Consider the following 128,297-nt stretch of genomic DNA (forward strand, 5'->3'; position numbering starts at 1 on the left):
TAGCACTGACCACGGTAGCCTCTTGGTTTTTTAAATATTGTTTTGGTGCTTAGTACTGGTGTTTGAACTCAAGGCCTGGGCTCTGTCCTTCTGCTTTTTCCATTCAGGTCTGGTGCTTTACCATTTGAGCCACAGCTTCCCTTCTGGCTTGTTTCTGGTTAATTGGAGATTGGAGTCTCAGGGACTTTTCTGCCCAGGCTGGCTTTGAACCACAATCCTTAGACCTCAGCTTCCTAAGTGACTAGGGTTACAGGTGTGAGCCATAGTGCCAGACCCAAACTTACTTGATGCAGGACTTGTGCCAGGGCCTCGGTCATACCCTCTCCCATCTGCCCGGGGCTGCCTCTGGGACCTCTGTCCTGTCCGCTCCTCACCGGGCAGCAGGATGTCCCAAGGACAGGTCTGCCCTCTGGTTAGATGGGCAGGGACCTGCCTGTCCAGCTTCAGCCGGTGCATCTGCTGCCCTCCTCCTCCGGCCAGCCTTCCCCGCCGAGCTGCTCCTCAGCTCTGGGAAGCCTGACCGGCCAGGAGAGCTGTCCCTCTCCCCCTGACCGCCTGTGCCTGCTTTTCTCCCATTACGGCTCCTCATGCCTCTCCTGCCATAACATTCCTCTGCCATTAGCTCGGGGGCTGAGGCCTGGTGTGTCACCGTGTGTATTAGGAGTCTGATTGCTTGATTAATCCTTGACTCCTCCACCGTAGGATCCAGTGTGGAGGGGGCAAGGCGGGGCCGTCCCTTCGTCCATAATACAAATGCCTTCTTTCCTCAGGCCATCTGCCCTTGCTCCCCTTGCCGAGGTGTGCTGCCCCCCCCTCCTCCAGACTGGGTGATGTCATCTCAAACAGGCTGATCCCCTCCAGCCAGACGCCATCCCAGCTGAGTTGGGAGGATACCTCTGCTTCTCTGCTGCACCCTACCTGACAGTTGGGTTCTTCAAAGTAAATCTAGCTTTAGTTGCCTCCAGAGTGCCCCCCACAGTGTCCCGGAGGTACTGCAGCCACTCCAGATTCCAGATAGATCTTTGTATAACATTCTCACCTGGACAAGATGGCTCACCCCTCTAATCCCACTACCCAGGAGACAGACATCGTGAGGATCAAGATTCAAGGCCAGCAGGGGGGAAAGTTCGTGAGATCCCATTTTAACCAACAAAAAGCCGGGAATGGGGGTACATGCCTGCCATCCAGCGACTCTGGAAGTACACAGAGGGAGATGGAAGGCCAAGGCCAGACTAGGTAAACACACAAGAAGCGGTTGGAAAAATAACTAAAGCCAAAAGAGGCTGGAGAAGTCGTTTGTGAGGTAGAGCGCCCACCTAGCAAACACAGGGCTCTGAGTTCAAACCCCAGCACTGCCAAGCAAAAAGGAAAAGTTGCACGATCCCTTTCTATAAAATATTATATACCACTGTGGCTAGGTCCCAGGAACACCACCGGCGGCCCCGTGCAAGGGCAGCCAAGTGAACAAGGGAGACATGAGGCGCCGCACGGCCTGTCTGGACGGATCCTCTGACCAGAAGCAGCGGGGAGCGGAGCCAGCCCGCATGGCACAGCGGTGTTAGGGGTGGGCAGTGGGGACCGTCCCCCTCCACTGGACCCTGGGCGGGGAGGCCGGGAGGCTGCCTGCCCGCACCATGTGGTGAGTCACCAGGCTGAGTGCACCCTGAGGGCTCGGGGCTCTGCCAGCAGGGTCTCCTAGCTGCACCCCAGATCCGCCTTCCTAGACCAAAGCTGACTGTGAGGGGGTCTGTGGCGGTTTCTCACAGGCACCCTGCACAGCACGGCCAAATCCTCGGGGAGCGTTTCCACAAGCTGCCCCCTGCAGGCTACACTGAGAACTGCGGGTGGCCAGAAGGGCCAACCTCACAACACTGCAGTGCTCCTGCAGGTCACCTGTTGGATGTGATCTAGAAGCAGGGTCCCAGCCTGGCTGAGGTCCAGTCCTGCGAGCACACTCCCCGGGGCGGGGGAGGGGAGGATGGCTGCCTTGACTCAGTTTCTCCCTAGGAACTCAGGCTCTCCAGAGCTTTTAAGGTGAACTCAGGAGCTTGTGCATCCTCTGGGCAGCCACCCCTCCTTCCTGGGGCTGCTTTGTGGGGCTCCCCGGGACGCCCAGGGGTGGCCCCCTGCCACTCTTCCAGGTACATTCCCATCTCAGACGTGCTTATCTCTAGAATCTCAGCTTAGGTCTTTAAAACAAAACATGTCTTTGTTTGAGTGCTTAGACACACCAGATGCCGTTCCTCTCCCCTACGTCTTGCTCTGGGAACCCTGAGAGGTGGTGTTGGTTTCAGCCCACAGGTTTTCTCTTGGGGGTTGTCTTCGTGCCTGCTGATCTCTGGTGGCCTGCTGGGCCTGGCGAGTATTACTCTGTTGGGTTCTGGATATTTTCTATGGACTCTCCATGGGGTGGGGTGAAAGGGAACGGAGAGGGAGGGCACTGCTGATGTGACCCCCCTCTGCGTGTGTGGGGGGGGACACTCAGATCTAAGGTCACCTAGGCCTCAGGAGATGGGGAATTTGGATGTGAGGGAATGAAATGAAGGAGCTGTAATTTGCCAGGAAAAATATCAGCATGGCATCAGCACTAAAATCAGCAAAACTAAACCAGGTGCCAGTGGCTCACACCTGAAGTCCTAGTTCAAGAGGCTGAGATCAGAGAGGATCAGAGGATCAAGGCTCAAAGCCATCCTGGACAAGAAAATCTGAACATCTTATTTTTAATTAACCCCATAAAACCGGAAATGGAGCTGTGGCTCAAGTAGTAGAGTGCTGGACATGAGCAAAAAAGCTAAGGAATAGTGCCCAGACCCTGAGTTCAGGCCTAGTACCAGCATACACACACACACACACACACACACCAATCAAACTGCCCACGCATGCATGCTATGAGGCATCATAGTGCAAATACACACGAGGGTTCTTTCTGTCTTCCTCTTCTATCCTTTATGCTAACAATTTTATACAACATTAAAAAAAAGATTTCTACCAGTGTGAGCAGTTTCATTAGGAAGCAAGGAGCTGGCTGATGGCTCTGGGTGTGGTGTGTGTGTGTGTGTGTGTGTGTGTGTGTGTGTGTGTGTGTGTGTGCGCGCGCGCGCGCGCGCACTCGCTTGTTTTTGCGCAAGACTAGTGCTCTACCACTTTGAACCACAGCTCCATTTCTGGCTTTTTGGTAGTTAATTGGAGATAAGAGTCTCATGGACTTTCTTGCCCAGGCTGACTTTGAACTGGGATCCTAAGATCTCAGCCTCCAGAGTAGCTGGGATTACAGGTGTGAGCCACCCATGTCCTGCGAGATGGTTGTTGTTGAAAGTTTCCTTAGCAGCCTGTATGGTAGAGAGCTTCCTGTGGAAGTGCCAAGCCCTGGGTTTGACCCCCAGCACTGCAAAGAATAAAGTTTATTTACAATGTGTGTAAATATGTATTCTCTCCTTCTTTAGATGGATCCATTACAATGGTGGGATTATCTGGTTTTTGAATTTGTGGCTGCTAATTTTAGCGGTCAGTGCTGGAGCCATTTTAAGAGGAGACACATGACAGCTTCGCACACGGCATGAGTTACTGGAAAGGTTTCCTCATGAGGATTACGGTTCGTAGTGCTGCATCTGTGGCACGCTGGCAGGTGCCAAGAGAGAGGTCTGGGCGCACTCACCATAGCCCTCCACCATGACATGGTTCACAAAATATACATGTGCAGCACACACGTGCACACCATCTACACACACCACATGCAGAACAATGGCTGAGTGCTGGAGGCCCATGCCTTCAGCCTAGCTACTCAGGAGGCTGAGATCTGAGGATCGCAGTTTGAAGCCAGCCTGGACAGGAAGGCCCATGAGACTCTTATTTCTAATGAACCACCAGAAACCTGGAAGTGGAACTGTGGCTTGAAGTGGTAGAATGCTAGCCTTGAGTGAAAAAGCTGTGGGACAAGCATGCCCAGGCCCTGAGTTCAAGCCCTACAACCGCCCAAAAAAATCCCCCAAGCCCATCCCATCATACACCCACCACACACACACACACACACACAGAATGATACCATACCCACAATGACACAATGCTCACACACACACGATCCACACATACACGCAGGGTAACTAGAGAGACAGATATATTCAGCGATTTGCCTACTGTGGTTGATCCACCGGAGACAAGCATCAGGAGTTCATGTTCCATACCTTAAGTACATGATGCTTTCGTTTTTCTAAAATAGAAACATTTTCTGTTTTAAAAAATTAGAAATAAGCATGCAAATAGTTTAAAAAATCTATATTCAGGAAAAAAAGAAGAAAAAAAACTTAAAGACAAGTTAAAAAACAACACCAAAGCCAAGCTGTGTTTGCAACTCAGGAAGTAAGTTCTTCAGAAATCAGCCTTCAGGGCTGGGAAGGTAGCTCAGTGGTAGAGCGCTTGCCTTGCATGCCTGAGGCCCTGGGTTCGATTCCTCAGCACCACATAAGCAAAAAGAAAAAAGCCGGAAGTGGTGTTGTGGCTCAAGTGGTAGAGCGCTAGCCTTGAGCTGAAGAGCTGAGGGACAGCGCCCAGGCCCAGAGTTCAGGCCCCATGACTGGAACCCCCCCCCCCAAAAAAAATAATAAGAAATCAGTCTTCAGCACAGCCTCAGCCCATCTGCCTGGGGGCTGGAGATGGAGACGCCGCTGGCCCCGCCCCGCCCCGTCCTGCCCACCTGTCACGGGGGCCAGCCCAATGTCCCCAGTGCACAGACGCCCTCTGACAGCCCTTCGTGAAAGGGACCTTGATGAACATAATCCCTAAATTATGTCTAAGCACCCCTCAGCTTTGTGACTGTGCCTCTCGTTTGTAGCTGAAAGCCTCGCGTACAGCATTATGCATGATTTTGATGTGTTGAAAGAAAAGTCAATATTTATCATTGCATAGAGCGTGGGCGGAGACCTCTCCGGTACAGATGGATCAAAGGCTCAAGTACAAAACAGAGACGCTGAGAGTCTGGGGAGGTTTGTTCTGAGACAGGGGTTCCCTAGGAAGTCTAGGTGGGCCTAGAACCTCCAACCTCCTGCCTCAGCCTTGAGTGCTTTATGCTGTGTGTGTGTGTGTGTGTGTGTGTGTGTGTGTGTGTGTGTGTGCATATGGCAGTGAGTGAACCCAGGCTGACCCACAGCAGGGGCAGCCCAGGGCCTAGAGAATATTCCAGCATGGCTCCCGTCTCTCAGCACTGACAACCAGCTTCACCCCTACACTCACCATCTGCCGCGAAGACCCGTCCGCTGTGCATGCTGGAGTCGGGGTGCTCAGGACCCCCAGCTCTGCCTGTGGCCGAGAGCTTTGGGGATCACAGGAACTCTCCACCACGGCCAGGAGACACAGCTGGAACGCACAGGAGACAGAGATGGTGCGGGGCGGTGAGCCTGAGCACGCAGCCTCCGCGCACCCAGGGCTTGCCTTCACAGTGGACTTCGATCCATCACCAGCAGGATGAGCAAGAGGACACCAGAACCCCAAGAACTCATAGAACTGAAAATGAAAGGAGCTGAAGACATCTTCCAGAAGCTTCCACAGAAGGCAGTGAGCTGTGTCATGGAGGACAAAAGGAAAATGGGTCAACAGAGGAGGCTTTGGTTTCTTTTGGTTGGTCATGGGGCTTGAACGCTGGGCCTCAGCTCTTCAGCTCAAGGTGAGCACTCTACTACTACTACTTGAGCCACAGTGCCTCAGGTTTTCTGAGTGGTTTATTGGAGATAAGAGTCTCACAGACTTTCCTGCCCTGAGCTGGTTTTGAACCTCAGTCCTCAGATCTCGGCCTCCTAAAGTAGCTAGGATGACAGGTGTGAGCCACTGGCGCCTGGCGAACAGAGAAGGTTTGAAGGCCAGCATCAGGAATCCCAGGAGAAGAGGGGCGCCGTGGTCAGAGCGGGGAGGGGTGTGTCCCCCAGGGATGTGGTGGTCAGAGCGGGGAGGGGTGTGTCCCCCAGGGATGCGGTGGTGAGAGCGGGGAGGGGTGTGCCCCCCAGGGATGCGGCGGTCAGAGCGGGGAGGGGCGTGCCCCCACGCAGCCTTGCCGCTCTGTGCAGAGACTCTGCTGTCAGGGAGAGGGCGGCACCTCTGCCCCAGCCTCCTGTCTCCCGACGGATACCTGCCCTGAGACGGCTGTGCTAGCATGGCCCATTTGTTACCAGGGATAAACCCAAACTTACTGACCAACAGCTCAAACTGATAGGTAAACCATTAAACTGACACTAATGCTTACATTAACCAAACAGTTACTTTTTTAGTCAGTACTGGCGCTTGAACGCTGTACTCAAAGCAAGCGCTCTACCACTTGAGCCACCGCTCTACTTCTGGCTTCTTTGGTGGTTCACTACAGGTAAGAGTCTTATAGACTTTCCTGCCTGGGCTGGCTTCAAACCGTGATCTTTGGATCTCGGCCTCCTGTGTAGCTAGGATGACAGGCGTGAGCCACCGGTGCCTGGCCTGCACCAAACATTTTAAATACATTTTACATGATTTGAGAACTGTATTGAAGATACATTTTCTTGGGAAATAATTTTGCCAGCAACAAGGCAGGCCAGGTCCAGGGGCAAGCCCAGGCGGCCGCACAGGCATGCGCACTAAGGGCCAACAGGAGGCCCAGGCCACAGCTGCATAAATACTGATTGACAGCCTGGCGCCAGCTGGGTCTGGCTCTGGAGAGGGAGGGTGCCCTGGGCTCCCTCCCAGTGCTGGCCGGGCCAGGCGGGGGCTGGCAGGGGGGGGGCTAGCTCTCATGCTAGGGGATCCCGGTGACGGGTGGGAGGTTCTTTCTATTAAAAACAAAAACACAGGAACATCCCACTTTTCTCTGAGAGAGTCAGAAGGTTCATGTCACTTGTGACACCTGCTCCACGTATGTTTTTAAGGCTGACTGCCAAGTGTTGGGTCAACCAACCTTAACGACATTTGTCCGTCTGTTTTCGGGTATCGCAGAAGTCAGGAGGGAGAGTCACTGGGTGCAGAGAGGAGACGCTGGCTGGGGCAGCTGCTGTGGGTCGCTAGAAAGGAAGCAGAATCTATAGCAGGTTGAGTTCTTTTGTTTGAAGATTCTGGGCTCTTCAATTTGCAAAAGAAGCCATCTGTGAACTTGTTGAGACTTTCCATCACTTACTAATGCACTGCTTAGGACAACGTGTTTTATTTTATTGGGGGAGGTGCTGGGGCTTGAACTCAGGGCCTAGGCACTGTCTTAGCTTTTACACTGAAGCTAGTGTTCTACCACTTGAGTCGTATCTCCAGTCCAACATCTGGCTGATTAATTGGAGGCGGAATCTTACAGACTTGTCTGCCTGTGCTGGGTTCAAACCTTGATTCTCCAGATCTCAGCCTCCCCAGTAGTGAGGACTGCAGGCATGAGCCACCTGGACCAGCAAGAGATTTTTTTCTTTTTTAATTTTTAGAAAATATAATTTGGCTGGGCATCTATGGCTCACGCCTGTAATCCTAGATACTCAGGAGGCTGAGATCTGAAGATTACAGTTTAAAGTTAGCTTGGGCAGAAATATCCATAAGAATCATCTCCAAGTAACTACCAAAGGCCAGAAGTAGAGCTGTGGCTCAAGTAGAGCACCAGCCTTGAGTGGAAACACACACACACACACACACACACACACACACACACACACCACACACACTGTACTTTCCCCCCTAAAAAAAAATCTGTGAAGTAAATAATAACAAAACAAAGCCACATAAAGAGCAAAGAAGTACAGGTGAAAAATAAATGGCTAAAACTGCAAGAATGAATCAGCAAATGCTGTGACCGTGTTCAAGCTGTAACCCACTTTACTGACTGCAAGCATTCATTTGCAAAGACAAACAAAATGAGTATCAATGGTAAAAATCTCTTCTGAAGCATTAGCAGCAGACCCTGTACAAGTGTAAGGATTCCCTCTCCCTTCCCCTCACCTTCTCCCTCTCTGTCTATCTGTCCGTCTGTCTTTGAGTGATTTCACAGAAGAAAAGAATTTGGTCAGTCATGGGGCCTGAACTCTGGGCCGGGGCACTGTCCCTCAGCTCTTCAGCTGAAGGCTAGCACTCCACCACTTGAGCCCCACTTCCGGCTTTTTCTGCTTATGTGGTGCTGAGGAATCGAACCCAGGGCCTCATGCATGCAAGGCAAGCACTCTACCACTGAGTCACCTTCCCAGCCCAAGAAAAGAATTTCTTACCACCATTTCCTATGAGAACAACTTTCTTTCATTCTTATTTATCTTGCCGGTCTTGGGTCTTGAACTCATGGCTTGGGTGCTGTCCCTGAGCTTCTTGTGCTCAAAGCTAGTGCTTGACCACTTGAGCCACAGCATCACTTCTGGTGTTGAGTAGTTTATCGGAGAGAAGAATCTCATGGACTTTCCTGCCTGGGCTTGCTTTGAACCATGATCCTTGGATCTGAGCCTCCTGAGTAGCTGGGATTACAGGTGTGAGCCACTAGCACCTGACTGAGAACAACTTTCTGCCATGGGTGATGCAGATTTGAGGAGCCTAAGCGGCCGAGAGCAGGATGCACTCCGGGCAGGACCCTCACACACTGCCTGCCCCCACCAAGTGCCGCACGCCGTCTTCTTATTCAGAAACAGAAAGCAAGGCCAGCTGTCCATTCTCACTCCAGAGGGCTATCTGGGACCCCTGGGCTTGGCAGTTTTGGGGTTAGGGCTCCTAGAAAATTCAGGTAGGGGCTGGGAAGGTGGCTCAGTGGTAGAGCGCTTGCCTTGATCTGAAGAGCTGAGGGACAGTGCCCAGGTCCAGAGTTCAGGCCCCACCACCAGACCGAAAAAAAAAAAATTCAGGTAGTTCCTAAGAACCATCTGTTTTGAATCTGGATTTGCCCTAAATTTGTCATCCCAGCACAAGTTTGTGTGGCCCATCAGTGAAAGTTATATTAAGATATGAAGATAGATACCTTTAAAGAATCTTAGGTTTTTCTATAACATGTCTTTTCTTATCCTTCTATCCAGATAAAGCTCTTCAATAACAAGCAGAAGTAAGTTTAGGAGTTTTTGAGTGATGATTGGGCTGTAGAAACAAAAGGAACATGTCTCATGGTTAAAAATATTTTTTTAAAGTTATCTTTTTTAATGGAAAAATATGGCCCTCTCTTGAAAAAAATTCAAATCCTTTCTAAAACGTCTGACTTCCTAACCTCTACATTTTTATTCCTGTCTTTATAGTACGTAAGTATAGTTTCTGCCCAAGTGTGCAGGCACCCGATCACCCCTGCTACTCAGGAGGCCGAGGCAGCGAATCTGGCCTGCAGCCACTCTGGGCAAAGCTGTGTGAGAGCCTTTCTGAACAACAAACCCAGAGCAAACGGCTGGAGGTGTGGCTCAAGTAGCAGAGTGTTTTGCCTAGCAAGTGCACTACCCCAAGTTCAATTCCTACTTAAGAGGGGGGAAAAAGCTGGGCATTTTGGTTCAGTCCTAGCTACTCTGGAGGCTGAGATTTGAGGATTGAGGTTCAAAGCCAGCCAGGTCAGAAAAGTTGATAAGACTCTTGTTTCCAATCAACCAGTAAAAAGCAGTAAGTGGAGTTGTGACTCACATAGTAAACCCAGCCTTGAATGGGAAAGCTGAGGGACAGCTGAGGGCCCTCAGTTCAAGTCCCAATACTGGCACACACGTGTATGAACACACCACACACACATACACACACAATTACACTCACACAAGACCTAGGAACTGCAACAATTAGTCACCTACTGTCCATCTGTCCTGACAGTTATCTTTTTATCCATATCATCACCTCCTAACTTCAGATGCAAAAGAAAAGCACTGAGTTACGTGTGCCCTGTGCTCCTTGAACCTCCGCAGCTCCTGTTCCAATAGATATTTCTGTGAGAACATGCAAAATAACACTGGGAGACGTATGTGTGTGTGTGTGTGTGTGTGTGTGTGTGTGATGGGGCTTGAACTCTGGGCCTGGGCGCTGTCCCTCAGCTCTTCAGCTCAAGGCGAGCGCTCTACCACTTAGCCACAGTGCCACTTCTGGTTTTCTGGTGGTTTATTGGAGATAAGAGTCTCACGGACTTTCCTGCCCTGGCTGGCTTTGAACTGTGAGTAGCTAGGATTACAGGCACGAGCCATCAGTGCCCAGCTAACACTGGGAGACTATAAACCTGGAAGAGAGCCAGAGTTCCTGGGAGAGCCAGAGAGGAGAAAGGATCTGGAGGAAATTCTGGAAGATCAGATCTGCTGAGCAGTTAACACGTAGGCCCAGGGGGTGCAGGACTAAAGACAGAAGCAACCACCAGGCCTCCTAGATCTGACCTTAGCTGGGAACAGAACAAAAGCAGGTACTCAGTTACGAGTCCGGGGTGCTGCATGCAGTTGTGAAATCTCCCCGGCCCTCCTTCCTAATACAATAATAAATCATGTCTGGGGGGGTTCGGCCATGTTCCTGTTCTTGGCTTGAAATGATGGCCCTCAACTTGCAGCCGAGGGCTATAAAACTTGATTCAGCTGAGCTGAGGTTGCAGACGCTGCCGGGCTTGGCTGAGTCACGCCAGCCGGCACGGGTGCCCACCGCAGCCGTTCATTCCCACCGCACTGCCGGGCAGAGCCCTGCGAGTCACCAGTCTGGCTTTGATGGGTGAATAAGCTCCTAAAAAAGTTCAGCTTTGACCACACCTGACCGCAGGGGTGGGTGGGGCAGGCTGATTGTGGAGCCACTTCAGGTGGTCAAGGATACAACCAGCAAAGCTGGTGTGTACGTGTATGTGCAGGCACACACGCTGAGGTTTGGATTTAAAGCCTGGGCGCAGTCCCTGAAGGCTAGCGCTCTACCTGAACCACAGCTCTACTTCTAGCTTTTTTGGTGATTCACTGGAGATCAGTCTCATGGATTTCCCCGCCTGGGCTGGCCTCAAACCATGATTCTCAGATCTCAGCCTCATAAGTATCTAGGATTACAGGCGTGAGCCACCCACACCTGGCTGATTCTACTACTTCTGATTTAAGCTTTTACATTAAAAAGTGGAAATATAGATAGATGTTTGATTATTATAATTTTTTGGTTGGTTGTGGGGCCTGAACTCTGGGCCTGGGGGCTGTCCCTCAGCTCTTCAGCTCAAGGCCAGCGCTCTACCACTTGAGCCATAGCGCCACTTCCCACTTTTTCTTAGTTCACAGACTTTCCTGACTGAGCTCTTCTTCAAATCACAATCTTCAGAACGCAGCCTCCAGAGTAGCTAGGATGACAGGCGTGAGCCACCAGCGCCCGGCTCAGTCTACTTTTTTAGCTGCACACTTTGGACAAGCAGAAAACCTCAAATACTTTATTCCACCAATAAGCAATGGCATCTATGCAGAACAATGTGCGGTACCGGCCCAGCCTCGTAGCGCCCTCTGCTGTCCTGTTTTCCCATACGCAGATCAATGCACCTGCTTTAAGACATCGGCCCTCTGAAAATCATATTATCTACAGAAAAAGTTGGGAAAAAGTTGGCTTTTATTTGCATTTTCACTTATTACACCAAGAAGTAGACACCTCTGTGTTTTTAAGCAAATAGTGGCCCCGCATGGGGCCAAGTTCTGTAAAAACATCAAATGCTTCTTAGTGGAGGCACAAAACAAATCTTTTAAAAAATAAAAACGTAACATCCCAAGGCCTTTATTGCATAAGGAGGAGGAGTAAAGGCGGAGACTAGGGGTTTTTAGTCGTGAGCCGAGGCCCGGTGGATTCTCTGCTGGGTCACGTGGCCTTGAGATTCTGTAAATGCACAGACAGGGTTACTGGTTTTTAGAAAATACCTGGGGGCTGCCGGATGCCTGGTATTTGGAGAATGAAGACAATGCTTTAGAAAAGAATTCATCTATAACCAAATTCACTTGATGAAGGTACTGCATATAAAGCAGTTAGTTATATACATAAATAACATAAAATAATCATAAATTAAAGTCAAATGTTCTCCCACTCTGAGAACGGGGGTGTAGACGGAGGGGCGGGGTGGGGGTGGGGAAGGCTCTCACTGCAGGGTGGGGCCCAGGCCTGGGAACTGGCCCCAGATGTGGGAGGGGCGGGGCCTCTGGCTGCGGGGCGGGGCCCAGGCCTGGGAACTGGCCCCAGATGTGGGAGGGGCGGGGCCTCTGGCTGCAGGGCGGGGCCCAGGCCTGGGAACTGGCCCCAGATGTGGGAGGGGCCGAGCCTCTGGCTGCAGGGCGGGGCTGGCTCAGGACCTCCCTCTTTGCAGAGGGCATGCCCAGCATGCCAGCTCTTACCCCCTCCCAAACCTGTTGAATGAGGTCCCGAGTGGCATTCTGCATCACGGGCCATTCTTGGCCCCTGGCCATCCCAGACTTTCGGGCCTCCTTTACCCAGTGTCTCTACGGGGCCGGCTCCCAGAGTACAAGAGCAAAGACAAAATAAAGTGGGCACGTAAGACCCGCCCTTCCCCACGTCTCTAAAGAGCTGCCGGCTGCCAGCTCAGTGTGCCAGCGGGGGACGGCGTGGGCCCTGGTGGGTGAGGCGTCCACGCTTCTCCCGGGGAGCTCACCCCACTGCTCCATCCCCGCCTGTGGGAAAGGGCACCACTTCTCCCTAGAGAGCAATTCCAGGAAACTCTCCCAAACATCCACCTCTGCACCTGAGGCTCACACAGAAAAAAAACCCAGATCCCCAGATCCCTTCCTGCTCTCCGCTTGGGGGGGTGGGGGGGGTGGCTGAACTTCAGTCACAATAAATATATCAGGTGGGAGAGTCCTGAGCCCACGCTGGAGCCGCCTCCGGCCTCAGCCAGGCAGGCCCCAGGCGGGCCCCACGCCACACCTCGGGCCTCTGCCCCTGGCGTGGAGGCAGAGCTGGACGCACACGGAGAGGTCTACAGTGTGAGTGACTTCATGTTAAAATGCACAGACAGGGTTACTGTCTGGGCCTGGAATACGTAAGATCTGCCTGAATAGAATGAAAAGCAACGTTACCCCCTCTCCCCCTCCCCCCCAGCGCTGCTTGTGGCCGCTGGCCACACGGAGACGCTGCCGGGCGTGGTGGGTGGCGAGACCACCCGGGCCTCGGTCCCCGGCTCTGACAGCCGGCTCCAGCAACCCGCGTTTCGGGGGGATCCGCTTGCTTGGTCCCCATGCCAGGCGCGAGGAGCACAGTGCGGACACTGTGACTGCCCCCGTCTGTCTGCGTTTCAGTAGCAACTGAGTTCAAAACGAAAACCAACGAACCCCTCGCCTCCAGGGCCTCCTTCTCCTCAAGCCCGAGATGGAGTGTGGAGCGGGCGGCAGGGCTGCACTACCTGGCTGAGACACGTGCACGGAGCCCCATCCAGCTCCCGCCTCCCGCCTGCCGGCACGGCCTCCCCCACCGGACCCATGGGCCTCACAGCTGGCTGGGCCGCAGCAGAGCCCGGGCGGCCTGCGGGCCTGCGCCCTCGCCCTGTTCCTGTTTGGTATCCAGCAAACAAATCCCGCCGTCCTCCAGCTCGCACGGACTCAGTAGCCGAACATCTGCGGCTGCTCGGGCTGCACCTGGGGCTGTGCGGGCTGCTGCGGGGGGGCCGGGGGCCGCGGTGGTGCGTCCGTCGGGGGCACGGCCCGCCAGGTGAGCGGGTGCTGCTCGCCGAGCTGGCTGCCCAGGGGCGTGATGGAGTTCACCAGCGTGGTGAGGTTGATGAAGTGGGCCACCGACGGCGCGCTGGGAGCCTCGGGCTGCGGGTGCAGCTGCACGTCGTGCGCCCGGTTGTGCAGCATGGCGGAGCCGCTGACCGTGTCGAAGGTCACGGTCAGGATGGAGTTGTCCAGCTGCAGCTGGCGCTCAGGGGTGGTGAGGGGCCCCACAGCCACCGGCTGCAGGCTGGTAAACTGAGTCCCAGCCGCGGTGGTGACGGGCGTGACGGTGATGTTGGTCAGGCCGACGGAGCTGGGTGGGGCGGTCACTCCAGGGTCCCCCAGGGTCACGACCACCTGCAAGGGCCACAGGCAGCGGGAGACGGTGAGTTGTTTCTGAAGACAGGAAAACGCAGGAGCTACGGGGGGGGGAGGGGGGGGGGAGGGGGGCGGTGGCAGGGGTCCTGGGGTGCAGTCCCTTGGGGATGACCTCACCCTGGGCTGAAGGACCAGAGGTAAAACCTGGGTCATTGAAAGCAGAAATACAGGTGGGGTACAAGCGATTCACGCTGAGAGCTGAGGATCACAGTTCAAAGCCAGCCTGGGAGGCTCTTATTTTCAATTAGCCACCAAAAAGCTGGGAGTGGAGCTCAAGTGGTACAGTGCAGTCTTGAGTGGAAAAAGCTTGAGAGACAGCACCCAGGCCCTGAGTTCAAGCCCCAGCACTGGTGCATACAGAAGAGGAAATGCGGCTGACGCCCATAGAAGCCGTGAGGGGGCGCGGCTGGCCAGACAGAAGGCAGAGGCGGCCGCTCCTCCGCCCCACCTCGAGGGGGACAAGTGGAAGCTGGACAGGCGTGCGTGGCTGGGAAGGGCGGCCGAGGCCTGCAGGGAACCCTCCTCCGTGGGGATCATCATGCAGAGCAAGCCTGTCTGCCAGAGACTCAGAGCCTCGGAAACGGGTGACGGAGGGAGGGCAGAGCAGGGGAGAGGAGGAGAGGAGGAGCAGTGCGGGCAGCAGAGCCCAGGGCTGCGGCCCTGTGCTGACCTCTCCGGCCACGTCGAATCTCCCCAAGGTGGACACAGCCCGGAGCTGCCCGCCAGCTCTCGTCCGTGGGCTAACCACGATGCGGGTGGTCTGGTCAGGAGTGGGAGGCGCCTCTGGGCCTCCGACAGGTGTAAAGGGCCGGAGCGCGGACCCTGGCGGGCAGGCGCGGGGTGCCCGGCTCACCTGCTGAATGCTCTGCACCGCTGAGTTGGTCTCATCGCCCACGCCGCCCGTGAACTGGGGCTCCTTTTCCGTATACTCGCCGAAGGCGGCCTCCTCCTCAGGGACTGGGGTCCCTGCCTCCTCCCCCGGCCTCCGCCTGCGCTTGTGGCTGCGCTTCGCAGTCTTCCCGTGCTTTCCTTCCGCCAGCTCCTCCTGCTCTAGGCCCAGCTCGGGCTGTGGGGGGAGCACTTTCAGCTCCCGACCGGGTTGGTGGGGTGAAGTGGGGCGGGGGGGGGGGAGAGGGGGAGAGGCTGCCACAGAAGCTGGTGGCCACACCTGGCCTCAGCTGTAAGGCTCTTTCAGAGATAATGTGCGAAGCCGCTGGCAGGAGGGGCCGCTGGGGCGCACCCTCCGCCACGCGGAGCCAGTGCGGACTACTTTGTATTTAGATGGTTTAACCACAAAGCCCAACGAGCCCGGCTGCTCCCACGGGCCAGCAGCACAGGGCCAGGCGAGCCCGCCTGTGCCTCTTCCCGGGGGGCGGGGCAGCCCAGCACCTGTCACTGTCACCCACCCAGACTTAGTGTGGCACCCAGGGGTAGCAGACCCAGCAGCAGCAGCTGGGCTGTGGGTTGTGTCAGGGTACAGATGGCTCATGGGAGTCTGGGCTGGGCCAGGCCTTCCTCCTGTTCCTGACACCGTTCTCCACCCTGGGGGAAAGAACCACTGCCCAACCGCTCCACCCTGGGGGAAAGAACCACTGCCCAACCGTGCGCTGCTTCTCAGAAACCAACCACACCACATGCTGCCTTGTGATCCGACAGAGCTGTTATAAAGGAATGAACTAAAAATTCCTTCCCAACTTCAGATCACCCAGTGTGTCCTTGGGACAGCGAAAGTGCCACGTTCCCCACACAGAGCTGCAAGTCCGTACAAGCACCCTGGGCAGAATGTTCTGGAAGGCTCTGGGAGAGGGCTAAGCACAGAACCAGAAACGAGGCACCCACAAGCGGGCCACCCAAGGCTGCTGCCTGTCCACGGCCGGGGGCCCTGGGCAGGCCCGCCGCTCACCTGGACGATGCCGATGGATGAGGCGTCGATGGTGGTGGTCTCCGGGAGGTGGTCCAGATCGTCAATCCGCACAGCCAGGACCTGCAAGGGCACAGGGCAGCCAGTGACGATGCTGCCCCCCCCCCCCCGCCATGGTTGCCGGGTGCACACGCAGGAACCAGAGCACTGCGTGGGTCACCACGGCAGGCACCCCAGTGGCAGCTCTCCTCTGCTGAGGATGACCCTGCGTCCATGGGCCTGTCCCACTCATCCTCCTTAACCCCGCCCCGCCCCACCATCTTACCCAGGTGGCCCCCTGCACCAGCCCACGCCCCTGCGCCCACCCCAGGTGCAGCCCCCCCCATGACTTTCACCGTCCCTCCCCTGGCTTCCCTCCCCAGCACGGCAAGGCACATGGCACGGCACGGCACCCGCAACTGGCCCCGTGGGTGTCACCCAGCTCTTGCTGCAGGATGACCCACGCTCCTTGCTATCCTGATTTTGCTCATCACACTTATTACCGCGACAACTTGGTTTAAATGATAAGCAAGATAACAAAATGCAGGCGTGGGGGAGAGTGGACTAAGGAGGCAGCTAGGAAGGGAGCTGGCTGTGGAAAGCGGACGCGGGCTGCTCTCGAACCTCACCCCACAACTGCACAAGCACCTTCCAGCTGCTGCTCAGCCAAGGGAAAAGAAGATGCATAGTAGGGCGCTGGTGGTCACGCCTGCAATCCTAGCTACCCAGGAGGCTGAGATTCGAGCACTGAGGTTCAAAGCTGGGCCAGGCAGGAAAAGGCCGTGAAACTTAACTCCAATAAACCACTGGGAGTGGAACTGTGGCTCAAGTGGTAGAGTGCCAACTTTGAGTAAAAAAGCTCAGGGACAGAGCAAGGAGTTCAAGCCCCGTGCCGGTTCACACACACACAGGAGGATGGGAATGTCCACAGTGCGGCAATGAGGCCAGCCTGACGGGTCTCTGAAGTGAGGTGAGGAGCCAGAACAGGAGGGCTGGGGCGCCGCTGCGGGGCCCCTGGCTTGCGTGGGTCCCCTGAGCTCCCCGCGTCCTCCTGCCGCTCCTCCGTGAACTCTCCACAGCGTGAGCGCGTGTCTTGAGCCGTCTTCACCCCGCCCTTTGCTTTTTTCCCATCCTAAACCCAGTGGTCACATCCAGTGACTTGCTCACGATTTATCGTGACCTCCATGCTTGTAACATCTCCGGTTTCAGTGACCTAGAGTATTCACCCCATTCCTTCTTCTTTTTTTTTGTTGGTTTTGGGGCTTGAACTCTGTCCCCCAGCTCTTCAGCTCAAGGTGAGCGCTCTACCACTTGAGCCACAGCTCCGCTTCTGGTTTTCTGGTGGTTTATTGGAGATCAGTCTCATGGCCTTTCCTGCCCGGGCTGGCTTTGAAGTGTGATCCTCAGATCTCAGCCTCCCGGTAGGTAGGATGACAGGCATGAGCCCCCAGCGCCCGGCTTGCGTCTTTGTTCTAGCGCACAGCACATTAGGGTGACCTTGGCCCGCTTTCAGAGGGCGCTCTCGGGGAGGCCAGGCCCCACTGCCGTATCCATTTCCCGCTCTGGGTCCTCGGAGGGGTCCCCTGGTGCCCCATGGTGCCTGTGCTTTGTGTATTGGTCATCTGATGGGAACGGGGAAGGCCGTGCTGGCCCCGAGCTGGCTCTCCAGAGAGAAGGTCATTTAGAGCCCACCCTGCTACTCTCCGGTCCTCACCGTCTCTGCGGCGGAGAGCCACCCGGGGGGGTGGGGGGGGGGCGGGAGGGGCCCTGCCCCAGGGGACTCAGGCGGTGGCCAGTGCTGGAGCAGGACCAGCGCGCCAGGGCCGGAGGTGGGCAGAGTGGCCCCCATGGAGGGCAGGAGGAGGCGGAACGGGCGGGGCGGCGCTTGCCTCGGGGTGCTTTCTCCGCATGTGTCTGCTCATGGAGGCCCGGGTGGACACCTTGGTCCCGCACAGCTGGCAGCTCTGCGCCTCCACCTTGTCGTGGGTGAGCTGCATGTGCTTCTGCAGCATGTACTCGGTGACATACTTCTTGTCACACACGGAGCACGTCCACTGCTTGCCCACTTCACACGCGCACGTGCAGGGGGGAAGAGAGAGCAGGAGTCACGGGGAGAGGGGGGCACCCTGTCCCCCAGCCCCCTCCCAGGCTGACCTGCCCGGCCTCTGCTGGACGCAGCGGGGACCGCCGAGCAAGGGGCCCGCGTCCCTCACCAATACTGGGAATTCAAGAACGGACACCCAAACATTGTGGTGGGTGCCAGAGGTCCAAGGCCGCTGTTGTGAAGCCTAGGCAGCACCGGTGTCCCAGAAGTGTCCACAGAACGGCACAGCGGCTCCCTGCGGGCGCACGGCCCGCCTACCTGTGTGGATGAGCTTGTGCGTCTCCATCGTGTTCCGCTCACTGAACGTCTTCCCGCACAGCTCACACATGAAGTCTTTAATCCCTGCGGAGAAAGGCTCGCTTAAGCTCAGATGCTTCAAGTGTTTTGACTTAGTTGCTCACAAAAGACATTGTGCTTCGGTCTTTATCGTGTCTCGAGGGAGCTGTAAATTACCAGAAGATGTAAATGAAGTCCATTCCAAACTCAGCCAGAAAGCTGAGGCTTGGAAAATTTACTCCTCTACGGTGACATTTCATATAAAAAAAAAATGAGGAATAGGAAGGCTTGTTTGAGAACCTAGATGTGGGGAGGAGCCTACGGGGGCGGGGAGGAAAGAACAATTTCTTTGAGAATATTAATTTATCTATACCTACTGCAAACAGACACCCATTGCATAGCCCATCCACACAATGGTACAAAATAATAAATGAAAGCCAAGACCAAACGCAAAGAAACATAAATATGCTAGGATAGAGTCAACCGAATTGCCAAGGTCACACAAAATGCTTGAAAAAATGATTTTAACTATCCAACAACACATTAAAAATACCATTTCACCAGGGTCAAGTTGGGTTTATACCGGAAACACAAGGATGGTTCAATGCATGCAAATCAATGAGCATGAATATGTCACATCGACAGCATAAACGAGAAAAATCATACGATCATCTCAACAGATACAAGAAAAGCATTTAAGCTGAGCACTGTTGGCTCACACCAGCCATAATCCTAGCTACTCAGGAGGTTGAGCTCTGAGGATCGCAGTTCAAAGCCGGCCAAGGCAGGAAAGTCCCTGAGATTCTTTTTTTTTTTTTTTAATTTTTTTTTTGGGTCCGGTCGTGGAGCCTGAACTCTGGGCCTGGGCGCTGTCCCTCAGCTCTTCAGCTCAAGGCTAGCACTCTACCACTTGAGCCACAGCGCCACTTCCGGCTTCTTTTTGCTTATGTGGTGCTGAGGAATCGAACCCAGGGCCTCAGGCATGCAAGGCAAGCACTCTACCACTGAGCCACCTTCCCAGCCCTCCCTGAGATTCTATCTCCAAAAAACCAGAAGTGGAGCTGTGGCTCAAAGTAGTAGAATATTAGCCTTGAGCAGAAAAGCTTAGGAACAGTGCCTAGCCAGTGCCTACCCAAAGAAAAAGCATTTAACAAAGGAGGGTCAACATCCCTTCAAAAAACCATAATGAAATTCAGTATGGAGGGATCATACGTCAACATGGTAAAGGTTATGGACAGCGAACACACAGACTGAACAGCAGAAAGCTGAGAGCATTTCCATCAAGATCTGGAAAACAAGGGGGCCCATAATTCCTGCTCCGATTCAGTCGAGTACTGCCATTAAACATACGAAGAATAAGGGGAAAGCAAATTATCCCTTCACAGAACACGCTTCTATGTAGGGGAAAAGCAAAAGACTCTGAATACTGAAAAATTTGGTAAAGTTGCAGGATATAAAAGCCAACATAGAAGAATGTAAACACCAACAACCAATTTTCTGAGAAATCATGACAACAATTCTATTCATAATAGTTTCAAGGAAAAAAAATCCTAGGAATAAATATAACCAAAGAAGTAAAAGACCTCTGCAATAAAAAGTGCAAAACACTGGTGAGAGAAACTGATACATACCAGTTGGAAAAGCAACTTCCATTCATGAACCCGAAGAGTTAATACTGGTAAAACATCCGCACTAGCCAAACGTGGTGGCACCCACCTGCAACCCCTAGCACTCAGGAGATGGAAGCAAGAGGACTGGGGGTCTGAGCTGACACTCAGCTATCCAATGCGTTTGAGGCTATCCTGGGCTAAACAACCACCGCAGAACAACAATCGCACCACATGCCATACATACCTACGACCTTCTCACACTTCACAGGCAGCGTGAGGGACACAGCAGAGGTCATGCAACCCTGAGCTTTAGGAACCAAGCTGGAGACCTCAACACCTCCTGACTTCAAGAACTACCAGAGTCACAGGATCCAACACACTGTGGCGCTGACAGGAAAACAGACACACAGACCAACGTAACAGAAGACACACATCAAAAGCCAACGAATTCCCAACAGATCTGCCCATCCAGCACCCGTGCCAGGGACACCGGACGTCACCTGCAGAAGCCTGAGATGGACTCCGTGTCAGCTCTGTACACACACACACGTCAACTCAAAGCGGAAGAAAGACCTTGATGCAAGAGCTGACATTTGTAGAAGGAAACAGGAAACGCTTTCAGACATCAGTTCAGGTAATGATTTTGGATATGACTCAAAACACAAGACATAAATGGAACCACAGAAAAATAGAATGGCATCAAATAAGATGCTGACAGCTGCAGAGCAAGAGGTCTGAAAGAAGAGATGAGAAGAGCCACCTCTGCCTTTGGCAAAGGAGTAATTTCCAGAACATGGAAGGAACTCAACAGATGGGTGAACAACAGCAGACACGGGTTATGGGAAAATGCCTGACGTCCTTGGTTTGCAGGAAACTGCACATCAAAACCACTATGAGGGACTGAGTAGTGGCAGCTCACACCTGTAATCCCAGCCGTGCAGGAGACTGAGATCTAAGGATCACAGCTCAAAGCCAGCCTGGAGGAAAAGTCTTTGAGACTCATCTCCAATAGCCAGGAAATACCCAGAAGTGGAGGTGTGGGTCAAGTGGTAGAGTACCAGCCTTGAGTGCAAAAGCTAAGAAACAGCACTCAGGCCCTGAGGTCACGACTCAGGAGGAACAGGCACACAATCAGAACGAGCTATCACCTCACCCGACTGACGGCTCTTGTTCAGACACCAGAGAGCAACACGTGCCGGGGAGGGTGTGGAGGGGGAACGCACAGGCTGCTGGGATTGGGTTTCTGGCCCTCTGGAGGCATGATGGGACCCCAGAAGTGACCGGTTTCCAGGTGCAGCCTGGGACCACTGGCCAAAGGTAGAATAAAGGCTTGTGGTCTAGACACAGCTCACACCCCACAGGGCTGCGTGGGGCCGGGCGCGTGGGGAAGCGCTGAGGCACATGGCCACCCCCCCCCCCCAGCCGAACCTCAGGAGCCTCGGGCCGCTGGCAGAGCGGCCACGGGAGGCAGCCGTCCTGGGCGGCCGGCTCGGGGCGCGGCGGGCGCGGCGGGCGGGGCACGCACCCGTGTGTCGCTTGTAGTGCTTCAGCATGTTGACCTTCTGCGCGAACTTGCGGTGGCACTCCTTGCACTCGTACTCCTTGATGCCCTTGTGCAGCTTCATGTGGTGGCGCAGCGCGTGCTTGGTCTTCATGCCTGGGGACGGGGCGGGTCAGCGCGTGCCAGGCCCCCGAGGCCCCGCAGGGCCGTCCCGGGACGCCTGTGCCAGCCTGACAGGCACAGATGTCCAGGGTCCTCAGAGGTCGCCCGTGCCCATGGGAGCGGTGGGTGACACCGGGGTGACTTCCCGAGAGGCCCCAGCGTGCCTGGCTTCCGGCGTGGTGGGCTTCCTGTCAGCTCTGAGGAGGAACTGCGCGGTTCCCAGAGTGATGGCTAACCTCTTCTTTGGTCAGTTGTGGGGCTTGAATTCAGGGCCTGGGCATTGACCCTGAGCCTCTCTGTGTTCAAGGCTAGCGCTCTACCCCTTGAGCCACAGTGCCACTTCTGGTTTTTGAGTATTTATTGGAGGTAAGAGTCTCATGTCTCAGGGGCACTTTTCTGCACAGGCTGGCTTTGAACCATGATCCTCACATTTCAGCCTCCTGAGTGTGAGCCACTGGCACCCGGCGATGTGTGTGCGTGTGCTGGTACTGGGGCTTAAACTCAGGGCCTGGGCGCCGTCACTGAGCTTTAGCGCTCAAGGGGGTGCTTTATCACTTGAGCAAGTCCACTCCTGGCTTCTTGCTCGTTAACTAGAGGTAGCATTTCATGGACTTTCCTGCCTAGGCTGGCTTCAAACTGCGATCCTCAGGTCTCAGCCTCCCGTGCAGCTAGGATTACAGGGGTGAGCCACCAGCTCAAGCTCCTTTCGTTACTTAACACTGCCAATCTTAAGAAGGCAGAGCAAGCCGGAGCCTTACACAGGCCAACGGGGAAGGGACGTGTGCGTGCCAGAGCCTATTCGGGAGCGAGGGTCTCAGCCGGCCACGCAGGAGGCCAGTGTGTGCGCCAGGGCTCACGGCGGGCACTCAGCTGGCCCAGCGCTCACAGAGCAGACTGCTGGCTGCCGGAGGCATGCCCAGGGCTCGGCTGGCTTCTCCCCGAGGACAAGCCCCCAAAGCACGGCACGGCCGGGGGCAGCCGTCTGCACGTGGCTCATTGGCAGCTGGCCAACGGCCTGATCAGCCCCTCCCCCTCCTCCTCATGCCACCCAGGAAACTCTCCAGCCAGAGAGCTGACACAGCCAGAATTCTAACACAGGGGCCTGGGGGCCTTACACAGCAGGGCCACCAGGGGGCGCAAGAGTGCTCAGCGAGGATTCGGGTTCAGGGGGCACTGGCAGACCTTGGACTCTTGAAGAGCTTTGACCTTAGGACATTATCCTTCATCTTCTGATTTAAAAGCTTCCCTCCCCGCCCCCCACGCACACTTAAAGGGACACCACTGCAGGCGGTGAGAGGCTGGCCAGAAAGGGAGTCCTGTAGCAGGCGCCAGGCGCCGGGGCACACAGGCCTGGTCTCAGGCCCTGCCTCCCAGAACGTCCTCGGTTTGTGAGTGCCACCGTGTGACAGTGCCACCGTGTGACAGTGCCACGTCCGACAGTGCCACCGTGCAACAGTGCCACCGTGTGACAGTGCCACCGTGTGCCACCGAGCGACAGTGCCACCGTGCGACAGTGCCACCGTGCGACAGTGCCACCGTGTGACAGTGCCACCGAGCGACAGTGCCACCGTGCGACAGTGCCACCGTGTGATGTCACCCTCTACAAAGGGGCATGAGTAGGCCAGAGCAAGCCCCACCCCCTACTTACACAGACTAACGGTCAGATACCATTCCCGGTCTCAGTTTGCTCCTTCCAACACCTGACTTGTTATGCAGCAGTAGCGAGGAGGGCCAGGTGCTGGCGGCTTTTGCCTGCAATCCCAGCCACTCGGGAGGCTGAGATCTGAGGATGGCTGTTTGAAGCCAGCCAAGGGCAGGAAAATTCATGAGACTTAACTCCAGTATCTACAGCTCAAGTGGTAAAGTGCGGAGCCTTGAGCAAAAGAAGCTACCCAGGGCCAGGCGGCAGAGGCTCAGGTCTGTGATCGTAGCGACTAAGGAGGCTGAGATGTGAGACTCTTCTCTCCAATTAACCAAAAAAAGCTGGAAGTATATCTATGGTTCAAGTGGAAGAGCACTACTTGAGCACAAAAGCTCAGAGATGGTGCCTAGGACCTGAGTTCAAGCCTCAGGACCATCAGAAAAGAAAAAAAAAAAAAAAGCTATTCAGGCCCTGAGTTCAAGCACCAGTACGTGTGCACACACCCTGTGCTGGGATTACCGTGTTTTTCATTCCGCTGATGGGGCGATGTACCGGGAGGTTCGGCACAGCACTGCTTTATTTCACAGGACTGGGATGGATTCCCGGGCCGCGGTGGCAAGGTGCTGCCAGCGGCTGCCCCAGTGGACACGGGTGGACACCGTGGTCCTGGATCACTGCGCAGGCATAGCCTCCTCCTTGGAGGAGGGCTTGTTTGTGCCTTTTGGATCACCTTGTTTTTCTGCTGGAATCTTCCTGAGTTAATGCTCCTGCATCTTTCTTTCCTTGTGATTGAGGCCTGTGGCGCTCCCTGCACGGCCACACAGCCACCTGTCAGTCCCTGCTGCCCTCCAGTAGGGAGCCGCCTGGCCAGCAGCAGGGCCCACAGCACGGCTGCTCCATGGCTCCGTGGCACAGGCTGGCATGGCCCCAGGCCAGGATGGCACCCGCCTCTCCAGCCCCGGCGCCCGGCCCCTCCTGCCCAGCCCCCGCCTCTCCCGCCCCGGCGCCCCGCCCCTCCCGCCCCGCCCCTCCCGCCCCGGCGCCCCGCCCCTCCCACCCCGGCGCCCCGCCCCTCCCACCCCGGCGCCCCGCCCCTCCCGCCCGGCCCCCGCCTCTCTCTCCCCGGCGCCCCGCCCCTCCCGCCCGGCCCCCGCCTCTCTCTCCCCGGCGCCCCGCCCCTCCCGCCCGGCCCCCGCCTCTCTCTCCCCGGCGCCCCGCCCCTCCCGCCCCTGCGCCCCGCCCCTCCCGCCCCTGCGCCCCGCCCCTCCCGCCCCTGCGCCCCGCCCCTCCCGCCCGGCCCCCGCCTCTCTCTCCCTGGCGCCCCGCCCCTCCCGCCCCGGCGCCCCGCCCCTCCCGCCCGGCCCCGCCCCTCCCGCCTGGCCCCGCCCCTCCCGCCCGGCCCCGCCCCTCCCGCCTGGCACCCACCTTTCCCGCACTCGGCGCACAGGTACTCGCGGATGTCATCGTGCACGCGCATGTGCTCCTTGAGCATGTCCTTCCGGGCGAAGGACTTCCCGCACTGCTCACAGGCGTGGCTCTTCACACCTGCAAGCCCACAGCCACACTGCAAAGCGGGCAGAGGCAAGGAGGCAGTGCCGGGCCCCGGTGGTCACCCGTTCATGGGCCCCGGGGCTTCGCTGGGGCTGGCCTGGGACGGCCCGGGAGGGCTTGAGTGTGGCAGGATGGGGCACTGCGTGGGGAGGGGCGTGCGTGCCCGGGAGAGGGAAAGAAGATGGAGAGGGGCGGGAGGAAGGTGAGGGAGCCTCCGTGTCACACCTGCGTGAGCCCCAGCGGCCCCTCCTGCAGCTCCGGCCCGCTCCACAATAGCCAGGCGCCGCCGGTGGCTCACGCCATCATCCTAGCTACTCAGGAGGCTGAGAGCTGAGGATTGAGGTTCAAGGCCAGCCCAGGCAAGAGAAGTCCATGAGACTCTCATCTCCAATGAACCAGCAGAAAACCGGAAGTGGCGCTGTGGCTCAAGTGGTAGGGTGATCGCCTTGAGCTGAAGAGCGGAGAGGCAGTGCCCAGACCCAGAGTTCAAGACCCACGACCAACAAAACAAAAACAAAAAAACAGCCCGCTACCTGTGTGGATGAGCTTGTGACGCTCCAGGTTCCCGATGCTGTTGAAGATGCGACCACAGATCTCGCAGGGGTGAATGTACCTGGAGCAGAGACGAGCCTCAGTCCACTAGTCCCTGCACTGGGCTCCACGGAGCTCCCCGAATCCTCTGCGGAGGCCGGAGCCCCACGGCCTCAGGAGGTGGCGTTTCCAGAGGGGACTACGGGGAAGCAAGGCCACCAGCCTGTCCTGGTCAGCGGCCAGGACACACACCTCGGGATGGGCTGGGACATGGGAACCAGCCCTGCCGCGCCTCCTCGCAGACGCCGACCGCGGGGTGGCTGGCGCTGGTGTCTGAGCCCCGGTCTGTGGGCTTGGGCACAGCCTCTACACCAAACCTCACCGAGGGCTTTCACCTGGCACTGGTTCCGGTTCCGGCCGCAACTGACACTGGCTCCAGAGGGGATGGGTGGGGAGGAGGGGCAAGGGTCCTAGGGTCCCTCCCGTGGCTGGGGATGGAGCTGTTCCCTGATACAGGGCCGCCCGGGGAGGGCAAGAGGTGAGGCCAGGAAGTGGCTGTCAGGAACACGCAGGCCACCCCAAGGTCCTTGGTGTGGTGATGCTCCTTGGCTGGCCAGAGCCATCTCTGTATAAATGCCCCACCCCGCCTCACCCCTACACTCTGCACAAACCCCCGTTCTGCCCCCACCTCACCCCTGCACTGCACAAACCCCCGTTCTGCCCCCCCGCCTCACTTCTGCACTGCACAAACCCCCATTCTGCCCCCCACCCCACCTCACCCCTGCACTGCACAAACCCCGTTCTGCCCCCCGCCCCCGCCTCACTTCTGCACGTTGGGGTCGGGCAGGTTCTCGCGGTGGATGACCATGTGCGCGTGGTACGTGGCCTTGAGCGCGAAGCGCCGGTGGCAGATGCTGCAGCCGTGGCCCTTCTCCTTGTGCACCTCCATGATGTGCTTCAGATACTCCTTCCCGCGGCCGAAGGTGAGCTGTGGGCGGGCGGGTGGGGCAGGGCCGTGACACCACTGTGCCAACGCCCACCTCGGAGAATGCGACACGCAAGGCCGGGCCAGGAGCCCCGGGGGGGGGGGGGGAGTCGCAGCCACAGCCACAGCCACACAGGGCCCAGCAGGCCACCAGGTCCTCAGAAACGAGGAACGGGGGCCAGGCCGGCCCAGCCCCACCCTGGGTGCGGGCCTGGTGACAGGTGGGCTCCCACGGGCTGGAGGCCTGCAGCCAGCATCCGCAGGTGCCAGGGACTCAGGACAGCGTTGCTGTGTGCGGCCCCAGTCCCCCCCACCCCTCCCCCCCCCGTGCACCTGGCAGCGCTTGCAGCTGTACTTGTGCGTTCCCCCCCCACACGCACACACCTGGCAGCGCTTGCAGCTGTACTTGTGCGTTCCCCCCCCCCACACGCACACACCTGGCAGCGCTTGCAGCTGTACTTGTGCGGCCCCAGGTCCCCCATGCATGCACACACCTGGCAGCGCTTGCGGCTGTACTTGTGCCCCTCCCGCACACGCACACACCTGGCAGCGCTTGCAGCTGTACTTGTGCCCTCCCCCGCACACGCACACACCTGGCAGCGCTTGCAGCTGTACTTGTGCCCCCCCCGGCACACACACCTGGCAGCACTTGCGGCTGTACTTGTGCATTCCCCCCGCACACGCGCACACACCTGGCAGCGCTTGCAGCTGTACTTGTGCGTCCCCCCCCGCACACGCACACACCTGGCAGCGCTTGCAGCTGTACTTGTGCGTTCCCCCCCGCACACGCACACACCTGGCAGCGCTTGCGGCTGTACTTGTGCCCCCCACGCGCACACACCTGGCAGCGCTTGCAGCTGTACTTGTGCCCTCCCGCACACGCACACACCTGGCAGCACTCGCAGCTGTACTTGTGCCCCCCCGCACACGCACACACCTGGCAGCGCTTGCAGCTGTACTTGTGCCCCCCCGCACACGCACACACCTGGCAGCGCTTGCGGCTGTATTTGTGCCCCCCCCCCCACGCACACACCTGGCAGCGCTTGCGGCTGTACTTGTGCCCCCCGCACACACACACACACCTGGCAGCGCTTGCGGCTGTACTTGTGCCCCCCCGCACACGCGCACACACCTGGCAGCGCTTGCAGCTGTACTTGTGCCCTCCCGCACACGCACACACCTGACAGCGCTTGCGGCTGTACTTGTGCCCCCCCCCGCACACGCACACACCTGGCAGCGCTTGCGGCTGTACTTGTGCCCTCCCGCACACGCACACACCTGGCAGCGCTTGCGGCTGTACTTGTGCCCCCCCGCACGTGCACACACACCTGGCAGCGCTTGCAGCTGTACTTGTGCCCCCCCCACACGCACACACCTGACAGCGCTTGCGGCTGTACTTGTGCCCCCCCCGCACACACACACACCTGGCAGCGCTTGCGGCTGTACTTGTGCCCTCCCGCACACGCACACACCTGGCAGCGCTTGCGGCTGTACTTGTGCCCCCCCGCACATGCACACACACACCTGGCAGCGCTTGCGGCTGTACTTGTGCGTTCCCCCCCGCACACGCGCACACACCTGGCAGCGCTTGCAGCTGTACTTGTGCCCCCCCCACGCGCACACCTGGCAGCGCTTGCAGCTGTACTTGTGCCCCCCCGCACACGCACACACCTGGCAGCGCTTGCAGCTGTACTTGTGAGGCCCCCCACACGCACACACCTGGCAGCACTTGCAGCTGTACTTGTGAGGCCCCCCCCACGCGCACACACCTGGCAGCGCTTGCGGCTGTACTTGTGCGTTCCCCCCGCACACGCGCACACACCTGGCAGTGCTTGCAGCTGTACTTGTGCCCCCCCGCACGTGCACACACACCTGGCAGCACTTGCGGCTGTACTTGTGCCCCCCCGCACGCGCACACACCTGGCAGTGCTTGCGGCTGTACTTGTGTCCTCCCGCACACGCACACACCTGTCAGCACTTGCAGCTGTACTTGTGCCCCCCCACGCACACACACACACCTGGCAGCGCTTGCAGCTGTACTTGTGCCCCCCCGCACACGCACACACCTGGCAGCGCTTACAGCTGTACTTGTGCCTCCCCGCACACGCGCACACACCTGGCTGCGCTTGCAGCTGTACTTGTGCCCCCCCACGCACACACACACACCTGGCAGCGCTTGCGGCTGTACTTGTGCCCTCCCGCACACGCACACACACCTGGCAGCGCTTGCAGCTGTACTTGTGCCCTCCCGCACACGCACACACCTGGCAGCGCTTGCGGCTGTACTTGTGCCCCCCCGCACACGCACACACACCTGGCAGCGCTTGCAGCTGTACTTGTGCCCCCCCGCACACGCGCACACACCTGGCAGCGCTTGCAGCTGTACTTGTGCCCCCCCCACGCGCACACCTGGCAGCGCTTGAAGCTGTACTTGTGCGTTCCCCCCGCACGCGCACACACCTGGCAGCGCTTGCGGCTGTACTTGTGCGCCCCCCACGCACACACACCTGGCAGCGCTTGCAGCTGTACTTGTGCCCCCCCGCACACGCACACACACCTGGCAGCGCTTGCAGCTGTACTTGTGCGGCCCCAGGTCCCCCATGCATGCACACACCTGGCAGCACTTGCAGCTGTACTTGTGCCCTCCCGCACACACACACACCTGGCAGCGCTTGAAGCTGTACTTGTGCGTTCCCCCCGCACGCGCACACACCTGGCAGCGCTTGCGGCTGTACTTGTGCCCTCCCGCACACGCACACACACCTGGCAGCGCTTGCAGCTGTACTTGTGCGGCTCCGAGTCGGCACTCCCGTCCGAGTTGTCGTCGTTCTCCTCTGAGGAGATCCCGATCTTGCCGATGAACTCCTCCCGCTGGTGCTCGTCCATCAGCGCGATGTCCTGCGGGGCAGCACAGCCGTCACAGCCCCGCCAGCGCCCCGCCCACCGCCGTGGTCCCGACGACACAGGCTGGCCTGGTCACCTGTGCCAACAAGTCACATTGCTGTCCCTGGGTAGGGCGTGGCGTCTGGTGCCCGGCCACCCCCACAGCGGCTCCCCGGCCTTCATCACGCCCATCCCCCACCTGGGCTCCCTCCATCCTCCAGGCGGGACAGCCCCGCTCTGCCTCTCACTTCCTCCCAGGAGCCGCCTGGGCTGGAACCTCAGCTGCACCACACGACCCGTGCAACCGGGGCACAAAAGCTTCTTGGAGAGGTTGATTACGGCCACGTCAGGGCGCAGCGAGGGTCTGCAAGCTGCACCCTGGATCCACCGCGGGGATGGTGTGGAGATGGGTCGGGAGGGCGGCCCTTGCAGACAGGTTCGTGCTTCACAAATGGGCCTGGGACTCCGTCTTGCCCCACCCCCGCCACTGGGCACCCAGCAAGAAGGCCGGAGAAGCCGACACCAGCGGGGAGCCCGCCTGAGCCGCCGCTGGCCTTCCAGGTGTAGGGGGTACATCGCTGTCGCTGCGCCTGGTCCACGGTGCCGTCAGGACCGCACCGCCCAGACAGACGGGGCTCAAGGGCCCGCGGGCCGGGTGCTGCCTGGAGAGGCTGAGGAACACGCCCCGACGTGGGGGCTGCGGGCCGGGAGACGCGCACCTTGAAGTGGACGTGGATGTGGTCCCTGAGCACGTCCACACGGAAGAACTTGCGCCCACAGATCTCACAGGTGTACTTCTTGTCGCCGTGCGTGAGCAGGTGCTTGTTCATGTTGCTGCGGCAGGAGAACACCTGGGGGCAGGACAGCGGCATGGAGAGGCTGAGAGGCCCGACTGGACACACGGAGGCCCGGCTGGACACGGACAGGCCTGGCTGGACACGCGGAGGCCCGGCTGGACACACGGAGGCCCAGCTGGACACGGACAGGCCCGGCTGGACATGGACAGGCCCGGCTGGACATGTGGAGGCCCGGCTGGACACAGAGAGGCCCGGCTGGACATGCAGAGGCCCAGCTGGACACAGTGAGGCCCAGCTAGACATGGAGTGACCTGGCTGGTATGGAGAGGCCCAGGTGGACATGGAGAACCCTGACTGGACATGGAGAGACCTGATTGGACATGGAGAGACCTGGCTGGTATGGAGAGGCCCGGCTGGACACGGAGAGGCCCGGCTAGACATGGACAGGCCCAGCTGGACATGGACAGGCCTGGCTGGACACGGTGAGACCCAGCTAGACATGGAGAGACCTGGCTGGTATGGAGAGGCCTGGCTGGACATGGAGAGGCCTGGCTGGACATGGAGAACCCTGACTGGACATGGAGAGACCTGGCTGGACATGGAGAGGCCCGGCTGGACATGGAGAAGCATGGCTGGGGAGAAGCGTGACTGGACACAGAGAAGCCCGGCTGCGCATGGAAGAGCCCTGTCTGGTCCTCAGGGGAAGCCTTGGCCAGCACAAGGGCACAGGTGATCTCTGCCAGCGTCTAAGTCCCGCCAGTGGCTCGGTGAGTGGGAAATGCCGGTGCCCAGCACAATGTCTAGGCTGACTTGTTCACACAGGTAAACACTGTGCCTGTGGGCCGGGCAAGACCCCTGTGCCCGCCTGCCCAGAGCAGTGGGCAAGCGCACTGCCTGCAGGGCTGGGAGCACTGAGCACGGGGCATCTCCACCGACGGCCTGCTCTGCGGCCAGGAAGCGGGCACGGGCGCCCTGGCCAGGCTGCTCGAGCGGCCTCCGCCATCCCATGCCGGCCTCAGCTCCAACCTGTAGCTCCAGGTTACACGCCGGCCCAGGGGCCCGGCTCACGTGGAGGTTTGATATCAGGAGGTTTTAGATGAAAATACAGATTTCCACTTCCTCTTGAAAAGGTAAAAACACCTTGGTCGTACGGCCATGTGTGCCGGGGCCGGGGTGTAGTTGGCTGGCCGCGTGGGGCTTGGCTTTCCTGGACATGTGATGCTCCAGGGTGCCGGTGGCTCCCGTGAACTGCGTGTAGCTACGGCAGTGAGCGAGACCCTCCCCTCCCCGCCCCCCGCACGCCCCCCAAGCTGCCTGGGCGAGGGCCACACGGGACCCTCTCTGGGAGCTGGGCAATGGCAGCATGCACGTTGTGGGGCCGTGAGGTCCAGCCCTCTGGCACAGCGGGCACCTGCCGCCACCCGGTGGGGAGAGGTGGTGGGTCTGACCTCAGCCCAGACAAGGTGCTCAAAGAACAGGGCATGTGGCCCGGGACTGAGGGCTCACGTCTGTGAGACCTGGAAGATTACAGTCTGAAGCCAATCTGAAAAGCAGTAAGGTCTTGGGAGACTTCATCTCCAATGAACCAGCAAAGAGCTGGGCTGGAGGCACGGCTCAAGTGGTCAGAGTGCCAGTCATCAGCAAGCAAAGCCACGTAAGAGCGGCGAGACCCCCGAGTTCAAGCTCTGGTACAAGCAAAAGAAGAGAGCCAGGTATGTTCACGGCTCTGCGGCGGCGCCGCACAGCTGGGCAGCACCGGCTGTTTCTCAGACAGAATCGCAACGCCAAGGCCAGGACGCTGCTTCTTCCTGCCAAGGCCACCTGAATATCTGTGAGCCGTCATCTTCAGTGCGGACAGCCCCCATGTGGCCTGAGGGTCAGACAGTCCCGCGGGGTGTGGCCGGTGCCCCCCATCCAGCAGCTTCCGTGGGAGGGGTCGCCTCTGACTTAGAAAATGGTGGGGGCGGGGGGGCTGGCCGTTACCAGGGGGGCCAGCACCGACAGGCGATGCTCTCAGGCCCCGGGTCTCCTGCTCCCTTGGTGTGCTGCGCCCAGCCCTTGCCATAAGCACAAGGCTCGAAGATACTCAGCCAGAGTGCACGGGCCCGGCTGTGCTCAGGCAGAAGACCCCTTTGCTCGGGCAAAGGGAAGCATGGCTGAGGAACATGAACGCTTCTCAGCAGAAGCACTGGAAACCCAAGGACAGCACGGGACCCGGCCCAGCCCGAGCGTGGCCGGCCAGCGCCCCCACTCCCAGGTCCCCGCGAGAATGCCACACACACAGGAGCCGGCTGTAACCTGCACCCATCCACATCCACCCCACCCCATGTGTTACCTTGCCACACACGGGACATCCAGAAGGTTCCTTCTTATAGCGGACCAGGCTCTCTCCACTGGCCTCCAGATCTTCTCTCTTCACCCGCCGTACTCCTGAAACCCCACACCCACAGGAAATGTGAGGACGGGGCGGGCAGCCCCGGCTGTCCAGGTGGGAGGCAGGGCTGGGTGCAGAGCACACCGCCTTTCCACTACCGGGAGTTCATCTCTGAGCCTCTAAGGGAGCCGCACTCTCGGTGCTTTGGGCCTCCCGCTTTTGCTCAAGCTGACCTCAGACGCTGAGCTTCAGCCTGTGCCTGCAGGGTAGCCGGGATCACAGGTGTGGACCATCACACTTGTTTTTGAAATGGGGTCTCACTAATTTCGTACTCAGGTGGGCCTCAAACCACAAGTTGTCTCTCTGCCTCTTGAATAGCGGGGGTTATAGGAGCGAGCCACTCTACTGAGCTTTGAAAAAAGACTCAAAAGTTCCCACGGGGAGGTGTGGCGGTACACACTGTAGTCTCCGGCACGCAGGAGGCTGACAAGGGAGGCTTCCTGGAGCTGATCCTGGGCCAGTACGGGCAACACGGAGGGATGCTTTGTGTGCACGTGAGACAAGTAATGTCTAAACTTTACAGGGAAAGACGTGTGGCGCTGTGGTGGGCGCTTTGATCAGGGTCTCCCCGACTCCCGTCCCGGGAAAAGGGGCGTCACACCCCCAAGGGACCAGCCACGGAATGGGCACGGGCGGCAGCGGGGGGGCCTACGGCCAGGGAAAGAGAAGAGTGCAGAGCTGCAGAGCTGCGTAGGAGGTGCGACCCTGCTCTTGATTTCCAAACGTGTGAGCGTTCTCGGAACAGTGGCGGTAAGAGGGTGAGTGAGCGGCGTCGCCCAGGGCGGGCGGCACTGGTGGCAAAGGCAGCAGGTCATGTGGGACTTCAGGTGGGCCTGAGTCAAAACGCGGGTCCAGGGGAAATGTTTCCTGGAAGAGCACGCAGCTCCAGGCTGGCCCTGGAGAACGGCATCCCGCCGTCCACTCACAGAGGCCGCAGCCACACCTGCGGCCCGGCCTGAGCGCGGCTCGGGCCACGTCCCCCACCCCCGCCGGCTCCTCAGCCCACGCTGGCTCTGCCTCCCACATCCACACTGCGAGGCCCCCGCGAGGCGGGTGTCCCCGTGGCCCCTCGTGACCCTGGGTGGCCAGGCAGCGCCCAGGCCGGCGTCACGGCTCCACCGCCGGGGCCGCGTGGAGGCAGAGCGCTGGAGGAGGGAGCGCTGGGGCCTACACTACAGCTCTCTGCTCTGCATGGCCGAGCTGCCCCGTGCCCAGCTCCGTGCCAGCCTCCTACTCCTCACTTCTTTAAAGAAGTGCTTTCAGCCAGAGACTGGAGGCTCATTCCTGTAACCCTAGCTACTCATCCTCCTCCTGATCCAAGCCAGCCTGGGTCAGGAAGCTCGTGGGATTCTTCCCTCCACTTCACGACCACAGAGCCCGAAGCGGAGCTGTGCCTCAAGTGGTAGCATGCCAGCCTTGAGCAGAAAAGCTCAGTGACAGAGCTCGGCCCGGAGTTCATGCCCCAGGACTGGCACACGGTAAACTACAATGCTTTTGGTGACTGAGCGACATGCAGTCCTGGGTGCCCCAACCCCCACTGTTTCCAAGTCCCTCCCTGGCTCCCAGAATGGCCGGGCCTCCCCCCCCGCCCCCGCCCCGCGCGCCCCGCACGCACGCACCCTCCAGGTGCCGCCGCTGGTGGTCCAGCATGACGTCCTTGCGGTAGAACATCTTGCTGCAGACCTCGCAGGCGAACTTCTTGTCCCCGTGCTTCTTCTTGTGCTTGGAGAGGTTGCTGTTGGTGGAGAAGAACCTGAAGCACAGCTCACACCGGAACGTCTTGTCGTCTGTCCAGGAGCAAACACACACCGGGGTAAGACACGACGCGGGGCTGGCGGGGGGTCTGCGGTGGCAGAAAGCAGGGGTCGGGGCCGGAGGCCGCAGGAGGCCAGAGGCCACAGCGGCCGGGAGTGCCCGCGGCATGCACGGCGGGAGCAACCACGCGTGGGGCGCATCCTCCACGCCGGCCACCCAGCCCTCCTCCCCTGACGGCCGGGGCTGAGTGTGGGAGGCTGCCGGGGCCTCTCTCCCCACTCAGCCATGGCCGCCCCAGGGGCCCCTCAGTGCCCCTTCTGCCAAGCTGCGTACTCCAAGATCCCCACTTGCCTGCAGTTCCCAGCAGACCTCACTCCCTCAGCACACGCCACACACACCAACGCGCACACACGCAGTCTCCAAGGCTTCCAGAAGTATCCGCATCCCTGAACCGGGGCCCCACGAATAGTCCTCTCTGGAAGGCAGCTGGTCCCCGCCCAGCTCCCTCCCGACCCCCACCATCTTGTCCTGATGCTTCCCCTGTGCCCACAGCCCGTCTCTGGTCCATGGGGCCTCCTGAGCTTCCTCCCCAGAGCCACAGGTGGTGGGCTGACCAAGGAGGAAGCCAGGGCGGGGTCGCCTTTCCAGGCCCCGTCCCCCCTTCCCAGCGTCCTCCAGCCTGCCGCCTGCCCCTGGAAGTGACGCGGGACAAGCCAGCATCTCCGGGAGAAGCAGCTAGGGCAGCGGGCTGTCCGCTCTGGGAAAACCTTCGCCAGGGGCCAGGGCGGGGCCTCACCTGTCCTGCAGTTGTGGAACTCCAGCGCGCTCTCCATGCGGAAGGTCTTCCCGCAGCTGCCGCAGCGGAACTGGTACTCGCCGTCCACCTGTCAACGCACACCGCATGCAGGCCCCGCCGGGCGGCCCCGCTACGGGTCCCCTCTCCTACTCTACTACAGACAGCGTGGGGCTTTGGGGGCTGACTCGGGGGCTCGAAGGAGGAGGCTGCTTGGCTTTTTTCCGGCACTGCCCCACTTGAGCCACACGTCTGGTTTTTGCAGGTTAACTGAAGGTAAGAATCTTGTGGACTTTCCTGCCTGAGCTGGCTGCGAACTGTGATCCTCACATCTCAGCCTCCTAAGTGGCTGGGATTACAGGCCACTAGTGCCAGGCTAGAAACAGATTTTAACTCTTTCTAGTCAAGTGCTCAATTTACTACCACGCTTCCCCTGCCAACACGCACACGCTGCCCGTGAGCATCCACGGTTCCACTCACCTCATTCCTGCTGTGCTTGTAGGACACGTGCTGCTTTAGGCTCTCCTTACGGCTGAACAGTTTTGCACACTCTTCACACTTAAACAGCTTGTCACCTAGGGGCCACGAAAGGGAAGCTGCCTCACTACCGCAGGCCTTGGCCGGGTGAGTAGCGCCCTGCCCCCTCCGCACGGGAGGCGGGGCGTGCCGGTGCCCCCCACACTCACACTCACCGTGCGAGCGCACGTGGCGGCTCAGGTTGCTGCTGTTCTGGAACACCTTGCTGCACGTGCCACACTGGTGCACCCGCTTGTGCTCCCCGAGCTGCCGCACCAGCCGGCGCCGCGCGCCGTGTCTGCTGGACAGCACCAGGCCCCTCTTGAGGGCCAGGGCGCCGCCTACGTGGTGCGTGAACCTGCATGGGGGGGAGGGGCAGAGGCGGGTCAGAACCGGGGCTCTGGGCCGCCCAGGGGACAGCACCAGCGGGGGGGGGGGGGAGGGGGTGGGAGGGGTGGGAGTGGGGGGGGAGGGGCCGTGCCCCGGAACCCCACTGGCCCTCAGTGTCCTGACAGATTCCGGCACTCCAACAGGACCTTGGCTTACCCAGGAATTGTAACTTAAAGATAAATGTTATGCCTGTTCTCAAAAAGGAAAAAGGGAACAGAGCTAAACCGTAGATTTACTCAAATCCAATAGAAAAGTGGTTCATCAACATTATTCACCATAGCCAGAGTAACCCACGCTGCCTCTGGATGAATGGATAATCAAAGAGGGCACACACACCAAGGGAGTATTATGCAGCCTCGAAAAGGAAGGAAATTCCGACAGCTGCCACATCGGTGAGCTTCAGACCACTGCGCTACGCTAAGCGAGTCACACCCATGGCAAAAGGACAAACAGCAGAAGACTCCACTTATGGGAGACCCTCAACAGATGGAGTCAGAGACTACAGAAGGTGCTGGACCTGGGAGCCACTGGCCAATAGAACAGAGCTTCTGTTTGGGATGATGGAAGGTTCTAGAGATGGACAAGTTCTTAAAAGACAACTTCTAAGTTTTCGCAGTGGACAACCTACTAAACTCCTGAGTTCCAGCGCATTCCTGATGCTCCCGGAGCACATGCAAGTCTAGCTGTAAGTGATAGTCTGCCAGGATCTCCAGCACCCCTCACCCAACCAGTGCCCCCCGGCCCGTCCCCAGGAAGGCGGGACTCACTTTGGCACAGAGCTGATGTCGTTTGTGGAGGTGGCCAGCTTCCCCAAGACCAGCTCCATTATCCGCTCGTCGGGCGCTGCACTGCCAGGCTCCTCGGGCAGGCCCTCGGGGACGGTCTCTGCCACTTGCTCTGTGCAAGGGGTCGGGAGGGGGACCAAGCCGGTCAGCATGGGCCACACCACCCCGGGACGCAGCATCCAGGCCCGGAGCCAGTGGCAGGGGTGTAACTGGTAAGGCTTATGCAGAGAAAGACCACTCGTATTTTGAACTTACATATATATCTTTTTTTTGTTTTTGACAGTCCTAGGGCTTGAACTCAGGGCCTGGGCACTGTCTGTGAGCTTCTTTTGCTTGAGGCTAGTGCTCTACCACTAGCGCCATAGCGCCACTTCTGGCTTTTTCTGTGTATGTGGTACTGAATAATGGAACCCAGGGCTTCATGCATGCTAGACAAGCACTCTACCCCAAGCCACCTTCCCAGCCCTGGAACTAAGTATCAGTGTCATAAGAAAAGCAAAGCTGGGCCTGATGGCTCACACTAGAAGGCAGAGATTCTGAGGATGGAGGCCAGCATGGCAGAAAGTTCCCAAGATTGCATCTCAACCAGTAAAAAGCTGGGCAAATCAGAGGGAAATGGGAGGGGCCCATCAGCTGCAGTGGACATGGATGAAAATGAACTAAGCAACTCAAGGACAGCAGTGGGAGGGAGGGAAGGAAAGAGAAAGAGGGAACAGCTTACACTAAGCAAAAGGAAAGAGATGTGCATATCACCCACTGCGGAAGAAATAGTTGTATTGCTGAAGCTGATAGACTTCACAAACTTCATAGACCATGATAATGAGAATTTGCCTTGTGAATGTTAAAATGTGTTTGTGACTTTTAAGTAGCACTATCCCACAATACTGTGAAATTTATGAAATTTATGTAATCACTTAATCTCAATAAAAAATTATTTCAAAAGAAAAGCTGGGCAAGTATCACGTGTGTGTCATCTCAACGATGTGGCACGCACTAAACAGGAGAAGCAGGGGCCATGCCGGCTCGGGAATGAACACAGATCCTACCTCAAAAACACAAAACAAAACCAAAGCAAGCCAGGCACTGGGGGCTCACGCCTGCAGTGCTAGTTACTTGGTGGCTCAGATCTGAAGATTGAGGTCAGCCCCAGCAGAAAAGTCTGTGAGATTCTTACCCCCAATTAATGAGGAAAAACAAAACAAAACAGGACGTGTGGCTCCAGTGGTAGAACACCAGCCTTGAGCAAAAAAGCCGAAGGGCAAGCCCCTGAGTTCAGGCCCCAGCACCCAGACACACCCCACAGAAACCGAAGCAAAAGTCACATGTCCAGGGGTGGCTCAGGCCGTTAAACACAAGGCCCTAAGTGCAAACCCCAGTACTGCAAAAGAAAATGCTTTCCTTAACTCACGTTGAAGTTAAGATTTGGGATTAAAAAAAATATATATATAGCCGGGCGCTGGTGGCTCACGCCTGTAATCCTAGCTACTCAGGAGGCTGAGATCTGAGGATCGGGGTTCAAAGCCAGCCCAGGCAGGAAAGACCGTGAGACTCCTATCTCCAATAAAACCACCAGAAAACCGGAAGTGGCGCTGTTGCTCAAGTGGTAGAGCACTCGCCTTGAGCTGAAGAGCTGAGGGACAGCGCCCAGGCCCAGAGTTCAAGCCCCACGACCGACAAAAAAAAAAGAAAAAAAAAAAAATATATATATATGTGTATGTACATGTATATATAGTGTTACAACATTACTTTAATCCTTCTTCATACCAAACAAAAAACACTTTAGACATATACCAGGTCTTATAATTTACATCAAATAAGCACAACAGGGGCTCAAGCTGGAAACCAGGTAAGAATCACCCCTAACTATCTCTGATCATGAGCACCCAGGAGAGGAATGATGCTTCCTGTCCCCTCCCACCTTTTGCCCTGCTGCAGAGGGGTGGGGTATATGCGGGGGGTGGGGGGGGGTGAGGGGGGGATGTTAGGAGAGGATAAGGAGGCAGAGGGGGAGCCAGGCCAGGTCTGGTGGTGGGGGGCTGGGGGACTGGCTGGAGGCAGGGATAGAGGGAGGGCCAAGAACAGCCCACGAAGATGCTCTTCCCAGAATACCACAGATGGTAAGAAGAAAGAGTGCCCAGTGCCAGGCTCACAGGGCTGCACGCTTAGCATCATGCCCGCAGTGTGAGTGCGCAGAGATCAGAGCTCTCCAGAAAGTTGACGGGACTCCACAGAGGATTGGGGAAGGCCGGCCAGGTGCAGGACGGCTCTGCGCCGGCTCCCGGGCAGCAGGGGGCCCACGCAGCGGCATATACAGCCCGACCTCTCTGGCCCTGGGCGCCGGCCCCAGCCCCTCACCTGTGGGCACCTTCTCCCCAGCGGTGGCGGGAGGCGGCTCAGCTTTCGAAGCTTTGGGCTTCCTCCCTCTTCGAGGTTTTTTCTTTGGCTCTCGGGCAGTCCCCACGCTCTGGACCCCGGCTCTCCCGGGCACGGTGGGCGGCTCCCCTCCAGCTGTGTCTGGCTCCTTGTCAGATGCTGCCTCCTGCTGGCTGCCTGGCGGAAGGCTTTTGGCTTGTTCCAAGTGGCCCACGAGATGCTCTGTAAAGAAAGAGCAGCGGGCTGGCACAATGGCAGTCTGGCGCCGCCCACCCTGTTACTTTGCTTTGCCCCAGCATCAGAACGAAGCTACATGCCCACTAGTTTTGTTTTTGTCAGTCGTGGGGCTTGAACTCGGGGCCTGGACACTGTCCCTCAGCTCTTCAGCTCAAGGTGAGTGCTCTACCACCTGAGCCATAGCACCACTTCAGGTTTTCTGGTGGTTTATTGGAGATAAGATTCTCATAGACTTTCCTGCCCAGGCTGGCTTTGAACTGCGATCCTCAGATCTCAGCCTCCTGAGTAGCTAGGATGAAAGGCATGAGCCACCGTGGCCTGGGTGTCCACTGGTTTTAAAAACAAAAACATTTCCAGTGTGCCAAACAACTCCAGGCTTATTTGAAGCTAGTGAGGTCAGAAGAGCTTTGGATTTTAGAGCATTGTGCATTTCAGGTCTCAGAATCCCAGAGCACTTCAGATCCTGGATTTCGGATTCTGGGTTTTCAGCTGATTTTCACCACTGAGCTGGAACTTGCTAAAAGTAACTTAAATGATGAAGGCAGGACAGGTTTGCTTCAAAGGCAGAAGGGAAAAACTAAATGCACAGACAAACCAATGCAGAAGAAACCTGGACAGGCTACATCGGGAAATGAGTGCATTTTTCTACTCATGCCAAAATAATGAGCAATTCCAGTTTTCTTCTTTAAGCATATGCATATATATGTACATATATGTGTAATTTTTGTTGTTGTTGCTGCAATGAACATGTCTTCTATAAAGGCAGCATCTAGAGGACTACTAAGAAAATTCCGGCTTGTAGGAAGGAACATTTCCTCTAAAAACATTGCATGAAGGCAACACCTCTTGGCTGCAGTTGAGCAGGTAGAACGTGTCAGAGACCACCCAGGACAAGATTGCTGAAAAAGTCACGGGGAGCGGGAGCAGGAAGAAGAGGTGAGGCGCGGGGTGGGTGAGCGAGGCGGGGACGGCAGGGCGCCCTGGCTGGACGAGGCGCGGGGTGAGTGAGTGAGGCGGGGACCGCAGGGCGCCATGGCTGGACGAGGCGCAGGGTGGGTGAGGGAGGCGGGGACGGCAGGGCGCCCTGGCTGGACGAGGCGCGGGGTGGGTGAGGGAGGCGGGGACCGCAGGGCGCCCTGGCTGGACGAGGCGGGGGGTGGGTGAGCGAGGCGGGGACCGCAGGGCGCCCTGGCTGGACGAGGCGCGGGGTGGGTGAGGGAGGCGGGGACCGCAGGGCGCCCTGGCTGGACGAGGCGCGGGGTGGGTGAGGGAGGCGGGGACGGCAGGGCGCCCTGGCTGGACGAGGCGGGGGGTGGGTGAGCGAGGCGGGGACCGCAGGGCGCCCTGGCTGGACGAGGCGCGGGGTGGGTGAGCGAGGCGGGGACCGCAGGGCGCCCTGGCTGGACGAGGCGTGGGGTGGGTGAGCGAGGCGGGGACCGCAGGGCGCCCTGGCTGGACGAGGCGGGGGGTGGGTGAGCGAGGCGGGGACGGCAGGGCGCCCTGGCTGGACGAGGCGGGGGGTGGGTGAGCGAGGCGGGGACCGCAGGGCGCCCTGGCTGGACGAGGCGTGGGGTGGGTGAGCGAGGCGGGGACCGCAGGGCGCCCTGGCTGGACGAGGCGGGGGGTGGGTGAGCGAGGCGGGGACGGCAGGGCGCCTGGCTGGACGGGGTGGGGGGTGGGTGAGGGAGGCGGGGACGGCAGGGCGCCCTGGCTGGACGAGGCGGGGGGTGGGTGAGCGAGGCGGGGACCGCAGGGCGCCTGGCTGGACGAGGCGCCACAGCAGGTAGAGGGGAGCGCGTGGCTGATCTGCAGCTGGCAGTTTGGGCACCCCGCAGCCCGGGCACCCTGCAGCCCCGGCAGCCCACAGCCCCAGCAGCCTGCAGCCCAGGGCACCCCGCACCCCGGGCAGCCCGGACGCCCCGCAGCCCGGGGTACCCCGCAGCCCCAGGCAGCCCGAGTGAGGAGGAGTGTGGCTGATCTGCAGGCCGCAGCCCCGGCGCCCCGCAGCCCCGGCGCCCCGCAGCCCCAGGCAGCCCCAGTGAGGAGGAGTGTGGCTGATCTGCAGGCCGCAGCCCCGGCGCCCCGCAGCCCCGGCGCCCCGCAGCCCCGGCACCCCGCAGCCCCAGGCAGCCCCAGTGAGGAGGCCGCCCACGGCCCTTACCATTGAGCAGCTGCAGCTCAAAGAAGGAAGTGGAGCACACTTTGCACACCCACTGGCCACGCTCGGGCTCTGTGGGGGCGCTGGGCTCGGGGGGTCCCGTAGCTGCAAGAAACAAGAGAGGAGAAAGGCACCTCGTGACGTGTTCTGGTGGCCCGGCCGGGGACAGGGCCTGGCCCCCACGGACGACATGGACGAGGTCTCCGGGGCAGGTGCCGTGTGGCCCGCACATTGCGTCCCACGTGAACACATCTACCCGTCTCACAGCGAGGAGACAGCTGATGCGGAGCCCCGGGCAGCACCACGGGGCCGGTCTGCGGCCGGGTGTGGAAATGCGGGGCTCCTCGGGGCGTCAGACACACAAAAACCATGCTGAATTCCTGGGTCTCGCAGTGGCCCAGACAATGGGGGAGGGGAGGACCAAGAGAGGCAGTGACAGTGCCCCACCCGGAGCCAGTGCCCCAGCCGGGCCTACAGATGACCGATACCTGCTGTCCAGCAGGGCAGCCTCTGGGCCCAGGCCAGGACGATTTAACTGTGCCTTAAACGGCCACCCAGGGCAGGTGGCCTGAGCTGTCGGCCAATGGCACGCAGCACTCTGAAGAGGAAGGTTTTTGGGTGATTAATTAGAGGTAAGAGTCTCAGGGACCTCTCTGCCCGGGCTGGCTTCAAACCGTGATCCTCAGGTCGTGGCCTCCTGAGTAGCTGGGATTACAGGCGTGAGCCACTGGCACTGGATTAGACAATTAATTTGTAAAAGGGGTCACGGCCAGGTCAGGTGAAACCACACTTTGCCCGCTGCGCAGGAGAGGAAGGGTGATGCACCCGGCCAGGGACACCAGCTCCGTCACAGGGCCCAGTAGAGACCAGGGGGCCCCAGAGCTCCCTGGCTCCACGGGGTGCTGCGCCCGTCCCCACGGGGCCCTCGGAGCTCCCCGGCCCCACGGGGTGCTGTGCCCGGCCCCACGGGGACCCCGGAGCTCCCCGGCCCCACGGGGTCTGTGGCACCCTGCTTGTGAGGAAGTCTTGCTGCAGATCGCTAGCTGGGAAAAGATCAGATTCCAACAGCTGGACAGTCCACACCACCCGCACCCAGGGCACACGGCTTCTGTGCCAGCGTCAAGTTAACCGTCACAGTGGAACCCCCAACGCTGGGGCTGCCATGATTTAGCAGGTGGCTGCAGAATCCGCGAGCTGACGGATTTCTCCATCAGGTGCGCACCTGCGGCCGCGAGGAATGGAATCACGTCTTAGGAATCCTGACACACTCATGAAAACACGGGGCCACCACCGGGTGACTCAGCGGAGGCTTTCTGAGCTTGCGGCCACCCGGGAGTGTAAAGGCCACGGATGGCTCCATCCTTCCCTGGGGCCAAGGCACAGCAGGGCTACAAGGGTCTCGCTGGCTCCACCCCGGATGGCGGTCTCCCTGAGCACTGCAGCCGGAGCCGCTGGCTGAGCAGCACAGAGCTCAGGAATGGGGATTCATGTCCAACCTGGGGACAGAGTCAGCCGACCTCCACTTTCTAAACATTGCTCGGCTCTCTTCCTTGGTCTCATTGTCTACTAAAGTCTCTGAGACGCACACAGGCCTGGCCTCCAATGCCTGGCCTCCACTGGGTGAGGCAGTCAACACTGACCTCCAGGGGAGACCCCAACAACACTGCTCCACTGTGGCAGGTGCCTGGAGAGCCACAGGACTCATGGGATGAGGAACAACGTGAGCAGCAGAGGTGGGGGCGGGGAGAAGCAGTGAAGTGGGGGGAGGGGGTGCAGTGCCATTTTAACAAGCCTCAGGGAAGCTCGGAGAAGGCCAGTCGGGGACAGCCAAGTGAGCGCCCCACAGGGAGGGAAGGTGAAGGAGGCCAGCCGGCAGCTGGCCAACATGATCAGTGACCTTTACCCTCGTCCAAGAAAGACCTGCCTGCCGTTTATCCCAACACACACAGCAAACCCATAACAGCGCTCCTGACGTCTCCACCACCTGAAGTTGCGTAGTAATTTTCCCAACTAAAAAATTTATTCAAGCTGGGCGCTGGTGGCTCACGCCTGTCATCCTAGCTACTCAGGAGGCTGAGATCTGAGGATCGCGGTTCAAAGCCAGCCCAGGCAGGAGAGACCGTGAGACTCCTATCTCCAATAAACCACCAGAAAGCCGGAAGTGGCGCTGTGGCTCAAGTGGTAGAGCGCTTGCCTTGAGCTGAAGAGCTGAGGGACAGCACCCAGGCCCAGAGTTCAAGCCCCACGACTGACAAAAAAAAAAAAATTATTCAAGCCAGGTGCTGGTGGCTCACGCCTGTCATCCTAGCTACTCAGGAGGCTGAGATCTGAGGATCACCCTTAAAGCCAGCCTAGGCAGGAAACTCCATGAGACTCTTATCTCCAATAAAGCAGCAAAAAACCAGAAGTGGTGCTGTGGCTCAAGCGGTAGAGTGCTTGCCTTAATCTGAGGGACAGCGCCCAGGACCAGAGTTCAAGCCCCACAATCTACACAAAAAAAAATACTATTCAGCTGGGCACCAGTGGCTCACACCTGTCCTCCTAGCTCCTCACGAAGCTGAGATCTGAGGATCACAATTCAAAGCCAGCCTGGGAAGTCTGCGAGATCCTTATCTCCAATTAACCAATAAAGCACCAGAAATAGAGCTGTCGCTTAAGTGGTAGAGGGCTAGCCTTATGCAGAACCATTAAGGGACAGCACCCAGGCCCTGAGATCAAGCTTCAGTACTGGCACAAAAACAAAAAAGCAAACAACTCAAGAGATAAGAGAATCACCAGTTCCAGGCAAGTCCGGGCTCTGCAGAGAGAGTATAGCCCCAAACAAAACAAAGTTCCACATTCACCCAGGCGCAAGTTAAACGCCTAACGGATCTCTGTAATTACTGAAGGTATCTGCTGGTTGGTTTTCCATCACCGGCAAAACCCTAGCAAGGCTGAGTAGAGAAAGATTTCTCTTAAGTCCTGGTCTCATCATGTTCAGTGCAGCAGACAGAACCCGGGGTCCAGCGTCAGGCCAACCTCCATGCGCTCCCCCCCCTGCCCCCCGTCCATGTCCCCCTCCCTGTGTCCCCCTCCTCCCTGCCCCCCCCAGGTCCCCCTCCTCCCTGTCCCACCCCCCCCAGGCCTCCACCCCGGAGCCTCGCAGCCAGCCACACACCCTGGACGCCAGTGCAGGCCTGCCTCAGCATGGGCTTCTCCATCTTCTTGGCGTAGAAGGCGGCGTACCACACGCGCAGCTCGGTGCCGGGCGGGATGTCCCTGCAGGTGGTGAAGTACACGTGGCCGCCGTGCTGGTAGGCCGTCAGGTTCTGGTGGCCGGGCTCCGCCGCCGGCCGCACCAGCATCATCCAGTTGCAGTCGTCCTCGTTGGAGGTATCAAAGCACACGGGGTGCCCGTCCTTCTGGAACACCTGCAGGGGAGGGGCGCGGCTCACCCCAGGTGCGAGGAGCCCGCCCCAGCGGGGCCCGGGCAGCCAGACGCACCCCACGCTACGTGGACCCTGACTCCCGGATTACAAATACTGACGTGACTGGCACGCTCAGACGCCCCGCACCGGGGGAGAAGGACACGTGTCTTAGAAGCTGACAGGAAATCTGCAGCTGCCCACGAGTCGCTCACGAGACCCCACCCCAGCCCCTCGCGAGCGCGGCCCAGCGCCAAGCCCCTCACCTTCAGTGGAAACGCAGACTCCTTCTCCCACTTGGCCACCCTCCGGGACTCGAAGGGGCCGAATTGCGTCCGCTTGACCAGCTGCGTGACCGTGAACACGCCCTCGGCCCCATCGTCCAGACGCCTGATCTCCAAGTTGGAGGGGAGGGAGGACCTGGAAGGGGAGGAAAGGCCTCTGAGGCCGCCCGCCGCCTCTCTGCGGGGCCAGCGCAGCACAGGGCCTGCCCGGCTTCTGAGCCCGGTTCTCTAAGGCCGGCTGCAGGGCCAGCGCCGGATGGGGGACCGCTTACTGGAGTCCCCTGGGAGGAAGAGCGAGCTGGGGCAGTCACTATAGAGCCAGGGAACTGGAGGGATGGCAGGGGAGAGAACGAAGGAGCGGCGACCCTGACCAAGACGCACCGTGGGCACCGTCCCATTTACCCAAGGGAACCTTCTTGGCACAACCACCTAACGGTGAAAAGCCTCATGGCACCCAGCACGGACCAAACCTCCTGGGGTGGGTGCTGCAGGAGGCTGAGAGCTGAGGATCGCGGTTCAAAGCCAGCTCAGGCAAGAAAGTCCATGAGATGCTTACCTCCAATGAACCACCAAAAAAAGCCACAAGTGGAGCTATGGCTCCAGTAGTAGAGTACCAGCCTTGAGCACAAAAGCTCAGGAACAGCGCCCAGGCCCTGAGTTCGGGCCCTAGGACTGGCACGCACACGCACACGCGCGCGCACGCACACACACACATACACACACACACACACACACACACACACACACACACACACACACACACACACACACACACAGTATCAGACTTAGCCGGGGCCTCTGGCTCCTAGCAGCTCTAACCCAGCTTCTGGCCTTGGCCTCATCTCAACAGATCCCCTGGTGGCTGGGCCTTGTGTGGAATGAGGACAGCAGGCGGTGAAGGGAGGCAGCGTATCATCCAGCTCCAAGCCAGCCTCCCGGGGAGGGAAGGAGACCGCAGGGCAGAACTCCGCGGCCAAGGGCCGCGTGCTTGCCGAGGCGGGGGAAAGGTTTCTCGAAGGACTTGAGACCTCGCCCCTCAACTAGGAGGCCAAGGACAGGGACGGGAGGAGGGGGGAGGAGGACCCAGAGCTGGAACCCTGGGATGGGGGAGGCTCGGGCCAGCCCAAGAGCCCCAACACGGTCGCAGACCACCATGAGGCTGGGCAGGGCCCCTGGGTGGGGGGGCGCCTCGAAGGGTCTACAGCACCACCATGGCCTCAGTGCCATTCTCAGGGACAGCAGGCGGCCTCCGAAGGTTCTGGGCAGGAGAGGGGTGAACAGCTCTCTCCTTCAGACAAAAACATTCATCTTTTCATCTGAGTAGAATAAGGCACTCTGAGACAAACAGGTGGTGAGAGGCCCATTGGGAAGCTTCTAGAAACAGTACTGATAAGCAGTGACCATGATTTGGGCCTTGGCTGGTGCCAGGCAGCCTCACAGATAGCAAGGATGACCTCGCAGGGTGACCATGTCTCCCAGTCACAGAGGCCAGGAGCATACTGAGGAGCACCTCCTTTCACAGGTCCAAGTCCAAGTTCAAACGCTACTCTGAAGCCACCACAGAGCCCTGGCCGAGGGGCAGGGGCTGCCTGGGAGAGCGGCTGTTGGCCACTGGGCCTCCAGTGTGTATGTCCAGGAGCTGCTTGGCTTGGGCTGGTTACCTGGACACACTGCCCAGTAAACACCCCACACTGCATAGCCAGCCCATGGTTCCCTTGCCAGTAGGGGGCCAGGTCTTGGAACACAGAGGAAACTCAGCAAACAGGTAGCCTGCTTGGTATTGCTCAATGCACGAAAACTAACACAGCCAGGCAAGATGGCCTTCTCTTAAGAATGCTAAGCCGGCCGGGCGCCGATGGCTCACGCCTGTCATCCTAGCTACTCAGGAAGCTGAGGTCTGAGGATCAGCCCACGAAGCAAAATCCATGGGACTCTTACCTCCAAGTAACCAGCAAGAAGCCAGAATCGGAGTTGTGGCTCACGTAGTAGAGCACGCATCCTGAGGGAAAAGGCTAAAGGGCAGTGTCCTGGCCTGGAGGTCGAGCGAGGGGGCCGTGCCCCCTGGGGGTGCAGGCCGCTCAGGCCCCCCACATCCACGCAGCCCGCCGCTCTGGCTCTCACGCTCCTCTGCCACTCCGTTCGCTACCGCCAGCGGGCCGGGGCCTGTCCTAAGACGTCGGTCACTCACCTCGCTCTGCTCAGCACGAAGGAGTCTTTGACCATGACCACGGGGCCCAGCTCAGGACACTCGGAGTCGTGGTACTGACTGCAGTCCTCACACCCTGCGAGGACATGCACAGTCAGGAGACAGCACCCCAGAGACAAACCCAGAGCCCGGGACCCGGGACACCGAGACCCGGCCAGACGGGGGTGACCCACGGTCACGAGTCGTGTGTCCTGATACCCCGAAAACAAATAAGCAGATGCACACCAGCATGGGACCACCATCAGCACCCCGAACACGGGGGAGACAGGACCCGCTGCCCCCAGACATCTCACATGCCAGTCACCCCTAGAGGGACCACGACCATGGTGTCCCCCAAAGAATGAGAATCAAGTCTGCTAAGACTTGTCTCTTCCTGAACCTCGGGTGGCTTTTCTGGCGCCCTGTGAAGACCCCGGCTGGGCAGCACAGGGTTTGTGGGTTGGGTCTCTCAACGCAAGTCAAGTCCTTCCAGTCTTAAAAGAAACAATTCTGCTGTTGCAGAAAGCAAAAGAGTGGACACGGATTTCCCAGGCGTCCCCTCACAGCCAGCCAGGGGCACTCACAGACGAACATGATCTCCTCGCTGCCCTCCTCAGCCATGGCCGCCACCTGTCGGGACAAGAAAGCCCGTCAATGGGGAACTGTACAGAGCAACTTCTTCTTTCTTCTTTTTACCAAGCCTTTCCAGGCCTGGGCTTGAGAGGGACCTGCAGGGTAGAGGGGGGACATCACAGGTCATCTGAAACCTTTTTTTTTTTTGGTCTGGTAGTGGGGCCTGAACTCTGGGCCTGGGTGCTATCCCTCAGCTCTTCAGCTCAAGGCTAGTGCTCTACCACTTGAGCCACAGTGCCACTTCCGGTATTTTTTTTTGCTTATGTGGTGCTGAGGAATCAAACCCAGGGCCTCAGGCATGCAAGGCAAGCGCTCTGCCACTGAGCCACCTTCCCAGCCCCTGAAACCTTTATTCACCGCAGATGACGCTGTTCTTAACTAATGGGGTTCGAAGCCCTCGTGGGCTTGGAGTTTCTCTTTTCCTATTAGCCACTGGCTCTGTCTGTAAAATACACAGCAGCTAAACAATAAATGGAACCAGTTCTGCCGTTGCCACTCCTCTCGTTCCTCGCCCCCCTCTCCCCCCCTCCCCCGCCTGTCTCATTGAAAGCACCATTTTCCTCCAGCACGCTCCAGTGCCAGGGGCGCTTCCTTCCGAGAGGGAAGTGAGGCACCCCAGGGAAGACCCCCTCCCAGTCCCATCACCGACTTCCCAGGCGCCCGTGAGGCTCGGTTCCCCTAGTGGGCAGCTGGGCAGCTGACACCCACCACGCACACACACAACACAAATGTAGTCACACGCTGTTCACTCTGGAACCAGACTCGTAAGTTGTAAAATGGAAGTGAAAAATGCCCACCTCGTGCGGTGGGGGGGGGGGATGAAATGAGACCCACAGCATGTGCTACCAAATAATCACCCCCACCCCGCATCCTTCCTGAACCACCGCCTCTCCCCTCCAAGTGAAGGGCTGGCCCACCCTGTCTTCCAGGCAGCCTCCAGAGACACGCGCAGCCTGCCTGACGCCGGCAGGAAAACCCACCCGCGCCTGGCGGCAAACAGGCCGACGGGGCCCAACGAACCCCACCTCCCCAGGCCTGACGGCGATCTGCCTCGTGCTAGGCCTCGTGGAAACCCAGCTGCTGCCCCAGCTCTCTGCACAGCCCCCACGCCCGCGGGAAGGCAGTGCCCCGTGCTGTTCTATCTCAATAAACAGCCCTCACCTGTGGAAGATGGAGTCTGGCGTGGCCTTCCTTTCTTCTCCATTTTCCTAACACTTCCTGCCTACCTCTCCTCGACCTAGTCCACTGGCCCCCACTGCGAGGGGAGTTTTCAGGAACGGAGGTGTGCGGTGTTTCTGGAATGTGAATCCCACTTACTCTACACTTCCAGTCCACAGCAGTCTGAAGACTGAAAGGCAGAGCACCAAGCTCGCCTGGAAACTCAATTCACTGCAGTCGGTGTCTGTGAGCTGCGAAGGGAAGCGGGCTGACGGCCCACGATGGCAGAGGGAACGCAAACCGGGAGACACGGATGCCAAGCTGCCCTTAAGATGTCAGAATCAGCTGGGCACCAGTGGCCCACGCCTTTAAGCCTAGCTACTCAGGAGGCTGAGATCTGAGGATTGGAGTTAGGCAAGAAAGTCTATGAGACTTGCCTCCAATGAACCACCAAAAAAACCCCGAAGTAGAGCTGTGGCTCAAGTAGTAGAGTACCAGCCTTGAGCACAAAAGCTCAGGAACAGCGCCCAGACCCTGAGTTCGAGCCCTAGGACTGGCACACACATGCACGCGCATACACACACACACACACACACACACACACACACACACGTCAGAATTAACCGGGCCTCTGGCTCCTAGCAGATCTAACCCAGCTTCTGGCCTTGGCCTCATCTCAACAGACCCCCTGGTGGCTGGGCCTCGTGTGGAAGGAGGACAGCAGGCGGTGAAGGGAGACAGCGTATCATCCAGCTCCCTGCTGTCAAGACAAAATCTGACCTGAGATGCACAAATTAAAATCAGAAAGGCCAAGGTCCTGGTCTCAGGTTTCCGCCCGCGGTGCGGTGGTGAGGCAGAACATCACAGCAGAGGAACTGGTAGAGCAGAGCACCCACTTGGTGCTATCCAGGAAGGAAAGGACGGGGAAGGCCAGCTCCCCAATCCCTTTAGGGGCACAAGCAATGATCTACTTTCTCCAACCAGGACCCGCCTCCTAAACCGTCTACACCTCCCAACAGCGCCATCTGCCGGGGAGAAGCCTTCAACACAGGAGCTTGGGGGGGGGGGGTCCTTTAAGGCCAAGGGCCCCAACAGAGCAGCAGCGGAGTGGGGTCACTGAAGCCCCAAGGGTTTGCAGTGGGGATGATAAGCCACACAAACTGCAGGCAGAGCCTGGCAGCCCAGTCCTGACCAAGCCTGTCAGGGTCAGAGAGGAAGGGCTGGGAAGTCGGCTGGTCTTTCTTACCCTGTAAGCCTGGAGAGACGGACTGGAGGCCTGGCAGGGAGGCCTGCCCCCTGCCCCTGGCCTGCCTCTCAGCACAGCACAGCCACCCCCAACAGCCGGGAGGACTGCAGAGGCAGACACTGACCTTATAGCTAAACATAAGGTTCTAGGACACACATTCCTTGTTGGTGGCCCCTGGTCCCCAAATTGTGGCCTCTTAAACAGCTCAAAGCCCAGGGACAGGCCACAGACAGAGCCCTGAGGCATCTTCCACGTCTTGATGAATGCCATCCCTCCGATGCCCTTTGTAGACCAAGAAGTCCATCTCTAGGCTGAATGCTGTGAGCCAGGCGCCAGTGGCTCACATCTGTAATCTCCACTGGTGCCCCACTTTCAGGCCAGCTACTCAGGAGGCTGAGATCTGAGGATCAGGGTTTGAAGCCAGCCCAGGCAGGAAAGTCCATGAGACTCTTATCTCCAATTAACCGGCAAAAAGCTGAACGTGGGGCTGTGACTCAAGTGGCAGAGTGCCAAAAAAGCTGAGACAGCGCTCTGGCCCCGAGTTCGAGCCCAGTAACCACCCCCAGCAGGGGAGTGTGCATCTCAGGCAGAGAGGCAGTGCTCCTGCAGTGTGGATGAGTTCAAGGCGAGGCAAAGCCCGGGGCTCCTGTGCCTTTAAAGGCCTCGGGTTCAAACCCCCCCAGAGGTCTGGCCGGGACGCGGGGCCGGCTGGGGGATGGCGGCAGCCCCTCCAGTCAAGCCAGGGTTTGAAGGCTGGGGCTCGGCGGGCCCCACCCCAGGATCCTTGCCCTGCTCCCCACCTCTCGCCCCACTCTACTTGCTCTCCACTTGCCATGGTGCACACATGGCCCCCAGAGCTCAGGCAGGGATTTAGGGTTCCCTGTGACGGCTTTCAGAGGCGGATGGGTTGAGAGGTGGCCCACAGACAGCGCACCTCCACATCCCCACTGTGGGGTGACCAGGGACCCCTGCCACATCCTGGCATCGGAACCTGGACTCCGCAGCCTCCAGGCTACAAGAGATAAATCGTGCCGGAGAAAACAGGGCCCCACACACCCCGCCACCGTCCCCACGCCCCGGCCCCCCATACGCCCTGCTGCCACCAGGTCCACAAACCCGGCCCTACACAGGACAGCACCCACTCCCTCCTCCACCAAGGACTTCCGGAGCTCACACACACCAATCACACTTGTGAGCCCCGCTCCGGTGGCTCCCCTCTGGATTGGGACCACTGAGCATGTGCGTGCACACACACGTCTACGTAGGTTTTTTTTGGTTGTTGTTTTTTGAAAAATAACCATCTTCACCAGGTGCGGGTGGCTCACGCCTATAATCCTAACTACTCAGAAGGCTGAGGTCTGAGGATCACGGTTCGAAGCCAGCCCAGGCAGGAAAGTCCGTGAGACTCTTTTTAGGGGGGAGGGGTCCAGTCGTGGGGCCTGAACTCTGGGCCTGGGCGCTGTCCCTCAGCTCTTCAGCTCAAGGCTAGCGCTCTACCACTTGAGTCACAGCGCCACTTCTGGCTTTTTTCTTTTTGCTTATGTGGTGCTGAGGAATTGAACCCAGGGCCTCATGCATGCAAGGCAAGCGCTCTACCACTGAGCCACCTTCCCAGCCCCGATCTCCAGTGAACCACCCAAAGCAGTGGCCAAGCGGTAGAGCACCACCATTGAGCACCGAGAGTGAGCATCCTGGACAAGCGTGGGCACTGGCACGAGTAGGTAATCGCTCTGGAGAAAAGCTGGGGTATGGAAGTGGGCAGGGCATTCTGTCCCCCGCCTGTTGGGAATAGACGTCCACCCTGGCAACTCTCCGTCTCCCCACACCAAGGAGACCACGCCAGAGCCACACCAGCCAAGCCTGGAGACAGGACAGGCCACAGGTCAAGGCCTCCTGCCCCGGTGGTGGTGGGACACACCTCTCCTTGGGAGAGAGGACGAAGGTCAGGCCTGTCGTAGCCCATGGCCCCGGGCAGGACTCTTCCCACTCAGAGGGGCAGCCAGGGAAGGCTGCCTGCCCCGGGGCCTCGGAAGGCAGCCCCTCTCTGGCTGGCTCAGCTCTCCTCACCTCCCCGTTGGGGGGTCCCACTGGGGCTGCACTCCGTGGCCCCAGATTCCCACACAGCGACAGGGTCTGCTCTAAGGACAGGGACTCTGGCCCAGCCCTGATCAATAGGACATCTTTAAGGCACCCAGATTGTATGGCCGGTCCTGTCTTCTCTCCTGATCTGCCCACTGGCTTCTTCCATCCTGAGACCCACAAGCTCTGCACCTGGGACCAGCTCACCCTGCTCTCCACCTGCCGTCTCCCACTGTCCCGCCCCACGCCCACGCTTCCGCATGGCTGCACTTCCGGGTGTCCCAGCCCAACAGCCCCAACCTCCTCCTCCAGCCCCCCCCCCCCTCAGCATTATTCCTCCTAATGTTTCATTGCTTATGGTCTACGCTGCTTCTCCCACCTGCCAGGACTTGGGTGCGCGACAGGGGCGCGGTGCGTATTCACTTCACGAGAGCACACCTACAAGCGTGCTGCAGTCTCACCCGCACTTGGCAGGGAGGGCTGAGTGGGAGAAGCAGTTTTCAATCTCCCTCAAGCAGAGTGGTGGTGGGGGGGGGTAGGGGTGTGTGTGTGGGGTCTTCCCTGGCCGCCTGCCTGACATCAGCAGGGAAAATGACAGGCGAGCCATGTCCTAGTTAGCAAGCAGTTCTAGAAGAGGCAACTACAAGCTGCGTTGGCTGGACCCATCAACCTGCTAAAAGCATGCCCCACCCCCACGGGGCACCTGTGTTCTTTGGGTTCTTTGGGTTGAGCCATTCTCTCCTGTGTGACTTTGGCTTTGCTGCCACCTCCAGGAAAGGCAGGGTTACCAACGAGTATCTGTGACAAAGGTACCACTGCCCCAGCGGACAGGCAAGGCCATGCTCTTAGTGACTGAAAACAGGGCAAGACTTCTCCAAATGAGAACAGCCAAGACCGTGGGGCGGACCACCTCCAGCGGCCAAGAGGACTGGCTGTGTCCTCCTCGGGAGTCAAGGATAACTTCTTCAGAACCCCAGCTGGAGCGCCGACCACCGGACACCACTCCCACACCAAGAAACCTGCCTACGGGGTGGGGTTGCTTTACTCATGCAAACCCTTCTCCTAGGTCTCAATTCTATTTGACCTGTGGCTGAGGTCTGGGGACTGCTGAAGACATACTCAAGCGCTGTCTTCCCACGGTGGCCATGTAGTAAATCTTCCTCGGTCCTTCACCTCCTCGCCTCATTTGGCATTTAGGGGAGAATGGCCAGATCCGAAATGTGGAATTCCTAGACAGTGTGCTGGGGTTAAAAACCCAGTTTCACTTTTTTTTTGTCGGTTGTGGGGCTTGAACTCTGGGCCTGGGCGCTGCCCAGTTCTTCAGCTCAAAGCGAGTGCTTGACCCCTTGAGCCACGGTGCCACTTCTGGTTTTCAGGTGGTTTATTGGAGGTAAGAGTCTCATAGACTTCCCTGCCAGGGCTGGCTTTGAACCGCGATCCTCAGATCTCAGCCTCCTGAGTAGCTAGGATGACAGTTGCAGGTGTGAGCCACCGGCGCTCGGCCAGTTTGTTTTCTAAAATACAATCATTCTAAGATAAACTATTGACGTGCCAGGGTGTCCGTGTGTGTCCACGCGTGCGTGTGTCCAGACCGGGTCTCCCCTGCAGCCCAGGCTGGCCGCGCGCTCCCAATCCCGCCTCCCCTTCTCATCAAGGGGATCGGACACAGACACCACTACCCCAGCTTTGGTTCGTTGTTTCCCCCCGGAGTAACTGTCCTGTCTGCAGACGCACCTGTCCCTCCGCTGCACTAGCAACCCCCTCCCCCCTCCCTCATCACGAGGATGAGACGAGCCGGCAGCGCGGCCCACGCCAGGGGTTCGAGCCCGCAGCTCCGAGTCTCCGCTGGAAACCCGGCCCTCTCCTCCCGGGGCCCGGGGCGGGGGTTCCAGGGACGCCGGGACGCGGCGTGGAGCGCGTGGGAGCGTGCGGGCTCCGCCCCGCGGGTCGCGGCGGCCGGCCGCGGGGAGCGCCGCTCGCCGCCCCGGGGTGGTCGGGCCGGGCCCTCCCGCGCGGCCCGGCGTGTGAGCGGGAGCGCCGCCGCCGTCCACGCGAGCCGCGGGGCCCCCGCACGGAGGTGAGCGCGAGGCTCCGGCCGGCCTCTCCCCGCCGCCACCGAAGACGAGGCCCGGGGGGCCCCGAGGAGGCGGGTCTCGGGCCGGGGCCCTCCGCGCTCCCCCGGGGTCTTTCCCGCCGCCCCGGGGAGGGCGCCGCGCCGGGGGCCCCGCACCGCGGTCCCGCCGGGCCGGGCCGGGCGGGGGGCGGCGGGCGCGGCGGGCCGGGCCGGGGGCGGTTGGGCTCGCGTGGGCGCCGGGGCCCCGGGTGGACGGTTGGCGCGGCCCGGGCCGGGTGGGCGGAGGCCCGGGCGGGCGGGCGGCGCGCGGGGCGATCCCGGAGCGGCTCCGGAAATCCAGCCGGGTTTTGACTCCGATCGCCCACGGCGCCCGCGGCCGGCGAATGTAACAAAGAACAGTCGGCATGGCGGCTGGACCGGGGCGGGCGCGCCGGCGCGGCGGGGCGAGGGCGGCGGCGGGCCGGGCCGGGCCGGGGCGGGCGCGGGCCGGGCCGGGCCGGGCCGGGGGGCGCGCGGCGGGGCGGGCGGCGGGCGCGGGCCCGGGGCTTTACCTGCCTTTGGAATGTGCAGAGCGGGGTCGGATCCGGGCTCCGGGTTGCGATCCGCTCCGGAAACCGCGCAGCACCGGAAGCCGCGGGGCGGTGGCGGGGCATCCTGGGAGTTGTAGTCCGCGGGGCGGCGGGGAGCCGGGGCTGCGCGCCCGGGGGCGGAGGCCGGGCCGAGCGGGACCCGGCGACCCGCGGGGACGGGCGGCCACGTGGGCCCGGGGCCGGACGGGGGCGGGAAGCCTGGGCTGCCACCGAGGGCGGACGGCGGCGCGGGCGGGGGGCGTGGGCCGGGGCCGGGGGACGCGGCGCGGGCGGTGGGGGTCCGGGGTCCGGGCGCGGGCGGGGGGCGCGGGCGGGCGGCGGGGGTCCGGGGTCCGGGCACGGGCGGGCGGCGGGGGTCCGGGGTCCGGGCGCGGGCGGGGGGCACGGGCGGGCGGCGGGGGTCCGGGGTCCGGGCGCGGGCGGGGGGCGCGGCGCGGGCGGCGGGGGTCCGGGGTCCGGGCGCGGGCGGGCGGCGGGGGTCCGGGGTCCGGGCGCGGCGCGGGCGGCGGGGGTCCGGGGTCCGGGCGCGGCGCGGGGCGCGGCCGGCCGCCCTCCCTGGCCGCCGCTGCCCTGCGGGGAGCGGCCCGGGGCCGCCGCCGGTCCTGACGGTTCTGACGTGAGCGGAGCCGCCGCCATTCCGCGCTTCTTGTTCCACCGGGGCAGTGCACGCGAGGGGCGAAGCCGAGAAGGCCCCCCACGACCACCCCTCAGCCACCGCAGACCACCCCGCCCCGCCCTATTCCATCCGACCACCATCATCCCACCCCATCCCACCACCATCCCACTACCATCCCACCCCACCCCATCACCACCCCACTACCATCCCACCCCACCCCACTACCATCCCACCCCACCCCATCACCACCCCACCACCATCCCACCACCATCCCACTACCATCCCACTACCATCCCACCCCACCCCACTACCATCCCACCCCACCCCATCACCACCCCATCACCACCCCACACTACCATCCCACCCCACCCCATCACCACCCCACACTACCCTACCCCACCCCACCACCACCCCACTACCATCCCACCCCACCCCACTACCATCCCACCCCACCCCATCACCACCCCACTACCATCCCACCCCACTCCACCACCATCCCACCCCATCACCACCCCACTACCATCCCACCCCACCCACTACCATCCCACCCCACCCCACTACCATCCCACCCCATCACCACCCCACTACCATCCCACCCCATCACCACCCCACTACCATCCCACCCCACCCACTACCATCCCACCCCACCCCACTACCATCCCACCCCATCACCACCCCACTACCATCCCACCCCACCCCATCACCACCCCACACTACCCTACCCCACCCCCACCATCATCCCACCATCACCCCACCACCCCATCAACCATCCCACACCATTACCACCAACCCATCACCACCACCATTCCATCACCACTACATAGTCACCCCCTAACCACTGCATAACACCAGAAAACCGTCCCTTAACTATCTCATAACCACCACATAACCATTCTAGAACCACCTATAAGTACTGCTTAATCATCCCTTCATCAGCCAATAACCATGCTTTAACTACTCACAACTTCCTGAAAGTCATCCCATATCTACCGGATAACCATCCCACAGCCACCTCCTTCCTAACCACCCCACAAACACCTCCTGACCACCCATAACCATCCCACAGCCATCTCATAACCACCCATAACCATCCCACAGCCACCTCCTTCCTAACCACCCATAACCACCCCACAGCCATCTCATAACCACCCATAACCATCCCACAACCACCTCCTTCCTAACCACCCATAACCACCCCACAGCCATCTCATAACTACCACATAACCATCCCACAGCCATCTCATAACTACCACATAACCATCCCACAGCCACCCAAGTCATCCCTTAACTACTGCATAGCTACCCGAAAACCATCCAGGAACCACCACGTAACCATCCCATACACACAGAAGAAGAGCAGATGTGTAAGATGTCCCCACTCTGTTCTGCAGCTGGTTGGTGGGCTGATGGGAAGAGCTCCAGCCTGCACTGTTGACTGTGATGGTGTGTGGGTCTGCTTCCCCTGCCCTTTGTGACAATACACCTCCCCCAAACAAATGATGTCAGATAAAGTGCGTGTGGATAACTACTTAGAGTGGAACGGAGGTTTGCTGAAAGTCGGCGGTGGTACGGGGATGCATGTGTCTTCAGTGCAGTGTTGAGCAGAATCCTGAGCACGCAGGTTTTCTTCAGCGACGTCTCTGTGGAACCTGTACTCACAGGTAACGGGTCTACTGTAGAGTGGCCCTTTGTGTGAGAAGTGTTCACTTTGCCAGGGAATCTGTCTATTTCACCCTCTCCACACATCTCCCCCCCCCTCCCCCTAGTAGCTCTAGCTCCAGGCTAGCACTCTACCACTTGAGCCACAGCTCCACTTCTGTCCCCGGAATCTGAATAGGCACAGGAATTGCAGATGCCTCTTACCCCAATCCCATACATAAGGGTTCCTTCACCTTAGGGGCAGAGCCTCTGTATAGAATGGCTCTTGTGTAACATTGGAAATGGCTGAGCACCATCAGAAGTGTTGTGTGTACCATGTCCGGCACAGCCACTCACCAGTGCTGTACGGTGGGGTTCGCCTTTTACTCTGCCCCCATTCCACAGAGGCTTCTGGTTGTATTACAGGAAGCCAACCTTTCTCCTACTACATCCTACAGAGCCATAATGTCCCGCCTCCCTCCAGCCTTCCTCCTGTCCCTCTCCCTCGTCTCTACCTTGGCTTTTCCAGGTTTCCAAGGCCAGCTCCTCATCCGGGGTCTGCCCATATGTACACTAAATAAGTAACAGCGCACACAAAAGAAAGAGGTGACAGGTCACAGCAAAAGCAAAGGACAGAAGTAACCAGAGATCTCAACCCGCCTGCAGCCTTCATCAGCGCCCTGAACAGGGATCCCAGCCCTGTCTGCCCACGCTGCCCATGTGTTCCCTAGATTTATACCTCCAATTCCAGAGTTGGAGGAGAAAAGGGTGGTGTTGTTTCAGGCCAATTTATTTTATTTTATTTTTTTTGTCGGTCATGGGGCTTGAACTCTGGGCCTGGGCGCTGTCCCTCAGCTCTTCAGCTCAAGGCCAGCGCTCTACCACTTGAGCTACAGCGCCACTTCCGCTTTTCTGGTAGTTTATTGGAGATAGGAGTCTCACGGTCTTTCCTGCCCGGGCTGGCTTTGAACCACGATCCTCAGATCTCAGCCTCCTGAGTAGCTAGGATTATAGGCGTGAGCTACCAGCACCCAGCCCAGGCCAATTTTTTTCATCACTAATGCAAAGTGCAACCTGTGAATGACACTCTTGGTTTAAATGGGGAAACTAGGGCTGGGAATGTGGCTTAGCAGTAGAGCGCTTGCCCAGCATGCATGAAGCCCTGGGTTCATTCCTCAGTACTGCATGCACAGACAAAGCTGTGGCTCAAGTGGTAGAGTTCTGGCCTGATAATAATAATCATAATCATAATAATAATGGGGAAACGTAATGTGGTTTGCTCGGTTCAGTTTCCCAGGATAGTCCTGGCGCTCTGGTGTGGCAGGGGTCTGGAGTGGGAGCTGTGCCCCTCTACACTGGCCACAGCTGCGGACATCGAGCTGTGTGAAGCGCGCTCCAGCGTGACTTGAACATTGAAGGGCAGCTCAATGCTGGATGCACTCACTGTCTGGCAGAGATGAATGCGCGGGTCAGGATGACTCGGAGGAAGTGGAGGGGGGAGAGGAGGAGGGGGGCTGGGGAATCCCCCGATCTCCCAGTGTTCCAGGGGTCTCCAGATCCTCAGGCGTTTGCCGGTGACCACAGAGGAGAGGAGGTGCCGCCAGTGGTGTGAGGGCTCCTGCACCACGCAGGCTGCAGTGTCACCGCCCAACACGGCCGCCACGCCCTGCAAGCCAACTCCCATCTCCTGCACCGTGCAGGCCGCCTGCTTTGGTAGGACACGGGCAGCAGGGTCCGGGGGCTCGCTCAGCACTCTCCTGCCTTCACCCCTAAGGGCCGAGCACAGGTCTTAGTGGATCACATGGGTCCCACAGCAGACTCCCAAGGGTGACAAGCACCATAGGTCACCCTCCCTCTCCCCTCTCTATTTCCCTCCCAGATGCACCCCCACAGCACGCGGGGCTCTGCCGCCGGCCTGGGCCAAATCAACCCCAGCTCGCAGCACCCATTGTTCCTCACAAATCCCCGAAAGGTCCTGGAACTGCTCTCTGTGGTGATCTGGGCCCCAAACCTCGACCCCATACCAACAGGGCAATCTCCAATTAGCCACCCAAAAGCCCAAAGTAGAGGTGTGGCTCAATTGGTACAGCACCAGCCTTGAGCAAAGAAAGCCAAGTAAAGGCATGAGGCCTTAAATTCAAGCTCCTTGAATTTGAGGATCCCCCCCCCAGTCCCCCAGTGCGTAGTAAATGAGGTTGTCCCAGCGCTCGGCTCCAAACACCCAAGTGGACATGTCTTTGCTCCCAACCACAAAGCACCTGAAAGGGGAGGGAGGAGCTGCAAGGCTCACAGCCGCGGAGAGCGCCTGAGCTCCAGTCTGCATTAAAAAAAAAAAAAAGGAGCCAGGTGCCAGTGGCTCACACCTTTAATCCTAGCTACTCTGGAGGCTGAGATCCTGAGGATCTCGGTTCAAAGCCAGGCTGGATAGTAAAGTCTGTGAGAGTCTTATCTCCAATGAACCACCAGAAAACCAGAAGTGACACTGGCTCAAGTGGTAGAGCGCTCACCTTGAGCTGAAGAGCGGAGGGACAGCGCCCGGGCCCAGAGTTCAAGCCCCTTCCCAAAGAATAAAGGATGTTGCAGCTTTCCACGTTAGCCAGCGGGCCAGAAGCCCAGGAGGACACAGGGAAACACGGGCGCCATGTGTGGTGTTTCATGTGTACATTTATTTCTTTCAGACATGGTTCACAGTCTGGCCTCACCTCTCCAAAGGAACATGCCGGGAGCCCGGGTGCCTCATGCAGAGCCGCCCCCATTCCTAAAGTGCTGCCAAGGAATACAATCACAGTCAGGGAGCGGGGGCGCCAGGCAGCCTCTACCCAAACCTTCCTGTGTACGGGGAGGACACTGGCTTTCTTCCCTTTTGGAAATGTGGGTTTGACCTGACATTGGGGGAGAAAAGCACAAACTCCAAGTCCACGTGTCTGTGCACCGCCAGGAGGGCCCAAGCTTGCTTTGCGGGATCTGATGGGGTCTCTGGCAATCGCGTCTTGGCTAGTCTGGCCAGTGGAGGGGGCCCAGCACAGAGGTGGGGTGGGGGTGGTGCTGAGACCTGTTTCTACCTGTCAGGCCCAAGGGCTCCGCATGGCCCGCCTTGAGTGGACCTGTCCTGAACACACCTGCTGGGGGTGAGAGCCACGCGCACACATTTCCCTTCCAGCTTGGAAAGTGCCAGTATACCACACAAGCACCCAGCCCAGTGCGCCTACACCAGCACCTGACTCGTAATGGGTCAGCTGCGGCTGGCCAGGGAGGCGGGGGGGGGGGGGGGGGGGGGGGGAGGGAGAGGGGGAGTGGGGGAGACCAGGGCTGGCTCTGGACTTAAACTTGATTAAAATAAAGTGCTCTGTCCAAGTCCCCTTTCCCACAGCAGGTTTTCGGTTGGAAAAAGATCTTTTTTATTGCTACATCTGTACACACACACACACACACACACACTTAAAGCTCCATTTCATACCTCCACAGAGGACACGGTACAACCTTAAACAGAGTAGAAGAGACAGGTGGCCAGCTCACAACCTGAACACCAGCCTCCAGAGTGACGAACCACGCCTAGATTAGTGTCCCCAAGGAACTGCTTTTGAAATAGCACTCCTCAGAAAAATCCCGCCAGGACAGACACCCCTTAAAGCTTATATGAGAGGCAAGGGTGAAAGGTGAGGCGCATGTGAGTGTTAGCATCTGATGCGTAAGTTCCCTCCATCTTCACCTTGAATGACACTTGCTCTTGCACAAATGTGCTGCACCATGAAAAAGCAGACCTGCATAGACAGCTGGGAGGAGCTTCAGTGTCCGCGGCCCATTTTCCCAGTGCTCCCTGAGGCCCCTGCTCCCCCCCCCCCACTCTGTGAGTGTTGTGTATTTGGTGGAGACCCTGCTAGTACACCCAGGGAAGGAGAGCCTCGCACACAGGAGCCGGGAACAGGGTGGCTAAAAGCATTTGCTTTTGTTTGGTTTTGAGAGAACGTACACCCTAAAATTCTGTACCTCACATGTGAGTAACTTGAACTTGCCTACTTAAAAACCAAATATATAAATTCTATAGCGTTGAACATCCCTGGTTAAAAAAAAATCCTACAATTCTTGTGGGGAGGCTTAGTGGGAGAAGTCAGCCTCTGATGCGAAACAGGTCTCCTCCCAAGCCCCTCAGATGCAAGGCTGGACCTGTGCTGAGGCCCTCACTGGGTGTGAGCCTGCACACGCTCTCCTCAGAATCAACCCGTGTGGCACAGTTTCTGCTCACCACAGGACCTCACGTGCCACCTGCCTTTCAAGCTCCCATAGCTACACTCGATAGTCCCCCCGAGTGACTGACATCAGAATGCCAGCTTCCAAAACAAAGCGCGTTGCAAGTCACTTCCAAGTCACTTGATAAACAAATTCCCCTTGTTCCTTTTTTTGCTTCAGCAGGACTTTGCTAAACCTGAGCTCGCTATACAGTGCAGGCCCCAAACCCAAAACCCTGCTGCCCCAGCCTCCCAAGTACCTGAATGGAAGGATGCCCCAAGATACCCAGCAAGTTTCTCACATTTATCAGAAGGCAAAATTCCTTATGTAGCTTTCCAATCTTACCCTCAAAAACAGAAAAGAAAAACTCTAATTCTGGCTTTCATAAAGGAGTTTTTGCTCACCGATGGCTCTATTACCTGTGATAGATTTGTTGGAGGATTAATAAAAGTGCCTGTCTTAAGGAGTGAGCCAATTTCACACCCATGACAGAGGCGGGTTTCCAGGTCAGCCTCTTCAGTCTCATGGGAAGGACATGAATCTTACGGACAGCCACGCCTGACCCCGATGCAAGGTGCTCTTCAGCAAGCGTACTCATGCGTGTTCATATTGAAGCTGTGTTCCAGGCCCATTCTTCTCCCACTGGAGACCAGAAGCAAGGTCTCCCGCAAACATGGCCAGGGCGTGTTCACAGTAGAATTGTGAAGAATCACACGCGCACCTCGCCCATTTGTTAAAACCTCCATTCCTAAGACTGGGTGGTACCTGAGAGTCAAAAGTATTTCCTCTATGACTCGAGAACTACTTGGTTTGGCTGATGGCAATATTTGGCAAACACCTGTGTTGTGTGTGTGTGTGCGTGCATGTGTGTGCGCGCGTGTGTCCTTTTCCGAATGACTGCGCACTGCTGCTCCTGGCGTCCCGTATCAGCTTGCCATGGGAGGCGGCTGGAAGGTGGATGCCTGACAGCTGTGGCTCAGCAGCGAGCGGCCAAGCGCAGGAGACAAGCGCAGGGCTCCCATGGGCATCTGCGGAGGTGCCCGGCATGCGCATTCCTGGTAACCTCCAGAAGTGCTCCTCACGCCGGGCTTAGCACTTACTTAGTGTTTGCATATGTTTTCAAGTTCTATGGCTCATGCTAAAGGCGGATCCCTTCTTGCCTTGTCGACACCTCTCAGCTCCCAGCATAAAGCACTGTCTCCACCAAGGAGCCGCCCGGGTTGCACCGGCCCATCCTTGCTGCCAGGCCCACGCTTTCATTCTAAGCAGCGAGTCGGAACAGGTGATCTGGGTCTCACTCACAGCAACCACCAGAGGCACCTGCTCCTCAGGACACCGTGTGGAGCACGCAGCCCTACGCCAGAGCTGCGCCCCCTCACCCCTCCCTGCTCGCAGCCTCCTCCCCACACAAGTCCCTCTAAGCCTATCACTGGGGCCGCAACAGCCTTCCCCAGTCCAGCCTAGGGGAGGCTCCTGGCTGCAGTGGCAGGCGGCCTTTTCCCTGTAAAAGACGAGGTGGTTGGAAACAACCAAGCTATACCAGCAGATGACCCGCCCTTCCATCCCCTGGCGGGGCCATCACATCTGAGCTCCAGCCGCCAGGGGGCGCAGCTAGGCGCAGGGCTCCTGGGGGCTGCTGTTCATGGTGTTCTTGCTTCGGTGCCTGGAGAGCAGCTTCCTGTTGAGGAGCCTGGTGAGGGTGGCTCCCTTCCTCGCGCGGGGCTCCTCGGGCTGCTGCAGGAACACGAGGTCATTGTGCGACTGGCTCATGCCCGGGTCTTTATGCTGGTGCCGCCGGCGGAAGAACAACTTGGCGCCTCTCTTCAGCATTCCTCCTGCAAGAGGGAGGACGGGCGGTCAGAGCAGGGTGGGGTGGGCGCTGGGGGAGAAAGCAGGGGAGATAGCGGGCCTGCGGTAGCTCTGGAAAGGCGCCTGACACTGACTGCCTAAGAAACTACCTCAGTCAGCAGCCGTGGGGCTGACATGAGGCTGAACTTCCTACCTCAGAGGAGCTGGAAAGTTGGGAGAATGGACTGCATTTACTCTAGCTGGAACTATCAGACAATAAGGCTTTAGTGGTACTGGGGTTTGAACTCAGGGTCTCGCACTTGACAGGCTGGCCCTTGACCATCTGAGCCACAACTCCATGTGTTGCTGGTTATTTTGGGGCGGATGTCTTGCTTTCTCTGCTGGGCACGGGACTGCGCCCTGTTGTGCACAGTCACTCTGGCTTTAGGCACGGAGGGCACATGGTGGGGTGGGTTGGAATTCTGCAGGTGTCTGCCAGGTGCTACTCAAAGCCAGGCGGGTAGGGGGCAGGCAGGAGGGGAGGGGGGAGCCAGGGCCCAGCTCACAAATAAGAATGTGAGTTTTGAGGAGGCGACACTGATTTGTGTGGGCCTGGGGCGCCCACTGGCCACGATGGCTCTGAAGCCCCTGTTCCCAGGCCCAGCAACTGTCCTCAAGCAAGGCAGCCAGATGTCTGCTCCCTGGGGAGGGCCATTCAGCATGGCCTGTGGCCCAACACAGGCTGGAGCATGATTCTGGAACCATCCTAGCTCTGGAGAGGTGTTGGGGAAGGGCAAGGCACCCCAGGATCAGCCATGTAGGAGAGCTGGCACCCCCCCAGCTCATCCAGCTTTCTCTTCTAAGCCACAGGCTTTGTTGTTTTGTTTCTTGTCGGTGCTGGGGATCAAATCCAGGGCTTGCCCCGAAACAATTCTAAAAAGTCTGTTTAAACCTGGCTGCCACACAGCTCACACAGTTACCACGCTTTGCTTGGTGACCAGGGCACAGCCATCCCCAGCTCTGGGGTTGGCACAGGTGACAGTGTGTCCTGCTGGCTCTTGGGAATCAACCCGTCTGACAGCTTGCCTAGGAAGTCCAGTGTCTGTACCGACTCGGCCCCGGTGCTCAGGGACTCAGTCAAACGCTAGTCTAGGTGCTGCTGTGTAGGTGAATTGTGCAGTGGCTGGTAAGGAAAGGAAATTATCCCAGATTAAGTGGGTGGGCCTAGCCCAATCAGCGGAAGGACTTAAAAAGCAAAACCTGAAGCCTCAAGACTGTGACAGCAGCTCCTGCCTGAGTCTCCCACCTGCCAAACTGCCGACCTGTCCCGTCAACCTGCCACGGGCCTCTCGGCCTCACACTCAACAACGCCAATTCCCTACCCCAGCCTGAGGGCCCCGTTCCTCTGGAAGATGCCAGCGGACACCACAGCTGCTCAGAAGATGATGGCGTGTGATTCTGAGCCCACGGAACCTGCTGCACTGGGCAGAAGGGCGAGTTCAGTGCCCATCACTGTGAGCTGTGGCTCCTGACCAGTGACCCACACCACCTCCTCTGCCACCCGGGCGGGACCAGATCCGCACCCCGCCTCAACTCCCTCCCATGCAGCGGAAGAGTGCCAGAGTCGAAAAGTGAGCTCAGGCCGGGCAGGGGAGGCAGGTGGAGGAGGCCCAGGGATGGGCAGGGGGAGGCAGGGTGGAGGAGGCCCAGGGATGGGCAGGGGGAGGCAGGGTGGAGGAGGCCCAGGGATGGACAGGGGAGGCGGGGTGGAGGAGGCCCAGGGGTGGGCATGGGGAGGCGGGGTGGAGGAGGCCCAGACACAGTCTACAGGACTAAACTCCACCTGCATTCTGCAGCACAGCTGTCACCACAGCAGAATAAAGCACACACTGTGTGACAAGGCTCCAAACACATCGATGAAAACATGAAAGGCTGGATTTGGTCAGCTCCTACTGTGTACATTTGATGAGGCCACAGACACCGTGTGCGTAGGTGTGTATTACTCAACGCCCTTTTTTTCATGTTTAAGGAGAAGGGAATGCTAATTCTAGTCCCGTGCAGTGACGTGAACACTGCACACTCTCTGCATGTGCCAGATGGCCACATGGACCCCAAAATTTCTATGATTAAGATGATTAATAGTCAGGCACCAGTGGCTCACGCCTGTCATCCTAGCTACTCAGGAGACTGAGATCTAAGGATCATGGTTCAAAGCTAGCCTAGGCAGACAAACCTAAGAGAATCTTTTTTTTTTTTTTTTTTTGGTTCCAGTCATGGGGCCTGAACTCTGGGCCTGGGCGCTGTCCCTCAGCTCTTCAGCTCAAGGCTAGCGCTCTACCACTTGAGCCACAGTGCCACTTCCGGCTTTTTTCTTTTTGCTTATGTGGTGCTGAGGAATCGAACCCAGGGCTTCATGCATGCAAGGCAAGCACTCTACCACTGAGCCATCTTCCCAGCCCCACCCAAGAGAATCTTATCTCTCATTAACCAACAAGAAGCCAGAGGTGGCAGAGTGAAAAAAAAAAAAAAAAAGCCAAGCAAGAGTTGGAGATCCTGAGTTCAAACCCCATGACAGGAACTAAAAAGGACGAAAAAGGAAATTAATATAAGATAAAATGGAGATGGTAACAGTAACAATACAATTTAGAGAGAAGTTGTATGAAACCTGAGGCTTATGTTAGTATAAAATAACCAAGGTTTTTAAACAAGGGGTAGAGAGGAGAGAAAGAATTAAGAATTCTTCCCTTGGTACAGGCCCTGCCTAGCAAGCAGAAGGCACTGAGTTGAAAACTCAAGTACGGCTTAACAAAAAAGCTGATATACAAATTCACGACAGAATTAAACCTTCTTCTAAATGCATCTTACTTGTCTGTATGATCCTGAAGGGCTATAAATAGCTAATTGAAGTGTGTTTTAAACTGGGCGCCACTGACTCATTCCTTTAACTCCAGCTACTCAGGGGGCTGGGATCTGAGGTTAGAAAGCAGTCTGGGAAGAAAAGTCCATGGGACTCTTCTCCCAAATTGACCAGCCAAAAGCCAGAAGTGGAGATGTGGTTCAAGTGGCAGAGTGCCAACTGGAGCAAGAAAGCCAAGCAAGAGCACAAGGCACTGAGTTCAAGCACCAGCACTAGCAAAGCAAACCCACAAAAACAAATACATAAATGTCTTAAAGTCTTTTAAACAGGAACGCAACAGCCAAGAGCAATGCTGTTGTCCCCCAAACAGCTGCAGATGTCAAATGGACCGGTGAATGGTCCGTGTGCAGCACCAACCATTAGGACAGGAGGGTCACTGAGGGACTCCGACCCCAGTCTGGGTTCCATGACTCCAGGCACTGTAAGGGACCTCTGACCCCGTCACAACTCCATGGTGACCCCTTCCAAAGTAGGCAGCACCACGAGGACCCATCCAGCCACCAGGGAGCCGGGCAGGGAGCAACCTCGGACTACGGGTGAGCACTGCTATACCTTCTACGTGCTTTTCTCATAGTACAGTAACACGCAATTTAAAAACATAAGTCGAAAATAACTTACTGTGTAGGAATTAACTCTGGTAGGCATAGCGATCCTCTTAAGTGAAAGGAATGAGCACGCGATGCAGAGACGGAGGAGGTAAAAAGAAAAGCACGCAAGAGCACCATCAGAATGGAGGACAGTCAGAGTTGGGGTCACTCACCCTGCATGTGCACACGTACACGCCTCCACATATGCACACACACACACACACACACACACACATGTGCATGCAAAGAGGCTAATGCAGGGCATTTGGGAGGCTTTCTTCCTTTCCCAGTTATTATTTTAAAACCTCCCCTGATGCCGTTGTGGTAAGTCATGCAATTACATTAAGACTTACTATCCTAGCATTTCTGCAGGTGAGGATTAGTGGTATCAAGTCCATTCTTGGTGTTCAACAATGTTGCCACTCCTTTCAAGACAGAAAAATGAACTTATTTTTGGAAACCTTAGCCGAAGCATCACAGTACCTAGATTTCTAGCCAGCCTGCCAAATTCCAGGGGATTCCAAACAGAAGCCTAGAACAGAATCCCTGCGAAGACCAAAGGGTCAGGTGGCATGCTAACATGAAAATAAAGACTGGCGGTGGGCACCAGTGGCTCATGCCTGTAATCCTAGCTACTGATGAGGCTGAGACCTGAGGACTGTGGTTGGTAGCCACCTAGACAGAAAATTCTGTGAGAGTCTCATCTTTAATTAACCACCAAAAAGCCAGATGTGGAGCTGTGACTCAAGTGGTCGAGCACTAGCCTTGAGCAAAAAAGTTCACAGACAGTGCCCAGGCCCTGAGTTCAAACTCCAGTACTGATGGGGGGGGGGGGGAGGGAAGGGGGAAGGAGAGGGAGAGGGAAAGGGAAAATGAGAGAGAGACAGAGAAGAGAGAGGGAGAGACCTGGGTATGGAAGTACACACTTGTAGTCCCAAGCCATATGGAAGTGGACAACAGAATCAAGACCCTGCCTGCAACCCCTCCCTCCCTTCCTCAGTTCCCCAAACCTCAGAGCACAGACGGAGAATGGCAGAGACAACACAAACTCCGCTATTTCCCATGGTACCGGTTTCCAAAAAGACTTTGTTGTGAAATGAAAACTACTTGGGAACCACAACACAGACTTATCTAGGATTTTTGCCAACATCTCAACAGGAATCTTCTAGAAACCTCTGGAATGAGCCAGGTGCCAGTGGCTCACACCTGTAATCCTAGCTACTCAGGAGGCTGAAATCTGAGGATCACAGTTCAAAGCCAGCCCAGCAGCAAAGTCCAGAGACTCTTATCTCCAATGAACCACCAGAAAACCAGAAGTGGTGCTGTGGCTCAAGTGCTGGAGTGCTCTCCTTGAGCTAAAGAGCTCAGGGACAGCACCCAGCCCAGAATTCAAGCCTGACAACCGATAAGGAAGGAAGGAAGGAAGGAAGGAAGGAAGGAAGGAAGGAAGGAAGGAAGGAAGGAAGCAAGGAAGGAAGGAAGCAAGGAAGCAAGGAAAGAAGGAAGGAAGGGAGAGAGAAAGAAAGGAAAGAAAAGAAGGAAGGAAGGAAGGAAGGAAGGAAGGAAGGAAGGAAGGAAGGAAGGAAGGAAGGAAGGAAGGAAGGAAGGAAAGAAAGAAAAGAAAAGACAACAAAGACCAAAACCCTGGATGAAAAACTAGAACAAAATCTCTGCCAAATATCTCATTTTAGAAAATCTTGGGTTGAGGACCGGCACTAGAGGTCCGGGTTTGTGTGGAGGCTGCGAGTCCGGTTATGGCTTCCAGCGGGGCGGCGGCGAGCGCAGCCAGCCTGGCAAATGAAGCCCCTGAGATTCCAGACAACGTGGGAGGCTGGCTCCGGGGCGTCTACCGCTTTGCCACAGACAGGAACGACTTTCGGAGGAACCTGATCCTCAGTTTGGGACTATTTGCTGCGGGAGTGTGGCTGGCCAGGAATTTGAGTGACATTGATCTAATGGCACCTCAGCCAGGAGTATAACCAAGTAGACAATCGGAATTCCTGGGCTCTACCCAAACTTTCCAAAACAAGAGTATAGTTTATGGCCACCACAAGATAATGCTTGATGGCAGCTGAAGTTTCTCCTTCCTTTTCTAACACTGAAGTGTTTGTTGCCTTGGTTCTGTAAAAGTTCTGTACATAGTTGTGATGTTTCTGCAGGGAGGTGATCTTTGTTCATGTCCTAAAGGATTAAGAATGGTGTTATAACAAGTATTTGAAATAAAGACTGTACACAGAAAAAAAAAAAAGAAAATCTTGGGTTGAGGCAGTCATGCTCCAGGAGTGAAGTGAGCTGTTTGGCTAACATCACTCTCCCTCTCAGACGCTCAAAGCTGGTGTCCGAGGTAGGCCCTGCATCCACAGCGGGGGGGAGGGGGGGGCCGGAGAAGGGGGGGCCCCATCATCAGAGACAGCCCTATCCCCAGCATAGTGCAACCAACATCCCAAAGGCATTGGTCCACTTGCCAGAGAAGGAGAGGCTCTGAGCAACAAGGGCCAGCGAAGGCAGGAACACAGGGAGACTCTTGGGAGGAAAGAGGAGAGGGGAGGGGGAAGGTGTTTTGTGAAAGCGTAAGGAAGATTTTGCATTTCAGAATGAACAGGGAGGTGCACTGAGAATTTGGAGGTCTGAAGTCCTCTCATTTTCTCTTCATTTATCTGTATCCATACATCTATATATTTCAGTGGTTAATTGGAGCTCATTACTACACACATATTAAATTAATCGATCCATTTCTAGGGCTTTCCTTTCCTATAGATCCTGTGAGGTTCATGTAGTGAGGCTCAGCTTGACTCAAGCTGGAAGAAAAAAATCTGAGAGGGACAAACAAGTGTCCAGCCCTGCAGCTGAAGCCCCAGTCTCTACCTGGTTCTCCTGGGAGCCCCTGGCTACCTTGACACTTGACTGTGATGACTCTCAGATGTCTTGGCTAGCTCAGGAGTGAGCCAGGCAGGGGAGGTACCTCTTGGCATGAACACAAACTAGCCCCAAATGCAAGAGGTGATGTAGCCACTCTCACCAACACACACACACACACACACACACACACACACACACACACACACACACACACACACACACACAAAGAGCCCCCAGAATGCCCACAGCTTTTGGGGGGCTTGAGCACTCTGTACAGGGCAGTTTAGGAGTGAGGGGGTGAGGCTGGATGGACTCATGGAAGACGAAGGGAAGGGAGGCTGATGAGGACTCAAACTTCCCACGGAAACCAGGACAGGGCAAAGCCGCTGCGCGGAGGCCCAGGGCTGCTCGACAGGTACCTTTGGTCTTCTTGGCAGTGCCCGGCTCTGAGGCGCTCAGGGAGCTCTCTGACAGCTCGTCTCCATCGGTCTCCAGCAGGGCTGGGCTGCACCACGCTGCTGCCTGAGACCCCTTCTCCAGGTCCCAGCAGTCCAGCTCATTCTCCCGGGGCTCGGGCGGGGCCGGGGTGGGCTCGTCTTGTGCAGGGGAGGCTGCTGCTGGGGGTGCTGGGGGTGCTGGGGGTACCGGCTCGGGGACAGCATCCGCCTGGCAGGCGTCACCCATGGAGGCCGCGTAGTCCAGCATGAGGGCAGCTTCGTGGTCCTGAGACAGTGAGGTCTGTGGAGGAGAAGGCACCGTCAGGCGCTGAGGCCAGGGCCAATGCCAACCCAGGGAAGATAGGGCAGGCAGTGCTCTGCTCACGTCCTCTCGAGAGCGGCGTGCTTGAGCTGCTCGGCATGTGAAATGCAAGGCAGCACATAGGGTTTTACAGGGCGGAACTTGGATATTTCAGACTCAGTTGTTTGGGGGTTTTGGTGCTGGTCCTGGGGCTTGAACTCTGGGCCTGGGAGCTGTCCCTGAGCTTTTGTGTTCAAGGCTAGAGCTCTACCACCTGAGCCACAGCTCCACTTCTGGCTTCTTGGTGGTTCACTGGAGATGAGTCTCATGGACTTCCCTGCCCACGCTGGCTTCAAACCTCAATCCTCAGATCTCAGTCTCCTGAGTAACTGGGATTATAGATAGGCACAACAGACCTAGTCTTTTAATCTTTGTCCCTACAGTGTTTTAAGGCTGCCTTCAAGTAGTGATGGGTCACTAGAGACTTTACATTATATTCCTATGGGAACACACATGGACACTCATTGGACCTGTGGGGTGAGTCAGGGCCGCGGCTTCAGTGGGAACATAGATGTTGGGGAGGAGGGGGCTGCTCAGGGGCCAGTCACGCTGCTCTTGACCTGGGTGACAGCTGGACACCTGACTTTACTTGATGAGATGGACACCCGTGCTTTTCTGACAACAGTGCATCTTGTACCACTAGTGCTGGCCAAATGCAGATGGCGATGCGTTGAGCACCAATGAAAAACATCTCTTGGTGGACTTGTTTTGCTCATTTAGCCAGGGTTGGGAACCACAGCAAGCCAGATCAGGGCTGTGGCCCCAGAGACCACCTGGCTGCTGCGGCCACCAAGAAGAGACTCGGCCCACCCCGCTGATGTCCAAGGCTACCCTTTGAGCTTGGTGCCCAGGGTGCAATGGAGACTCAGGCATTCTGTTTTGGTATCAGTATCGCTCCTGTCCACCCTTTCAGTGACCAGTCCACGTGCTAAATTTCTTCCTCTCTGTCTCACTGTAAACAAAACCTCTCAACCACCCCTCCACGTGTATATCTGCAAGGATCAAAAAAGAGCCTGAAGGCTGGGAAGGTAGCTCAGTGGTAGACCGCTTGCCTTGCATGTATGAGGCCCTGGGTTCGATTCCTCAGCACCACATAAGCAGAAAAAAAAAGCCGGAAGTGGCACTGTGGCTCAAGTGGTAGAGTGCTAGCCTTGAGCTGAAGGGCTGAGGGACAGCGCCCAGGCCCAGAGTTCAGGCCCCACGATCGGACCAAAAAAAAAAAAAAGAAGGAGCCTGAGTCTGTGTGGCCCCTGGTCTCAAGAGCTGGCCTGCCCTGCAGCCTGGTTTCCCTCCTCTGCTGGGGGTGGGGCATGTAGAACCACAGACATCACAAGCGGGAGGAAGGAAGGAGTGGGGATGGAGCATTCTAGACAATAACCTTTCTTTGTCTCTGATATCAAAATGTACATTCATTGCAAAAATTAAAACGCTTTAGATATGGGTAACGGGCAAAACAGCGGCTGGGCAGTTCCCTGAAAGCATCGCCTGTAGCCGAGGGAAGTCTCACACCATACAAACGATCTACCCACCATCCACATGCAAAGCATCACGGGCCAGGACCTTGCACATTTCCTTCATAAACAGGATTACCTGTGCATCATAAGACCACCAAGCTGCCTTGTTGGGGGGCGGATACCATTTGACATAATGGGAAAGAAGGGTTTCACGTGTTGGTTGGGTATGTGAACAGACTCCCTCACAGGGGAAGAGGCTGAGCAGCCAAGTTGACTGTACCTTGGAGATCCCTGAAATGATGATAGTACTTTTCTTCCGGGGGGACTTGAGCTTCAGCTTGGACGATTCACTGAGTTGGCGAATGGCAACTTCAGCCACTGGGTCTGAGCCGTTCAACACCAACAACTCTGCCGGAGAAAGATAGTGCTGAGTTCACTAGCAAACAGGAGAACTTCGGGCTAATGGAAATGGTCTATAACCGGTGCTTGGCAAACATTTTCTACAAAGGGCCAGAGAGTAAGTAGTCTAGGTTTTGCAGGCTACCAGCCTCTGCAACAACTCACCCATCATGTTTTGAGGAGTGAAAGCAGACAGAGGCCATGTGGAATGAACAGGCATGGCTAGCTTTCAATAAAACTTTATTCATAAAATGAGTGACAAGTCACATGTGACTTGTGGACCGGTTGGTTAACCAGGCTTGATCTACAACTTGAACCCCTGGGTGGTCCCTCACTGAAGTATCTACTTAAGATTCATGTGTTCTGTTATGGGTTAAGTGGAGGACTGTCATCCATAGGGTTGATGAAAATGACAATAGTAAAGAATGACTAAATCTTCAGAATTTTAGAAGGTTTTGACTTCTTTTTCAGTCGTGGCTTGAACTCTGGGCCTGGGCACTGTCCTTCCTCTCTTCAGCTCAAGGTGAGCACTCTACCACTTGAGCCACAGCGCCACTTCCAGTTTTCTGGCAGCATATTAGAGTTAAGAGTCTCATGGACTTTCCTGTCTGGGCTGGCTTTGAACTGTGATCATCAGATCTCAGCCTCCTGAGTAACTAGGATTACAGGCGTGAGCCACGGCGCCTGGCTCAGGCTTTGATTTTTGAAAGGCATATAGCTCTTCCTTCTTCCTAAGAGTGGTGAAACACAGAATGGCAATCAGAGCTGGGAAGGGCCAGCTGACAACGATCACACTTCACCCACACCGGCTGTTGTCTTCTGTAGGTGTCTGTGGACCCATCATAGTGGAAGAGTTGTTCATCTCTAGGCCCTAAGAGGCAGATTCTCTTACTTAAAATAAAAAATGACTCCTTCATTTAGGCAACCAGGTAGGCAGCAGCACCGGGTGCCACAGCCCATGTTGTAGCTTACAGCATTCTGCTAAGGCAGTTAGAGATGGCAGACCAGGCCAGGTGCTGGTGGCTCACACCTGTAATCCTAGTTACCTAGGAGGTTGAGATCTGAGGATCGTGGTTCGAACCAGCCCAAGCAGGAAAGTCCATGAGACTCTTATCTCAAAATTAACCACCAAAAAAATGGAAGTCATGCTGTGGCTCAAAGCAGTAGAGCAAAAATGTTCGAGGACAGCACCCAGGCCCTGAGTTCAAGCTCAAGGACTGACAAAAAAAAAAAAAAAAAGATGGCAGAGCAGGAGGTGAAAAGGAGCCTGTCCCATCTCAGCGTTGGCCATACTCGCGAGCACAGGCTGCGCACCGAGAAGCACACAGGCGAAAGGAACATCGGGCCTTTCTTCAGGTCCTGACGCCTCAGCTGCTGGAACCCAGAGAATTTTCCAGGTGGTCTTTTCTTATGTATAATAAGCCTCTTACAACCACACCCAGTTTATGCTAATGGAGATGGGGACTGGTTGACAAGGGAACCAACACAGTGATCAGAAATTGTCACATTGTGGGGAGGGGTGAGGAAGAGAAAATGAAGGCTGAGTTCAATCTCTAATGACCAGTGATTGCAGAGATTATGCTCAGGTGATGGAAGGGCCCTAAATCCCTAAATGGTAGACTCAAGAGTCTCTGGGTGGCCACCGTAGCCAGTGCCAAGAGGAAGGCACACCCACGCCTTAACAGAAGCACCTGGATGGTTACCCTCCTGGAACCTGCCCTCCATCACCCTTCCTCTGGCTGTCCATGGACAACTTCACACAGATCGATAAACCGAGAAGGGCTGCCTTGCATTGAAAGGCCGAGCCCACACCAAGCCCTGGAGACCCAGGAAGAGAATGCCCAGAAAGTCAGACCAGCACAGGCCACCTGGGGACTGGGTGCTTACACCAGGATGGGCACCACCACAGGTGAACTAAACTGCAGGACTCCCTATTTCGTCCTTGTAGAGATCTGGGGATCACACCGCTAGTCCCAGAAATGTGTGTAGAAATGATGTTTTGTTTAGCCAGCCCTGCCCCTACTTGAGAGGAAAGAAAGGTCTAGAGGAAAGCTCCTGGGGAGGGACATAGGAGTCCCTCCTCCAAGGCTGGTTTCTGAGCAGTCCCGGGTGGGTGGAGGTCAAGGGGCTTCTCAGGGAAGCCTGGGAAACCTGCTACACAGCAGACCATCACCTGAGCGCTGGCTCCACCATGGAACACCAGCCAAGAGCCTTAAAAAAAGAGGAGGTGGGGGAGAAGTGGGGGAGGGAAGGGAGAAAAAGAAAGAAGGGGGTAAAAATGTTCTGCAAGAAATGCTACTCATGTAACTGTAATCCCCCCTCTGTACAGCATCTGCCGAGGAGAAGGGCCTGGAGCAGTGAAGAAGGGAGGCGTGGGGAAGGGGGGAGTCACAGCAGAGGAGGGCCCGGCCTACGTCCACAAGGACACAGGAGGCCAGCGGAGCAGGTCCACAGAGGCCATGGAACCCTCTAGGGAAGGGCAGCAGTGCCCGGGAGAAAACAGACCACGCCCAGAGTGGACAGGAACTCCTGGAGAAGGCCTTGCCCATCTCTGACCTGGACAAGATGAGAACAGGAGGGGGGAGGAGAGAAACTGCCCACCTGCAGGCAGATGCACCCTCTTGAGGGCCCAGGAGGAGGAGGGAGAAGCTAGTCCTCCACTCAGACCCTTTACCCCCCAAACGACCCTAAATATGAGAACTGGTACCCAGAGGGCTGGCCACTGTTGTTAGGATGCAAAAGCAGAGTGCAGGCTCTGCCTGGGGATGTGTCTCCAGTCCTGCTCACTGATGGCATTAGGGTCACTGATGTGTTAAAGACAAGAAACACAGTGTTCAGGAAGTTAGAGCAAGGAATGCCTCCTTGGGGTTTCTACATCTTGTTAAAGTCTTCCCCCAAACTAGCTGGAGCAGTGTCCCTCCAGCTCACGATCTCCTCACTTGCAACTTATTACGAAAAGCCCCCACCTCTTCCCAAACTTGGAAATCAGTGCAAACACGGAGAGAGGAAAGAGCAGGTGCTCTCCCCTACCTGTGTCTGAGGAAGAGAACGTCTTGCTGACGGGTGTGCTGTGGCACGGGACGGCCTGGACCGAGATGTCCTTCTCAATGACCTTCACCTTCACCGGTGTCTTCACAGGGGACTCTGTCAGAGAGACACCCATCACCAAAGGCACAACAAAGCTGAGTGGAAGGCTGGGGCGGGGTGGGGTGGGGGACGGTCCATTCACTGCACCGCTAGGCCCTGCATTTGGCACCAGTCAGAGCCAAACCTCAGATCTATAGTTGCCATCATTCTTTACGTGGTGGGATCAAAGGGAGGCTGGAAGCCCAGGTTTCAGAGCTATTTTAATGAAGCCAGAAGTGCATTCCTGACCTGTGTGTGCCCAGCATCTAATCTGGGAAGGTAGTGCTTTTGCAAGCAGAGACACTGTATGAATCAAATAATAATACATCACACACCACAAGGTTTCTCCAAGGTTGAGATGTGGGGCCAAGTACAAAAGCATGTCAGACTTCATATGTGTGTGTGTGTGTGTGTGTGTGTGTGTGTGTGTGTGTGTGTGTGTGTGTGTGCGTGTGCTCCATTTCTGGCTTTTTATGGTAAATTGGAGATAAGAGTCTCATGGCCTAACATTTGTTTTGTTTTTGGAGGCAAGGTTTCAGTACGTGTCGCAGGCTAGCTTCAGCCTGAGTGCTGGGATTACAGACATTCGCCATCATGCCTGGCTTATGAATGACTTTTAACCTATATTCAACCATCGGTGCTGAATTTCCATGATGAGCCTCGGGGAGTACTGGATTTAACCCGTTCTATCAGAATCTAACAACTTGGAATTCCTACACTTGTGCTTCAGAATATGCAACCACTGACTGATCCTTGCTTTAGCCTGTCAGCATTTATTTCTTTGAAAGGATTACTGTCCAACGTCAAAGCCAGCCTGAACGAGTCTTGTGAATTCTCCTTGGGATTTTATAACACAAGGCACCCTGAAATTTCAGGGCGGCCCTTTGAAGGCTGGGGAGCTGCGCAGACTTCCTACAGGCAAAGTATACCCTCAGGGCATGCGCAGAGTTCTGAAGGCCAGGTGCTCTTTAGGAAGCATGCACAGCCTTCCTGCAGGAAGGTGCCTTCTAAGGCCACGCGGACTTCCCACAGGGCAGGGGCCCTCTAGGGGCAATGTAGCCTTCCTGCAGGACAAGTGCACTCTAGGAGACTTCCCGCAGGGCAGGTGCAGCCTATGAGCATGCGCAGACTTCCCGCAGGGCGGGTGCAGCCTATGAGCGTGCGCTGACTTCCCGCAGGGCAGTGCCCTGTGTCTCACCTGAGCTCAGCGGGGATGCCCTCCCTACGTCAAAGCGAGGCTTGGTCTTCACCGCGGTGACAGTGGTGACCACAGTGCCACACGGCATCACCGTGCGGTCCTTCTCTATCTTCGCAGCAGGCACAGGGGGAGGCGCCAGGCAGGACTTCCCCTCACCAGGTTCTATGTAGGAAAACTGCAGAGAAGTTGGTTATTGGACTGTCCCGCTGTCCCATCCCCTGGTTGGTTCTGAACTCCAGGATGCTCAGGTCCCTTGGTTAAAATGGTGCCATCTATGCATCCACATACTCTATTTTATGCTGGTCTTGGGGCTTGAACTCAGGACCTGGGCGCTGTCGCTGAGCTTTTTTGCTCAAGACTGGTGCTCCATCATTTGAACCACATCCTCATTTCCAGCTTTTTGCTGGCTCACTGGAGATAAGAGTCTCACAGACTTTTTAGCTCAGGCTGGCTTCCAACCATGTTTCAGCTTCTTGAGTAGCTAGAATTACAGGTGTGAACTACCAGCACCTGGCCTTACACTTAAGGCTTTGTGTGTCAGTAGTCAAATCTCAACCCTTAAATGGCTTCTAGATGACTTCTAACACATAATATAATGTACACACTATGGAAAGAGTTGTTTATTCTGTTCTGCCAAAGGGCCAGTGGCTGGAAATAAAAGGTCCACATGTGTTTATACAGTTGAATTTGCTTCAGTTTCAATCCACAGGTGATCCCACGTGGATGTGGTGGGTTAGGGCAGAATGCTGAGTAGCAATGGAACACAGGCCTCCTCTAATGCAACCGGCGACAGTCAGCATTGTCTATTAACTTGGGTTTCCCCAGAAACGGCATAGAACCACGAGAGCCGAAACCAGCACGTGAAGATACAAATGAAAGAGAAATTTAAGAAGATGGGCTTCTAGACATGGGCACGAGAAGTCACCCTGCACAACAGAGACTTGACCCCATCACAGGCAGGACTGTCCCGACCCGTGTAGAAGCCACCGTGCTCCTCCGGGCTCTCCTAGATGAGCCTCAAACATTACATCACACAGAGGCAACAGCAAGCTCTGGCAGACTCAAGTGAACGCTCCTGAAAGGAGGCTCAGGCTGGGAGCTGCCACGGGAAGCACGCACCATACCTCTGCAGTGACCGAACCCAGTACTGAGCTGCCAGGGGCGGGCTCGCTGCTCAGCGTGAAGATCTGCAGTCCTGAAGGCTGCTTCCTAAACAAGTCCAGACGAACTGTTGCTGTTGCCAACAGACCTAAGGAACAGAAGACAAGAAAGTTTATCTGTGCACATTTTTCCCAGTCCCTCAGGAAGCCGCCACCGGCATACACCCCGAGCGGAGTGTGTGAGCGGAGGAGGCCTTATTAGAATTTCACAAGCTAGTAGTGTCATCAAAGACCGATGGCTACAGAGGTAGCTCAGCCACCACGAGACAGTCACAGGTAACAATCTGACCCCAATGGAGAGGAGGGAAATGCTCAGAGCATCTAAAACCTGGAATGCAAATGGCAGATTCGAAAATTGGATCAATATCTATCAAAAGATGCTAACTATGCTGTGGGCATGAGAAAATACATTTGTTCTTAGGACATACATCTTTAAAAATGTAGGGGCAGAAAAAGCCAAGAGGAACATAATCTATCCTCAAATATGTGTATATGTGTAAGAGTGGGGTAGAGTAAAAGGAGAGATGGAGGGCCTGACTACGAGCATAGAGAATACAGGACGTTGGCACATGTTAAAAACGTGATTTTGAATACAGGTCGCATGGGTGATCTTTGCTTGGTTTTGCAAGGCTGGTCTGGCACAGATGGGACCAAGACCAATAGGAGCTGGGACACTGCTGCTCTGCCCTGTGAGTCCCGCTCACCATCTCCTGGAATGTCAGATCTCAGGGCCAGCTGGCGCAGCTCATGACTGTAGAATTCAGGAAGACGGGGCTGGGAAGGTGGCTTAGTGGTGGAGTGCTTGCCTAGCATGCATGAAGCCCTGGGTTCAATTCCTTAGCATCACATAAACAGAAAAACCTGGAAGTGGTGCTGTGTCTCAAGTGGTAGCCTTGAGCAAAAAGAAGCTTAGGGACAGTGCCCAGGTCCTGAGTTCTAGCCCCAGGGCTGGAAAAAAAAAAAAAAAAGATTCAGGAAGACAGCCTGGGAACATTTGTTGATGACCGGGTCATGGCTAGCTAGTTAGAAACAACTGCCTCGTGCCTTGAAGGTAACTAGGTGACTTTACCACACAGCTGGATCCGCTGAACGAGGGTCAGCCATCTTCCCGGCTTTGACCTGCTTATGGAGACCTAAACACATCCAATATGCTGGATTACTCAGCAGGAGCCTGTCTAGAGTGATAGCACCTACCTTCCGAGGCCTGCTCGTCCTCTGTGATCTGCAGCTGTAACTCCCTGGACTTGGCATTCAGCTCACTGTGGAAAGAAAAACAACAGGAATCCATAAAAGTATAGTGCGTTATGGTTTGAACTCAGTACCCTGACCTTGCTGGGATAGCACTCTACCGCACACTACACCCCAGCTTGTTCCTGCTTGTTATTTTTATGACAGGGTCTCACCTGCTGGCCAGGAGAGCCCCTGAGTCACAGTCTGCCTGCTTTTGGGCCTCCTGCAGTCACTGAGCTCATGGGCACACGGCACCACGGCACCTAGGTTTCCTCGTGGGAATGGAGTCTTAGGCTTTGCTGCCCGGGCTGGCCTGGCATCACGGCCTCCCCCAGCTCAGCCTCCCAAGTAGCTGCAGGTGACAGGAATGCACCATGACATGCAGATTTGGGATTTTAGCTTGGACTGACCTCAAATGGTGCTCCTCCCACTCTCAGCCTAAGTAGCTAGGATTACAGACAAAATGAGTGTGTGTGTGTGTGTGTGTGTGTGTGTGTGTGTGTGTGTGTGTGTGTGTGTGTGTGTGTATGTAGTTCTCCTTTAATACAAAGGAACTCAAAACTGTAGGTAATGTCTGTAATCTGACCATCCTGAATGGTCCATGTTAGACTCCTGGGCCCCACCTTCTGAGGGTGAACAATGGGGCTGCTTCTAGCTGAAGATGGGGACAGACAAGTGCTGTCACACACGGCAGCCACAGGACAGGTAGAGCATGTGGGACCCGTGGCAAGCAGGAGCTGGATTTAATACTTATTACATTCAAGAGCACTTGAGGGTAACGGTTAGATCGACAGCAGGACTGCAGAGTTTACTGAAGGCGGCACCGGACACCCAGCTCCCGCCACGTCCCCCCTCCTCAGTGCCCTTCTTTTCAGTTAAGATGTCATTTTTTTTTTTTAATCACAAATCCATGATTATTTCTGATGGTTTTAGTGGATTTCCTTGAGGCATCAAAGCCTCTTTCTGTGGTGATCGCCAACTACAGAGCAATACCCTGTGAACAGCCATTTCATTCTCTGCTCGTTGGCCTTGTGAATTCTGATTGGCCAAGTCACTAATAATCAACTCTTACTGGACTGTTTCTACTCTTTCATACTTACGGAGAAGCTGAGATAAACATCCTACTTGTGTATTTCTGCCATTATGGGATCATCTCAGAAAAACTGAATAGCCAGTCAAAGGGCAAATAAAAAAACTTTATACCTTTAGGAAGTGTCTATTTATTCCAATTTATGCCTCCACTGGACACTGTCTCCTCTTTACCGTCAAGATAGTCGCTCACTATGTAACCAAGTCTGACCTGGAACACGCTATGTAGTTGAGATGTTTCTCCTGTATTAGGCTCTTGAGTACTGGGATTACAGGCACACATCACCATGCCCAGCTCTACTCTCTTCTCCAATTCCAGACTGTAAAATGACCAACCTTTCTCCTTTAGAAGTTTCTGGCCATCTAAGGTTCTTGCCTTTGTATTTCCAGTTTGGAAACTTTAATTTTCTAAGGAACTGTTCATGTTTTCATAGCAACTCATAAAATACTTTGTGTGTGAACATCCACATACACAGGACATTTTCTTCTACTTTATAATTGTTTAAACATGAAAAACCGTTATAGTGGGCACATTATGGAATTATTATTTTTTTTTGTCAGTCGTGGGGCTTGAACTCTGGGCTTGGGCGCTGTCCGTGTGCTCTTCAGCTCAAGGCGAGAGCTCTACCACTTGAGCTACAGTGCCACTTCTGGTTTTCTATGGTTTATTGGAGATAAGAGTCTCACAGAGTTTCCTACCTGGGCTGGCTTTGAACCATGATCCTCAGATCTGAGCCTCCTTGGTAGCTAGGATTACAGGCGTGAGCCATGGGCATCTGGCACATTATGGAATTCTTATTCCTTTTTCTTTCCTATTATTTGTCTACACTACATTCATTATTACCTCTAGTAGTTTTGGTTGATGTCTTTGATATTCAGTAACAGCTACTCCAAGAAATCATTTATTTTGTCCCTTCCTTTCTAGTTTTTTCCCCTGTGCCATTATTGGGGCTTGAGCTCTGTCAGGGCTTGGATGCTGTCCCTTAGCTTTTTTTTTGCTGAAGGATGAGGTGCTGTACCACTTTAGCCAAAGCTCCATTTTTGGTGTTTTTGTGGTTAACTGGAGTTAAGAGTCTCTCAGAATTTCTTGACTTGGTTGACTTTGAACTCCAATCCTCAGATCTTAAGTCTCCTGAGTAGCTAGGATTACAGGTATAAGCTACCAACACCTGGCCTTTCTAGTCTTTCTAGTGTTTCTTCTTTTTCTCTCTTTCTCTCCACTCTCTTTTTCTCCTATACCAGGTATTGAATTTAGGGCCTTGTACCCACCAGTATATACTCTTTTGTAACTTCTTTTCTGATTGCTCTTTCAGTTCTTAGAGCAGCACAAAGAATTTTTTTTTTTGGGGGGGGGGGCTTTAGTTGGTGTTACTGGCATTCACCATTCACAGTAGTTTTAGACAAGCGCATTACCACTTCAGCCACACCCCTAGTCCTTCACGATGGTTTAAAAAAATCTTATTAAAGAAGTATCTATAAACTTTTTATTTTAATTTTTTAAACTTTTGTGCCAGTCCTGGGGCTTGAACTCAGGGCTTGGGTGCTGTCCCTGAGTTTTTCTGCTTGACTGTTACTGTATCACTTGAGTCACAGGAGATAAGAGTCTCAGGGACTTTCCTGCCCAGTCTGGCTTTGAACCATGATCCTCAGATCTCAGCCTCCTGAGTAGCTAAGATTACAGGCATGAGCCAGCTCTAATTAAGTTTTTTTTTAAATATTAGGAATGGGAACTAACTGTCACTGACTGCCTTTTGGGCTTACATAAAGCTAATAAACTTATCTTCTTTGATCTATTGATATCATGGGAGTCATTAATAGATTTCCTTACACTGAACCATCTTTCCATGGGGGAAGGACCTCAGCTGGATTTACTCTCGTGTACTGCTTGATTCTATTTGGTAACATTTTATTTATAATCCTTACCTTATTCTTCTTTAATGCTCTGCACCCTTCCTTTTCCTGACTGACCAGCTGGATGTTCACTCTGCTCTGCCCTGCGTGGCTTCCACGGGCAGAAGGGACCTTTGGGTGGCTTCCATAGGCACTGGGGGCCCCTGGGTGGCTTCCACGGGCAGTGGGGATCCCTGGGTAGCTTCTGCGGGCAGAGGGGAAGCCCTGGATACTCTTGTCATGAGCAGAGGAAAAAGTGACACCCAGGTTTGACTCAGAGCTACCTTTAACATGCTTCAAAAGTTTGCTCTTTTTATTTTTGGTTGGTCATGGGGCTTGAACTCTGGGCCTGGGCACTGTCCCTCAGCTCTTCAGCTCAAAGCGAGCGCTCTACCACTTGATCCACAGCATCACTTCTGGTTTTCTGGTGGTTCAGTGGAGATTAGAGTCTCACAGACTTTCCTGCCTGAGATGACTTTGAACTGTGATCCTCAGATCACAGTCTCCTGAGTAGCTAGGATTACGGGCCACCAGTGCCCGGAGTTTGTTCTTTCGTTGCTGTAGAGTGTTTTGGTATAAAAGTGCTACACTGCAGCTCAGGGTCTGTCGGCTTTGAGCAGACCTTGCTGTAGCCCCAAGTCCGGGACCATGTGGGTGGTACTCACAAGGTGAATTCTTCCTCGCACATGAGGTCAGTAGTGTTTTTTGCTAGGATGCTGGTGAACCTCTGAGCAGGGTCATTCAGCTGGGCGGTGCACACTAGATTAGAGGAGCTGCCTACAACCAAAGAAAGGAATGTCATGCTGGCTTATTCCCGAGCTGCTTTAACAGTGCTTGTATACATAAGCAAAACTAAACTAAATGCCCTTGACTTACCCACTGCTCAGATTCCATTCTTTCTTTAACTTGCCATTTACAAACCCTCAACTTAAGCATCTGAAGCCAGGTGCTGGTAGTGCTCACACCTGTCATCCTAGCTACTCAGAAACTGAGATTTGAGAATTGTGTTTTGAAGCCAGTCAGGGGAGAAAAGTCCGTGAGACTCTTTTTAATCTCACAGTTATAAAGCCAGAAGTGGAGGTGTGGCTCAAGTGGTAGAGTGCCAGCAAAAAAAAAAAAAAGAGGTCAAGCAAGACTATTAGATTCTGAGATCAAGCCTAGTACCAGCAGAGACACACAGACACACACACACCAAAACAAGATCAAAGCCCTTGAACTTGACGGCAGTAGGGCTGGACTGACTCAGGCCCGACCGGTCCTGGCTGCAAGGTAACCAGCACAAGGGTCACCTCAGACAGCTATGGCTCCTTCGTGCCTGTTGCTTTCAGAGTCCTCTCCTAGGTACTCAGAGACACCTGTGTAGTTGTCATCGGCCACAATTACCCTTCTGTGTATGGAACACTCAGGGCCCGCCTCACCTGTGCCGGGCACCCGGCTGTATCCATACCATGCCTCGCAGGTGCCCCTCAACAGATAGGATGGCACTGCAGGCCCAACAAGGCTGGCACAGGAGACCCCCAGGTCCCCTGGGACCCGGCAGGCTCAGGTCCAGAGCAGTTCCTTCCGGACAGGCCACCCACCTGAAGCACCAAGATGGCTGAGCAGCGAGGCCCGGAGGTTCTTCACCTGGAGTTTTAGTTCATGAGCCCTTGGAGGTTTGGGTGGACAGGATTCCTGAGCAGTGGATGAAGCGCGTCGGAGGTTCTGCAGGTAAGAAGAATGAAGAGCAGTGCCGCTGGGGGCGCCCAGGAAGTGGCCACGGCTTTGGCAGGGGAGGGGTCTGCAGAAACTCAAGCCCGGGGAACCTGAGCACCGGGTGCACTCTGCATCAGTGCACCTGACTCACAGAGGTCGGGGCCCCAGAGCTGCAACCTCTCCCCAGCATGGGAGCCTTTTCCTTCCCAAAGCACACACAAGTGGCTGCATAACCAGCCCGAGAGGCGACCTCAGGTCCAGCTGTTAGTTCCATGTGCTGATCCGGGGCTGGTGCTTGGACAGCAAGGACCTCTGCAGGCCATGAGTCCCCTGTCCACCTCACCCTGTGGGCACTGTCATGCATGGATGGCCATGGTCACCAGCCTGGGACTACTTCAGACAGCTCGACTCCGCCTGAGGTTCCCCTGAGAATCTCTGCACTGCACTGCACAAAGGACAGGGACAGTGCCTGGGGCAGGCACCGCTCTCGTCTTCTGTCCTCAAAGGGGCATAAAGGAGTTTCCAACAGCACACAGCTCAGATCTGAGGCATCCTGCACACCTGTGCTGAGCCAGCCAACCCCACTGGGCACAGGCTGATGCCTATATTCCTCAGATGGGCTCCTTGAACTCGAGCTTACAGGGGCACTGGGCTTTACCATGGCCTGCACGCAGCATTCCTGGGTGCTGATTGGCCAGAACGCTGGAGAGGGACAGGCTTTAATGCCGCCAGGGACATCCTGTTCTGTAGGCACCATCTGGCACACGCTGTTCTGAACCAGGCCCTTCTCCGCTGTGAGTTGAGGCTGCGGGAAGGTCAGGAAGTGACTGCAAAAGTCCTTCAAATCCAGGTGTGTGTGTATGTGTGTGTATGTGTGCGCGCGCGCTCGTGTGTACACACAACAGTCCACAGCTTGAGGCGGGATTGGGTGGGATTCTCTCAAATGTGTAAGTGTGATGGCTAAGTTCAGGTGTCCACTTCACGGGGCCAGGCCTGCTCAGATATTTGCTTGAACTCCATGGCGGGGGGTGAACGGGAGGACAAGTTGGATGTAAACTGTGAGGCTGAGTCAAGCAGACTGCCCTTCGTGGCACGGGCCTCATCCAATCAGCTGAGGGTCTGAATAGAGAAAGGCCCATCCGCATGGCTGAGTCTCAGAGCCTTCCGGTAACATAAACATCCACTCTCTCCTCTCTCTACTTCCCGCCATTCGGTTTCCCTGGAGAACCCTGACCAAAGCACATGCTATTCTTGTAATAATAGTCTACACATTCCTTTTAAAGCATTCCCAAACCCATGGGAGTTTTCAGTTATTGATTTACAATGATCTGAGGTTTGCACTCAGGGCTCACACTGGTGAGGCAGGAGTTTTCCTGATGAGCCATGCCTCCAGCTCCTCTTATTTTGCACTGGCCATCTTTGAGATGAGTCTCACTTCCTGCCCAGGGGTGCAGCATGATCTACAGGTTATTTGAAGTGTCTCTCCATAGCTGGGGTGTGTGCTACTCTGCCTCGCTGTTTCCACTCTGATGGACGTTGGACGTTCCTGCCCTGTCTGACCTGGAGCCACAATCCTCCCAAGCTTAAACTCCCACCTGGCTCGGACGATAGGTGTAACACGCCCAGCTAGGGGCCTTGTAGATAACCCTGCAGGCAGGCCTCACCCCACAATCCTCCCAATCTCAGTATCTCAAACAGGATGACAGGCACCCACCTTGAACCTTGTGTTTCACAGATTCTAAAGCTATTCTCTATGTTATGGACTTTCTCACATTTCAACCTTAACGGCCGGTCAGGGCCCTAGGCTCTGCAAGGATCCCCTGGGACGGGATTACTGGGAGGGACAGAGGGCAGGACGCCACCCTACCTCCTGGGATACAGGGCCGGCCCTGCTCCTTAGGAAAGTGAAGCTGCTGCCCTCCCTACCCCGCCATGAAGGTCGACAGCCCCTCCCTGTCAGGGACTGGGCTGCCCCTGCTGTCCCCTCCCGGAGGTGAAGTGGGGGTGTCAACGTGTCCCCACGTTTCCAGACCTTGGTACCCAGCATGTAGCCTAAACTCTTAGACCAACTGGCATTTGTCCCATGAACCAAGCAAAGCAGGAGACCATGACGGGTCTCAGGAGACAATGCTGGGGGCCCTGCCCACTCCCAGCCCGTGGAGCTCTGGGCACCTGCACCCTGACTCTCGGTTCCTACCCTAAGGCCTTGTATGATGGTTCCCAGGCACCTTTTGTGCAGTCCTGGCTTCACCACGGAGGTGGAAGCTCTGGACATGCAGTCCCCAAGAGTTATGGCTATAGCCCCACAGTGCTCAGAAGCAAGCTCCTGGACCCATAAGCAGCCGGACTTACCTGCGCTTCCTGTACATCCGTGGGCCTGGTGCTCAGAACCACTGATGGAGAGGCGGAGCCGACCAGCTGCTTCAAGATGTCCTTGAGCACTTCAGATATGGCATCTGCCTCACCCGCCTGGGCCTAGGAGGTGAGAGAGAGGGGGGTGGACTTCAGACATGGCATCTGCCTCACCCGCCTGGGCCCGGGAGGGAGAGTCAGATCCGTCCATGCCCAAGTTGCCGGGGCGCCTCTCGTTATTACATAGACCTGATGTTATTACATAGAGCGGGAGCAGTTGGCTCGTGTCCTGGGCTGCGGCTCTCCACTGGCCTGGGAGAGTGCAGAGCACAGCTCCAACAGCCAGCCAGAGAGAAACCCGACCCCTCACTCTGTCAGCCACAGACACAGCTGCATTTGGCCAACGAACGCATGAACACAGGCCCCAAGTTCTAGAGTGCAGCCAGGCTGAGACCCATTGCTCAGACCTCATCAAGCCATGCTGGCTCTGGACCCCAGGAGCCCCAGGTGATAAGCACTTGCTGCTGTCAGCTGCTGGGTCTGTGGATCTGTTATAACTCCTACCGGAAGCCATCAGGGTCCTGGTGCCCCTGCAGGGGGCTGTGAAGGGGTCAAAGGGCACCACCTGGGGAGCCAACCCAGGCACTGCTTGAGCAGGGTGCTTGCTTCTCAGTGATGGGCACATGGTCACATCTCAATACAATCTTTATCACGCATACGGGATCTATTATGTATTTTGCAATGTGGAGGATCAAGGCTTTGTGTGGGCTAAGCAAGTGTCTACCGCTGAACTCTGTCCCTGGGACTTGTTTAAATAAAATAGAGTCCTGCCGGGCGCTGGTGGCTCACGCCTGTAATCCTAGCTACTCAGGAGGCTGAGATCTGAGGATCGCGGTTCAAAGCCAGCCCGGGCAGGAAAGACCGTGAGACTCCTATCTCCAATAAACCACCAGAAAACCGGAAGTGGCGCTGTAGTTCAAGTGGTAGAATGCTCGCCTTGAGCTGAGGGACAGCACCCAGGCCCAGAGTTCAAGCCCCACGACCGACCAAAAAAAAAAAAAAAGAGTCCTGTAGCTCACGATGACCTTGAAGTCAGTATGAAGCTCAGCCTGGCTTCAGAGTCCTGTGGTCTGTCACCCTAATCCTGTTTCTTGGGCTTTCAGAAGTCAGTGTGCAGCCAATCTGTGCTGCCCTTGAATTGGCTGGCCAATCCCCTTCTCTGCCAGACTTCTTACAACAAAGTCAGTCCATTCATTAAAATTGGTTCTCTGCCAGGACCTCTAAACCACCAACAATCCAAACAGCTGGCATATGGCTCTTGCCATGCGCCAAGCCTGGTTGTATGGATTTACCTGTTTTCATGAATTAAGCCTTGAATACCACTGCTGCCATCTTTCAGATAAGGAGCACAGAATCAGGGGCACAGAGAAGTCACTTAACATGTGCAGGGTCGCACAGCACATAAGCAAAAGAGCCAGGAGTCAAATCCTTTCACACCGAAAGGATCTGACAATCTACCTCTTAAGGCTGGTGAAGTTCACAGGGCATTAATGTCAGCCTTTTAACGTGACATTCTGTTGGCATGCCACATACTTGCAATGCTGGAGACCTATGCTCGTAAGATGTTGACATTTTCAGCACCCCCAAAAAGTCAACCTCAGACCTTAGCTCATCAGCCATCGCTTCTTTGATTATACACACACACACACACACACACACACACACACACACGCACACACACACACATACACAGCAACAAAGAGAGGGAAGAAACGCATCACTGGATATAACAGGGGCTAATGAACCAATATGAAACAGGAACATACTACACAGAAGAAGAAATGATCTGAGTGATTTTCGGATGGGCAGGGCTGCCCCCAGCGGCTCAGGTAGCTCAGGTGTGTGGCCTGTGGCAGGACACACAAGTGGCAGTGTGAAGGATGGAGACACCAACACCAGAGGGAAGAAGAAAAATAAAAATGAACTTGAATGGGTATTCTACATGCTTTGTGTAAATGCACGGCCAGGCCCATATGACAACACTCATGTGTGCACGTGCAAAGGAATACACTCAAGCGTGTTGGCCAAACATAAAACAAATCTGGTGCCAACTGCTCACGCCTGTAACCCTAGCTACTCAGGAGACTGAGATCTAAGGATTGAGGTTTGGAGCTAGTCTAGGAAGACAAATCTGAGAGATGCTTATCCAATTATCCAGCAAAAAGCTGGAGGTAAAGGTGTGGCTCAAGTGGTAAGAGTGCCAGCCTTGAGCGAAAAAGCCAAGGGACAGCATGAGGCCTGAGTTCAAGCTCTAGAATCTACACCACAAGAAAAAGGGAGGCCTATATCCAGAATAGACAGAGGCTTAAAAAATTAAACCCTCAAAGAAACAACAATCCAATTAATAAATGGGCTAATGAGCTAAAGGGAAACTTCTCAGAAGAAGTAAAAATGGCCAATAGACACACGAAGAAATGCTCAACATCTCTGGCCATAAAAGAAATGTAAATCAAAGCAACACTGAGATTCTACCCTACCCTAGCCAGTTGGAATGGCCATTATCAAGCAAACAAATGATAATAGACGCTGGAAATGATGTGGTCAAAAGGGAACCCTAATACACTGTTGGTAGAAATGTAAACGTGTTCAACTACTCTGGAAAGTAGTATGGAGGTTTCTCTAAAAACTAAACCAAGAAGTACTACTATGACCCAGCAATCCCACTCCTGGGCATTTAACAGAACACAAACAAGGCTAAACTAAAGCCACCAGCACAACCATGCTCATTGCAGTACTATTCACCATAGCCAAAATATGGAATCAGACCAGATGTCACTCAATGGATGAATGGATCAAGACAATGTGATATATATACACAATAAAATTTTACTCATCCGCTAGAAAAAATGATATTGTACTATTTGTAAAGAAATGGAAAGACTTGGAAAAAATTATATTAAATGAAGTAAGTCAGGTCCAGAGAATACATGTCTTCCCTCTTTTGTCGAAGCTAAAATTATCTACAAACCTGTAAGTAAGGATTTACAAATGTATTAACTGAAATACATCAGATTCTAGGGAGATTTTAAATAGTGTAATTATTAAGAAGGAAAAAGTCAAAGCTCAACAAAATAAATGCCAGGAAGTGGGTACTTGCAAGGGGTAAGGTGGAGTCAAGGGGAGAGGGTTAGCCAGATGAAGAAGAGAAGGGGTAAGTACAGGCAATAACTCAATGTGTAGACTGCACAATTAAGAAAAGCAAGGGAAGAAGGGGTGACAATGACCAAGATGCATTGTATTCAAGACCTCCTTTGTTAAATGGCAACCCCTTTGTCCAACTAAAGATAATTTAAAAAATAAAAATTAAATAGAAGATTATCAGGTGAGGAATGCTCCACCTATACTTTCTTTCTTTCTTTTTTTTTTTTTCTGTCAGTGTGGGGCCTGAACTCTGGGCCTGGGCACTGTCCCCCAGCTCTTCAGCTGTAGACCAGCACTCAGCCTCAGCCCCACCTCCGGCTTTTTCTGCTTATGTGGTGCTGAGGAATCGAACGCAGGGCCTCATGCATGCAAGGTAAGCACTCTACCACTGAGCCACCTTCCCAGCCCCATCTACCTATACTTTCATATTAATAAATTCATTTTAAAAAGACAAAACAAGGGGGCTGGGAAGGTGGTAGAGTGTTTGCCTTGCATGCAGGAGGCCCTGGGTTTGATTCCTCAGAAAAAGCCAGAAGTGACACTATGGCTCAAGTGGTAGAGCACTCGCCTTGAGTTGAAGAGCTGAGGGATAGTGCCCAGGCCCAGGGTTCAGGCCCCACACTGACAAAACAAAGACAAAACAAAGCTGGGCACTGTTTGAAGCCGGCCTGGACAGGAAAGTCCATGAGATTCTTATCTCCAGTTAACTACCAAAAAGCTAGGAATGGTGCTGTGGCTCAAAGTGGTAGAGTGCTAGCCTTGAGCACTGAAGCTCAGGGACAGTGCCCAGGCTCTGAGTTTAAGCCCCAGGACCAGCACCCAAAACAAACAACAAAACAACAACAAAAACACAACAATATTATGACATAAAGGGTAAAATATTTTCTGATAGTGCTGGGATGAGGCTTAGTGGTAGAACATTTGTTTAGATACAGAAGCCGTAGCTAGATTCTGTCCCCAGGGCCACCAAAGAAAGAAATTAAATGGTTAAATTCATACATTTCAGCTGAACTCAGTACCTGAAAGAGGCTAAAAGAGTCAAATTACAACAACATTCCATGAAAGCCCCCCAAAAGCAACTTCCTGATAACCCAAGTCTTTAGAATAACTGCTTTTCTGCTTTTCCCAGAAAGGGGAAAAAAGTGTCACCCCAGTGCCCCCAACATACCCGGTTCCTGCTCCCAAGTGTTCGCCCTCAAACCTTAAGACCTAGAGACATTGCCCTTGGCTTTGGATGTATCCTGCAGAAGTGACAAGAAAAACACAGCAGCCTTTGGTGCATCCGTGGCTACAAGAGGCTCTCAAGTAGGGCAACTGGCCAGGTCCGGGGAGCCACTGCCATGAGTTCCCCGAGGTGGGGCTCAGCCTCAGAGGCACGCAAAGGCTGCCCAGGACAGTTCTAGCCTGCGACAATCTAGCCTTGGATCCCTAGAGACTGTCCTAGCGTGCAAGGGGCTCACACAGCGGGAGCGTCGCAGACATGGACTGACCTCTCTCAGACCCCGGGGCTGGATCCTAACGGCGGTTTCTGGCACGCTGATGAAGGACCACCTGATCTGGATGTCTTCTCTCTTCTCTTTCACATGGAACTCCAGCTAGGAAAACAAACAAAGGTTATTGCTCTTCCCTGCAGAGGCCTGCTGGGCGCGCCTCTTATTCTCAGACAAGCGCTCACCCCCCTCTCGGCCTCCTGGGTGCTTTCCAAATGGGAAAGAGGACCCCAACTCCTCTCCGGCCTCTTCCTCTGACCAGCTGTTCTCTCGGGAAGGATCCTCAACTCTGGTGGCTAATTTTTGAAATGAGTCATTTCACTGTGCTCCACATTTCTCTTTCTGGGCATGTCATCGAGACAGGAGGAAGAGGAAGGACCTGGGAGGGCACTGAGAGAGGAGGAAGAGGAAGCAACCTGCTGATCCCTAGTCCTGGACACAGACCTCCTCAGAACCTGTGCGTGCACAACCCCTGGGAACTATGCCTGGATGCAGCGGAGCCCTCCTCTCCTGGGACCCCGGAGCCCTGGCTCTACTTGTGCCCATCTGAGCCAATGCATCTGTGGGAGGAAGAACCCCAAAGATGCCATACTCCCATCCTTGGAGCCTGTGCACCCAGGGCCAGACCCTGCAGAGGACTAGCCGGGACCCAGAGGTGGGCAGGGCTCCCTGGGCTCTTCAGGTGACCCAAAGGAATCATGGAAGAAGATGGCGGCAGAGAGAGCCCAGGGCCTGGCTGGAAGATTCGCTCCATGGCAGCGGAGAGGGGAGGGGGGTAGAGGGGAGGAGGGGGAGGGGGAAAGAAGGAGTAGGAGGAAAAGGAGGAGGAGGAGGAGGAGGAAGAGGAGGAGGAGGGCACCATGGGCAAAAGAGCATGGAGACCTGGAAGCAATTTGTACACTGTGTGAGGTACAGGAACTCAGGCCTCAGTCCTGAAACCCCCGGGGAACTGACCACCAATGCCACCAACGAGCAAGGAAGCGAGCTCCGCTGCGGCGGCAGACATGGCTGTGATGCCGGCGCTGGGACAGCCACCTGTGCTGTCTGGGCTAATTAGCTTCAGCAGCAACTGCAAACAGGTGGTGTACCCCATCTCAGCCAGACACTCCAATAAATGCTGCGGCTGCCACATCTCCACCTCAGCCCCATCCCCGGGCAGAAGGGGAAAGGAGGCGAGGGGAGGAGAGGGGAGGGGAGAGGAGTATGGCTTCAGTTGTGTGACAATGCAGGACCGAGCCCACGCCAGAAGCAGCGAAGGAACAAAGCCTCCTTCGCCCTGCGACTACAGACAGTTCCAGAAAAAGTGTACTTTAATTTCACTGCCACAAGTAATCAGACTGTGTGTGCCACACGACTGGGCAGGTGGGTGGGCACTGGTTCTGACGGCAGCACCTCCACGCACCACTGAGCTGAACAGCCGTGGAAGCAGATGCCTGCCCCCACCGCCGTGACACGCAAAACTCTCCCACCTTGAGCAGCTGCCTGCTCTCGGGGGAAACCCGCACGTCGCTTCCAGACTGTGCCAACACACCTGTACCCCTTCTGCCCACGCTGCTGAGGGGGCACCGAAGCTGTGGCACAAGGAGCAGCCTCGGGTTGGCACTCTATCAGCGTGCACGTGACCCAAGAGCTCTCTCAGTTCAAAACACACATCAAATGCTGGGTAAGAATGTCCGAGGCATCGCTGCCCAAAAGCTGTGGGTGTGTACATGGGCAGGTGTGTGGTACGAGCTCTCAGCTGGGGTGAGACTGGGGGTAGGGTCCACACAAAAGCCACTTAAGAGTCTGTGGGAGCAGGGTGTTTATAAGTTTGCCTCTGAAAGCAAAGCCTGTAGCTGGGAATTCTGTACTTTTTATTTTTTTATTTTTTGTTGGTCATGGGGCCTCTCTGGGCTTGGGCGCTGTCCCTCAGCTCTTCAGCTCAAGGCTAGTGCTCTACCACATGAGCCACAGCGCCACTTCCGGCTTTTTCTGCTTATGTGGTACTGAGGAATCGAACCCAGGGCCTCATGCACTCGAGGCAAGCACTCTACCACTGAGCCACCTTCCCAGCACCAATTCTGTACATTTTGACTCATCTTCAAAATTAGAAGTCAGGTTTAAGGACAGAGGAGATGAAATACGAGGTCCAGTCAGTGGTGACTGCTACAACAAGCCCGGAAATGTGCAGTTTCTAAACACTGGCTAAATGGAAGCATTTGGAGAATGTTCTGCTTAATGTAAGAGAAGCACAGTCATGACATGAGCATCTAGAAGTTTCTCTAGGTCTATTATAGACATATGCGTTTCTCTATAAACCTATATATATGCTGGGCGCCGGTAGCTCACGCCTGTAATCCTAGCTACTGAAGAGGCTGAGATCTGAGGATTGCGGTTCACAGCCAGCCCGGGCAGGAAGGTCTGTGAAACTCTTATCTCCAATAAACACTCAGAAAACCAGAAGTAGCATTGTAGCTCAAGTGATAGAGCACTCGCCTTGAGCTGAAGAGCTGAGGGACAGTGCTTAGGCCCAGAGTTCGAGCCCCATAACTGACAAAAAAAAAAAAACTATATGTATGTATTATATATTATATATATTGTGAATCTATTGTCAGAAAGATAATGATTTTTTAAAGTATTTCAAAGAAAAGATAGCATTTTGTTTTCAACTTTTCACCAGGAATTTCTTATTATCTATCAGTATATTGCACCAAATCTTAAAGACAAAAGACACTGGACATTAAAAAAGAGACCTACCCTACCCCATCTTGGATCCAGTGCAGATAATGTCCTTCTTGTGTGTACTCTGCTAGCATCATTACAGAAACCAGACAGGACCCTAGTTTCTGCGATTTTAGCACAGTGAATTTTTTAACTTACAAGAATAAGGAGTTAAGGAGCCTTTTTTCTTTTTTTTCTCTTTTGTGCCAGTCCTGGGGTTTGAACTCAGGGTCTGGGTGCTGCCTCTGGGCCTTTTGGCTTAACATTAGTGCTCTAGCACTTGAGCCACAGCTCCACTTATTATTAGTTTATTGAAGATAAGAACCGCACAGACTTTCCTACCCAGGCTGGTTCTGAAGGGAGATCCTCCAATCTCAGCCTCCTGAGTAGCTAGGATGACGGTGTGAGCCATTGGTACTGAGCTCTTTTTCTTCTTTGTGAGTGTGGAACTGGAGATTAAACCTAGGACTTACTCATGCTACACACTCTATCAATGCACTATTTGTAGGTTTTTCTTTAAATTTACTTTGTACCTATACTGGGCTTGAATTTAAGGCCTGTCCAGGGCATTGTCCAGTAGCTTTTTCATTCAAGGCTGTAACTCTACCAGTCACAATTTCACCTAGGCTTTTTGGTTAACTGGAGACGAGAGGCTCAGAGTCTTTTCTTCTTGGGCTGGCTTTGAATCACAACCCTCAGATCTCAATATCCTGAGTAGCGAGGATTATAGTTATGAGCCACGGGTGCCAGGCTAGTTTTAAACCTGTGATCTTCCTGCTTTCACCTCCTGAGTGGCTGAGATTACAGGCGTATGATCATCATGCCTCGCTTAAATTGTTGTTATTCTTTTTTAAGTTTACTTTTCCCAAGATTAAGGAAGCAATACCCAGCCCATTATGCTCTGCTGTCTCTTGACTGGTAATTAGTTAGTAAAAGCACTCCATTCATGGCCCCTCACTCACCAGAGAAAGCACAGGGTGACAGGTTTGCCAGGCCTGGCCACTCTACCCAGCCTTACCTGTAAGTGGAGGGGAGACAGGCGCACGTGGTACAGCTGCTGCCCTGGGCTGGCGGCCGAGGTGGGCTCTGCGGTGACCAGGAACTGGAGGGCCTCACCCACCACGTGGCACATCACCACCTGGAGAAGGCACAGCCACAGGTGAGACACCACAGGAAGCATCTGCCTTCCGTAACGGAAGCAGCCTAGACCTCTGCTCGCACAGACAAGACCTGCAGGGTTTCAAACTTAGACAAATCCTCAGAGAGCTCTCTTTTCTATCATAGGGTAACCCAAAAACTAGAGGCCTCGCTTCCTGAAGAATTTCTCGGAAGCTAAACTCTGTCCTGATGCAATCTATCTGTGACTGCTCTTCACACCAAGTTTTTCCTTTAAAATTCTGATTTATTATTTTTCCACTCAAAATAAGCCTTAAGAAAATAAGTCACAGGTGTTACAAGTAAAAAATTCACCCAGAAGCTAAAAAAATTGTTTTGACTAAATAATTTTAATATAGCACTGCTTTTCATAAATGTGGAAGTAACTTAAGGAACGTATGAAATGTTAAATGATCACAAAATTATATAGCCATAACAATAACAGAATTACATAATGAGTTCAATTATAAAATGAACATATTTTACAAAATAAACATCTAAAGACAGAGACAAGCAATTACATCAAAAATAAACTAAGCTATAGTTCTGACAGGTCTGGAAGCCTTCCGAAGGATCCTTTAAAAAAATTGCTTTGTTGGGAGCCCAGAGAAATGGGTAGTTTCTGCCACAGAACCCGGTAGAAGTAGATCTTCTAAAAAGATCCCAGCTTCCTGAGGCAGGATTCCAACAAGCCAGGGCTGGGTGCCAGGTGTGTGGCCAGGCACACCTGGACAGCAGGATGGAGAAGCTGCATGGGTAGGCAACCAAAGGGTTTGCCCAAAGCTGAGCCACCGGGAGTCTGCAGTGATACAAGGACTTCCACTTTCCCCAGGGCATAGGCTGACCCCGCTGCTGGGAACTCATTTAAGGAAGAAGAGAAAATTCTTTTAATTCTCTGGTGGATTTATCAGAATCGAAAATACTGAGAGGAAAGATTATCAAAATAATTACTTTGCCAAGACCAGCTATTACGCAAAGTTCAGAGCTAGGCCCTCTGCCTTTTCCTTTCTCATCGCTGGCTTCCCATACCCACCCACACACAGCCCACAAGCCCACGTCCAGCTCTGCCCCCTCCACCACCTCTCCAACTCCAATGCACCCCACCAGCACAGAGCCCTGGCAAGGGCAGCTTCCGGTGTCCAGGAGTGGAGCCGGGGTGCACTGGCAAGCTTGCCTCTCTCCCATCCTAGCAGAGAGTTGCACAGCTTGTATTTGCCCATGCTGTAGCAGCTCTCTCTGAAGACTGAGGGTTGGCAGGGCTTGGTTATGTATATCCATCATCTCCCCAGTTCACAAAAGCATTGGAACAAAAAGTGTTTGGATAAGAAATGGTCGCCTACTCATGTTAAAAGTAAACGATCTACAAACAATTCCATCCAAGACACTGATTTTTAAGGCTGGATGAGCTCCATGTACCTATGACGTCACCCAGAGACCAGTGACCCATCCCTCGACCTCCAGCCCAGGCCTCTTACTGCTGAAGAGTCAAGCCACAAGAAGCAGATGCTGACAGTCACGTCTTTGGAATCATCAAACTGCAATTTGACTAAGAAAACAGATGGCTTGGGCAAGGTGCTGAAAGTTCATGCCTGTAATCTTAGGTACTTGTGAGGCTGAGATCTGAGGACTGAGGCTCGAAGCTAGCTCAGACAGATAAATCTGAGATTCTTATTACCAATTAACCAGCAAAATGCTTGAAGTGATGTGGGGTTCAAGTGGTAGAGCTCCAGCTTTGAACAGAAAAGCCAACTGAGACCCTGAGTTCAAGCCCCAGTGCCGGGATGGTCGCGGGGGGAAGGGGAGGTTTGGTTTGTGCCTTTACTCATATAAGCAGCTTTGACTTCCAGGATAGAATGCTTCCCACCACTCATTCCTTGAAAACAGAACACTCAAGCACTTAAAAGGAAGTAAATAAGTAAGTCAATAAATAACTCAAATAAGCCAGGCACAGATGGCTCACGCCTGTAATCCTAGCTACTTAGGAGGCTGAGATCTAAGGATTGTGGTTCAAAGACGGCTCAGGCGGGAAAGTCCGTGAGTCTCTTATCTCCAATAAACCAGCACAAAACTGTAAGGGGCACTGTGGCTCAAGTTGATAGAGCGCTTGCCTTGAGCGGAAGAGCTGAGGGACAGCGCCCAGGCCCAGAGTTCAAGCCCCACGACCAACTAAAAAAAAAAAAACCTCCAATGGAAAGACTTTAAAACTTCAGGGATGGGGGTAGGGGGGTGGGTGGAGGCTTGGAAGGGATGGGAAGGGGAAACAAAGGAGGAGGCTACAATGCTTGATAAGAAATGTACTCATTATCTTGCCCATGTAATTGTAACTCCTCTGTACAGTTTTTTCACAATAAAAAAATAAATAAATAAATAAAAATAAATAAAACTTCAGGGATAACTGCAAAGCTCATGACGACAGCCAACCTCTCAAGACACACCAGTAGAGTGAGGAGGAACCCGGGATGGCTCCCATTCTTTCAGTCCCCAGGGTGGAGGGGTTCCCCTCTTTCCTTGGAAGTCACTTTCTTTTTTCCTCTGTGCCAGACTAGAAGCTTGAACTCAAGGTCTGGATGCTGTCCCTGAGCTTTTTCACTCAAGGTTAGCACTCTACCACTCAAGCCACAAGCCACAGCTCTACATCCAGACTTTTGCTGGTTAACTGAAGGAAAGAATCCCATGGACTTTCCCTACCTAGGCTGGCTTTGAACTCTGACCCTCAGATCTCAGCCTAATGAGTAGCTAGGATGACAGGTGTGAGCCACCAGCACCTGCTTTCTCTCTCTGAACAATATAAAGCCAGGTACCGTTGGTGCTCAGCAGAAAGCTCACTAAATAAACCATGCAAACCCACCTCAACACTTGGCTGCACCCCATGAAAACCCTGCCACTGTCCCGACGGGGCATGCCGGAGGGGACAGACATCAGGACCCAGCTTTTTCCCAGGCCAACTCTGCCTTGAGGCCTGAGAACAGTAACGCCCCATTTGTAAATGGACAAGAGCAAAATGAAAAAGAGGTTTAAAAAGCAAGTAAGCTTCTTTTAGTGTATTAAGGTGTTATCCATGAGGGAGGATTAAATTCTTCCAACCACAGCAGACCAGGTCAAGGCCTCGCTGCTGGACAGGGTCCTCTCCCCGAGGGGCAGAAGGCGGCAGCCCCTGGGCCAGTTGAGCAGCTCTCTGGCCAGCCTTGCTAAGGGCTACTGTCCACCTTAATAGCTATGAATGCCATGATCCCACCCACGACCTGAGGCTTCCCCAGCCCAGCTCTGCCTGGGAAACGTTCCTGCATTCCAGAGAGCTTTGCGAGAGCCTGGGTTATGAGGAGCTGTTGAAGGGCAGTTTTTAAGTGTCACCATCTGAAATGCCCAATACCAACGCTGGCTCTTTGTGCCTGGAGCCAGCAGGGCTCCGCGGAGCTGAGACCAGGAACAAGCGCCCTGCTAAACAACCCGCCTAAAGGAAGCAAGAATCCTACATGACTGACACCATTATTTCCAAATCAAATTCTTAGATCTCAGCCTCCTGAGTAGCTAGGATCACTGGCGTGAGCCATTGGTGCCCAGCCTTCAATTTTTTGATACAGTGGCCTCCGCTCATTCTCTTAGAACATCCTAGAGATCTGGAAATGATTTAATTAGTTTTGTTTCTAAAGGAACTAGGAACATGGCTGGGAAAACACAGCTTAAAGAGTTAAATTATGGAATATTTTTCTTTAAATCACACTATATAAGGAAAGAACCCCCACCTGACCCCATGGAAATAAATCCCAAACTAACCATTATGGTTCCTAATCAGACATCTTTCCCTACCCTGCAATCTATACTTACCTCAGTAAATATTCTTAGACAATATGAACAGAACATGAATCCTCACGTTAAAAAAGCAAAATCCATTAGAGCTAAATATACTATCAGAACATCTACAACACGAGCCTCATTTGACAGCCAAGTCATAACAGGAAGATGTATTTCCTCAGGAGGCTGGTCAGCCTGTCCCAGAGGACTGACCCTGACCCACCAACCAGCAGGTGGTAGCTTTTTAGGAGGCATAACTCCTGGGGAGGAGGGAGAGAGAGGAGGCAGCAGCTACACTGGACCTCAGGAGGCGTGACTCCCGTGTGGAGCCTCCACTATCTGCCCTTGGAATGATGCCAGTTCAAAACTATTTCACCCACTATTAGCATGAGCCTATTAGCTTAAATATCAGGTTGATGGAGCACCTGGCATTGAACTCATTTAAAGCAAAAAAAAAAAAATGTCCTAAGCTTCCTGTGGTAACTAGAGAGACAAAAATGCCCAACTGTGAATTACACTGTCCCCTACAAGCCAGTGAGGAGCAGGGACAGGGGAACCCCGGCCCTCAGGGTAGATTTCAGGGTGCAAAGGGAAGCACAGTTCCTACAGTTAGAAGCAAATGCACACAACCCACGGCACACACCCAGCCCAGCCTGTGGATTTCCCCGGCCTACATCACCGACTACGAATCTCAGGGGGATTCCGTGCGACTGTCCACGGCCTCCGTGTTGCTAGGGTTTCACATAAACAGAGGACGGCGAGAGCTTCTCAGCTTTCTGTGCTGGCTTTTCTTCCTCCTGTTTCTTTTATGGCAGATGGGGCAGCTGGAGCTTCAGTGAAAGGATGACAGCAAAAATGGACCAAAGCAAATCAGTGGCGTTGCTCATTGTGCTCTGTGGTGGGAGCTCCCTACTTGGTAGCTGAGTGCTTCATCATGACATCTTCCACCGCAGTCTCCCCTCTGGACAACGGCTACAGTTCCTCTTCTGGCAGGGGAGCATGTCGAGAGCGTGAATGAAGAGAGACACGGGTCCTCACCCAGGCCTGCTCCCGCTCTCGGCCGGCATGAGCTGTGATGCTGTGGTGGTCCGCACAGGCTTGTCCGGATGTGTGTGTCTCCGTCCTCTGCCCAGGACAGACACGGAGCCTAAAGCCCGGGGAAGAAGCAGGGCCCGCCAGCTCAGACCCCATCATCGCCTCCCTGGCTGACTCGCTTTCCACACACTGGGTAGGCTTACTTAAAACTTTCAAGCTGAGCGCTGGTGGCTCACGCCTGTCAACCTAACAACTCAGGAGGCTGAGATATGAAGATCGCAGTTCAATGCCAACCCAGGGAGGAAAGTCTGTGAGACTCTTATCTCCAATGAACCACCAGAAAACCAGAAGTGGAGCTGTGGCTCAAGTGGCAGAGCACCAGCCTTGAGCAAAAAAGCTCTAGGACAGTGTCCAGGACCTGAGTTCAAGCCCCCTGAGTTCAGCAACAAAAACAAACTACTCTTCTTTGATCCTTACGTGGGCAGGAGCCTCGGTTTATTCAGAAATGGCACCAAAAATGGAGACAATCAAAGCCTCTGGCAGCGCCAAGCCCCTTGGACTAAGGGTGAATCACACACAATGCTCCAGGACACCGCCGGTGTGACCCTGCTTAGGCTGGGGAGTTTTCCAAGCACACCTTTTGCTCAGGAAACACAGGCTCTCTCAGCAGTCAGGCTGTCTCAGTGGGATTCTGCCTGAGTGTGTCAGACACACAGAACCAATCACAAAGCTGTATAAGAGTTGGGAGGCACCCTGCAGAGGACCAGCTGGCTCCAGTGCCACTCACAATATGCAAAGTGAGGCTGCCATCTTCTGATGGAACATTCTAGAAGAGGCTTCTCCCAGGATGTGAGGAAGGAAGACGTAGGTAGGAGCCTGTTCTAACATATGAGTGTAATTGGAGTCTGGCAGGAAGAAACACCTTCCCTCGGTACCTGTTGAGACTAGCAGAGGTGGCCGCGGGGCCTTGCAGACCAGGCCCCTGCGCAGGGTGCCTCTAGGAAGGCTTTCCTACGCAGGCCCACTGGAACGGAGCCCGGCTGAGCCCGGCTGGGCGCACACACAGGAGACCAGCCTGCCTGAGAAGGTGGCTGGGGGCAAGCTCAGGACCTGGATTGGAAAAGGGCACATCCTGGCGGGGGTAGTTCCAGCAAGCAGCAAAATTCCACCTTTGTCCTTGGCTCCTGGCACGCAGGTCCCCAAACCCTCAGTCTCCCAAGTGATGGGATAGAGAACTTCAGGGGGGCCTGGGATCCAATCCAATGACCCACTGGGCAGTCTCTGTCAAGTCAAAGCAATGAAGCCTCCGGCCAGGTGGTGGGCGTGCATACGGCACCCTGGAAGGGCCCCGCCCCTCCCTCCCCGCACCCCCACCCCTCTTCCACTTGGCTGGTCCCAAGTCAGACCCTCTGCCATAAACTGCATACAGCAAGGAAACAGAGTTCCATGAGCCATCTCTACAAGGTATAGCACTGACGCTCCGACAGTGCCAGCCAGTCAGAAGAGACCAGGCCTGGAACTAAGATGGTGGTGACAGCTGCCCAGACGAGGGTCAGAGGGACTTGAGTTGAGGACAGCCAGCTGGTGCCAAAGAGTCGCGGACACAGTTCCGGCTGCTCCCGATGGCTGGAGGCGGCAGGACGTGCATCCTGAGCCTGACCTCCGGCTGCGGGACACCCCACTCTGTGGGCAACGGGGTGAGGCTGCCAGGGAACCAGATATCTGCAAAGACAAGTCCTGTGGCTCAGGCAGGAAAACTTTGAAGCTGAGGGCACCCCCTCCAGGGCAGGCTGGTTCTGATCTGTGAGGGTCCAAAGCGGGCTGTGGCCAACTCACAGACAGAGGACAGAGCTCAGGCCGCCACAACCCTTCCATCACTTTCGGACACACCCTGGAGATGGGGTGGCGGGGCTCATCACTGTGTCACAAAACTCTGGAGATGGGGGTGGGGGGGCATCCCCATTCTAGCTCGCAGTTCTTCTCAGGAATTACAGAGTAGGGGCTGTGTGAGGGCGCCGGCCAGGACTTCAGTGGAAGTGTAGAAGCCACCGAGAGATGTGTGCTCTACACAGCAGAGCCTGGCCACTAATGAAATTAAAAAGAGACATCAATGTCTTCTCTTCAGTTGATAAGAGGATATCGGGCAATGTCTCAGTGCCACAGAGGCGTGGATGGAGCTGGTTCCATGCCCTCCTAAAGGAAATGAAGCCACGAGTCCAGGAAATGAAAAGCCAAGGGGCCACGGGAGAATGAACATGATCACTGCCCTCCCCCACTCCACGCGCCGAGGCCTGGGCATGGGGACAGGCTCAGGATGCAGGCTTGGGCATATCCATGAGGGGGCTTCTGGGGGTGGGAGCCAGAGGGTCAGTCCACCTGACCACCAGACCATGACAACACAGAGGACAGCGCCAGCCAGGTCCACGAGAAAGCAGAGACAAGGGCTCTTTCCTCACTGGGCCAAGAAAACATAAAAGTCAAGGATGATGGGAAAACCTGCCGTAACCGCACACAAGACCACGCCCCTCTTCCCACTTCTCTCCAGCAGGTAATAAGTTGCCAAGAATGAGCTGAAGAGCCCCATCCAGGTTTGTACACTTCCACATCCGATTTCTGCAACTGCGTTATCACAAACACAAGGTAATCGTCCATGCTCCAAGGCTCCCTTCCTGGCAATGCATCAAGACCCTTAAAAACATGTCCACTTTTCCCCAAGTACGTCTGCTTATAGAAACCTGGATAAACACGCGCGTACACACCAATGCCAGGGGCAGTGAGAACAGCTACAACTCAACAACACTCCAACACTCCCCCCTAAATTAGTTCATTCCAGCCCATGCCCAGCTCGACTGACACAGACCCAAAGTTAAGCCACATGGGAGGAAGCAGAGTAAGTGCTCCCTAACCTAAATGGTGGGGAAAATAAGTGAAAACAGGTCAGACAGACACACCAAAGCATGAGCAGGGCTGGCTCTCCAGCAGTTCACGATGTAGGAGACAATTAGATGAGTGTAATAGAGTCCTCTGGTTTGCATGAGACAGAGTAGACAGGGCACAGCCTGCAGCCTGTCCTCACCTGGGAAAGCGATCTCCATGGTCATAAATTTGGGGGCACTTGATAAGATCGGTAAACCACAGCTCGGCCCAAGTTGTAAGCAACTCTTACCATGTGAAAGAAACCTTTGAAAAAGACTACATATGTCTACATTTTTTTATTCTTATGATGAATTCTATATACTATAGAAAGTAGCATCTTAACTGTTTCTAAGTATACAGCTAAGCTCTCCTCGAGACCCACAGGTTTTGTTTTGGACAGTAATAGGATTGGAACTCATGGCTTTGTGTTTGAGAGGCAGGCACTCTACCACCCAGTCACATCCCCAGCTCTGCACAGCATCTTGCCAAGCAGTCACAGGGGAAGTGTAAACACAAAGAACTGAGAAGGAGAGCAGCTGGATTTCAGAAGGACAGTCACTGCAGGGGGGAGGGGAAGGTCAGAGGGCAGGTCTTCTCTCTAGATGGTAGTTTAAATCTATCATCTTAGCCAGGCGCCACTGGCTCACCTAGCTACTCAGGAGGCTGAGCTCTGAGGATGGCAGTTCAAAGTCAGCCCAAGCAAGAAAGTCCATGGGACTCTTATCTCCAATTAACCACCAGAAAACTGGAAGGGGCTCTGTGGCTCAAGTGGTAGAGCACTTGCCTTGAGCTGAAGAGTCAGGGACAGCGCCCAGACCCAGAGTTCAAAAGCTCTACAACCGACAAAAAACAAAAATTAAACTAAAAATTACATTCTTAGGGGAGGAGTGAATTTTATAATGTCTATTATCTATACGTGTGAAAATAGCACAATGAAACCCACAAAAAACTGTTAAAAAGAGATCCAGGTGCTAGTGGCTCTCACACGTTTCCTACCCTGGCATCATACACGGAGGCATGTCTTCAAGTTTATTATGGTGTGGTACCTATCAGTGCTGCTTTCCCTTTTTAAAGGCTGAATGCTATTCCCACGCAGCTCACCTTCTCCTGGGCTGACTTCACCAGGCTGGAGACGTCCCACACTGCCAGCTCCAGGGCCTGTGGCTGCGGGTCCTGCTGGAAGGAGAGGGGCAGCGGACCCTGGAGGAGAAGAGAAAAGCAGTATGCTTTAAAAAAAAAAAACTATAAACTTTCTATAAAACGCTTTACATTGAAGACACATAACACAAATTCACCACATGGTTAAATATCACCACGTTCATAATCCTGAGAAGCAGCCCTTGGCAGGCAGGGCCCGGGATGGGGAAGGATGGGAAAGGACCATCATCAACAACACCCCAAGACCGTGCAGGAAGGCATGCGTCAAAGAGGGTGTGTCAAATCCTAAGACAGCTCTTCATGTTCCTCTGTGGGACCCGTAGGTGGCTGGCCTGCAGCTAGCGGCCCTAGCTTTCTGGTGGCAGTCTCTTCTCTGGTTGGCGGGAGCAACCTCAACCTGGTGCACAGGCCCGCTGTGACTCCAACCCCGTGACAGTCCCAGTGCCCAAACAATGCAGGGGTGGGAAGAAACCCCAGGCCCTGCCTCTCCTGGAGAGAGACAGACAGGATGTCCTCAGCCCTCCAGAGCTTCTACTGTCTGTCCTCATCATTCAAGACCACCCTCAGCCCTGCTCACACACCAGCTCCTTCCATAAAGGCTGCCATCGCTGTATCAGTTTATGGTTCTTGAATTTAAAAAAAATCTCCAAAAGACTTTCAGGCCCTGATGGCCCCCATCTGTAATCCTAGCTACCACAGAGGTTGAAATCTGAGGATCATGGTTCAAAGCCAGCCCAGGCAGGAAAGTCTGAGAGACTCTAATCTCCAGTAGACTCGCAAAAAGTTGGAAGTGGAGTTGTTGCTCAAGTGGTTATTCAAGTGCCAGCCTTGAGTATAAGAAAGCCAGGTGAAGAGTGCAAGGCCCTGAGTTCAAGTCCTAGTTGTAGCACACTCATATAAAAAAATTCTCCAAAAGAGAGACGGGCAGTTAGATTAATATGACCACAGACCCTAAGACTAGCACTTTATAAAAGAGCAAACACGGACTGCAGTAGCCAACCAAGTCTTGTCCTCCTAAAAACAAGCTTTCCACAGAGGCTCACCATACATGGGAGCAATCGTATGGCTCCTTCCTTCAGACTCCTGTCCTGACATGCTACAGAAAGCACATCAGCATTCAACAAGATCTGAGGATGGGTGGGGATGCAGGCCGCCCCTTCGCCTGTGTGGGTCCACTCCAGAGACTCCTGATGATGAGCTTGTTCCAGTGATCTGACTTGGCCCGGGGTGGGGGACAGAAACGGTGCCCAAGCTGTGGGGGCCAGGGTGGTGCAAAGAGCAAGCAACGAAGTGGCCGCCCAGCGGCATCTGAGGAGTTCCCAGCTCATTAAGGCAAGGACCACTCTGATTTACCAGCTACTAACCTTACCCTGAACGCGCGACACCCACCTCACCCCCAAACGTCACCAGGGAAGCATGAAACGGAGCGTCAAGAAGGATGAAGTCAGTTTCTGGCTGTTCTTGTAACATCGCCCCTGGCTGGAGCTTGTTCTGGTGGGGGCCGCAGGCCAGAGGCTCCGGGAGCTGACGGAAGTGTTTGAACCGACCACATGGCTCAGAGGAGAGCACCTCACACAGAGCCAGAGGCAGGCACCAGCTGCCAAGGAGAGCGAACTGTGCTGTGCCCGTTCTGAGCAACCTGGAAATGTGGTCCTGCAGACAGGGTGGGTGTCCCTTCTCACCTGGATGGCCTCCACGTCAAACTCATAAGAGTTTGCTTGGAAATGTATTCGTAGTAATAGCAGTAGCATTTGGGCAGTAGTAGGGTTTGGACGCAGGGCTTCATGCTTGCTAGGCACACATTCTACCACTGAGCCATGCCTCCAGCCCTGTGTGTTGCCTGTGAAGGTGTGACGCCTGTTAGGCGTCCAGTTGTAGCTAAGATGACAGGCACAGGTATGTACCACCACACCCAACTCTGTTGGAAAGGAGACTCAAAACTTTTACTGCTCCACAAGCTTAGGACTGCAGTCCTCCCAATCTCAGCCTCTCAAGAACGCAGGATTACAGTGTGAGTCATCAATGCTGGCAATTTAGCAGGAACGAATGGTCTAACAAAAGAAATAAATTATTATGTTTAAGAACAGACAGAAGCTGGGCACCGGTGGCTCATGCCTATAATCCTAGATACATAAGAGGCTGAGATCTAAGGATCACAGTTCAAAGCCATCCCAGGCAGGGAAGTCTGTGAGATTGTTCTCTCTGAATAACCAGCAAAAGTCTAGAAGTAGAGCTGTGGCTCAAGTGGTAGAGTGTGAGCCTTGAGTGAAAAAGTAAGGGACAGTACCCAGATCCTGAGTTCAGGCTATAGTACTGGTATTTTTTTTAAAAGGCATTAAAAAAAATAGGAAATGGAAGAACACCAGAGAGAAACAAACTAACAAATGAGTCTGACACTACAAATAAAATAACATAACTGCCCTGAAGGACTTGGGATGAAGAGTCTGGCCTAGGAAGCTTCAGGAAACAAACTTCCGACTATATGCCAACAGTGTGAATGCGCAGGAGGTGCCAACAAGCTACGGGTGGCTCCACAATCCAGAAACCATCTGCATACACATGAAAACAGTACCATACCCATCTTCTCCCGGAGAAGAACGTTAAAAAGTGAGAAAAAGAGAAGACTGAGAGGTTCTCGTTGCTGCTGAATTGGGAGGCAAAATATCTACTTCCATGGCTCAGAAGCTAAAGACAGGAAAACAGACATGGGCACCTGAGTTTGTTGGACACACAGCTGTGCCCTGTCCACAGAAAGCATCTAGAAGGAATGAGAGCCACGCAGATGAGCACACCTGGATCGCAGACTCCAGTCCAAAAACTGCAGCCCAGGCTGCTCAGAGGAACGGGACGGGGGAACACACAGGACAAACGTTTTAAAAAAAAAAAGTCTCCTGGAACCATCAAGCAAGAAGTGGAATGCAAAGCGTGCATCTGAGAAGGAGGCAGTGGCTGGAGCTCACACGAGAGTATGTGAAGCCATAAATCGTGATGGGATTAGATTACAAGCCACAGAATAAAACAATCATTCACCAGTCCACACTGACGTAAATAACCGGCTCAATACACGGTGCAGAAGTAACTGTTGCTCCTTGAAGGAAGTCCCAAGTGAAAAATGTGGAAGGAGTGCAGAAGGAAAACCCATCCCTAAATACACTCCAGGAAGTCACTACTACAGATGAGATACACCAATGACCCTAAGTTCACCTAGGAGTGAAAGGGATCCTAGTCCCGAAGCAGCTCCTCACCACAGGTGTTAAGTACAGGGGAGAAACAGCAGGCAAAGTATGAGGAAAAACCTGCCAGACACCACTTTGTCCAAGGGACCAGGACCAAACTTCCTGGCCACAAGTCACCACAGCATCACAGCTCCCCCCAACACTGCATTTATGGGGCGCCACTACTGTGGCTGTGCCGCCTTGATCCAAAATGAGAGGCATTCATCAAAATAATGATCCACTGCTGGGCACTGGTAGCTCACACCTGTAATCCTAGCTAGTCAGGAGGCAGAAATCTGAGGATCATGGTTTGAAGCCAGCCTGGGCAAGAAAGTCTGTAAGACACTTACCTCAAAGTTAACCAGCAAAAAGCCAGAAGTGGACATGTGGCTCAAATGCTAGAGTACCAGCTTTGAGTCAAAAGGCAAACGCACAGTGCCCAGGTTCTGAGTTCAAGCCCCAGGAAGGGCATACATACACAAACACTGCCTAGCCCAAGTAAGGTCATGAACTTTAAGGTAAGAAGGAGGAACCCAGATTTCGGGGCTACCAAGTATCTGGAGTCCTGAGGGTTTCCATTCCAGTCCATTATTAAAGGTGTCCAACAATGCTATCTTTCCTTGCACTAATCTATTATTAATTTCATGGGGATGTGAATTATGACAACACTGTACCAAAGTTACCTTCTCGTACTGTGCCATGTTGATTTCTCTAATATGAATTATAGTAACACGGGACCAAGGTCTATCCTTGGTTCTAATCACTGAGTTGTGATTATAGAAGGTTGGTGAGGGGTGCACAGATACTCTTGAATTATTTTTCAACTTCTCTGCCAGTCTGAAAGCAATGCAACACAGAGTTTAACAAGGAGACTTCTGAGAAAGAGCAGTCCATCTTTTTAACTCACTACAGGCCAGACGTTCTGCTAGAGGCCCACGCAAGGCTCATCTCATCTCTCTGGGATGGCACTCTGCGTCTCAGATCGAAGCCAAGTCCCCTGCTTCACAGAGTCTGGGCTTGTGTAGCAGGTGAATGCTGGGTTTGAAATCCGGGCAGTCCCCTCCGGGACTGCTTCCCGCAGCCAAAGCTGTCCCTTTCCTCCTCAGCATCCTGCAGTGGGCTGGCGGGACAAACAGTGAGCTTTGGCTGAATTCTGGCTGGCAGTGACCCTACACCCACTCTTTCCTGAATTCCTGTCTTGTTGGGAGCAGGGCTGAGTGCTGAGTGCACTGTTGCTGGGCTTTCCGTGGACATCTGCAAAGTCACGGGCCAGCTCCTTTAATGTTGACTCTTCAGAAGTGCAAAACAAAGCCCATTAAACAGCGTGTTCTGCCCAGGCTTGGATGACTCCCAAGCCAGAGGGCTAGTGTCCAGGCAGTGTGATATGTGCAGCCCCTCCACCAGGCCGGGCTCTCTCACCCTGCTGTTGACCAGGGCCTGCTCCAAGCCAGCTCTGAATCGGGTGCTGGGACAAGCGCTGCCTGGATGGATGGAGTCCTGCCCCGGCTCACAAGGCAGAAAGCACAAATAACCACCAGGTGCCAGCCAGGGAGACCAGCGCAGGCTGCCACTCACTGTCAGCCTGGTGCAGCACCTCCGCAGGGGCCTTTGAGCTGAGATCTGAAAGATTTAGAGAAGTTAAATAAGGAGAAGGCAGGCAAGAGACAACACCCTGTGGAAGGCCCCGGCAGGAGAGATGGGATGAGGGAAGGTTGCAGAGTTCACAGCTCCCACAAGCCCCTTCCCTTCTCTTTGCTTTCTTCTTTGAGGAGGGCAGACTCATGGACCTACCGAGAAGGGCTGCCACAATGTCTCTAGTGGATTTGCTGTACCTCAGTCACTGTCATTGGGGTTTGTAAGCGCAACCCAAAGGTCATTATGTGAGGAGAAAACTCCAAGTTTTGTTTACATGTAGTTTGTAGAAAATGACAAGTCAAAGCCGTTTGTATACTGTGCTAAGAAGTTTACATAGTATCCTGTTCCCACAAAGACTGCATATTGTCACAGAATCTTGGTCAACTTGCATCAGAACATTGTGAAGAAATCCCAGGCTGGCTGGGCGCCAGTGGCTCCCATCTGTCATCCTAGCTACTCAGGAGGCTGAGATCTGAGGATTGCAGTTCAAAGCCAGACCAGGCAGGCAAGTCCATGGGACTCTAATCTCCAATAAGCCACCAAAAAGTCCAGAAGTGGAGCTGTGGGTCAAGTGGTAGAGGGCCAAGTCTTGAGTGAAAAACCTAAAGGATGATGCCCAGCTCCTGAGTTCAAGCCCCAACACTGACAAAATTATATGTATAGGCATTTATACACACACATATTATAAAGAAATTAACAGCTTTGGGGACCCTCTTAGGTGTGACTCAGGGGCGTAACCAGGCACACCTGGTTATCAAACTCCACCTTTACTCTGCAACCAGTGCTGTCACAGGAACATCAGCTGGAAAGGAAGCCCCGGGCCCCGTGTGCTACTACTGCCAGCACAGCGGCTTCCAGAGCTAGAGAGACAGTGGAAGCAACAATCGCAGGGCTCCTAGGTGGGCGGCGGGTGTGGACCATCACTGGTGAAACCGATCATTATCACCACCCTCCTGTTCCAGTTCGTGTAAACACAGGCTGAAGGGGAAACGTGAGCTGCTGCCTTCAGATATAATGAGAGCGCTCAGCTCGGGCGGCCTGGGCAGCTGAGCCCCACGGAGACCTCCCACTCTAGGTGAGCCAAGGGTGAGGCCATCGATAGGATCTGGGTGCTTGTCACACCTGGCTGTGTGGTGACACATGAGAGACAGTGCTGCTGGTCCTTCACCAAGGATCTCTGAGTGTGTGGGGACAGGGCTATACCCAGCCCATGGAAGGCACTTGAGGAACTTGTGAAAATCACAAGCAGGGCTTCTAAGTGTGCGCTGGGTGGGAGGGACGGGTATGGGGGTTCTCTGGGCTCCTTGCACACCTATGCGTCACTAAGTCAGCTGGCAGCTCTGCCACGGTCTCCTCTCCTACCTGAGCACCTCACCACCCCACAAAATTTGTCTTTCTGGGATGAGGGCTGGATTCCGGGGTCCTCTCCGATACCCCGAACCTGCACTGCTCCAACCACTGGTTACTGGAATACAGAAAAGAACCCGGGATCAATAACAGAGCAGCGACTCAGTCCTCAGATCCCAGGAGACCTAAGTCTCCTTGCTTAAGATGACTATAGACAACCACACCCTTTGGGCCCTTCTTGATGGACTTCCCTCAAAAGACACACTTGGGGCTGGGAGTGGCATGTGGTATAGAGGTATAGCATGCATGAAGCCCTGGGTTTGATTCCTCAGTACAGAAAAAGTTGGAAGTAGTACTGTGGCTCAAGGGGTAGAGTGCTACCTGCGTTCAAGCCCCAGGACTGGTGGGGGAAAAAAAATCAATCAAAAGACACTCTCAGGCTTGGAGCTGCACATGGTTCCCACAGGAGGCAGTGCATCCGCAGCCAGGAGTGAATGGGTCATCAGGAAGCCAGCCCAGGTTCTAAGCCAACCGCAGCACATTCTCCCAGCTCACAGGCCTCAGCCCCCACTTCTGCAGCAGGAAGAGATTCTAGCAGGAAAGTTTAGGGTTTCAACCCTAAACCAGTGGCTCACATTTATAACCCTAACTATTCAGGTAGCTGAGATCTGAGAATCAAAGTCTAGAGCCAGCCTGGACAGAAAAGTCTGTGAGACTCCTATCTCCAACTCGCCACCAGGCCCAGGGTTCAAGCCCCGGTACCAGCATACACAGTCAAAAGTCTGGGGCTTCTAAGCATCGTAAAACACAGAACTGCAGTAAAACTTAGAATGGATGGGGCTACTATCTCCGGTGGATAGAAAACCCCCACCTCCCATGGCTGATTCTCTACGACGGAGCTTTGCGTGCCTCTCTGTCCACTGGTGACCGGCCTCAAGGTCCTCTCCTCCCTGGATGAACAGAGATGGGACAGTGGGGGGCAGGGGGACCACTAAGCTGTGGCTCTCTCTGTGCAGAGCACGGGCTGGGAGTGTCAGCCTTAATCTCAGATTAGTGGGAATTAAGGTGGGGGGCGGGGGTGCACCGAGAAACTCCTGTCGGCAGGCGTGGCCGCTGAGCTCCAGTAGCACAAAAACCAGCACCCACTCGCCCACACCGTCATTACTCTCACAGCTAGACAGCCCAGGACACTAAGAAACGACAAGTCAACAGCAGGGAGGTGACTTACGGAGATGCATTTCAATTCAAATCAAGCACCCATCCCAGTTAATGCAGTTCTGTGCCAGGAAAACAGGACACCACCACCTCACTGAGGGTGACCTGATGCCCAGATGAGGTGCACAATGCCCATGTACGTCCATGCATGTGAGATGCCAGGCTGCTCTGAACCTGAACCCAGGACCTTACCGCGCGACATCTACCACTTCCGCTCCTGACCAGGAGCAGAAAAGAGGACAGAGAAACACAAACAAGCCAAATCTCCTTCCTTGGCCTGAGTACTTTCCCCCAGCCCATAGTTACAAAGACTCTGGTGATTTGGGTGACAAGTTTTCATCCCAAACCCTCAATCATGACACGTGCCAGGACGAGAGAGGTCCCCCTCTCTCTCTACAAACACTTCAGGTTCAGTGAAAGCCAGCAATATTTTGTCTAAGGTGGCCAGCTTTTTGGAAGCCAAGAAGTGACAGGACATGAAGCCAACCACCCCTCAATTTCTAGAAAGAATGGCCACTGCCCTTGAACCTCAAACTCCATCGGGAAATTTTTGCTCAGGACCTTACTGGCATTCTGCAGGGAATGTGGACGAGACTAGCATCCGCTCAGGCTACCAGGCCCCAGTCGGCTCAGCACACAAGCAAGGCCTGTGACACACCAAGTCAATCAGGGGTCAGGAACGGCAGCTTCACAGGGGGCAAAACCATGTTTGTGCTGCTGTGTTTGCTGACCCTGGTTGGTGTCCAGCTCTTGGTTGCTGGACCTGAATTCTAGGCACCAGGATGGATGTCAGCTAGATGACCCCGAAGCCTCCATCCAAAAGGTACAATTATTAGTTCCAAGGGCTCAGAACAAAGTCTCTCGGATTGTTAGATTCATGTGGACTTACACTCCAAGCCTGTTTTTTATAACTCCACAGTCACATGTGCCAAGGCCAGGGCACAATGACCAGGCTGGAAGCCTGCTGTGGAATATTTTGAAGGTTGATGGTCCAGCCTTGGGGCATTGGCTGTTTCCAAGGCCAGTGGCCCCAGGCTTCTCCACAGGGTCTCCCAGCAGGTGCAGGAAGGAGGTAGACACCTGAAGGCAAAGGGCAGCTGCGGTGCTAGAAGGTGCTGCCATAAACCCACCAGCTCCCCACTTTTCCCGTGGAATGCCTCCAAATAGCAGACGCCAAGAGCTCGCCACTAAACTAAAATGTCATAAAAGTAAAAATAAGTCACCAGCAATAAACAATGAAAGAAGCAAGGCGCGTGAGGCACAAGAGTCAGCAACAAGCCCCAGGGTTTCAGGTCAAAGCAGCTGAGTTCACACCCAGGCTCTGCCCCGCGGGCTGTGGGGGCCCTAACCCCTCCCGGCCTCAGTCTCCCCACCTGTACAACGGTGAGGACATCTCTGCTGGGACTTGTGCTGACTCAGAGATGGGCATACAAAGCTAAAACCCTCATCAAAATGGCTGGCCAAGTGGCAGGACCTCAAGCAAATGGGTACTATTTTTACATGCCCAGAAATGCAAGCCTTTTTAGAAATAAATGCCTGGAGTTGGGCTGGATTAGAGATGGAAGCATATTTGGGTCACAAGTACTCCTTTACCAGACGCGAGATCAGTAATGCCCCACGCACGGGGCAAGGCCAGGAAGGGAGGGTCAGCGGGCAGGGGGTGGGGAGGGGGCTCTCCCAGCGTCCCCCCAACAGCCACGCTGTTCTGGGGAGCCCAGTTGCGGCTCCCGGTGTTCGGGGGAGGGGGGGCAGACACTTGGTCCGGGAACCCCACCAGGGTCCTCCGCTTTCCCAGGCGCTGCGGTCCGCAGGCTCCGCCCCACGCCCGCACCGGCCGCCCCCCACCCAGCGCCCGAGCCCGCGGACCCTCACCCCTCTCCTGCGGGCCTCGCGGTTGAGGGCGGCCACCCAGGCCGCCTGCCACTGGCTCCTCCAGCTGTCCAGCGTCAGGATCCAGGAGAGCAGCGCGTCGGGCGCCGGGCGCTGCCCCGGCTCGGGCGCCGCCGGCCGCGGGCCCGGGCGTCGGGTCCCGGCCAGGACGCACTGGACCAGGTACAGGCCCACCGTGACCAGGGCGGCGACGAAGAGCGACACCAAGGCGAGCCACTGCGCCTCCTCCAGCCACCAGCCCGGCCGGCCCATGCTGCCGGCGCATGCCCGGCCCACCGGGCCGCCCTCGGGGCCGGGGACGGGGTCGGAGCCCTCGGGGCCGGGGGCCGGGGGTCGGGGGAGGGGGGCGCGGCGCCCAGAGGCCCGAGGCTGGGCGGGGCGCGCTCGGGGGAGACGCCGGGCCCGCGCGCGCGCGTGGCGGCCCCGGGCCCGGCTCCGCGCCCCAATCCCCCGCACACCTGGGAACCCGGGACGCGGGAGCAGCTGGGGCGGCGGGCGCGCCCGACCCGCGCGTCTGGGAAGTTCTCGGGGCCCACAGCCGGGGCGCGCTTCCTCCTGGCGCGCCTCCCCGGGCGTCCGGCCCGCCCGCCGCCGGGCAGTGGCTGAAGGAGGCCCCGGCGCGGGGCGGGGCGCCCGGGGAGGCGGGGCAGGGGGCGGGCCCTGGGAGGTGGGGCGGGGGTGGGGCCTTGGCGCCGGGGGCGGGGCGGGGCCGGGGAGGCGGGGCCGGGGGCGGGCCCTGGGAGGTGGGGCGGGGGTGGGGCCTTGGCGCCGGGGGCGGGGCGGGGCCGGGGAGGCGGGGCCGGGCGCCCTGGGGAGGGGGGGCCGGCGTTTCCGGAGGGCGGGGCCAGGGCGCCCGGGGAAGCGGGAGGGGCGGAGCTAGGCCGGGGAGGCGGGGCCTGGCCGGGACGCGCGGGACCCCGCGGGCCGGGACGCCCCCTCCGCCCCCTTAAAGGCCTCGCGCGTCCCGGCCGCGCCCCCTCGGCAGAGGGGAGCCCGGGTGCTGCTCGCTCGGTGCCCACGCGGTGCGCCGGAGCCCCGCGGCCACTGTGTGTGGGTCGGTCTGGCTGGGTCGTATTGCGCCCCAGCCACGTGTGTTTGCGGCCCCTCCCCGCCTGGGGCAGGGTGATGCACGGCCGGTGGGGCTGGCGTGGGGTGCGCGGGGCTGCGTCATGGCACCCCGCAGAGAAATGCAGGAGTCTCCAGGGCCTACCGCAACCTTCCTGGGTCTGGCTCCCTGGGTTTACTGCACCTGACCCTGAAACTGGGCCAAGGGTTGGGGCATTCAGCCTCCCCCCATCTGCCAGGGTCAGTGTTCCCGGCAGTGCGTGTGCTCCTGACCCAGCATCCGCGGGGCCTTCCTGAGCAAGGATCTGGAGGGCAGCTGGATAGGCTGTGGGAATGGAGCCGGAGCTGGCAGGTGAGCTGCGGCCAGCCTCTCTCCACAGATGTGACAGTACAAATAAGGGCAGTCCCAGGTACTTCCTGCATGTTCACGCGGGAGTTGCTCTTTCAGTAGGATTGCTCCCTTACTCATTACATCCGAGTTATTTTGGGTAAAAACAAAAGAAATCCCTTCTCATTTGGAGGGGGGAAAAATCTAAGTATTTCCTATCAGTCACCAGATCTATCAAGTTGAATAATTCAAATCCTGCTGGACTTTTTGCAGCATAACTGGAGTAACCGGAAGTGCAGGCTGGAGACCACCTGTCCCCACGTGAGTTCACGGCTCCACAGACATTTGCAGGATGGTGCTGTGGGCGGAGGCCAGGCACCCGCCCTGTATAACTGGTGGGACGGGTCTTGTTCCTCCTTCCACATGTCTCCGAGGCTGCTCACCCCAGTGGCACATTCACAGGCTTGCAATAAACTGTGAACTAACAACCACCCAAGTCTGGAATTTGTCATATCTCCCATATGTTTGTACACAGGGAATGCCAGCATGTAGGCACACAGGATGACAACATTGGCTTCTAGAAACAAACTGAAGGAAAATAAGGGATGCCATAGGCTAAGTGGCCACAGCCTGTGACAGGAAATGGAACACCTTGTCACCCACCAAAAGAATCAGGCTACCAGAAAATGAGGGAGGAAGTAACCCTGTTCAAAAAGAAATGCACTTATTACCTTACTTACGTAACTATAACCCCTCTGTACCTCACATTTACAGCAAAACTGATCTTTGTTCCTGTTTGAATCTGTCCTCTTTGTCAATCCTTACTGTCGGCCCTATTTGTCCACATACATGGGGCAGTCCCAAGACACACAGCAAGAGCAGCATGGTGTCCTGTCCTGTCCTCTTCTGTACCCTTTTCCTTTGACATGGGAAGCCAGACCGCAGCTGTGCCCTCAAATGCGCTGAGATCTCCATCCCATTCTGCAGGGCTATTTGTTAGGTTTAATAGCTCTTTAAAAGAAAGGCTTCTGATTGTAGATTCTCTCCCTGTGCTCAGGTTGAGTTTCTAGGAGGAAGGGGGGGGGGGGTTGAGCTCTGTAGGAGCCCAGGGGAGCTCACGCTGCCCACTCTCAGATGGAACAGTGCCTAGCTGACCATAGCCTGAGCTATACATGCTGTCTGCCTGGAGGGTGTGGCTCTGAACCCAGACCAGAGCTTTATGTCAAACTGGGCTGGATCGCCTGGAAGAATGGAGATACAAAAGCTGCATTCTGGCTGGGCATCGTGGCTCACACCTGTAATGCTACCTACTCAGGAGGCTGAGATCTAAGGATCATCCTTTAAAGCCAGCCCAGGCAGGAAAGTCTGTGATCCCTTGTCCCCCAAATAACCAAGAAGCTGGAAGTGGGGGTAGAACACAACTTTGTTGTGTAGAACACAACTTTGAATGAAAAAGCTAAACAAACATGAAAGACCACGAGTTCTAGTCCCAGGACTGGCACAAAGGTGAGCGCGCAAGCGTGCGCGCGTACACACACACACACACACACACACACACACACACACACACAAAAGCCACCTTCTGAATCCCCTTCCACTCTCCTGACAGGAACCGACTCCCAGAGCCTACAGTGAATATCGCACAGCCACTATACCGTCCATGGAGTCACCTAGTCTCCAGGCAATTTCTGCCCCTGTGCACCAAGGTTGGAAGTATTTACCTCAGTGCACTCTCCTTCCTTGTCAAGCCCAGGAGCTGGGGAACATGGTAGTTCCAGAAATGAGTACATCTGCCATCTGTCATGCCTAGAAACAATTATACTTATTCAATGAGAATATTCCTTACCATCTAACCTGATAGTCTTACAGGTTTTCAAACATACTTAAACACACACACACCAGGGACTTTGGTTACGTTTTTCCAATTTAATTATCTTAAATTCCCAGTAGAAAGGCAAAGTGAGAATCCAAAAAAGTTTCTAGTTTCTGAGTGCCAGAGTTTCCTGGTCCCGCTGACGTGGTTCACGTTTGTCCTCTTTACAGGCCTTCCCCACTGCTCAGCCCGACTGGCCTAGGGCTATGAGGCCACTTTCCAGGTGAATTCCACACCTGTCTAACAAATCCCCTCCCCAAGCCCCACTCCACTCCTAAGAATTCCCTCTCAGCAGAGCCACGGGCTGTGCTGGGCGGGGCTGTGCTGGGCTAGGGACGCCACCCAGAAGCCCCTGATGACATTTGGCCACGGCCTCCTGCATCCTGCATGGCTAAGAAGTGTTTGACGGTTTCCGTACACAGGCAGGGGTCACACCACCATAGGACTCCCCGCGGGTCACTTGCCTAGTGTTTGCATTCCTGCCCTTCCCTTCCCTGCTTCCCTGAGCGGAAGCAAACCTTAATTACCTGCAGAACAATGAAGCACCCGAGGGAGGAGGGAAGAGGAGGAGGGAGGAGGGAAGAGGAGGAGGGAGGAGGGAAGAGGAGGAGGGAAGAGGAGGAGGGAGGAGGGAAGAGGAAGAGGGAGGAGGGAAGAGGAGGAGGGAGGAGGGAAGAGGAGGAGGGAGGAACAGGAGGAAGACCAGCTGTCCTTAGAGGCATGACCAACAGGAATGGGGTGTCCCGAAGTGAGCCCCTTCCACCAGGGACCTCTTATGTCCCACAGGTGTAGCAGGCACAGCAGACGCCTGGCAGGTGTTCCCAGAAGCCAGGGCTGTGTGGACAGAGCACCCACCACCATCAGACACGCTGTGAGGTGCTGGGCTGGCTTCACTTTACTGGTCTCATTTTCTTTTTTATGATTACTTTGGCTGCTGCTGGGGTTTGACTCATCCGCACTTTGAAAATGAGGGGAGCTAACCACTGGCTCACGCCTGTCATCCTAGCTACTCAGGAGGCTGAGAGCTGAGGGTTGAGGTTCAAAGCCAGCCCAGGCAGGAAAGTCTTTGAGATTCTTTTCTCCAATTAACTAAAAGGCAGAACTGAAGCAATGACTCAAGTGATAAGAGTGCTAGTCTTGAGTGAAAAACACTAAGGCATAGTGCCCAGGCCTTGAGTTCAAATCCTAGTAAACTGAATCCAGAGAGGGTGAGGGATCTACCCAAGGCCACACAGCAAGAAAATGCCATCTCCTTTTATAAAGGTAAAAACAAGTACATTCTATTTAGAAATATTAAAAACTGGAAAGAGAAAACTGGGGGAAAGCAAAGGAAGGGTAACATTGTCCAAAAAGAAATGTACTCATTACCTGACTTATGAGATGGTAACCCCTCTGTACCTCACCTTAATGATAAAAATGCTTAAAAAGGAAGAGTAGGGAAAGGAGTGGGTAGGAGAGGGATGGGTGAGAAAGTTGGAATGGGAGACATTGGCTTCATCAACTGTACAACTCATCTGTACAACCTAAGGATAATGAAAATGTTTTTTAAAAAGCTAGACAGGATGGAATCATCATCTGAAAAGAATGTTGATTTGTCCTGACTTCAAAATAAAACAGCTTGACTCCATTTATTGGCTGTTTCTGCTAGGGAAGAGAGCTAACCCTACAGGCTGGACTAATCAGACTCAGCCACCCAAGACTGGACAAAAGACAGCACCTTTCACTCCCTGACTCTGCAGCTTTCCTGTAATTAACACTTTACCTGCATTCCAGCCTAAGGTTTTCCTTGGGGCTATTTTTAAGCCTTATAAGCAGAATTAACACAAGTCTGGAGGGGCATTTATTCTCCTTAAGAGTTAAAGGTAAAGCTGGGCATGGCGGGGCATTCTTGTCACCTTGCCTTCAGCAGGGAAAAGCAGGAGGATGAAGGGGTTGAGGCCAGACCATGCTACCTAGTAAGACCCTATCCCCCAAGACCAAAACCTAGCCAGGTGCTGGTGGCTCACACCTGTAATCCTAGCTACTCAGGAAGCTGAGATCTGAGGATCACAGTCCAAAACCAGCCCAGGGGGGAAAAAATCCTTGAGATTCTTATCTTTAATTAACTACCAAAAAAGAGAAGGAGAAGGAGGAAAAGGGAGAGGAGGAGGAAAAGCAGCAGTAGCTACTATTAAAGGGCTTTTCCAAACAACCAGGAATTTCCCATTTACGTACTAGTGATTAGGGTTCTAATTACAAACAATACCATGTGGTCTATGTCTTTCCAAAGAATAAGACAAAGGGAACTGTTTCACTGGTTCAGTAAGTACCAGTTTGCTAGTGCTTTGCAGGAATTCCCACAACAGGTAAGAGCAGGAATTTCCACCTCATCGGGGAGGGTGGGTGGAGGCTGAGAGACACCCACTCATCTGGGCACTAGCGTCTGGAGCCCTGGAATCTGGGTGTCTCCTGCACGATCCTTCCTGCCAAGCCTGCAGCCAGTACGATGCCCGGGCCGGGAAGAAGAGCATGGGAGCAGGTCTATGGAACGGTGCCCCTGGCCTCTCCCCCAGTGAGCTGAGCAGGGAGATGTGGCTGTGTTGTGAGTACTTGAGAGTCTTCTGGAGCATCATTACCCAGTCCTCATTCGGAAGGCCACCAGGGGGTGCCCTGCGAGGAAGACCCTACTAGGGCACTCAGGCCACCGGCAACCCCACCTTTTCCTTCCCATCCAATCTTCCAGACTCTCTTTGAGTTAGGGAGCAACTAGAACAAAGCCAGGACTCTCAGGAGGGAAGTGGCCTAGGCTTCTTCATCTAGATGCTTCCTGTAGGTCACCGGAGACCCCGGTGATAGGAAGAAGGTGATCAATGAGCCTAGACTCTGCTCTGCCCCACCCCGCACCTCACGCCAAAGCACACCAAGACACTTGTTTCTCCCTGGCATTGTTGGGACCTGAGAATTATGTGTCCAGTAGGATGCTGGGCAAAATAACCTGAGGACTGTCTTTCCCACCCACCCAGAGAGCGGCACAGAATCCAGCCACAGTCTTACAGAAACTCATGGGTAAAAGGGAAGTCTCAAGGCTCCCCCTAAAAGCAACAAGACAAGGTGATTTCTGGGGTCTTGCATCTCTACTGCTCTGGGCAGAGGGGATGGGGTGGGCATGGTGGTCTCATGGGGTGTGAGACCATGGGAAGCAGATGGACACTGAGAAGGTAGAAACAAGACTCTCACATTGAACAAGGGGAAGCTAGAGAGGGAGGCATCCGGAATGGACAAGGACAAGACAAGGTCAAGGACACTGGGAGTCACCGATGGATGACAAACAGCAGATCTTTTTCTTGGCAGTACTAGGGTTTGCACTGGGGCCTTGTGCTTTCCAAGCACGCACTCATGCCCCAGCCCTTTTGCTTTCATTGTTTTTCAAACAGGGTCTCATGTGTATGTATCATATTTATGACTGGGCTGGTCTGAGTCACTATTGTCTATACTGGGATGTCACAGGTACTGAGCTCTGTGTCCAGCTTTATATTGATTAAGATGGGGTCTCTTGAATGTTTTTTGTTGTTAGGTTTTTAACAAGAGGTAACCAAGTAAGAACAGCACCAGCACGCACGTGGTATTCAGGTAAGGGGTAGGTTTATTCAGTAGACCTGCTGGGACCAGGCAAGGTTGGCACTCCACGTGGCTGGAAAAGGCCTGGGAATGAGAGAGAGCTGGGAAAGAGAGGAAAGAGCTAGAAAAGAGCAGAGAGAGGGGTAAGAACAGTAGCACTCACGTGGTATTCAGGTAAGGGGTAGGTTTATTCAGTAGACCTGCTGGGACCAGGCAAGGTTGGCACTCCACGTGGCTGGGAAAGGAAAGAGGAAAGAAAGGAAAGAGAGAGAAGAGCTAGAAAAGGGAGAGAGAGCAGAGAGCAGAGAGCTAGAAACCAACAGAGAGAGAGCTAGAATAGAACAGAGAGCCTGGGCCTGCGTTAGGCCTTATCTAGGGTATGGGCAGGGAAAGGTGTGGCCACATCAAATTCAGATGTGACCACAGTGGATGCAGATGTGACCTCTTCCAGGTGTCCCAGTTGCCTAGGTAATGCAGGTACTGGGTGGAGACTTCGCTGCGAGGAGGGTGGAGTCTGCTAGCCATCCAGGAGCGGACCTTACATTTGCCTAAGCTGATCTCAATCGTGGCCTCCTGAATGGCTGGATTAACGTGAGCCGCGGCACTCACCAACACCAATAGGCACGGTTCTGGAGGCCGAGGTGGAAGGTCTGAATGCAGCATGGTGAGAGCCGCTGGGAGGTCCACCTGACACAGGGAGAGGCAGCGTGCCCTTGCAGATGGGGAGGCCTGGGCACCCGCTCTCCACCTGGCTCGCCATCTTTGGAAATGTGCTCTGCCGGCTGCTTTCTTTTCCCTCCCCAGGCTCCAGTGCTCAGCCTCAGGCCCCATGCTGAGTGTGAGACGTGCTTGAACTTACTTGATAATGAACCACCATCACCATGAAGAACCATCTGCTCTATATCTACCCCGAGGAGAGCACCACCCCATACCTACCACCGCTGAAGGCTCCACCCCCCAACTCTTGCTTTGAGGACTTTTCAACACAAACAGCCAGACTGAATATGAAGATGGCTTGTGTGAAGACTATCCCAGCCTCTACAAATGCACAGATGGGCACGAAAATGGAGGGAAAAAAGGGTGAACAAATGTAGCAGTGGTACTCACTGTTGAAAATGAACTATACAACTGTGGGTGAGGATGGGAGGGGAAAACTGGGGGAGAGCAGCAAGAGGAAGGGTGACATTGTCCATAAAGAAAGTACTCCTGGGGGCTGGGAAGGTGGCTCAGTGGTAGAACGCTTGCCTTGCATGCCTGAGGTTCTGGGTTCGATTCCCCAGCACCACATAAGCAAAAAGAAAAAGGCCGGAAGTGGCACTATGGTTCAAGTGGTAGAGCGCTAGCCTTCAGCTGAAGAGCTGAGGGACAGCGCCCAGGCCCAGAGTTCAGGCCCCACAACCGGACCCCCAAAAAAACAAAGAAAAAGAAAAAAAAGAAATGTACTCTTGGAAGTGGCACTGTAGAGCACTCACCTTGAGCTGAAGAGTTCAAGGACAGCACCCAAGCCCAGAGTTCAAGCTCCATGACCGGAAAAAAAAAAAAGAAAAGAAATGTACTCTTGCCGGCACCGGTGGCTCACGCCTGTAATCCTAACTACTCAGGAGGCTGAGATCTGAGAACTGAGGTTCAAAACCAGCCCAGACAGGAAAGTCCGTGAGACTTTTATCTCCAATAAACAACTCAGAAAACCGAAGTGGCGCTATGGCTCTAGTGGTAGAGTGCTAGCCTTGAGCTGAAGAGCTGAGAGATAGCGCCCAGGCCCAGAGTTCAGGCCCCACTACCAACTAACAACAACAACAAAAAAGAAATGTATTCTTTACTTGACTTACATAACTCTTAAACCTTTTTTTTGGGGGGGGCCTCCAGTTGTGGGGCCTGAACTCTGGGCCTGGGCGCTGTCCCTCAGCTCTTCAGCTCAAGGCTAGCGCTCTACCACTTGAGCCACAGCGCCACTTCCGGCTTTTTTCTTTTTGCTTATGTGGTGCTGAGGAATGGAACCCAGGGCCTCATGCATGCAAGGCAAGCGCTCTACCACCAAGCCACCTTCCCAGCCCCCATGAGACTCTTATCTTCAATTAATCACCAGAAGTAGAGGTGTGCCTCCAGTGCTAGAATGCTAGCCTTGAGCGAAAAAGCGAAGGGACAGTTTAAGCCCAGAACTGAGTTTAAGCCCAGTACTGGCAGACACACAGATGACTTATTTACCTTTGATTTCAACATGTGTACTAAAGTTCTATACCAGCCCACATTTGTGTCCTTGCTTTGACCTAAGGTGCCACAGTGCTAGGCAACCTCAGGCTGCTTCCAGACACCAGACTCAGCCCCTGTCCCTTACAGGTCTTGTTCTGAGTACTTTAAGGCAGTACCTGGGTTTTCAATTATTCTGACTTGTATTGAATTTAAGACATCAATAAAGTCCCTGACTTTTATACAAATAAAATTCAGGAAAGAATTCAAAATTCAAAAAGCTGCAAGTGAAGCTATGGCACCTGCTTTGAGCAGAGAAAGAAAGCACAGGGACACACACACACACAGACACAGACACACACAGACACAGACACACACACACACACAGACACACACACACACACACACACACCCTGCTGCTCATATGCCTAGACTGTGTGTGTAGTCTAATAGATTCCAGGGTCATAGCTACCTGCCCCTGCAGCTCCCTGCAGCCCACTCAAGTTGAGAGTCTTTTCCTGGCTCCCTGTAAAGTTCTTTTTCTTTCCAAGTCAGGCTTTGTCTCTAAGATGTTTGATATTCTTCTAGTGTTTCTTCTTTTATTCTATCCACACATTTGATCAACATCACTATGACTTCCAGTTCTTCATCCAGAATGGACATCAGTGTCGGAGGCATGAGAGATGTAGAGGACAGGTCAGCTGGCCAGCCAAGAATAGCCAGGCCAGTGGTGTCACCACCTGCCGTGTCCTGTCAGTGCACATGCCCGACTCCTGGCTCCGGGCGCTGACTTGTCCGTATTTCCCACACAGAGCAGGAGGTGAACTGTTCCCATCATTCCTTCATCATGCCCTAAGTCACAGCTGGTGGCCTGCAGTGTCCCCATTCTAGTCACACCTGAGAAATTCTGTCATCTGCTTGAGTCCTCGCCTGCTGTCCTCCTGACCTACCTGGAGGCCTCGGTCTCTCTGCACCGCTGGGCCCTGGCACCTGTGCCTCCACCGTCCCAGGACCTGTCACTTCTTGCCTTAGGTTCTCTACTGCCTCTGCCTGGGATTGGCACCTCCACTTGAAGGACAAGACAGTAACCCCTTGGGATAGACCTAGGTCAGTGGGTGGCAGGAGAGGGAGGGAAAATGGCGAATGCCTGCCTTGTGTCTGTCAGCACAGACGTGCTTCCCCAGAGGGTCCCAGGAGGGAGGTCCTGATCCCCACAGCACAACCTGCTTCAGAACGCACCTTGCTGGTGCGTATCCCTTGCTTTGCACTCGGTTTTTTCTGGGCTCTGATATAGCTTCCCATAGAAGCCACTGGGGAGAAGATCTGGTTATTTGCCCACATTATGGGGGCCACAGGAGCCATGGCCAGTGAGACAGAGGAAGATGTCTACAATCAGGAATCAATGTGGTAAGCACTACACATCTCTGGAATTATTCATTCATTCATTTATTCACTCAGGATCAATACTGAGGCTTGAACTCAGGAACTCATGCTCTCTGTTTTTTTTCTGCTTATGGCTGACACTCTACCACTGGAGCCATGCCTCTGCTTCTGGCTTTTCTTCTGACTTATTGAAGGCTAGAGTCTCACAGATTTGTTTGCATGGTCTGAGCAGTTCGCAGGCACAGAGCGCTGCTGTCATCAGTGACTCTGAGAAGGCCTGAAATCCAAGTTCCCTGGTGCCAAGCCAGGGCACAGCTGGTATGCTTACTAGCATAGCGGTCTTGGGCTCACTGAGAAAATTCTTTTCTGTTCACTGAGTCCTATCCAAGCAGGGTCCTTTATCCCTGGCTAAGGCTCAATGTAAGTCAAAAGTGGGACTGAGAATGTACCCCCTTTGGCAGCTGAGCCCCAGCCTTGCTTCCAGTGGGTAGCAAGGGGTCTGGGAGTACCAGAAGGTGTGTCTACCAGAGTCTACATGTGAATAGGGAGGCTGGGAGAGGCCCTGAGAGTCAGTCCTCAGGCTGGGGCCTAGATGATTAAATAATAAATACATGTATACACACTGCATGAAATACAATTTAAATACATGATTTTAGGGAGCAAAAAGTTCCTCCAATGTGTTCCCCCAAAGCTATAATGTAGCCCTCTTCTCATTGTTAACAGCGCGCGCGCACGCACACACACACACACACACACACACACACACACCACTTACTGGGGAGACAAACTGCTCCTAGCTCCGTGTCTTACGCTGCATTGGAAATATGATAATTCCAAAGATAAGAATTTCTAAATTGTATAAATTCTGAGACTGTTTTGTTTTATGTGTCGGTCCTAGGGCTTGAACACAGGGTGTGTCCCTGAGCTTCTTTACTCACGGCCAGTGCTCTATCACTTGAGCCACAGTTCCATTTACAGCTTTTTGTGGTTACTTGAAGATAAGAGTCTTGTGGACTTTCCTGCCCCAGCTGGCTTTGACCCTCAGATCTCAGCCTCCTGAGTAGCTAGGATTACAAGGGTGAGCCACCAGCAGTGGACCTGAGACTACTTTGCTAATGCTCTCAATCATCAATCTAGACCAGTAAGATTCCACAGGAAGCATTTTTGGAAGCTTGTATCTCCCAAGCCTTTCCTTGGTGGCAGTGATCATTCTGTGCTTTCTCATGAAAAATCAGGGGATGTTTGACTGATATTTCTAAAGTGGCATGTGTGTGCAGGGGCTGATAGAGAGCTGGCCTTCCCAGACAGCACAGCCATGAATAGGAGCTAGTTTACTATAAATAAAAGGACAGGCCAGTGTGATACTTTGAACTCTACTCTTTCACCTTTCCAAGAAATTGGAGAAAAATAACATAGACTTTCAGCATTGTTCAATACTCTGATCTGGTGGACAGATACTTTGATCTGGTGGACAGAGATAACTACTACGAAATCAGCTTGGAGCCCAACTACAGTGGCATGGCAGAACTTTTAAGTCCTCATGGAGACCCTCAGAGCAAAACCTCAGCCTCCTTCCATACCAGCCTCTGCCGGTACCAGGGGTACAGGTGCCCCTCCCCTCCTGACCTGTGTCCTCATCACATGAGAGAAACAGGTCAGCACATCAACCCTTAGCTACATGTCACCACTGTCACCAAGGATGTAAAGAATGCAGAGGGATGCAGCCTTGCCCCAGGTCCTCTAAGGACCTGGCCAAAGCGGAGGAACGCACCAAAGCGGAGGAACGCACCGCACTGTCAGGCTGGGAATTTACAAGTGAGGTTTGTAAATAATAATAATAAACAAAATGCAGGCCACATGCAGCATTACTGTGCAGCTCTCGGAGCTTCCGTGGTAGGTGTGCAACACTGTGATTGTGCACAGACAATTTCCATTCTGCCCTCCCCTGCACGGTTCCCTCCTCGGGAGAAAGTGGTGAAGTTATCACAGGCTGTTTGAACTTGACCGAGGCTGAGTTGAGGAGGGGGTGAGTTGATTGCGGATCAAGTGGGAGATCTATGTGATTTTTCAAGTTTGTGGAGGAACCACGCCTCTACTGAACTATTTCTTGGATAAGCTCCTTGGAAACTGTCAAGAGCGTCCACGGACATCCAGGGCAGGGTGCTTTAGGACATGTTAGCTTACCTATCAGTAATGAAATCCTGAGTTTCTGTTTGTCTTGTCACCCAAATGGAGTAACAGAGACTGGTTTCCCAATCTGCAAAGAAACAACAAAATAATGTGAAAATGTGATTTTTTTTCAATTAAAGGATGTTTTTGTTTAACATGTTTATCACAACAGATACAATTCAAGTCTGACTAGCTTTGTTTCTTCCACACACACACCCCAGGACCACATTCATTGGGCCGTTAATTTTATTATTTCTTTTTGTGTCAGTACTGGGGCTGGAACTTAGAGCCTGGGCACTGTTCCTAAGCATTTTGCTCAAGACTAGCACCCTACCACTAGAGACATAGATAGCTCCACTTGCCACTTTTTTTTTTTTTTTTGATGGTCACTGGGCTTGACCTCAGGGCCCAGGTGCTATCCAGGCCCTGAGGCCTTTTTGCTCAAGGCTAGAGCTCTACCCCTTGAGCCACAGCACCACTTTCAGTTTTCTGGTGGTTAACTGGAGTTAAGTCTCACAGACTTCACTGCCTGGGATGACTCTGAATCATGATCCTCAGATCTCAATCTCCTGGGTAGTAGGATTACAGATGTGAGCCACTGGCATCCAACTTCACTGGGCCATATAAAAATGATTTTTTAAATAAGAACAGTGGCAGATGAGACACAGTGGTAGTGTCCCTGACTCTGAGGAGGTACAGGGTGAGGTCACAGGGAGACAAGGTGGACAGAGCTGGACTGCTGTGTGCTGGACAGAAGGAAGTTGGAGAGTGGGAACACGCACACATCCTTAGAGAAGTCCCTTAGCTCTTCCTGGGCCTGGCAGAAACCACCCGAGAGGACCAGAGGGGACAACTCCTGCTCAAAATGATTCCTGGGGCCCTGTGTTTGTCTCTGTAAAGGAGCAAAATTAGCCTTTAAAGCTGCTCTGACCCTACTGAGTACAATTTAAAAACAAAACCCCCAGAGAGAGAACTGTTTTCACCTAAGTTAGTAAGTTCATCATATCCCCCAAGCAAAGCTCTGGCATACTTATAAGAATGGAAAAAAGGGGGCTGGGAAGGTGGCTCAGTGGTATAGTGCTTGCCTTGCATGCCTGAGGCCCTGGGTTTGATTCCTCAGCAACACTTAAGCAAAAAAAAAGTGGCACTGTGGCTCAAGTGGTAGAGTGCTAGCCTTGAGCTGAAGAGCTAAGAGACAGCGCCCAGGCCCAGAGTTCAGGCCCCATGACTGGACCCCCCCCCCAAAAAAAAAAAAAAAGAATGGAAAAAAATAAGTATTCAACCAGTAAAAGTCACAATGCCCACCATCCAAGTAAAAATCACCAGACACACCCAGAGGGCAATCAAATGGTACGTGGGAGGAGAGAAGGAAACCCGTGGGAAGAGAATGAGGACACAGAACAGGGGATGGAGGGGATGGAAAAGGGCGTTGGAGGTTATCACAGCTGGACTGGAGGACAGGGCTAAAGGAAACACAGGACCTGTTGAACAAGGCATGGAAGATCCAAATCAAACTTCCAGACATGAAGGAAAAAAACACAACAAACTATGTCTGAGATAAAGAGCACAGTAGGTGCATGTATGAAAGATTAAAAGTTGCTGGGAAAGTGGCTCAGTGGTAGAGCGCTTGCCTTGCATGCATGAGGCCCTGGGCACCTCAGCACCACATAAGCAGAAAAAGCTGGAAGTGGCACTGTGGCTCAAGTGGTAGGATGCTAGCCTTGAGCTGAAGAGCTGAGCGACAGCGCCCAGGCCCAGAGTTCAGGCTCCACAACCAAAAAAAAAAGTTGCTGGGGAAGGGGAAGGTTAGTGGACAGGAAGTTATCTACACAAGCTGTACAAACTATCCTAAACAAAACACAATGAGAAAAAAAGGAGAGAAATCCGTGGGACCAGATCACTATTAAGTATATGGCCTAATATATGCAGAGCATAATTTAATCTTTGAAGTAGAAAGAACAGAAAAATGTATTTGAAGGAATAATGGCTGAAACGGTTCAACTTTAAAAACTCCTATAACCTCAAAAAATAATCCGGGGATGGGGGTGGGGAGTGGGAGGGTGTAATTTTGGAGGTAGGAGGTAGAGGAAAAACAAAGGAGGAGGCAACAATGCTGGATAAGAAATGTACTCATTACCTTGCCCATGTAACTGTAACCCATCTGTACAGTATTTTCACAATAAAAAACTTAATAAAAAATAATCCAGGGAATTCAACAAACCCAAATGTATTCATAGACACACAGGCACACACACAGCATGAAAACATCACAAAAGGTCAAGTCAGATTGCAAAAATAAAAGACACACTATGAATAGAGGAGCAAAGTCCAGGGAGCTGGTTTCTTCCTAGAAATTGTTTAAGCTAGAAGTAGAGATCCAATTATCTTTGAATTATTGGGGGGAGGTGGAACAACCTGTTATTCTAGAATGTTATATATCCAGAAAAAATATTTTTCAAAGTTGGCAAAGTATTTTCCTACACACACACACACACACACACACACACACACACACACACACACACACACACACAAAGACTTCTGTACCAGTGGACCTCCACTCCAGGAAGAGTTCATGCCTATGCCCTAAGGATACTTGGAAATCTAAAGAATTGCTTTCTTATTCTCTTCAAAGATAACTGACCAAAGCACAAATAATCCCAATGCATTTGACTCACAGAACAGAACTAGAACAGAGCTGGAGGGAGGGAGGAAGCTGCGGCAGAGTATCACCTGAGGGTAGGTTAGAAGGCCAGGATGTACACTGTGAGCCCTGAGCAACTGAACAAGGCAACAACCAAACCTCAGAAAACTATTTTTTTACTACGAGGAAGGAAAAGTTTTAAAATAAAGTCTTTGCTGGCAGTGAACAGTAGGGTGAAAGCAGGAGGAAGACTTAAAAAATTCCTATCATCAGGTGCATTGCTCATGTCTATAACCCTAGCTACTA

General features: G+C 54.8%; 3 protein-coding genes and 1 non-coding gene across 4 annotated transcripts; 1 reads left to right on the plus strand and 3 right to left on the minus strand.

Moving 5' to 3' along the window:
- Positions 1–11,439: 11,439 nt before the first annotated feature.
- On the minus strand, positions 11,440–54,964 carry Prdm15 (PR/SET domain 15). The gene is made up of 24 exons (XM_042687366.1): positions 54,935–54,964; positions 47,778–47,823; positions 47,197–47,290; positions 44,991–45,144; positions 44,478–44,730; positions 41,324–41,425; positions 38,908–39,147; positions 36,535–36,664; positions 35,554–35,735; positions 35,342–35,436; positions 34,865–34,952; positions 33,933–34,100; positions 32,215–32,309; positions 29,802–29,933; positions 28,963–29,097; positions 26,039–26,202; positions 25,217–25,296; positions 24,558–24,677; positions 21,353–21,484; positions 18,200–18,283; positions 17,727–17,902; positions 15,841–15,921; positions 14,791–15,003; positions 11,440–13,916 (listed from the first exon to the last, which is right to left on the minus strand). Exons 2-24 carry the CDS (start codon positions 47,812–47,814, stop codon positions 13,446–13,448), a joined length of 3,426 nt encoding a protein of 1,141 aa, XP_042543300.1. The 5' UTR covers positions 47,815–47,823; positions 54,935–54,964; the 3' UTR covers positions 11,440–13,445.
- A 5,643-nt stretch (positions 54,965–60,607) lies between these two features.
- Positions 60,608–120,368, minus strand: C2cd2 (C2 calcium dependent domain containing 2). Its single transcript, XM_042687205.1, has 15 exons — positions 120,218–120,368; positions 112,728–113,203; positions 103,387–103,485; positions 94,406–94,525; positions 90,688–90,792; positions 85,997–86,119; positions 83,530–83,653; positions 82,615–82,726; positions 78,935–78,999; positions 77,705–77,829; positions 76,581–76,755; positions 75,287–75,400; positions 72,138–72,265; positions 70,025–70,343; positions 60,608–63,289 (listed from the first exon to the last, which is right to left on the minus strand). Exons 1-15 carry the CDS (start codon positions 120,366–120,368, stop codon positions 63,066–63,068), a joined length of 2,460 nt encoding a protein of 819 aa, XP_042543139.1. The 3' UTR covers positions 60,608–63,065.
- Positions 68,501–68,994, plus strand: LOC122114303 (mitochondrial import receptor subunit TOM6 homolog). The gene has a single exon (XM_042687365.1). It carries the CDS (start codon positions 68,501–68,503, stop codon positions 68,723–68,725), a length of 225 nt encoding a protein of 74 aa, XP_042543299.1. The 3' UTR covers positions 68,726–68,994.
- On the minus strand, positions 93,367–93,544 carry LOC122114319. Its single transcript, XR_006148560.1, has one exon. It is a non-coding gene; the product is annotated as a small nucleolar RNA SNORA81 (small nucleolar RNA).
- Positions 120,369–128,297: the final 7,929 nt, after the last annotated feature.

This window comes from Dipodomys spectabilis, unplaced genomic scaffold, assembly GCF_019054845.1.
Source record: "Dipodomys spectabilis isolate Male_0828 unplaced genomic scaffold, ASM1905484v1 ptg000107l, whole genome shotgun sequence".
NCBI lineage: Eukaryota > Metazoa > Chordata > Mammalia > Rodentia > Heteromyidae > Dipodomys > Dipodomys spectabilis.

Bases quoted from the DNA above. Each gene is read 5' to 3' on its own strand.
- C2cd2 (XM_042687205.1), bottom strand. From the start codon at position 120,368: ATGGCGAGCCAGGTGGAGAGCGGGTGCCCAGGCCTCCCCATCTGCAAG. The intron at 82,727-83,529 runs GTGGGTGGCCTG...CTTTGGTTGTAG, and splicing joins CAGCCATCTTGGTGCTTCAG to GCAGCTCCTCTAATCTAGTG. The intron at 77,830-78,934 runs GTAGGTGCTATC...TCTGTTCCTTAG, and splicing joins GGACGAGCAGGCCTCGGAAG to GTCTGTTGGCAACAGCAACA.
- Prdm15 (XM_042687366.1), bottom strand. From the start codon at position 47,814: ATGGCTGAGGAGGGCAGCGAGGAGATCATGTTCGTCT. The intron at 41,426-44,477 runs GTGTGTGGCTGG...TGTTTCTTGCAG, and splicing joins GGCCTGCACTGGCGTCCAGG to CTACGGGACCCCCCGAGCCC. The intron at 34,101-34,864 runs GTGAGGCCCCGC...GCTCCTGGACAG, and splicing joins GTTCCACAACTGCAGGACAG to ACGACAAGACGTTCCGGTGT.
- LOC122114303 (XM_042687365.1), top strand. From the start codon at position 68,501: ATGGCTTCCAGCGGGGCGGCGGCGAGCGCAGCCAGCCTGGCAAATGAA.